We start from the raw sequence: 144,179 nt of genomic DNA on the forward strand, positions 1-144,179 counted from the left end.
GAGTTAAATGAGGAAAGAATGTATAATTTAACTCCCTAACGATCAAATTTTATGCAGCAGGCACCTAAAGAGGTGTGTTTAAGATCAGGTAGAGTGTTTGACCAGGTGTAGAAAAACGGCTCTGGTGTTCACATCTGCTGTGCGAGTTCTTTTTGGATAACATCCGAGGTTTGACCGCTTGTCTTGGACACTCTGGAGAGGCAGATGGTCGTTGTACCTGGGTATTTGCTTTTCTCTTTAGTCTGTCATCATTTATATATTGTCAAATAAGCTGTTTTGAGAAATCCTTTTAGAAAGTGGACTTCGTTTTCATGTTCGGAAGCTAATGTTCATTTCAGAAGTCGTTTGAAAATCATCTTTACCTTTCCATCAGTGGGAACTGACTCTTCCAAACTAAAGATGTATTGCTCTAACACGGTGGTTCTCAGCTGGGGGTCACTGAGGGGACACACGGTGCTATCGGGAGACAGTTTTGTTAGATGATCGTGTCTAGTGGGTGGAAGCCAGATCGGCTCCCCGTGGTAGAGGACGCTCCCCATGGCAAATTATCCCCAGATGTCAATAGCGCTGAGGTTGGAAGCCCTGGTATAAAATTTGTACTAAAGGAGTAGTTAAAAACAAAAACAAAACGTACGTTATAAATCCCTTCATTAATACTGTGAATGCTATATGTACCTTGCCTAGTTTGGGCACTTATTATTAACTGAAGTTCTGTACCTAATCTTTTCGAAGTATTACCTCAGAATAATCCTGGGAGGTAGTTTCTGTTACGATCTCTGTTTTCCAATGGGAAGATTCGGGAACGCAGGGAAGGGAAGGAATTTGCCTAGGTGGCACATCCCTCGTTGCTCCTGTTGAGATTTTAACACCAGGTTGATTCCGAACTGATATTTTTCACCCCTTCTAGTCTTCAAGCTACATCATTTCTCACAATCCCTTAGCATCTGAAGAGGCAAGTATGAAGTCATAACTTTATAATTTTTACAGTTACAGCTATAATTTCAGTTAATTATTTGGCAGGGAGGGAAAAATCTCTATCTAGGGTAAAAAGTCTTTGGTATTAAATTAACATTGATTAACATTGAACAGGTGCACCTAATTCTCTGAAAACAGGAAGGGGCTTAGATCACTTTCATTTCTTTCGTTGTTCGTAATGCCAGGAAGCAGTAATTCACTTAGTGAGATCTTGCTGATGTGACAGAGTCAGCCAGATCTCACTGATCCCAGACTCCTCTTAACTCCTCTTACTATGTCTCAGTGACCCAGGTACACGTCTGCCGGTACGGTTGCTCTCAACTGAACACTTTTCCTAGCTCAGTCCTCACATATGAAGAACAGTATGAATATCAACATGTCGAACGTAAATTTCTCCAGGATGACTGCGGTCTGTAATCATCCAAAAGGGTAGCTACTAATTATTTGCAGGAGAAGAAAAAGAAACGGATTGAAAGTTCTTCTTGAGCTCAGAAGTTGTTGCATTGTCACCAACGACTTTCTCTACATGATGCAACATCCAGAAGGACCGTAAGAAGAATGTTCCCACTAGGAATCCCACTTAAACACTAGGGGAACCCCATTTACCGTCTTTGATATCCAATTCTTGTCCATCTGTGTCCCAGAGAAGCACAGATTGCTAAGAAAACAGAGCACACAGAGCAAAGTAGGCTTGGCATTCCTTGTCTGGAACTCAAAGTCAACCTGTTGTGTGAGAGGGCGTGTGAGCCTGTGAAGAGGGGTGGGCAGGAGGGCGTCCAGAAGCAGCTGTATGGAGAGAGGAGGGAGGGGAATGACCTTTGATTTCTGATTCCTGGAAGCACCCAAAGGCAATCAGAGGGCAGAATGTCCCCCAGCTGGTTCCTGTTAGCCACTATAGAAAACCCTGGAAGTAAACCCAAACGTTTTTGTTTTTTGTTTTGTTTTGGTGCTGGGGGACACTTTTTTTTTTAGCCCCTGCAGATTCAGAAGAGAAAAAGATTAATTCCGACCTTAGTTACATTCATCAGTCTATTATTCCCTTGGTCCCAGGGTATCACAATGCTTCCCTCAAATTCTTAAATGTGTTTCTCTTAATCTCTTGACTGTTGGTTCATCTTGTGTAAAGTGGCCAGTGAGCGATGAAAGGCAGTTTCTGGGTCTTCTTTCTGTTTGCTAACACTGAAGATAAAGGCTGTCAACTTTATTTGCTTTAGTTTCCCCTGGTGTTGAATTTTATTCACCTAAGTCTCATATTTTAGGAAATCTTAACAAGCAAGCAATGCGTGAGCTGCAAAGGTGTTTGGAACAGGAGCTACTTCAAATATAATTCACGCGCAGGCTGCCTTTGTCGTTTAGTTTTGTAGTGAATAGTTTGAGAAGTGCTTGAAAGCTGGGAAAAAATTCATTTGAAGACAGCTGTGCTCATTTCCCTAGTTTAGTTCAGTGTGACTGTAGTTAAGGAGGAAAGCTTTCCTGTGTTGAAGTCCACAGTGGAATTAGTCTAGTTGCTATTAATTGAGAACGTTGCATGATTATCCCAGTCAGATTTATGCCTTAAAGTTGATGTCCTCAAATTAGGTTATCAAACAGAGGATTCTGTCGACTGCCGTCACGTTTTATTTAGATGGCCAGCGTGTGGCGCTGTTTCCTGCTAAAAGTTGCCTTTTTCATTTTCAGAAACTCCTCCGAACCTATGGTATTTACATGGCTCAGTGGAAATTTCCATGGGCTGAACAACATCAAAGAAGAACAACCCCACTTCAGTCTTTCAACAGAATAGAGCTTCAGTTTTCTGAGGAGCACCTGTGTAGGTTTCTTTTCATGTTTAGGAATGAAAATCAGAATAAAAGCATGATTATTTGAGCTTCCTTTTAAAGAGCCAAAAAAGTCTCATTTTACAAAATTTTAAATATGAATTTTACTGCACAATTTATTATTCATTTCCCGTGAATAGCAGGCCCTTCAGAAGTGAGAAATGAGGTTTTCAGTTAAAGTTATCTCATTTAAGATTTGGGATAAAATTATATAATTTACATTTCTTTCAACTCGCTTATGCTTCTCAAAATGTATGTTTGGGGGCAAACTGGTAATATTTTGGTCATGTCAAGAAGCTGAAATACACAAGTTACTTTTTATATTTTAGTGTCACGCATTTGGCTGTTACATAGTATTTCTTTTACGGCTATTTATATGTTTTTCAGTATCTACAGCTTATATATAAAATCAAATGTGAGAACCCTAACTCTTTCTGGTTGCTCATGGTAGTGTTGCTAACATTAAAATTTGTGTAAAATCAGTTAATTGCCTGGTCTTTGGGACAAGTGTTCAATTCTACTGACATTGAGCATTCTTTGAAATCATCGGGTTTTAAAGGCCCAGTGTTCCTTGCATGGGCAGCAGCTGTTATGCTCAATAAGACGCTAAAATCAACAAAAGCCCTCAAATAAGCTACAGTTAAAATTTCCTGGGGCTGCGAGGGTAAAAGTATTTACAGCTGGATATCACCATCACCATACAATTGATCCCTGAAACATAAAAATGCGCACACTCCTATACATTTTTTTAATAAGTATTTAAATTTTAGTAATTATTGCAGGGACAGAATAAAACTTTAGTGATGACTTAATCTAGAACAGGCTCTTAGGATGACTGCAGAACAGGTACCAAACAAATTTAACACTAATTGATGGATTGATGGTGACTTTGGGGGAGGGAAGGGAAAAAGGGCAAGGAGACAAATTCTTGAAGCGTAGTAGTAGCTTGAAATTGTGATATTTGACAATTCTTTGTATATTTTGCAGAAAAAAAGTTTAAAATTTTCATTAAAATATTCTTCAGCACACAAAAGTAATAGCAAACACATTTCTGATACTTCTTAGTAATATCTTAGTAAGCATCGAGGTAATTAAAAATAATACCTTTAAACCTGTGTATACTGCAACCAAATTTTTATAATCTTGCTGAAGAGGAACATGTCTTGTAAACTAAAATTATCTCCAAATAGGATATTTACATTGCAAGACGAAAAAAGCAAGCAGATAATTGCAAATGGATATGCACGTCCTTTTCCAAAAAGCTGAGTGTATATTCAGTGACCCAGTGCAAAATGCTACAATTTTCATTTGTAAATGATTAAATTTGCCATCAGGGAACAGATTGGTCCGGCGCCATAGAGGTTCACTCCATTCTTACCTGAAATCATATTACAAAGGATGCAAATCTGATATTTAGACATGAAGTTCTTAACTGCATCCGAGCTCCCCATTTCACTTTTTTTTTTTTTTCTTTTTTTTAAGAGCTCTCTCTATGTTCCCTGGATCATGCAGTTCAAAGCTGAGCAGACGAGAGTTAAGTCTGGAGGAGGGGGAAAGCCCAGTTGAAGAAGAGATCTGGAAGAGTCTGGCTACCAAATTCTGACAACTCCACATGCAGATGAAGAGGTGAGTATGGGCCAAGGCTCTAGCATGGCTCACTTCTTGGTTTTTCTCAAGATGTTAATTTTTAATTTTTTAAATTTAATTTTAATTTCTCTGATGTTAACTGCAGTTTCTGAGAGAAGATGCATGTTATTGCATCATCCAGTGAAAGCAATTAAAAGGAAACTGGGCACCATGTGTGAGTTCCCTGCCCTCACTTCACTGTCCCCTATAAACCAGTGACCATGGACGACACTAGGTTTAAAACTCATAAATGCCATCGAATTAAAGTACTGGTCTTCTCCAGCTTTAGAGCAAGCTCTCAATTTGCTTTTCCAAGAGGGGAATGCCAGAGAAAGATTGTGCTTGCTTCCTTCACAGTTTATCCTTATCGAATGCAGCTGAAAAGCCTTTAAAAAGACAAGCCGCTGGCCCCCAAAAATGACTCTAAGAGTGTCTTGGCTAAATGTTTTGGAAAAAATATATCAATATGATTATTAAGAAGTAGATAGGTATGTCCAATCTATATCAACACACATACCTAAAAAAGGTACTTTAAACAAAATGAAGTCATAGATGCTACTGAAATCAAAGCTTCCACTCCATTTTAAATGGGGCACATGTTTTCTAAATCAGTTCTCTCTCAAACCTGTCCGTGGCTCACTTGCTATAGGATCAGGAGGCTTTGTTTCGAAGCTGAGATTCCAGGGCTGCCTTACCTCAGATATGCTTACTTAGAATCTCTGAACGTGGAGTCTTGGAGTACATCTTTAACAAACCTCTCAGGGGCCTCTTATTCTCTGCTTAAGGAAAAAAAAAAAGTATAAAAAGGAGAAGAAACTGATAACCTAAATCAATTGCAAGGAAGAGCATAGCTAACTTTTTGGAAACTGGGAATGGGGGCCTTGTTTTGTGTTTCTTCTGTAACCTGACTGAGATGGACCACACAGTCTGGTCCATCTGTGTTCATATACATAGAGATAAGAGTCAATTAAGGCCCTTTTCTACTCTCTTTAATAGATGGGTGTTTTGTCTATTTAAGTCCCACTGAAGTCAATATGAGGTTCATTTCCTCTCCAAATTCAGACCATGAGGTCCAACTTGGCTTTGAGGAAAGACATACTAAGCGTGTTCTTACTAAGGCACCTGGACGAGTCCCACCCATCCATTTACCTGTCATTCCTCCCATACCTACTTCTGGTTCCCCTCTCATGTGGTTGGTCTCCAGGAACGTAGGGTATGGCTTACCCAGTCATGTCAAAAGTTAGGGAGTTTCTGTGCCAATTCAAAGGGTCAGCTGTGTAATTGATTGCGCATATGTGAGCAGAATAAAATAGTAGATTTTGACTGTTATTCCGACTTTATCAAAATGCTTTCCTTTTCAAAGTTGCTTTAAACTGCAATTAAAATAAATAACATGAAAAAAGCCAGCATAATCACAGAAGATGTCTGTGATAATTCTAAAAGAAGAAAGCAATATAACCGCAAGTATTATTTTAACATGTGCATAATAAAGCAGCCCTATATGTTTAATCCTAAGCTTTCTGTGCAACTCACTAGATGTTCTTTTGTGGTTCATCATAAAATGCATTTATTCATGGAAATGAATATGTTATGTAACCCATATAAGCAGAACACACGTTGCTTTTTAAAAAAATAGTGATCCCTTTGAACATTTAAAAGCTGTTTTGAAAGCTCAGCATGCTTGTCCTTGTGATTTCACTTTCTAGAATATAAATTTCATGATATAACATGCAGAGTTATAAATCAAAGATACCATAAGAAAATATAGGCATGCATAATACCCTTGCCTTCATCAAGACCAGGTATTTGCTTAACTTTAAAACTCAAACACTGTGGGAAGGATCCACTGCAGCTTTTGGAAATGTTTTTAGTAATTCCTGAATGAAAGTGATAACATTCAGAAGACAATCCCTGTATTTAGATGTCTCTCCTCCGTTAGTTGACCTAAGGCTCAATGCACCTTCCTGCTTGGGGTCACCACGGTTAGCTTCTTTGCTCTTAGTCAATACTGAGTATGTTTAACATTCTTTAAAAAGATTTCCATCCACAGTTCTGAGCATCTTTTAAACAAACATGAGTTCATGTGAGCTCATGTCTAAATTTTTTGTTTCCAGCTCACGTGTAGCATTGTCATGCTAAAAGCTACAGGTGCCGCCGGCTATGTAATTCGTGGGACCTAGGGCGAAATGAAAATTCGGAGGACGGTGTTGAAAATTACCATCAAGGTTGTGACAGAAGAACATTAAACAAGGTATGGATCCTTCTAAGGTCACACACCCATCAGGCCAGCTCTGCCTACAGAACCTTTTGAACAAAACAACTCTGGTTTTTAAAACTCACTGGGAAACACGCTAAGCAATTAATTGTATTGGCCTTGCTGATTTAAACTATATGAAGAAATATACATGTAAGATGATGTAAAAGAAACGTGGGTATAATAGGATAACTGCAGATGGTTGTCGCTACCATTGAACAGGATGATCTCAAAATCTTAGAGTGGAAAATCTGCAGAATTTTAGGGGGACAGGATTGGAGGTTGGAAAAAGCCATGGGCTCTATGGGAAGAAGACTCCAGCTTTGCGCGGTATCTTTGAGCAGGTTGCGTGCATCTAGACGCTCCAGCTACGCTTAGTGGTGTATTTAGGGAGATACTGCGTTTTGGAACGTGCGAGTGCAATTCTGTATGAGAATGTGGCAGTGTCAGTTTATGGGAGTATCGGTCAGTTGTCCCGCATCCGAATGAGTGTGCATGAGTCTTTCGGACTCTGTTGCGTTCCATAAATATCCCCAAGTTTGGAGCACAGCCTTCCTCACGTCCCAGCCCTCTGTAGGCTCTCCTACCGGCAGGGGGCTGGAGCGCAGTCACTTCCCAGTGGAGCTCAGGGCAGGACAGAGCTTTGTTAGGGGTGGTGTAGCATAGATGCTGCAGCGTCTCTTCCTCTGGTGGGGCCCTAGCTGGGGATGGAGAACGCGTGTGGTGAAAGAGCATTGGAAGAGAGTACAAGAGGGGACAGGGCAGTAATTTTGCTGCTAAAAAGGCCAAATCAAAAGACTTGGGGCAAAGACAAGGAGAAGAGTGTAGGAAAGGTTTGTCTTGAATAAGTCACTCAGGCTGGGCGGGTAGTGCTTACTAGAACAACACACACCTGAGGAAACTAGGGGTGTGGGTCTATGTAACAAATGTTCCTGGCTGCCCGCTCACATCGGTTTCCACGGGATAATGGGAAGGAGGGAAGGAAAGGATTGGAGGAAGGTCTGAATGGAGGGAGGAAGAAGAGGGGGAAGAAGGAAGGAAGGAAGAGAGGAAGGGAATGAAGGAAAGAAAGAAGGAACGAGGGAGGGAGGAGGAGGGACGTGTCAGTCAAACGTCCCTGCCTGGCCGCTGTCTCGCCTTGTTACACCCATCACAGTTCTGTCACTTAGCTCTTTTCCACTCCTCGGGAAAAGGGAAATTCAGATAAGCGAAAGCGTGAGCGGAGCTGAGCCCGGGGTAGGAACCGGGGAGAAAGCCCACAACGTAGGGGCGCTCCATCCTTCCTTAGCCTCTTCCCATGCCTTGTGGGTCCCGAGGCCCTGCTGCCAGAGGCAGCGCCTCACATCCAGGCCCGGGCTTGCTCGCACCTGACGTTCACCTGGATGGCGAAGGGGGAGGTGGGGCAGGAAGGAGCGCAAGCGGACCGTGGGGGAACCTGCGCGGGAGCGGACCACCTGGAGAGGGGCGCACGGCGGCGCTCGGCCGGCATCCCCCTGCGGTGGAGCTCCCGGCTCGCTGCCCCTCAGACCTGCCCACGGCCCTCCGCCCGCCCCCCGTCACTCACTTCCCTTCCAGCCAATGGCGCGGCCGCCTGTCACCCTCACCCCACCCCTGGAGGCAGAGCGGGGAGGGCCTTGGCAGGGAGGGCGCGGGGCCGGAGTTGAATGATTGAACTTTCCAGCGGAGTTGCGGCGGCCGCGAGGTTCCCGGCAGTGCGGCCCCGGCGCGGAGCTGGGAGCCTCGGCCAGCGCCCGGCGCCCGCGCCCCCGACCCGCAGCCATGGTGCCCGGGGCGCCCCTGACCCTCTGCCTCTGGCTGGCGGCCTCCGGGGGATGCCTGGCGGCCGGCTCCGGCGCGACGGCCGCCCGGCGGCTGGACGAGTCGCTGTCGGCCGGGAGCGTCCAGCGCGCCCGCTGCGCCTCCAGGTGCGCCTCAGCCTGCAGATCACGCGCATCTCCGCCTTCTTCCAGCACTTCCAGGTACGAACCGCCGCCCGCCCGGGTCCTCCCCGGCGCTGCGGGCCGCGGCGGGTGCGCACGGGGCGCGCGCCTCCCAGCCTCGCCGCCCAAACTTCTCGCCCAGCTCAGCCGGCAGGTCCGGCTTTCCCTCCGCGCGGATTTTACAATCTGGGTGCGCGAACCCTCTTTTCCAGCCCCCTCCCTGCTCCCGAAAGGGAAAAGAAGCCTGCGGCATCTTTACCTGACTCCCTTCTTCCGAGGGGGAAACGAAAGGCGGTTTCTTTGGGAAGGGAGAGCAGTTTTGTGGCTTCCAAGGGTGGAAGTGTGGGTTTGTTAGTTGCCCGGGACTTCGGCGCGGGACTGCGGGCTGGTAGCGAGTCCCGCAAACTCCGGGGCGCTCCGGGCCCTCGGCGCGGCGGGCGCCGCGGGCACAGCGAGCGAGACCGGGAGGCGCGCACCGCTGCGCCCGGGGACCCGCGCGACGAGCCCCGGCCCCGCAGGTGCCCGCGGGCGGACACTTTTGTCTCTTTCGAGCTTTGCTTTCGCACTCGGCGGGCCGAGAGCTCGCGGCCCACCCTTCGAGCCCTGGGGGGGCCAAGTCGTGCGTTCCAGCGCGTTTGTGTTGGGGCCCGGGGAGGCGGTGGTGATGGTAGCTGTGCGCGCCCCGATTCGGAGCCCCAGAGCTTCTAGGTCTCGCCAACGAATGGCGTGGATGCAGGGGATCCGGGACTTGGAGGCGCCGTGTTTGGATGCTCTGAGCGGACTCCCGGGGGCCAGTATCGCCCCCAGCCCTCGTAGGTTCTGTCGGCTTGAGGGTAGGAGAGCTTGTGGGAGTGTGGGTGTTGGGTGTGTAGAAGGTTCAGAGAACGGCACGCTTGGTGCTGTGGATGGCCGGGATCCTGGGGCGGGGGGGGGGGGGAAGGGAGGGCGCCACAGAGGGGAGGACCCCCGCGGGACTTGCTCAGGGACACTGGCTGAGGGTGGGCGCACGGGAACCGCTCCCGGCCCCGACCGAGGCGCGTCTCACAGCTGCCTTCCCCAGCTGACCCGAGTGCGCGCACTCTGAAACCATTCACGCAGATAACCGAATTCCTCTCGTCTGCCGTGGTTCTCGCCCTCGGCTCTTCGTCTCTCTCCTTAGTTGCTCACCTGTTCCAAAGTTCCGACTTCTCGCCGCAGGGAAAACTGCGGAGGCCAGAAGGAGACCGGGGCTCCTGGGTGGGGTTCTAAGCCGAGCCCTCTGCCCTTGAGAAATAAACTGGGCGTCTCTTCCACTCGGGCGGGATAAATGGGCCTTCCCAGAGGCCCTGGGGACTAACCTGCGACGGGAGGCCATCGTAATGACCGTGGAGTTGGGGACGAATCTCCGAAGTCTGAAGCCATGTTCATTCTGGCTTGAGAACTCATGAAACCTCGCGCCGAATGGCACAAGGAGAAGTAAAAGTTGGGATCTTCAGAGAGTGAACCAGCTGGCGAAGTTTGCGTGCGCCTGAGTGCGTGCTTCTCTATGTTCTCAAAGAAGCGACATCCGGTGGGTGTCAGAGAACTCGGCGCGCTCTGCTGTCCTCGTGGGTCCTCAGGGAAAGGGAAAAGGGAGTGTGGTCTCGTGCGCTGAAATTACGCCGACATCCTGGAGAGGGCCCCTCCCCAGCCACCTGGTTTCCAAACCGCCGGCCCTGCGTTCAGTCACTCTCCTGAGGAGATGCCGCGCTACTGTGTAAACGACAACAGAAAACAAAACAAAACGGCAGCCTGTTCCCAGGGAGAAAGAGTATCTTTTCTTTTTCTTCTTCCCTTCCTTTCTTTCTTCTTTCTTTATTTTAATTGAATTGTCAGTTGCTGTAATTTATTTGTTTTACAGTTTCAGCGGCTAAAGAAGCAGTTTAGATCAAGCCAATTCCTGTGAAAGGCTTTTCTTGTGGTCTCTTGGCATGATTCCTCTTCGGAAGAAAAACTGCTGACAGAATACACATTGCCAGACAATCCTGATTACATTTTAATTAGCTGGGTGAAATAAGCTGCAAATTACTCAGTTAGGACTTAATAACTGCTGTTTTTGCAATCAATTGCAAAGCCATTCTTGGAGGTTTAACCCTAACCTGGTAATGCCTATCTGATTTATCTAAATTGCAGGGATTAAGCGTTCTTAAGATTTGAGAAGACAGAAGCACACACTCCTTATAAAGCGTCAAGCTTCCCTGCCCCTCCCCCTTCTTAAATAATTGGAAGGATGTGGAGGGATCAGCCTGCGGGCAGCTCATTACGCTGCACGTGGAATGTATTAGTGGGCAGGAGAGGCTGGGCTGGTGGAAGGGGTCGGAAGAGCCCCTTCTCTCAGGGTCACCCCACCCACTTGGGCAAATAAACCGTAGCAGAAGGCTGTTTCTGGAGCAGATGCCGGTTCCCAGCTTCTCCTGCTCAGTTCCCGGCCTCCTTTGAAGGGGCTGTCAGGGCCAGTGACCTGGGCTAGCAGGCCTGCAGAGGAGGCTGGGGTCCAAACGTCTCCGCCCCAATTCTGCACGCTCTCCAGTGCCTCCCAGCCTTGCAGCTCGAGGCTGAAGGTGGATGGGGCGCACGTGTGCCTCCACATGTGTGGGGCTGGATCGGCTTCACCTGTCAGTCATGTGGCTGTCAACCTTGCCTGACGGCACAGGGGACTCAACACTGATGCCTGGAAGTGGGGGTGGTGATGGGGATACCGGAGCATCTGTATCCTGAATGGTCTGCCCACGGTCCCCGACCTGAAGGAGCTTAGGATTTCATACTGCAAGGGAGACGGATTCTGAACTGAGTCATTGATTTCACCACTGAGGGCTGCCTCTCATTTGTGGAAAGCAGTAACGGCTAGCATCTCACAGGTTATCAGTACCCGGCTCCACGATGCCGTGCGCAGGGCATTTGGCACGTTGCCATTTCAGGTTCACACGTATCATGCGTGCACGTGGCTAAAAGCCTGGCAACGGAGGCAGTTGGGAAGGGCGTCCTTTCCTCAGTGAATGCAGCTGTGGGGTAAGGAGCAGGGAGGTGGGCTCTGGAGCCGGGCAGATGGGCTCTGCGTCAGGCTTTGCCACTTGGCAGATATGTAGCTTGGGGAAGATCACCTTCCTGAACTTCCAGCCTCTCGTGTGCCCGGTAGGACACCTGCCCAGCAAGGTGGAGATCATAAAACTTGTTGGGGATAATGAAAGCGATGGTAATAAAGGGGTCACTGTTCTGGGGGTCTTACAAGTCTGTCTCATTTCATCCCCACAACCGTCATACAAAGAAGGTACCGTTGGTGTCCTCCTAGAACTGATAAGGACCCGAGATGCTGAGACGCTAATAGACGGGGGACCTGGGTTCCCAGCAAGGACAGCTACAGGTTTGGGATTTGTTCCTATCTCTAGGATTTTATTGGTTAGTGGTTTAACTTACTTCAGAACTGGTTGCCTTTTTCTCAGGCCCCAGCGCCAAATGGAAACATGCCGTCCATTATTCAGAGAGCAAGAAGTGTTGTCGAAGGAACTAAAATATAAAACTTGTTCTTTCTTCTGTGACCCTTCTCTCTTGGAATTTGCTATCCAATGCTGTTCTCGGTAAAGCATAATTTAAACGTGAAGTCATTCGCATGGATTTCACTGTTCATCTTTCTCTTGTGCAGTGCCAGCGTTACATGCAAACATCAGATCATTTCACTTATATGTGGAATCACCAGCTGTGCACAGTTTTGATTTCCTGGTCCATCCCTGGAGGGAAAAGTGGGGACCAGACTCAGGAAGGTGGGAAGGAGGAAGCGAGGACCCCCAAAGTGCCCTGTGTAGGGTGTGCCCAGTGGGTGCCCCACAAGGGGATCTTGCAGGACGTGTGTAGACCGTCATGGGCACCCAGGGTCTGGCGAGCGCACAAGCCTGCTCGGGCACGGCACTTGCCCAGTGCCCTGTTCTGCCAGCTGCTGGACCAACGCATTGCACTTTGTTCTAGCCGGGTCCTCAGGAACCTGAGCCAGGCGTCTCCCCCTCCTACTGCTCAACCCGTAGCAGATGGTCAGCCCCCAGGTGTACTTAGATCTGCTTGCCAGATGCAGTTAGCTACCTGCATTAGGGACGGGCAGTAGGCTTGTTCCCGTGGAGTCTCGGACTCTGGCTGGCCATCCACCAAACACAGTATGATGGTCCCAGCGTGGGACGGGGACAGCTACCACTGAACTCTGGGACACATCACCGCACGCATGCGCCGCCCTGACCCTCCTTGTGGTCACTCTCAGGTCCCTGCAGAGGGTAGGGTGTGACCGTGATTTGGGGGTGAGGAGGGGGAGGCTGGGAGGGTTGGGGTGCCGGTGGGCCAGGGAGTGGGCAGCCGAGAATCTTGCCTGGGGAGGAGGGGGCGGTGAGAGGCAGCAGCATGCCTGCCGGAGCCTCCAGAACATGCTCCTGTATCCCATCAGACTGCACACACGAAACGCACACTCCAAGATAAGATCATTGAGCATTTCAGTGTGGCGGTCTCGGCACATTACCCCTCAGGTGCACGGCCCCTTCTGAGCGTGGGCCACGTGCACCGGTCATTTGTCCCTGAAGCTGGCCCTGGTTTGGGTTTTTGTTTTTTTTTTTAATAAATAAATAAATAAATAAATTTATTTATTTATTTATGGCTGTGTTGGGTCTTCGTTTCTGTGCAAGGGCTTTCTCTAGTTGTGGCAAGTGGGGGCCACTCTTCATCGCGGTGCGCGGGCCTCTCACTATCGCGGCCTCTCTTGTTGCGGAGCACAGGCTCCAGACGCGCAGGCTCAGTAGTTGTGGCTCACGGGCCCAGTTGCTCCGCGGCATGTGGGATCTTCCCAGACCAGGGCTCGAACCCGTGTCCCCTGCATTGGCAGGCAGATTCTCAACCACTGCGCCACCAGGGGAGCCCTGGTTTGGGTTTTTTAACCCTTGGAAGAGGTAGGTTAAGCCCACTTGTCCTGGTGGTTCTTCATATTCTGTCCATCGTGTTCAAGGGTACAATGCTGACGTGCTCACTTGGGAATAACCTGCTGTGCCCTTGTTTTCTCAACCTCACTAGAAGATTAAAGAAGAGGGAAAACAGAGACAATGTGCCTGAAGCAAGCTCTGTCTCTTTTTGGGTGACTCTCATTTAACTTGAGAGTGGCCTCCTCTCCTGCGCTCGCTGGGACCTTCAGGGCGGAGACCCTGCCTGTCTCGCTAGGTCCTGCTCGTCACGGCAGTGATGGAGCTGAGTCTCAGCTTTACCGATAGAGTCCTTGCACTAAATATTAGCAGACCTGCAACCTGCTCTTTCTCTGCCCGAGTTTTCCCAGAGGAGGCTCAGTAGAATGGGGCTTGAGGAAAAAGAGTAGCCCACGTGTAATAAAATAGGAAGAGTGCGTCTATTTCTCTGCCAGATTTTGGGACCTGAAAATTTTGGGAAAAGTGGGTGGAATCTTCTTGGAAGATAAGTAGCAGGTTGCTGGCAGCCTTGGTCCTAGGGCTCTAGAATTTTATTAGTGTTAAGAGATTCCACCTTAATGGGACATTAGTCACTCTCCAAACTACTGCTGATAGACTCGTTTAGGTAGCTGATTAGAGATCAGAGGCTTTTTTCTAGCAGTAATTGGAAGCTGTTTGTTTTGGCAAAAGGGAGAACTAAGCTGGTGATTAGCTCATTCTGCTTAGAGGACTAGCCTCTCCTCTCAGAAAAAGTAAACAAACAATTACTTTGTTTGTTTCAAACAAACAAAGCATCAGAAACCTTTAGCAGCCACAAATCTGCCCCAGGCTCGCAGATTTTTGGAGGAGCGATTTTGTGGTGAATACACTCAGCTGTGGTGTGTCCGTTTGGCCTGCCGTGAGATTGAAGTTACATGCTAGAAAGTCTCTGGGAAGAGAGTCCATCCTCAAGTTTGACCTTTATATTTCCTGGTCTGGGTCACTGGATCTCTGGCTGTGTTTCTAAGAATTTCTGAATTTGACCCAAACTAAATATTAGGTTATTCATGGCAAATTTTCATGTTTTTAATACAGCATTTCTCCTTGAACCGTGATTTACAAGTGTATCTTATTGTGACTATTACAGAACATTAAGAAAACACATTAGAAAATACCGACTTATTTATTTCTTTGTGCACTGTACTATTAGAGGAGAAATATATTTATATTTATATATCTATATATGTTTATATATCGAGTATAGTATATATTTTTATATATTTCAATATATTATATTAATAAAATACATACATGTATGTATGTTTGGAGACCTACATTTAAAAGTTAATGTTGTTGGTTTAAGCATTCCCACCTTAATAGCCTCCTAACTTATCATTTTTTTACGTTTTTTTGAAATAGATTGATCAGGTTTCACTGTATAACCTACCTGGGTATGTTTCGGCAAATGGGCATAAAACTTTCAGGCTAGGTAAAGAAACTTATCAAAGTGTCAGTGGGCACTGCTTGTATTCACTCAGAAATGGAGAAGTTCCTACGTGTGACTTGCTATTGCCTTCCGGAAATCTGATTCTCACACGATTTTGAGGGTTGGGCTTGAGACAATGATCAGTGAAGCGTATCTGTATTATTGAGAGACATTTTTTATATGAACAATAGTACTGGGGAAAATAGCAAACGCCCTGTTGGAATGCTTTGTCAAATTACCCCATAACTCATACTGTTGGTGCAGTGTCTGAGCTCCAAGTCCTTTCGAGTGCTGAAGCCAGCCACCTTTCAACATTTCCACTCACCCTGCACTCCATATTTTGGAAGTATGTTGTCTATCAACATATGGCCTTTATTAAGTATGACCTAGTTTTTCCTCGTCACATTAATCAAAGATATCCATAACTCCTTCAAACTTCAGATCAGCGTGAGGTCGCCCGCATTACCACAGTAGACTGATAAAACTGACATTCTTGACATTTTAGTTATTTTTGTACCATCTATCTTAGGAGAATGTGTAATTTGTTTTGGATTCTCTGAATATTGGAAATGGGTCATAGACACCTATTCCTTCTCAGGAGACGCTGTTGGTGACTTTCTGTCCCTCACCCCACCAGCTCCCTGGCTCCTGGATCGGCAGCTAATAGCTTACAGCTGCTCCCCCAGAGAGACTAACCTTTAGCCGCTGGGCACCATCTTGCCAGCAGGGCAGTGTACCCTCCTTCCCTGATGAGGGCAGATCATAGCCATTGGCTCACCGCTGGGGGATACAGGAGGCCAGCCCTCTGCTGGGATCAACTCTGGTGCAATTTATGCTGCAAAGCATTGCACGGGGCCAGGCTTATCAGGGCTCTAGCCGAGATCACATCCCTACTCAGCTCCTCCTGCATCCTTCCCTCCCCTTCCACTGAGAGTTTCCCCCCTGATACATCACATTCACAGAAAGACCCCTTTCAGCCTCAGCTTCCACGAAACCCAACCTCAGACACCTACCTTCAGATACCTCATCTGATTCAACCCTTTTGTTTTGCAGATTGGACAGCTTGATGCTTATAGGAATGATTCATTCAAGCACATACAGATAATAGATAGTAGAAGTCAAGATATAACCCAGCGTTCACAACTCTCAGCTCAGACTTTCCCCACTATCCCCTTTATTGGTTTTTTTATTGTTTATTTTTTTAACTTAATTTTTATTTTACATTGGCGTATAGTTGATATACAGTGTTGTGTAGTTTCAGGTGTACAGCCAAGTGAATCAGTTATACATATACATATATCCATTCTTTTTCAGATTCTTTTCCCATATAGGTTATTACAGAACACTGAGTAGAGTTCCCTGTGCTCTACAACAGGTCCTTGGTGATGATCTATTTTATATACTGTATAGTAGTGTGTACATGTTAATCCCAAACTCCTAATTTATCCCTCCCCCTCCTTTCCCCTTTGGTAAGCATAAGTTTGTTTTCTACGTCTGTGAGTCTGTTTCTGTTTTGTAATCCACCATTCCCTTTAAAAAAAAAAAGTGAGAGTTTATACAAATTAAAAAAAGAATCCTTCTAGATGGGGAAGCACGTAAGAGTCGGTACGTCTTCTGTTATTTGAATTTAGTTTATCTCTCCTGATGATTTCAGTAAAAAGTTTCAAATCTTGATCCTAAGACATAAGCACATCGTGCTCCTTCATTGCCTCTGTGAAAAAATATGTGTACTCGGCGCTCCGTGTGTTCTGGTTCTGCCTATCCGCAGTTGGGTGAATCCGCCAATGAGGAACCCGCGGATACAGAGGACCGGCTATACTCTTATTATAACACGGACCGGCTGTCCGTATTTACATAACAGACTTGAGCATCTGCGGATTTGGTATCCACAGGGGTCCTGGAACCAATCCCCCACAGATCTCAAGGGACGACTGTACTGTTAAAGCCAGCTTGAAATAGTTGTCTGGTAGGTGGACAGTAGGTGGGGTGAGGGGACATCATTAACCTCAGTACCCCTGGCAGGTCTAAGAGGATGGCAAAGAGGACCAGTTAGTTCAGATATTAACCAACTTTGCATTTACTCAGCAAGTGACCAGGCTGCCACATCTCCCAGGACCAAGAGTCCCCTCCATCTCTTTAAAAGATTACGCACATGGTTTCAAAATAATGAGCGGAGGCATTTTCCCTGATGGTGATGGAGAAGGTTGGATAAAAGTGGTTACCCCTGATAGCCGATGAGTAAGGAAAGATTTATGGAAGCAGTGTTTATGGCTCATTTTAATGTAAATCTCAGACTGTAGATGCTGGGTCTGTTTCCCTTAAAAAACAAACAAACCCCACAAAAAACGCCGCTTTAATCACTTCCACTTATTTCAGCTAATATCGATGGATTGCTGCAATTTCAAAGATGAGGTGGTAAAGTCCCTACTCCTGAGGGATTTATAGTCTGGTAGGGGCTAAGACTTGTAAACAGACCACTGCAGTCCACAAGGGAGGGCTCAGGGAGAGTTACTTGTGTGAGATCTCAGGCTGGTTGCTATAGGGGACGCGTCCTAGGGGAGACGACGCTTGAGCTGAGCCTCAAAAGCTGGGCTCTTCCAACGCAGAACAGCCAACGTGAGCAAACGCAGAGTCTCGCAGGAGTTTGCTCTGTCTGCTGGGGGCTCTCGGTGGCTCCTCACGGACGGGATGCGGCGTCAGCCCGCCCAGCCTGCAGCCAGGCATTGGGAACTTGTTGGTAAGAGCTGGTACAAAGCTCAAGTGCTTTGTTCTGCAGGACGGGTTGAGAGCAGGTCATCACGCTTAGGGGTGTCTTCCTGCTTCGTGCTGATGTGGTTGGACATCAGGCGACACTACCAGCTGCCCTCATGCTACGGAGTTGACCTCTGTGGAGAGCCTCGCCAGCACCCCTAAGAAAGAGCCCCAGATGAGCATGAAAAGGAGAGAAGGGGGCTGCATCTCCCGTCTCCCTGCCATCACGCTTTGGCTTACGGACGGACCCCAGTTCCGATTGGTGGGGCTGGATCCTAAGTAAGAAACTCTCCTGAATCACTGAGCCACAGGGGGTAGAAGGTACTTAGCGTTCATCGCATTTTTTGCTTTCTTGGTGCTGAGAAAGTAGTTTCACATAAAATATCTATTTGACCTTCACAGCAACTCTTTGAGGTCAGGAGTGTTATTTTATGTTTACAGATAAGACAACTGAAGGTTGTGAGCTATTGGGAAGTGAGATAGCCAAGTCTTTATAGCAGAAACTCAAGCCCTAATTGTCATGTTCCTAAATATTTATACTAAATGATCTGCTTCTCAGCATGTTGACAGTGAGAGAAGACAGAGTGAAAATATCAGCTGTAATATCATCGACAGTCACGGAGTTTTGGGGGGAAACGGACCTCCATGTCTCACTCTCTCCTTGCCTCTTGGAGGTACCACTGCATCACGAAGTGCCACAATTGTGGACGATTGAAAGGTTGCTGGTGTGATAGAAAAAAACCATTAAAAATATCAGTCCATCAACGACATCCGCTGTGCATCTGTCTACCCCAATCTTTCTTCCAACCAATATGGATCTGTCACACACAGATGTTTTTTAGGTAGCTTAGATTCTGGGGACCCAGCATAAGTGACACATGCTTCCTGCCCACAAAAGAATTATTTTCTAGTGGAGAGAGAGAGGGCGGGGCGGGGGGGGGCAGACATTTACGCAAATAGTTGCAAAGAGTTGTTGAAGTGAAGAAAGTGTTATAATCATGAATCATCTTTTAAATCTTTATAGAGAATTGTGTAACACATTATCATAATTTCTTAGATGAAGATTTTTTTTCCCTTATAAGTTGATTTTGTTTAGGTCCACCCAGAATCCCACTTGTCTAGCAAAATAACAGAGTAGTATTGTGATCCTTGCAGGCATGTTTCACGAACAGCTGAACTCCTTGATGCCGTGGAGGATGAGTTTGTTGTCTGGGAGTAACAGAGGTCTCAGGGCTTCACCCTTGACCTTCATTCTTGGCTGCCGTTGCTGTTTTGTACAGTGGTGGGACACATTTGGAATATTTGCAAGTGGTGTTCATGGCTTGTAGGTATGTGACAGCTACTTCCAAGAACTCAGGGTGTCTTATAAGTTTGCTCGCTTTCCTTTTGTTTTGGTTTTGGGAGTGTGTGTGTGTGTGTTTGTGTGTGTGTGTGTTTACATTTTATCATTCTTTGCATCATCTCTAAGATATAAAAGTTGGACAGTAAGGAATTCTGAGAAAAGAATTTAGAAAATTCTCAAGGCAGTGCATGAAAAGAAAATGGTGATGAATTGGGGTTCTTTAATCCCCCAGAGTGCAAAAATCTATCCTCAGGGGAATCTGAGAAACAATGGCTCATCAAGAGGGAAGAAAAGCTCTTAATTCACATGCTATTTATCCTTTTGTTTTAAATTATAACTTTCGTCATTTAATAAGCTTTTTGGTCTCCAAGTGATTAATATCCTGCCAACTTGAGAAAATAACATTCTGTTAGAGTGACCTCAAAATATATGATTTTGTATTTCATATTACCTTCTTACTTCGAAAGATAAGGCAGATATGCCGTCACCACTGAAAACAGTCAAGTAATGTCTGGTGACCGCCATCTTCATTTTAGGGAAGTGCGTGTTCTTACTGGCGTGCATAGGATCTCAAATAACCTTCAGCGAACAAGAATGCATGTTTCCCCTCAATTCAGTATCTAATTATCACGGATGACTTTTTAAATTTCATAGCTAATTTCTGGTTATATCCAAAGAAGTGACAATTTTATAAGTCTGTAAGTGAAAACACAAAACAGAGGGTCCTTTTAATGAAACAAGAAACGTTAATTTTGCACAGTAATCCATCACCTTACGAAAATGTTGTTAATCATACTGGTGCTGGGGACAAGAAAAATGATGGGAATTCATTCACTTAAGCAACTTAGAGCTCTTTTCTCCATATTCTGTTTGCAGTTTACACCTTTTTCAACCCACTTTAATATTCTAATGCATTAATAATTCTTATGTGTGAAACACATCACAGTGTTTTTGTTCTTCCTCTCTCCCTCCAATGCAAATGATGGTCTGGTCTTGTCGGAGGACAAACCAGGTGGATCACATTCTTGGGAGATTACTGACAGCTTCTCTAAAAGAAAGACTGAAACAGTTGAGAAATTCTAAATGCAAACAAATATAAAGCTTTCAGGTTAAAGGTGATTTTACCTATTACTTATTGTGTCTCTATTGAGTTCATATAAACGGTTCATCTGATGAACGTTTATCAACTCTTGTTTAATTCTCTGATAACACATAATTGAGAGAGACAGCACTTTCTAGACTTAAATAAATGCCTCTATTCCTGTCTTTAAATGCCTACACTACTGGAATGAATAGCACTCTTTTGAAATTTATACTGTTGGTTATACTTTGTGGTCTGGAAACAAAATTGACAAAGGCTTGCAATAGCAAAAGAGATTTTGAAGAGGATGCACGTCTTGTAGTGATATGTCACCCCAGCCGCTGGACAGGTTTCCAAGTGCTGTTACAACAACCCAAATATGGCAAGGATCCTGGCATCTCAGGATCATTAGCTTGCTTTCCAACGGATGAGCAGACCCCTTCAGAATGCAAATACCAAGACCATTTCCAATCATGAGGGAATCATCACCACCACCACCATCATCATCACCATTATCATCATTATCACCATCACCACCATCACCATCATCACCATCATCATCATCATCACCATCATCACCACCACCATCACCACCATCACCATCATCACCACCACCATCACCACCATCACCATCATCACCACCATCACCATCACCATCATCATCACCACCACCATCACCGTTATCATCACCATCATCACCATTATCACCATCATCATCATCACCATCATCACCATTATCACCATCATCATCATCACCATCATCACCATCACCATCATCACCATCAGCATCACCACCATCATCATCATCATCACCATCACCATTATCATCATCATCACCATCACCACCATCACCATCATCATCACCACATTTGGAAATATGACACTGTTCCCTGAGAAATCTCTGTACAAACAATTCTGTTGAGATACTCAGATATCCATGCCTATCCATCATGACAGGCTACTTATTTTTGCCCCTGCTTACTGATGTCTATCCTTCCCTTGATGGCCATTCCCCCAAGAAGAGGGTTTTGCTCACCATAGAGGAGAAACCTCGTGTGAAACAAGGCTCAGAAGACCACCCAGGCATCTGGGGTGGCCCGTTCTTGCCCAGCAGTCCTGCCATATGGATGATTCAAATAGAGGTAAAGTTACGAGCTGCAACATAGCATAACTTGGAGCTTGCTTTCTGGAGTGGAAGTGTGTTAATGATAAGGATGCCAAGCTTATGCAGAAGTTACTGATTACTTTCAGGAACGATGAGCAGAAAATAGGAGACAGGCCGCTGTTAAAATGCTTTGGTAACTGCAGTTCTTTTACATTTCTTCTGTGGCAAGGAAGTGCAGAGAAATCACCCAAGATGCTGTCCACGGTTAAAGATAGTCATTGGTTGAAGGTGAGCACTTTCTTGGCTTCTCATTTTCTCGTCCACGTTTTGGGCTATTATAGCCGTTTAGAACTAGAACTTTGCCTTTAAAACCTAAAATATGTACCCCAGTTCCTTTCTTCCTCTTTTAGACATAGGTAGGCCCTCGGTAGAGGTTTGGCAAATATCCCTGGCGCATCTTTGACTAGAAATGCACTTTCTCTCCCTTTCTGTCACCCCCTCCTCTCTCCCTCTCCTTCCTTTATTTTGACACTTGGCTGTGTACCATTTTGAAAGCAGCACAGCCAAACCCATTTGCTGATCATTCCAGGAATGGCCTACATCTGGGAAGTTATTTTCCCATTGGGCCAGAATCTAAAAGAAAGTAGGGAACATCTTTTGTTGTTGTTGTTTCCACATTTTTGTTTCCGGAATTATGAGGTAATGTCCTCACAGCTGCAAAGAAATAAAAAAAATACTTCTGGACAGGATCTATTCACTTGTTAAGTATCACCAGAGAAAAACATATTTAGAGGTGAGACTCCATGAGAACAGACATCCATTTGTATTTTGATGTTTCTATTATACAGGGGCCATGGACTTGTATAGTATTTTAAACCTATTTTTTATTGGGCAAGATTGGCATACTCTAGTCCCATTTATTACTCCACAATTTTGAAAAAAAAAAAAGGAGGAAGTTTCTTCTTTTTTGAACAGCCGTATGAAATTAGGGCCAAAATGTTTTTTTCCATATGTGTATGATCCAAGAGTGTCTAGTTCATGGTTTCTCAACCTTGTCACTGCTGACCTTTGGGGCCAGATTATCCTTTGTTATGGGGTCTGTGCTGTGCATTGTTGGATGTTTAGCAATATCCCTGGTCTTTACCCACTAGATACCAGTAGTATTCCTCCCACCCCCGGTCATGACAAAGAAATATCTCCAGACATTACAATATGTGCCATAGGACAAAATCACCCTTGTTGAAAGCCACTGGTCTAGTTCTCTCTCTTTTTACTTTACATCTGTCTCGGTCGATGTGTCTCTAGTTCAATATCTGTATTCAGATATGTATATCCATATCTAAATGTATATGTGTATGTATGACTCTTTTATTACATATTCAGTTACCCTCTTTGAAAGAATAAACTCAGATACATGAGTCAATAAATTGATTGCAGTAACAATGTTCTTTTTCACGTATAACATGGGAGTTTGGAAAGGTGCTCATTTATGTCTCCATTTGAGAATCTGGGAAAGAATAAGGCACTTATTTCGAAAAAAATGCTTGTCTTCCATTCTATAGCAAACGTTCTCCTGAAAGAAAACAACAGTATCTCTGTCTTTAGCAGTGATGATTCTGAAGATATGTCATGGCATTTGTGGGTGTGATAGCCTGTAAGAAAATCGGGGTTTTTCAGCCATGACCAGTCTAATGTGTAAAGTTGGTTGTATTGCATCTTTTCCTTTAAATACCTGTTACGTTTTTAAAATTTGGTGAGCTGGTCCGAAAGTCTGATTCCCTTGGAACTTCTTTGCAAGTGAACTGTCTTTTCCTTTTGAAAAACTTTTGTCTCTGAGCATTCTTGCAGACCGCTTATGTGCTCTTTACCTCAAGTGCCTCGCCCATAAAGTGGTGGCGATGGTAGCACAGCTTCACTGGATCGTTCTATGATGCCACACAGTTCACTCGGAGCAGAACCTCACGTGTGCTTAGCTCTACAGAAGTATTGGCTGTTGTTGTTTAGATGCGCGAGGCACAGAGTGAGTGCTGGTGCTGAAGATCTTGGGACAGAAAAATGAGTAGCGTACACCCCTCGATCCTTCCCAGGCTGGTCTAAGAGCAGTTAAAGGGAATTTCAACAACCTGATTTTAAAGTGGGCCAAAGACCTCAACTGACACCACACCAAAGAAAATATACAGATGGCAAATAAGCGTATGAAAAGATGCTTCACATCACATGTCATCAGGGAAATGCAAATTAAAGCAACAAGATAGCACCACACACCCATTAGAATGGCCATAACCCGGAACACCGACAGCACCAAATGGTGCCGAGGGTGTGCAGCAACAGGGACTCTCCTTCCTTGCTGCTGGGGGTGCAAAATGGGACCCTCACTTTGGAAGGCAAGCAGTTTCTTACAGAACAAAACTACCCTTACTCCTTGGTGTTTCTTCAAATGAGATGAAAACTTACGTACACAATGAAACTTGCACTTAGATGTATACAGCAGCTTTATCCATAATTGCCAAAACCTGGAAGCAACCAAGATGTCGTTCAGTAAGTGAATGGATAAATAAACTGAGGTACATCCGGATTATGGAATATTACTCAGCACTAAACAGAAATGAGCTCTCAAGCCGTGAAAAGACATGGAGGAACCTAAAATGCATATCACTGTGTGAAAGAGGCCCATCTGCAAAGGCTGCACACTGTATGATTCCAACTGTATGTCATTCTGGAAAAAGCAAAACTATGGACACAGTAAAAAGATCAGTGGTTGCCAGGGGTTGGGGCTGGGGGCTGGGTAGGAATGAATAGGTGGAGCCCAGAGGAGTTTTTCAGGATTTTTTTTTTTTGCGGGGGGGAGCCAACATTGTTTTCTTGTCAACAGAACCTGCCTGGGGAAGTAGGGGGCCCACTCTGCCCCCAGAGGGGCTATGGACCTTGGTTGTCTGCGGCCCGTGGGGGAGATGGGTCCACCCAGTGAGAACAGCTCTGGCCACCACCGGCACCTGGGTGGTCAGAGGCAGGGTCTGGGGGGCCAGCAGGGGGCATGGGAGCCCCCCGGGGACCTGGGTCTTGGCTCCCCCTGGCTCATCTGCAGGAAGCCAGTGAGGGCGATCAGCTCAGGCCCACTGAGCCAGGTGGTGGAACAGCCAGAGGATGCAGTGGGGAGGACCCAGGGGGACATGCCTGGGGGTGGGGCCAGCAGCTTCAGAGAGCCCATCACCTGCTGAGGGGCCTGAGACAGGTACAGGGGAACGCACTGCCCACAGGGCAGCAGAGGGTCAGAAAGGAAGACATCTTCACAGCACATCACTGGGAACCCTGCATCCCTGGGCGGCTGCTCTCCACTCTAATGTCCAGCTAGACTGGCCCTGAGGCCTCTGCCTGAGGCTGCTTCGTACAGAGGCCAGAATGAGGGATGGCACAAGGTATGATACTATAGTTATGGACATGTCATTATACATTTGCCCAAGCCCATAGGATATACAGCCAAGGGTGAACTCTAATGTAAACTATAGATTCTGGATGATAATGATGTTTCAGTGTAGGTTCATCAGTTGTAACAGATGTGCCGCTGATTGGGATGTTGATAATGGGGGAGGCTTATGTGTATGGGGGCACAGGGGGTGTACGGGAATCTCTGTGCCTTTCTTTTAATTTTGCTGTGAACCTAAACTGCTCTAAAAAATAAAAACTTTTTTAAAATAAATGTTTTAAAATTTAATTTTTTAATTTAAAAAACCCTTTGAAGTTTCTCAGAAAGTGCTTAGTTCTAGGTAGTGAATGAAATTCAGATCTCTCATATGCTCTTGTCACTTAAAGATTTTCTGTTCCCGTATGATGCATGGGAACAGCTTAAGTAGACTTTTTAAATTGAAATTTGAAATCCAGGATAGGTATTGTGTAAGTAGAAAAGGCCATTGAATTCTAGGTCATCTATTCTATTAGGAAAACATAGCTGACTTCCCAGATGCTGGGTGCTTATAATTCTGCAGATAACACATTTTTCTTGAAATTGACTTTTTTTTTTTTTTTTGCAAAGCAAGGTCTTTTCTTGGGGTTATTGTGCTTTCTCTTGTATCCCATTTAATTCATCATGTTTTCTCAAGTGACCTCTCATTAAAACATGCTGTTTTTTTTAAGTCCGTATTAAAATAACCCAGAATCATGATGAATGGACTAGAATATCATATAAGTCAGGGTATAATGGACTTTGAGGTGCTCTGTATTAGTTTGATTAATTATTCTGTACTCTCTAATGAATAGCATAAATTAGCACAATGAAGAAGCATGTATCACAAGAAAACCATGTGACAAAAATCTGACTTAGTAAAGTCAATTAGAATGGGAAAACCATGTATCTCTAGTAATTCTTTTTTTCCTGCTTAGGTTTTCTCCACTACAAATGAAAGTCAACTAAACTACATTCTGAGCCTTCCAGCCTATATGTGTGTATCAAGGTGGTAGATTTTGCTTTAGTATTAAAATAAGTCCTTCTAGGATTTATTGAGTGTATTCCAAAACGGGTTACTAAACTCTTGTGTAGGAATGCAAGTAGTTTTCATTTATAGGGCACTGTATGTTTTTTCAAGTAACATTCGTTCAATGGTTGTAGTGATAATAGCAATAGAATCCAGTTCATGTATCCAGTTCATGTTATCTGGCAACACATTGTCTCTGGTTACTATTAATGCTTCTGAGTAATTAGCTCGATAATTTAAAATTAATCCTTAGCCTCTGCCGGTCAACATGCCAGAAACCAGGCCGTAATGAGTCTCTCGGGAACTGCTTATTACGAACCACGGATCACCCCTGTCAAGTTTCACAGCTGCCAAGCATCTATTTTGAAAAATAATAGGGGACTTGAGAGTGCCTTTAAAGACTGCTGCGATTTTTCTCCTCACCGTCGTCCCAATCAATACATAGCATCTTCCTTGAGTTGTTTATTTTATGAAGATACCCAGAGACTGAGGTGAGGCCGAGACACGGTGGAGGCCAGCGTGGCCTGGACCTGCTGGGGATCATTGCCCTGGGTGACTCATGCTTCCCGAGGTAGTGTCGGCCTTCAGGCTCAGAAGCAGAAACGGACTTGAGTTGGTGGAAAATTACGCGTGCGCGCGCGCGCGCACACACACACACACACACACACACACACACACACATATATATATATATATATCCAAAGATGAATTTATTACTTGATAAAGAGGATTGTATGTCTCAGTACCCAGGATGCTATGAGATAGCTGAAGAGCTGGATGAAGTACTCAGGACTCTACGTGGCAACATGGAGAGAGAGAAGGAAGCAACACTTGGAGTGGGATTCCATGAAGTCCTGTGTAGCGGAGTACGACCAACGGTCCTTCTCCCTCTGCAGCTGGTTCTCCAGCTTCAGCAAGCCTCGGAATCATTGGGTAGCCTTGTTTAACACAGCTCGCTGCACCCCAGCCTCAGAGCTTTTGATTCTGTGGGTCTCGGGTCAGACTCGAGATGTGCATATCTGACAAGCTTCCAGCTGAGGCTGACGTTACTGGTCCCGGGGCCCCACTTTGAGAACCACTGATGTAGGGTTATTTATGCTCTGGGGCTTCTCTCTAGGGTCCTTCTCTGCTTGGTAAGTTGTGCCACGTTCTAGCATGGAAACTTTACGTTCTCTGTCCCCTGACCTCAACACTCCTCTTCTGACCAACCTTCCTTCGTTCAAAGTTACATAACATTTATTAAGATTTAGCTTATTAAGTAGGAGTCAGTGGTGGCTTCCTCAGCAGGAATGCCACTGAGGGCACAGTTTCAAAACAGTCACTTATCTAGGGAGAGGGTTGGAGTCTCCGCTGGCCGTCATCTCTTTTGAAACATGGGTCACGGCTCCAATCTGTTGATGGGGGAAGAAGCCCATCACTGCTTCCTCTGACCATATGTGTTCAGGAAATCTAGGTGTAGGGGGAAGACGCCTTAACAGAGACCTCAGAGAGCAAAAGTCATTAGCGGTCAAGGTTTGTTATGAAATGAATTCAAGAACATGACGTTGGGGGTCTGGACACAGGGTAGAAAGAGCACCATAAGAATGGACTGGTTCCCCTTGGGGGAGGGCACATGCTGGGCATGGCCACATCATCTCCCTGTGACTGTGTGGTTGCTTATTTAAGAGGGCTGTTTTCACCACAGACTGGACTGCTTGATCCTAAAGAGTCTACTTTATGGTTAACAAGTGTCTCCTTATGATGCAAGCATATGCCTTAAGTACTTTATGTAAAACACGAGGGACCCGTCATCGTTGGCGAGATGGAGAGAAGATGGGACGTACAGAGACGCTGTGCTCTGACAGATGCCGGGAGGTGGCAGGGAGGTCAAAGTGAGGGAATAAACCCCGACGGTGATTTTTTGAAGGAAGTGGAAAAACTGCATGAAAATATTAAGGCAGATTCTCAGTTGGGGTGGAGGTTGGGGTTTGGTTGAAACAACATAGCATTTCTTCCATGGCTTTGATTTAGTTTAGTCACTGTTATGGGATGAACTGTGTCCCCCACCCCCAAATCCATATGCTGATGTCCTAACCCCCAGGACCTCAGAAAATGAGCTTACGTGGAAATAGAGTTGTTGGAGATAGAATTGGTTAAGATGAGGTCATACTTGAGTAGGATGAGCCCCTAATTCGATATGACTGGTGTCCTTATTAAAAGGGCAAATTTGGACACAGACACGCATAGATGTGAGGACACAGGTAGAAAACTATGTGATGATTGGATTTGCAAGGAGAACGGGCAGCTAATGCTTAAAAGGCCCGCACTCCCTGATGGCTTTCGGGTGGGGGTGTTTAAAGGCATCATTTGGGGTGAGGGTTGCAGGGTACATGCCTTTCTTCTGATTGGTTGGCGGTGAGGTAACAGGAATCTTAATCATCAACCTCTGGTTCCAACCAGACTGGGTCTTGTGCTCCGTATGTAGTCACCATTCTCCACCCGGGTGGGAGCCTTAGTTTCTGAAGAACAGCTCAAAGATACGTGTCAGATGGTTATGTATGTTCCTTGAGGAGCAACTAGGACTCTGTTTTATGCTGAACTATTGTTTAAGCTATCATTACTTTTTTTGCTTAACTGCTTTTCCTATGTTTCTGCATTCCCTCACTTCCCTAATTAGTAACTACTTCAGTCTGCTCTTTAGAACTTAGGGAAGGCCTGGAAGACTAAAGCCTTTTTCTGTAAACAAGAAACAGGGTACATGGAGGGGCTTTTGTACCAGGGAGGACCCTGCAGGGTCCTGCTCAGTTTCAGTCCCCCCTTTTCTTTGCTACTCCTCGGCCCTGATGGGAACAGGGACAGGACAAGCAAGGGAATAAAGTTTTGGATAGAGAGGTTAATTTTATGCTTGGCAGGAGAACTCGGTCTTAGGGGGACTCCGTTTGACCATAAAGCAAGGAACGTCTAAAAGTTAAGAGAAGGGCATGGACCAGATCCTCCCCTAGGACCTTCAGAGAGGGTTTGGCCCTGCTGACACTTTGATCTCAGACCTCTAGCCTCCAGAGCTGTGAGATAATATGTTTCTGTTGTTGAAACCATCTAGTTTGTGGTACTTTATTACAGCAGCACTAGGAAGCTTATTGTCACTGTGTTTCATTTTGCGTTTTAAATACTATTAGGAATAGTGTGATACTGTGATTTATAAGAATATATGTTTGGTTGTTCAGGTGACCAGAATATTTCTCATATTATGTATTTGGTCTTCACCCACTGGTTCCTGACTCCCAACTCTTAAAATCCTTGCAATTTCCTGTAATAAGAGTGATGAAGGTATCTTTTGTTATGTCAGTGAGAATGGGGTGACTTTTGGAGAGCTCCTGGGTAATCTAAAGAAGGGGGTTGGTTGCCGCCCGCTTCAGACATCCTGGGAGGGGAGGTGGGCTGGAGGTTGGATCAATCACCAATGGCCCATGATTTAATCATACCTATGTAATAAGCCCTCTGTAAGAACTCAGAAGGATGGGATTCAGAGAGGTTTTGGGTCGGTGACCACGTGGAGGTGCTGGGAGAGTGTTGAGCTTGGAGAGAGCACGGAAGCTCCGTGCCCCTTCCCCATGCCTTGCCCTGTGCGTCATTTCCATTTGGCTGTTCCTGAGTTATATCCTTTTATAATAAAGCAGTAATCTAGGAAGTAAAATGTTCCTCTGGATTCTGTGGGCCGCTCTAGCAAATTAATCAAACCCAAGGAGGGGTCATGGGAACCTCTGTTTATAGCCAGTTGGTCACAAGTATAGGTGACAACTTGGACTTGCAACTGGTGTTTAAAGCCAAGGAGGGATTGTTGGAACCTCCAATCTGTAGTTTGTTGGTCAGAAGCTCAGGTGATAGCCTGGGCTTGCTGTCGGCATCTGAAGGCGGAGGGCAGTCTAGTGGGACAGAGCCCTCATCCCGTGGGATCTGGCGCTGTCTCAGGATAGATAGTGTCCTAATTGAATCACCCTGTTGATGTGCAAGACTTGCTTAGGGAGGGAAACCACCCTCCCCCTCGCAACACACATGTTGGAATTGGGTCCAGGAACCCCAAAGAAATAGTATTTGTTGTTATTAGATTTTTAATGTTCCCCCAAATGGGGTTATGAGTTATGAATTTAATTTAGTGCAGCTCTGCATTAAAGTACTGGTCTGATCTATGCTTTGCATGGACCTTGTGCCTTTGCGGAGACTCCAGGCAACCAAATGATATAGAAGTTCATAAGACTGACCTTGTTCCTAAGCAGTTGAAAGTCATTTTCTTTATCATTAAATCAAAACTTATTGAGTGCTCTTAGAATTCTGACTTCTCCACAGTTAATCAATCACATGAGCCAGGCAGGACTCTAGAACTCTCTGTGAATTTCTAAGTTATTAAGAGTCGCTCCTTGTGTGAAAAGCACTCCTATCGATGGATTTGCATCTTGCCATAGACAGCAGCCTTGACTTTAGATGATCCCAGGGGTCTTCATAAACATCTCTGTGACAATCTTTATAAAAACACTCTTCTTCGCATTTTAGCAGAGAAGAAATGAATTTTTCCGAAAGCTCACAGTTTATGACGGGGAAGTGGCCTGGGGTTCTAAGTAGGGTCTTCTGACTCCACATGAGGTGTGCTTTCTATTAAAATATTTTGATTTGAATCAACAATGTGTTACATATTTTTAGACTTCCTGGGCTCCACTGTCTGCATCTCTAGAGAGAGGGCATTGGTCTTGAATCTCCCTTAACTGTCCCAATTCTCATGATCTAGAATTTTCCTCAGAACCTGGTGTTGCCAGTACTGCTGATGGCTTTCATGTGTTACTCAAATCCATGATAACGAGTGACCCAAGTGGCGAGACAGTCCTAGGCATGGTCATTCTGAGGTTTAGTGCCATCACTGGACACTTATATCCTCCCTCCCCACCCATTCTGCACTTTCCCTTCTCCTCAGACACTGGTGGGCATTTCTCAAAAAGTTCCCCATTTCATGTTCACTTCCAAGATGCAGGTTGTCTGCATCATTATCTTGGTCCCGCCCTTGAGTTTCGTGGGGTTGAGGAACATCTCTGTGGTCTTCCCTCTTAGGACTCAGACTGGATGGACCCTGTGTTGTGTCTTTCTCATGTGGTTTTGGCCTTTCTTTGTAGGCATTGTAGATGTTTTGGGGAGTTATTAGAGGCGTTAGTTAATTAGAGGATAAAATATTAGCAGGCAGAAGGTCTGAAAGTTAATAACTTCTCACCCCTTTGCTCTTTAATGGTTTTGAGAGGTTTAGGTAGGAATTCAGGGATGGAAAAGTCGATGAGACAGGGTAACATGTTACTGGGACACTCTAACCTCTTTCCTTTGGAAAGTTCCTTGTATTGTAAGACAATGGCATGTCATTAATGACTTACATGTGTCTTGTTTTCAGCAGGAAGATGGATTAAATGACCCTCAAAGGTCTTCTCTGATTTGTAATCATATGGTAGCATCTGAGTCAGAATTCTACAGTTTACAAACATTTTGAGTGGGTATTTGCAATCATGTTTTGGGTCCCTTTCCTTGTCCTGGTTGTACTTAGACAACAGGCTTGGTCCTAGTCGAATAGATCTTATACTTTCACAGAGAGGGACTGACAGAAATACCCACTGATGCAAATGCTTTGCACAGAAGGTGACTGTTAGTAATGTTGAAGGAGGTCTCAGAGAGCTCTGGGATCCCACATGGCTCATGTGATGAATGGTGGAGAGCCCTCAATAAGTTTTGATATAATAAATTGGTTTTCAATTGCTTATGAATAAGAGCAGCTTTTGTATACTCCCCTTCCCAGGTAGGATAAGATTGAATCCCTCTGTAGCTCAGAGATCTTGTGAGGTCATTGTTTTAGTGGCTGACTACATCCCTTTAGATTCTGCTAAAATTTCTCCTAATTTTCTGTTTTGTTCACGTATAAAACATCCCACAGTAAAAACACAACAGCAACAAGAGTGACAACAATTAAGGAAAGAAAAGACCTAAGAAGACTCCTAAACATTACTAGTCATTTAACATTGCCTAAGTATACTTTAGTGAGTTGTAAATATGTACCTCATCACTGTCTATCCAGAGAATGATAGTAAAAGATGTAATTAAGAGTTGTGTAAACTTATGTTTTTAAATTACTGTTCCACATTGCTCTTGCATTTTTTTCTCCTTTGACAATGGTTTGAACTCTTCACAGGAACTTTGATGTGTCTTTTAAACAATATTTCCACTGTTCCTTTCAATTGTTTGGTACACAGCCTCACACGAAAGTTGCTTTCAAAAGTGCAGATTAACATAGCTGCCAATAACAAGTGGAAACGTATCGGAAAAACAATGTTCTTTGGTGAATGTGCTCAAGAGACCACAATTCTCTTAGTTTCAGGAAAAATGTATTAACCTGCAGTGAAATTGTGATGGCTCCTAAACTAGCTTGGTTGATTGAGGAGGATCTTGTTGGGACTTGAAGAGATGTGTCCTTGGGCTAAAACGCTGACCCCCTCACCAGCCTTTTCGTAGGAACCCACTTTCCTCTTCTGCACTGGAGGGGCTACACTTCCGTGCTGCTCTTACACCTTCCCACCATGGGGTTCATTTCTTCAACACCCTCATCTTTTTTGAGAAATATGCCTCATATCTGCTTGCCTTTGTGGAGACCTAGCTTCTTCCAGAAGCCCTTCCATTGGAGAAAGCGCATTCCCTCCCGCATTCCCCATAGACGTGATGTCTATGGCAAGATGCATACTTTTCTCGGGTTGTGTTATTCATGCAGCATATTCTGAGATTTTGAGATCTGAGCTCAGAACGTTCCTGGGTGGTGTTCTTAGGATCAGCCCTGGAGGGGAAGTGGACGGAGCCTGGAGTGGGAGGAGGAGTCGGGCTGCGGGCAGGAGCAACTGCAGCCACCGTGGGTCTCATCACACGCTCTGGAGCTTAGGGTGCCTTGAAAGTTACCCTGAATGGGACAAGGTTGGTCCTTTGTTCCCCAGCATCAACCAGGCATTGGATATGGGCATCTCCCTGAAGAAACATGGCCTTGGGTCGGCTCTTTTCAACCAAGTACAACTTCTGGGCGGGGAGAGAGGGAGTTTAGCTGTGAGCTGTCAGCTCTCAACACTCTCAAGAGCCAGGAATGTGTTCATTTCAGTCACATGGTTGGGATGTGGGGACATCTTTGTGGTCCATGGCAGTATTACCCACAGACAATTACTCTTATTTTGTAGAACAGAATTCTACAGTTCCAACCATTGGCACCCCTTGGCCCTCTCACCCACCAGAACTCTTCTGTCTTACGCTTTTTAAACTCCACTTTTCCATGCTGAGCACAAACACCTACCATTTTAGTGCTTTTATTTCCTTTGCACAAGTGCTCTGTCTCGTTCACCGCAAGACCTTCATTCCGTAATCCCTCAAAGTTCAGATAGTCTATTGGCCTAGTGTTTACCACATGTGCCACATTGTAAGGAACGTTCAGGGCATCTGTTAATCTACAGGTTCCAGGGTCATGTCTAGGTCTACTGAGTCAGTCCCTGAGAACCTTTATGTTTAACACATTTCCCAGGTGATTCTTGAACCAGGGAAGTTTGAAAGTACTGTTACATTGACGCTTCTTGTAATTTCCTGCTGAGTCCTGTCTAGGACCCGTGATGCATCATTTTAATCTTTTTTTTTTTTTTTTTTTCCCCCAGTAGTTTCATTTTCTTGCCCTTTGGCTACTCTCTAGCTATAAAATTCTAACTCTAAATCTGTCAGGCTCTAATAGCTGCCTACTTGGATGTCAGTTCAGTGCTGGGTACTGCCAGAGAAGGTCACACACCTGTATGGAGTGGTGTGACTGTAAATGCATAGTCTCAGCCGCAGGTAAACATGTGAACTGTCCGTCCATCCTCCGAGTGTACCTCGGGTCAACTCCAACTCTCATCTTCCTTCAGCAACGAGTGCACTTTTCACTTCTCTCCTTAAATTCCCTCCCCCATTACACTCACGTCTTGTGGAAAATTTCCTCAGTTCTGGTCTCATTGGGAAAAATGAAGGGCACGGGAAGCTCCTGCCTCCCAACTTCCCGTCAGGACAGATTCTGTACTCACATTCCATGTAGACAGCATCGGAACTGACACTGGGTTTACCTTCGGTGTTTGTGGTATGGGCAGACCTGCCTGCATCCGCAGATCATACCCTGCTCCTTATCAGCACAGGCCCACTTTCTAGAAAATACTTACCAGTTTAGTAAATCCCTCACTAATTATTTCCCGACTGCAGATTAGGGAAAGCGGGAATAGTCCCCAAAAGAGTAACTATGAAGATACGTCAGTATGGAGGAGAAAGGGATTTGTGGAGAGCTGACATACATCTGTATACAGGATTTCATGGGATCTAAGAAGCCATGGGCAGAACATCCATTTTTACATAACCCTAAGATTTTTAAAAGTGATAGTAAAAAAAAAAAAAAAAAAAAGTGATCGTAAATAATGACAGACGGTTTAATGATGGTCATTTATGAAGCATCATTTGGCCTCACTAATATCTTGTTGCTTTGTTAACAGCTTTCATCTGGTCCAGGAGATTTGGTGATTTCTTCTGCCTTCATTTGCATTTTTGCATGAGATTGTGAATCCTTTTGTTCATGTATTAGTAAGAATGTGTAGCACAGATTCATCTACTTGTGACATACTCCTTCTTTAAATCCTATAAAGTATTAGTTATTAGTTACAAGAAAATATGAAAATGTGCAAGTTCAGTCTTTCCACCAATGAATATTTGCTGCACCTCTTTAGTCTTTGCATTTCTGAGCACAGAATAATTTTTCCTTTCAATGTCAAATCTTAGTCTAATTATTTCAATCACATTTTTTAAAATTAATTTTTATTGGAGCATAGTTGATTTACAATGTTGTGTTAGTTTCTGCAGTACAGCAAAGTGAATCAGTTATACATGTGCATATATCCACTCTTTTTTAGATTCTTTTCCCATATAGATCATTACAGAGTATTGAGTAGAGTTCCCTGTGCTATACGGTAGGTTCTTAGTAGTTATCTATTTTACATATAGCTGTGTGTATATGTCAATCCTAATCTCCCAATTTATCCCTCTCCCCTTCTTTCCACCTTGGTAACCGTAAGTTTGTTTTCTACATCTGTGACTCTATTTCTGTTTTGTAAATAAGCTCACTTGTACCATTATTTTAGATTCCATGTATAAGCGATATCATATGGTAATTTGTCTTTCTCTGTCTGACTTCACTCAGTATGACAATCCCTAGGTCCATCCATGTCACTGCAAATGGCATTATTTAGTTCTTTGTTATGGCTGAGTAATATTCCACTGTATGCATGTACCACATCTTCTTTATCCATTCATCTGTCAATGGACATTTAGCTTGCTTCCATGTCTTGGCTATTGTAAATAGCGCTGCAGTGAACATTGGGGTGCATGCATCTTTTCAAATTATGGTTTTCTCCGGATATATGCCCAGGAGTGGGATTGCTGGATCATATGGTAGCTCTAATTTTAGTTTTGTAAGGAACCTTCATACTCTTCTCCATAGTGGCTGCACCAATTTACATTCCCACCAACAGTGTAGAAGGGTTCCCTTTTCTCCACACCCTCTCCAGCATTTACTGTTTGTAGATTTTTTGATGACTGGTGTGACGTGATACCTCACTGTAGTTTTGATTTGCATTTCTCTAATAATTTGTGACGATGAGCACATTTTCACGTGCTTTTTAGCCATCTGTATTTCTTCTTTGGAGAAATGTCTATTTAGCTCTTCTGTCCATTTTTGGATTGGGTTGTTTGTTTTTTTGATATGAGCTGCATGAGCTGTTTGTGTATTTTGGAGATTAGTCCCTTGTCAGTTGCTTCATTTGCAGATATTTTCTCCCATTCTGAGGGTTGTTTATGGTTTCCTTTGCTGTGCAAAAGCTTTTAAGTTTAATGAGGTCCCATTTGTTTATTTTTGTTTTTATTTCCATTACTCTAGGAGGTGGATCAAAAAAGATCTTGACGCAATTTATGTCAGAGAGTGTTGTACCTATGTTTCCCTCTAAGAGTTTTATAGTATCTGGTCTTACACGTAGGTCTTTAATCCATTTTGAGTTTATTTTTGTGTATGGTGTTAGAGAATGTTCTAATTTCATTCTTTTTCATGTAGCTGTCCAGTTTTCCCAGCACCACTTATAGAAGAGGCTGTCTTTTCTCCATTGTATATTCTTTCCTCCTTTATCAAAAATAAAGTGACCATATGTGTGTGGGTTTATCTCTGGGCTTTCTATCCTGTTCCATTGATCTATATTTCTGTTCTTGTGCCAGTACCATACTGTCTTGATCACTATAGCTTTGTAATATAGTCTGAAGCGAGAGAGCCTAATTCCTCCAGCTCCGTTTTTCTTTCTCAAGATTGCTGTGGCTATTCAGGGCCTTTTGTGTTTCCATACAAATTGTAAAATTTTTTTGTTCTAATTCTGTGAAAAATGCCTTTGGTAATTTGATAGGTATTGCATTGAATCTGTAGATTGCTTTGGGTAGTAGAGTCCTTTTGACAGTTTTGATTCTTCCAGTCCAAGAACATGGTATATCTCTTCATCTGTTTGTGTCAGCTTTGATTTGTTTAATCAGTATCTTATAGTTTTCTGAGTACAGGTCTTTTGGCTCCTTAGGTAGGTTTATTCCTAGGTATTTTATTCTTTTTGATGCGATGGTAAATGGGATTGTTTCCTTAATTTCTCTTTCTGATCTTTTGAATCACACTTTAAGTAGTAATTAAACCCAACATGTGTAGAACCAACAAGGTACACAGCTCAGTGTAAATGGTGATAGCGTGCACAACTGTGACCACCAAGTTCACATGTGTGGAGTGTTGACCTCTATGTCATGACTGCCACCTGGCCAACAGTGATGGTGCACGTTCATCACAGTTGGGGTAAGAAGCACCCCGACTTCAGAAACAATCAGATTTTACGTCTTCATGGTGTGTTATCTCAGGACTTTTCCTAAGGTTGTTGAAAGGGTACGTTCTAGGTCCAAACAAGTGGATCCTGGTTATTAATCATGTTCCCAGAACTCATTGCCTCCTCGTGTCCACCAAACTTTCTTTCTGTGCTTTGTCTCTAATTACTGTGGACTGCCCGTGTAGCTGGGATACTTAGATTTTAGTGGGAACCCCATATCCAAAGTTGGATGGGCTGGCCCGGCTGCCATGGAGACCGAGCTGAAGCTACATAACTGAGCATAGCCTCCTAGTGTCAGAAAGTGCCACCTCTTCATTCAGACACCCACCAAAGGGACTGCTGAGAGGCAGCCCATTGGCAGCTGATGGCAGTCCTCATGCCAGTGGCTTTAGTGTGTCTGGGTTATGATAATCTTAAAGAGTGCAGAAGATTTGCCTTCGCCTCTTGATGACAAAAGCAAAATGTGCTTTTATATTAAATTTTAGAGAGGTTTTAACATCTCATGTTTATGCCCAAGGACTTAATATGCCACTTACCTCAGACTTTTGGGACCTCTTCTATCTTTCTTGCCTGTTTCATCCACTTCCTCCCCTACGGCTCCTTCTCTTCTTCCCAGTCTTGTCTTTCTCACCATCACTGAGACCCACACAAATGATCAAAACTAAAGTCAGGGACCCTTCAAAGTAAGGGTTGGAAACAGAAGTGGGTGTGGCCGACTCAAGCCACCTACCTTGGAGATAACCCTTCCAGCACTTCGAAGCAGATGGTCATTCCTACATGATGAACCCTTGTACCTCTGCCCTGCCAGCCTGGGCACTTTATTCCATAGGTGTTTACTTTCTAGACAAGCAGCTATGGCGACTGGGGAGAGGTTCCTGGAATTGGGAGAATCCACACAATTTACAAGCGAAGTAAAAACTTGAGAGTGATGTCTGAGCATGCCTGCCTTTATAAGCTGCATTCATCGACCCTGTTTCTTGTCCCTGCTATGAAGCAGAGGCTGGGAAGAGAATGAAGTTTATACCAAAATTTCTTTATTTTTTAGGTTTCCCAGGAACAATGCTGTAGTTGTTTAGTTTATATAGCTACTCTATTGCTCATGCTTCCCTTACTTTGTAATACGAGTCATTTACTAAATTTTAGTTATTACATTTAATGCTCCCTCTAAGGCTACCTAAGATTGGATTTCTTTCGGCACAAGTCATTTATTCAGTCTTGAAATCTTCCAGGGCTTTATGTGATTTTTGTGGAGAATGCACAATGTACCAGAATTTCCTCCTGAAAATATAAATTTTATTACCAAACATGGTTCAGTGAATACATATCCAAAATCATATCTGTGGCAAGAATGAATTCAGAGCTAGCACATCCTCTTGGAGGAGATTACAGTTGGAAGACTACTGCCTGAGGTGTGCTAACAGAAGCTAGTATCTCCGATTCTATGGTGGGTCCCAGCATTCTGCCAGAGACAGTAAGTAGTAAAAGTTGCGTCCTCATTTAGTGCTCTCCCACAGACAGAATTTGTAAGCATATTCCTTATTAAAATTCACAGTAAAGTGTTAAAGAAAGTAATGTTTTCCCATATGGCATCGTCGAGCCCTTGCTGTTCTATACATTTTTCTTTAGATGACTTTATTTACATCTATAAAAAGATAATTAGCATGATTATTTCTTAAATAATTTGTACTTGATTCTGAATACAAGTTTTTGTTCAGATTTTCATATTCTCAGGCCGAATCTCTTGGACATTTACTCTACAGGAAACAAAATAATGAAGCCATTTCTTAAAAGCTCCACCCAGAGAAGATGAAAAATTTGTTCAGCTCCATCTATTTATTTCCTTCTTTTCAGTTCCTCATGATCTAATGATTAAGTTTAAATTTATTTGTATGACTCCCTATTCCATTCATTTATTTACTCAGTCAATATTCATTAAGATCATGAGGGAGCCAGTGGTGAGGGGGAGATACAGACACATTCTGTCTTTAAGGAGGTCATAGGCAGGGGTGGGGTGGGGAGTGGTGGTGATGATCACTAAGGACAAACAACACGAATATGTTTATACTTGGCAACTGTGTAGAGTGCCTCGGAAGAGAAGCACAGGGAGGCACAGAGCATATGCAACAGGGGAGCTGTTGTAGTCAGGGAGTGGGGGTCAGGGAAGGCTTCCTGAAAGAAGTGGCACTTGCAGTGACCTGAAGGGTGCATGGGAGTCGACTTGGGGAGGGGACAAGTTCTGGGTGGGAGGACAGCACTTACAGAGGTTCTCATTCCTGGATAAGCTTGCCAGGTGTGAAGAAGTGAAGTAAAGAATGTGGCCGGGCCCTGCATTCCAGTGGTGGGGGCCAGAGGGCAGGGCTGGGTGTCTGGAGAGGTATATTTGTATGGTTAAATACTGTTTTCCTATAGAATTCATTTCACTGTGAGAGATTTGTAGAATCCAGAGGGAAATTTTTCAGGGGGAGTGGTTAATGAAAAGGCTGTTTATTTACTGAGGACGATCTGTAACATTTGAAGGAACTCCTACTCTAAACAACAAATGTAAACACAGAGCTTTTTTTCCCTTTTCAGTAGACTTTGTTTTAGAGCTGTTTTATGTTCACAGCAAAATTGAGCAGAAAATACAAAGAGTTCCTATGTACCCTCTGACCCTGTACATGCACAGCCTCTCCTGCTATCACCCTCCCTCCCTAGTGGTGCATTTGCTACATGGATGAACCTTCATCGACATGTCGTCATCACCCCAAGTCCATAGTTTACATCAGGGTTCGCTCTCGTACATTGTATGGGTTTGGACAAATGTATAATGTATCCACCATTACAGTATCATACGGAGTGGGTTCAGTGCCCTAAAAGTCCTCTCGTGCTCTGCCTATTCATCCCTCCCTCCCCTCAACCTCTGACAACCACTGATCCATTTACTGTCTCCATAGTTTTGCCTTTTCTAGAATGTCATAGAGTTGGAATCGTACAATATTGTAGCCTTTTCAGATTGGCTTCTTTCACTTAGCAATATGCATTTAAGTTTCCTGAGAAATATTTTGAATGAATGTATAGTTGTGATGATCACTGGCAAAGATTCATTTTAAAAAATATTTTGAGCCATGGAAATGCTTACTCTCAGTTTGTCTCCTGAACCCCTCTTTTAGCTGCTGTTGAATATATGAGAAACTTTGTGAGTATATCGACAATACAAAGGAATAGCCTTATAACAATAAATGAAATCAACTATTTTATTTCTTAATTCCAAAGTAATAGGAAAATATTCTGGATTAAAATGAACTGCTAAATTTTAATCTATGCCTTCATTTTAAAAACCTTACATTTAACATGAAAAGAAAATCATCGATTGAGTCACAGCTAATTGCTTGTGGTTTCATAGGGTTGGTTTGTAAAGTGTAGGTCTATTGCGGGTTTTGTGGAATGGTTTCAACTCAAATGTTCTGTCCTGCTGTTGGGCAGTCACTCAGTGTTGAGTTTCCGCAACTGCACACTGCTTAGTCCTTGTGGCTGTTCCACACCATCACCTGCTTGTGCTAAAAAACAAGTGGGATCTGTTCTGATTCTCTTTTTTCTTTGCAAATGGTTGTATCTAGATAACTAGTTTTCATCTCTCTCTATCCTTCCCTCGAGGGCTGTCTTTGAGTGAAGTGTTTACTTGAAGCTTTTGAAGAATTATTTTTCTTTAAGGAAAAAATCAAAAGGCTAGAAATGGAGGGACTTTGAAAATATCATTGAAATAGTGTCTGGGTGCCGTTGATTGAACTTATATAGACTCTTTGAAAGTTGGATTGACTGGCATTCATGTTTGATCTAGTTAAACCAATAAAATACAGGATATAATCTTTATATAATTACAAAAGTCCCGCTGTCTGATCCTACCTGGAGGTTACAATGATGATTCTAGAGGCAAATGTCTTTCATGCCTAATGTACTTTGTCTCTTTATTTTGCTGGCTTTTAGCCAGAGTGAGACTTTTTTATTTTTGTTGTCAATTGGCTTTACTGGTGAAGGCTATTGTAATCCAACTAAAAACTTCCCCCAGGCGGGATGTTGAAATGTACCGGGATTCTTGTCTTTTTGCATTGCTTTCCTGCTCAAAGAGCATTCCAGGTAAGCAACGTAGGTGGATGGTGCAATGTACGTGCACACCTGGCCCAAACACAGTGGCTGGAGTTACTCAGGGGTTTATAGACATCCTTGATGCCATTAGGCAGGGTTCTTAGAAGTTCTTTGTAGAGGTAAATTGTATTGTATGGCCGATGCTGACTGATAAAGGCAAACGCATAGGGCAGCTGCAAAACCTTGACGTTGGGGGGGGGGATTGTTTTAAGAAAAATAGGAAACCCAAAACCCAAAAAAGAAATAGGGTGGAAATGTATGTGTGTGTGTGTGTGTGTGTGTGTGTAGAAAATTTCTGCATAGAGAAAACTCCATGAATAAATTCAAAAGGCAAATGATGCACTGGAAACATTTTACAACACCTATTACAGACAAATTATTATTAAGTCTAATTGGTACTAATAGCTGCTACAATTGCTAAGAAAAGGGTAAACCATCCAAAATAGAAATGGTAAAATGCATAGACAGTTCACCGTAAAGGAAATACAAATGGCCAATCAAAGGCAATTAAAGCAATTGCCCTCTCATCACATTGGCAAACATTGGAAAATTGCTGCCACCCAGGGAAAAAAACCATGATAATTCCCCCCGTCCCACCTCCTACCCCCCAAGCCTCACTAATAAGATGGAACCGGTTAGCATAGGATGAGTGTTATACACAGGAGCTGGGAGACTGTAAGTCCAGGCTTCCTCCTCCACTCCTCAGAACACAAATAATGGCAAACAAAGTAACATCAATAATCACAGTAGCCTTTCTTTTTTTTTTTTTTTTTTTTTTACATCTAACTCTGTGCCAAATATTTTGCTAAATACTTTGCATGGATTACCTTTTTAATCTTCCCAAGCAAACTGTGACATACTATCTTCAGTAATGAAAAAAGAAATGATTATAATCACAATAATCTTCCATGCCTGCTCGCGCTGTTGCCCCGAATATTTCTTTCTAATGACAGCTTTTCATTTTATGATTAATGGGAAAGTTTGCTTAAAATGAAAATGCTTTGGTTGAGGAAATGCATTGATATTAATTCCCAATAAAATGTAGACAACAGATGGGCTTTGTGGCTTATTGGGGTATACGAGCCAATAGGACAGGGAACGCTGTGTTTCAGCATGGGGGGAGCTGCAGCAGAGTTTGCATTTGCTGGGCGGCTGAAGACAGTCTTTGCTGGATTCTTTTATTGTTGAGGTTGGACCATTTTATCTACAAAGGGAACAAAAGAATTCTAACCAAGGTGTGCCATGACCAGAGCGTTTCACAGATCTAATCCTCTATTTTCTTTTAAACCCAATGACATTTACTAAATAAAATACTTTATTTCCAATAAGTCAAAATCCACTGTAATCTGCTTTCTACCTATTCAGCCAGCTTCCTCTCCTATTGTCTGCTCCAGCCCATTCATCCGATCTGCTATTCCCTGAGCTTACAGCGTTCAGGACTGTCTGGACCAATTCTACTCTCCTTCCAAGATTATAAACCCGGAGATTCCTTCACAGCCCACTGTAAATCTCACCCTGTGTCTCACTCAGCTTTCCTCACTGGGGCACTCACAGTTGAGTTTAACCACTGGCTTCAGGATGTCCATATTTTAGTTGCCGTCTTTGACTCCCAGTTTCTTAAGTAGAAAATGGGTAAATGAAACTTGTGTCGTATATGGGATGATTATGTGGGGCTGAATATGTCCAACACCAGAGCAAGTGCCTGCTATACAGATGTGGCTAGTCATGTAATCATGATAATATTTATCGATAATAATCAGGTCAGTGGCATATTACCCCACTGGTAATATTTTTGTCAGCCACTAATTGGGGGCAGGCAGCAGTTGCCACGCCTACTTTTGCAGGCCCAGTCACCTTTGCGTGGCCTTTGATGGAGGCCACCTCTGTGAGAACCAGGAGCTGGTCCAGTTGCTAGTGTGAAACTTTGAAGCACACAGCAAACAGGAAGGCCGGTCTGCTGGACCACGCTCTAGTTGAGGAGCTAAGGCTTAGATCAAAGAAAACAGATCCTACAGCAGGAGAGGATGTGTGTGATACATCTCTCAAGAGCAGTGCAGCAAATGCAGCAGAGGCAGACCTCCAGAGGTCCTGCCCATCTGTCCAGGAAAAGGAAGACCTGGAGGGGAAGGAGGTGGAAGCTGGTCCGAGGTCAAGGTTCCCAGAGCAAGGAGCAGGACCCTCTGACCTGACACGAGGAGGCAGAAGGTCGTCAGGATCTGGCCCTGACCTAGTCTCTTAGATTGGCGTCCATTCACTTCAGCCCTGAGTCTCTTTAGAAGGAATCTCACTGGTTCCCATCTCTGGGATGTGAGCACAGAGCACTCAAGTTGGGGCCGGGATGTTCTCTGACAGACGTGGTCCTCGGAAGTCCCAGCAGGACCCAACCCCGCATGGACCAAAGACCCTTCCGGGAAAAGACAATGAGGGCGGATGTTCTCCAAAGTGCCTGAACCCTGCTGTCAGCTTTCCTGTGATAATATACTCCTCAACGTCTGGCCCCTGCTTTTTGTTGCAGTTGTCACCCTGTTTATGACCGACAGCTCAGTCTGCCTAACCCCGCTGTGAACTTTGAGTTTGTCACCAGGCCAAGGGCTCCTTTTCTGAAACACCAATTTGCCCATAATGCCCTCTTTCTTGCACCCTTTTTACTAACACATCATTTCCAGTAATTAAACCATGTCCACTGTTTGTCCAGCTTTGGCCTCTGCCCAATCTAATTATTTCTCTGATGTCAACCCTGCCAAAGATCATACTTAACCTCAGCCCAGGCTGTTCATGTACTGCTCCAGCTTCAGCCCTTGTTTGTCGGACTGATGAACATTGATACGTAGAGAGAGATGAGGGCCCCCTGAGGATGTGCGGACCTTAAGAAGGGGATGAGTAGGTTGATACCAGATTATCTAAATTGCAGGTATGTTCAGCAATTTTGGGGAGTTAAGACTGTAAAGGAGAAAGGGCCGTATGGTGCAGAGATTTAATAGCTAAAGCCTTACTGTGGGACTGAGATCTATAGCCGAGTGATGTTTAGATAGGAGAGGAAAATTTCTAATCCTAAACAGTTGAGATCTACCCAGTGGTTTTGGGAATCCTGCATTATTAAGAGACATGATTGTGAATGGAAGAGCAAATATCCGTACAATGGAAGGTGACAACGAACAAGAATGACGTATTGACATACGTGACAATATGGGTGAAGCAAAAATACCATATCACCTAACATAATGTAAAACATTATGAAATGAAAGAAGCCAGACACAGAAGACTACGTATTGTATGATTCCGTTTATGAGAAGTGTCCAGAGTAGGTAAATGTATAGAGAAAGAAAGTACGTTCGTGGTGGCCAGGACCTGGGTGGAAGGACTGCTGTTGGGTACTGCTTTCTGTCAGGGCTGATGAGAAAGTTCAGAAATTAGTGGTGATGGTCACACAGCCTTTCTTCTGAAAACCACTGAGTTATATGATTAACTTTTGTGTTTGTGAATTATGTATCAATAAACGTGTAATAAGAGTATTTTTCAAAAGATACATTATTGGTTCAATGTTCTTTTAACTGCAAGCAAAGGTGATGCTGTTCTATTCATACCGATGTTCTTAAAATTATAAGTGTAGGCATTCATACATAGGAAATGGACTACTTCATCTCATACCCAACCTTGAACTTCAAAGAACAAGAGGCCACAGCATCTTAATTTTTGGGTGACTGTTTCTGTTATCTGTTACAACCACCCCAGCGTAGAACAATCTGATGTAAATATCACGGTCCAACCATCACCAAAATTTTAGTCATGTGGAAAGACAAGTTTCAAGCAGAAATTCAAATACTAGGGATAATAAATCATAGTCCTACAAAACTATATTCAAAAAGATACACACACCCCTATCTTCATTGCAGCACTATTTACAATAGCCAAGACATGGGAGCAACCTAAGTGTTCATCGACAGATGAATGGATAAGGAAGATGTGGTACATATATACAATGGAATACTACTCAGCCATAAAAAAGAAGGAAACAATGCCATTTGCAGCAACATGGATGGACCTAAAGATTATGATACTAAGTGAAGTTAGTCAAAGGCAAATATCACAGGATATCACTTATATGTAGAGTCTAAAATGTGACACAAATGAACTTACCTACAACACAGAAATAGACTCACAGGCATAGAGAACACACTTGTCGTTGCCAAGCGGGAGGGGGGTTGGGGACGGGAAGGATTGGCAGTTTGGGGTTAAGAGATGCAAACTATTGTATATAGAGAATGGATGAACAACAAGGTCCTACTGTAGAGCACAGGGAACTCTATTCAATATCTTGTGATAAACCATAATGGAAAAGAATATGAAAAAGAATGTATATATTTATATAACTGAATCACTTTGCTGGACAGCAGAAATTAACACAACATTGTAAATCAACTATACTTCAATAAAATAAATTTTAATGAACAAATAAATCCTAGTCCTAGTATTTGGTACGTGTTGAGTAACTGTCAAGCTGTGTGAAGTGGATTGTGTCTCACTTAGTTATCCCACTGACCTCATGCAGGAGATATTGTCCTTATGCTTTACAGACAGATACACTGAGGGACAGACATAGTAAGTCCCTTGTCCAGAGTCACACATCCCAGTGAAAGGGAAAGAGGAGGTTTTTCCCATGGGATTTGACTTCCAGGCTCAAACAATTATTACTGAATTGGTTAAAATTGAAAGCCTCCAGGATGCCAACTTGTAAATTTACCACAGCTGCTTACTATGGAAGAACCGTCTAGCATTCATTTTCCTGTTGGTCTGTATTCCGTTGCTCAGCACACCCGAGAGGTGGCTCAGACACTTTTCCTTTTGAAACACGTTGAAATCTTCGTTATTTTATATGTATTTGTTTCATAAAGTCAAGGGCAAAAAATGATTTCCCATTTTAGGAAGAGAGACATATATCAGGGTGGCAAAATTAGTCTTTCATTAATGCAAGTATTTTAAAATTATATTAATACACACAGGTGTATGTAGATTCCAAATAGAAAATTATTTAATGAGTCAATATTTCTTTTTCTTTTTGCAGAACAACGGTTCCCTGGTTTGGTGCCAGAATCACAAGCAATGTTCTAAGGTATGTTCCCTACAACTGTATCAGTATTTTAAAAAACATTTCATTTTGTAACAACTGTAGAGTCACAGGACGTTGCCAAGCTAGTACAGAGAAATCACATGTACTCTTCATTCATTTCCCACCAGTGGTTACCCTTTACGTATATGTAGAACAATATCACAAGCAGAAAATTGCCTTGGTACAAGGTATGTATATAGTTCTATGAGATTTTATCACATGTATGGATTTAGTTAGTGTAGCCACCACTGCAATCAAGATACATGTGTCAACATTTCTGTATACTACCTTATTTCTCTCTTTATTCTCTAATTATTTCAATCAAAAGTATTTTTAAGGAGAAAACATCTTCTGATTGCACGAGAAGATTTAATGCATTCTACTTACACCTAAGTTGTTTTGTATGCGTTTATTGTGTTTATGTGTGGGAATTGCTCGTTCACTAATCTGATTCTTTAACTAAGCAGTCTCTTTTCTATCTTTGAGTATTTCTTGTTGCACACACATGCTCCAAAGCTATCATTATACTCATTCATATGTTTCATAGCATAGATTTCTTACCTCAGTCTCCAAACATCACCATCTTTAAATATATTTATATGTGTATATAGAGAGTATATATGTATATATATGCTTTAGCTCCAGTCTCAAAGTTGGTTTTATATTCAGATTATATAAGTGAATAAAGTTTAAACTTGCTATAAATACTGCAGTACTTTGGGATTGTAATAGTGTTTGATGAGATTTCTTTCATGGTTACGAGTATTAGACCGAAAATTGAAGCATTCCTTTATTTTACAACCAAAATTTCGCCTGAGCAATACACAATAATATGAAACAGCATATTTATGAAGAACATTATTAGTTTCAAAGGTCTTTCAAACAAATTATCTCAAAGTAAATGATTGTAGAATAATGTTCCTAAACCTAAAACTTCACTATAATGATACATTCTGACATTCATGCATGCGTTGTGTCATTTAATCCGCATGAACGTTATTAAAAACAGAACAGAATTATTCTGTGAATGTGAAATAATTTGGTGAAAATAAACTTTGCTTAGTTCTGACTCTCTAGATCCTGGGCAGAAATGAAATGTCTGGTTTATGATCCTTTTACTCTTTTTATATAATATCATACATATTTGCTCTGATAAGGTATTTTCTGGTTATCTATTATATTAATTGTTCTTCAGTTGGTGTTCTGGGTAATTTTTTTATGTCATCACTGCAGGAGAGGATATATATATATGTGTGTGTGTGTGTGTGTGTATATATATATATATATATATATATATATATATATATATATATATGAATGTATGGCTATGAGACTGACTAGATTTCATAAGTAGTGTTTTTGTCCAGTTTTGTTAGTTGGGTATTACATGAATGATAACTTGTTGTATCAGTATTATTTCTCATAAGCACCTCTTTGCTCCTTATGCCATCAAGAAATTAATTTTTTTTTACACACTTGAAATTTGAATGGGACACGTTCATTTAAACTGCTTTTAAAATATCCTAATTAAAGAACATTGAAGCCCTAGGGAATACAGATTGTTAAACCATATTTTGTAATTGAATGATCAAGGCTGACACGAGAGACTGAACTTGACAAGAAAAGAACTCAATTCCTTTTGCCTGAAAGCAAAAATGAATCAATAAGTCATAGATAACTTCAACAGAAACTTTGGAATATAGTACAAAGCCAACATAAATTTAAGGGTTGTCTTTAGTCTGAATCCTTGGGGATGAATCTTACATGTTAATCAAAGTTCATCTCTTTTGGATATTATCACCATGGGATACATTTGCAGATAATTACAGTTTGCACTTCTTCTGAGATTCATGAAGCATTGTGTAGGCTTTTCCTTTGCTTTTTAGGTTAATGAGGTGAAGGGTGAGCGGTGGTAACTCCATTTTACACATGGGGAAATTCAGGCACATACATATTGGATAATGTCCTGGAATCACTCAGCAAATCAGTAGAGGTGAACTAAAGTTTGGAATGCCGTCTCCTGGGCTGTGTTGTATAGAGACCAACAACTTGAAAAACCGTTTTGAGCAAATATTGGGACAGAAGAGTAAAAACACCTCACCAAATCAAGAAGTAATGCTGATGATATAATTTTTCTGAATATCTGTTAAAAGATAAAGTTTACGTAATATTTTATAGAAAGTACACACTTTCTGATTAGTTCTGGTTGTGTTTGCAAAGCCCATCACCTTCAGGATCCCTCCAGAAGGTGAGTTCTTCTTCCCATCTAACTGCCTGCCTTGTCCAATCTGCCATCATCTCTTGCCTGGACCAATCCAGGAGCATCCTCTTGGGTCTCCCAGCTTCTACTCTACCCACGTGGCTGCTGGAAAGACCCTTTAAACATACAAGCTGAATCTTGCTGCTGTCTGCCTCACACCTTTTCATATCTTCCTACCTCACTCAGTCTAAAACATCGGCCCTGTCTTGTCTGCCTGTGCTCTCTCTCCAACTTTCTCCTCTGCTTTACCCCCATCAAGCCTGCTTTTCCCTCCACCAGAAGGCTCCTTCCGCAGTCACCCAGCTCACCGTACCCCATTCATGTCTCAGCACAAATGCCACCTTCTCAGCCTTGCCCTCCCAGGTCACCTCCCACCCATTTACACACTTCCTCGGCCGTATTGTACCCACACGACATTATATAGTTGTTCCTTTATCTCTGAGAGTCTGTCTCCTTCACCAGAAAGTAAGCTCCGAGGGGCATCGACTGAGTTCTCTTTGTTCATTGTGGTATTTTCAAGCCTAGAATGGTGTTTGGCACAGCGTAGTTGCTCACCAAATATTTGTGAATGAATCCATGAATGAAGTCCATAGGGAACATTTCCTTCCTCCCCCAAAGTACATCATTACTGTATTACCTTCAGGAGAAAGGTTATAATCCATTTTGTGTCCATGTAACTTATCATGATTATTTATTATTAATTAGGAAAATCTTCCTCCTATAATGAAGCCAGTACTGTGAAGTCAGGGGTCTTTAGCATCATTTAGCTCCTAGATGATGCAGAGCAGTGACTTACTGTCCTGCACGGTTTGAGGCCAGTGGTTCTCAAGCTGGAGCGATTCTGCTCCCAAGGGGACATTTGGCAATGGCGGGAGACATTTTTGGTTGTCACTACTGGCATCTAGTGGGTGGAGGTCAGGAATGCTGACAAACTACAATGCACAAGACGCCCTCACAGTGAAGAAGCTCCAAGCTCAGTAGCGCCGAGGGAGGTTGAAAAACCCTGGTCTGTGCATTTTGTGGGTTATAAAGGAATTGAAGAACCACTCCTATTCTCAGCAGTTTTACTTTCTTATATGAAGGAGAATAAACATATAATTTACTGAGCATGTGGTATGCGCCAAGCACCTTTTCAGGGGCTCATTATATGTTAGGAATTCTAATGCTCATCATATACCATTTCTTTTTTTAAATAAATTTATTTATTTATTTATTTATTTTTTGGCTGCGTTGGGTCTTCGTTGCTGCGCGAGGGCTTTCTCTAGTTGCGGTGAGCGGGGGCTACTCTTCGTTGCGGTCCGCGGGCTTCTCATTGAGGTGGCTTCTCTTGTTGCGGAGCACAGGCTCTAGGCACGCAGGCTTCAGTAGTTGTGGCACGCGGGCTCAGTAGCTGTGGCTCGTGGGCTCTAGAACGCAGGCTCAGTAGTTGTGGCACACGGGCTTAGTTGTTCCATGGCATGTGGGATCTTCTGGGACCAGGGCTCAAACCCATGTCCCCTGCATGGGCAGGCGAATTCTTAACCACTGCACCACCAGGGAAGTCCACATCATATACAATTTCTGTAAAAGGCCAGATAGTAAATATTTCCATCTTTGTAGCCCATAAAGTCTCTGTGGCAACTACTCATGTGGCCACTGCAGCATGAAATCAGTGATAGATAGTACCTAAACAAAGGACAGTGGCTGTGTTCCAATAAAGCTTTATGTTTGGACACTGGAATTTGAATTTCATGTAATGTTCATGTCATGAAATTTTATTATCTTTCCCAACCATTAAAAAATGTAAGAACCATTCTTTGCCCGCTGGCTGTACACAAACAAGTGCCAGGTTGGATTTGCCCATTTGCCAGAGTTTGCCATTGCATTCACATATGTAAAAGCAGTCAAAAACAAAACAGTAAAGTTGCATTTGTCTCTCAATACAAAGACATATCTTGATGTATTCAAACTAAAAAATGGGCAGTTTCTAGCCTCCTGTGTGGAACGTTGTTGGTCAGCTTGCGGGGCTTTGTTGAATGAACGAAGGAATGGTAAACAACAGTAAGAAGACATCAAATCACAATTAACTTTTGAAAATTCAGTGTTAAAACGCGATTATTAGAGCCAGTAAAAATTGTGGAGCACTTCAAGATGGGCAGAAAGATGGCTGGATGTCCCCTCTCTTGCACCCTTGCAGGTTATCTGCATTGTTCATCGTCTTTGAGCTATTTTCTTACTCTGTAAATGTAGAAAGCTGATAATAATGCAGATGAATCTTGTCCATGGAAATGCAAATGGTTGTGTGCAGTGTATTGCAATTGATGCTTCCCCCATCAATAGACCATTTTGCATCTAGCTGTAAATCCATTCTAGCGTTTGTTTTTGTGTGTGAATATATTTATATTTGTATTTCTTGGATTTCTCCTTTGAACCACATGTAACATATTACTGGTTCTTGCAGCATTTCACGAGTTAAATCTTTGACACTTGTTCATTTGATATTTGCATGCGAGTCATGCATTTACTTTATAAAATAAGCATCCTTTGCCCTTACGCTGCTCAGTTACCTTTCTAAACATTGTATCTAAGAATGGCATTCTTGTTGACACCCACCCCTGTCTGGGGAGCAGGCGTGCTCGTCCTTCTCCTTTTGGGTGTTATAACTCACTCACTTGACTTTTGTTTCCCATTTGGTTGTGAGGATTTGAGTTGAAAAGCAGTAATTTAGGGCTCAATCTTGGTGCGGTGGCATGTTGCTTTGATCTCGGTGGGAGTTTGGTTCTTATAAGGGCTATAACTCCAGATTCTTAGTGATTTTCCAGGTTTATTCAGAGCCAAATTTAGAGGTGAGGAAGATTGGTTTTGCTTGTACGAACATCTGGACAGTTTCATTTGACATCTGTGAAATTTATTGGATAAAGGTCAAACCCCAGAAACATGACTGAATGTGACTGTTGAAGGTTTTTGCGTTGTGTTAGATGCTTTCTATGATTTATGTGGTAATGACTGTAAATCCATAGAGCCCCAGGAAAATACATCTTAAGGAGGAAAACGAAAACTCAGGCACCCATGGAAATGCACTATGTCCAAACACCCAAAGAACCAAAGTTGAACAGTTTATTTTTTGTAATATTCTAGTATACAACAGTTTGAAATTTCAGTTGTTTTATATCCTTTAAAACATTTAAAGCCTATTGTACTACTTACTGATATTCATACAGTTTTCCCTGATTTTGTGTAATCAACTTCAAGGACAAAGTTGATGTATACTGAGCACCTCTTGTCCAACATATTGATATCTTTTGGGAGGTACCAATTATTTCACAGGCAAAGCCACCATTGACATTGATTGTCAAGAGAAGTTGTAGGTTTGTGCCACTGGAGGAGTAGAAAACTTCTCCAATGTTATAATTAATTCCCTTTATTTTGGATACCAATGTTATTATTTCCATAAGTAATGATCATGATATTATTTCTAAGTAAATGGGATGTGATAATCTAGGAAGAGAAGAGAAATATTCTATTTCCTTAAACCAGTGGAATTAAAATGTGTATGGAATGCCTATGAAAAATTGTGAGGTGTGTGAAAGTTTGGCTAGTGTTCTTTTGAAATACCAGTCTGTACATGCAATATTGTACTAGCATGATGAGTAAAAATTGTCAAATGCACATTTGTTAGACTATCCTATAACATCATGCCAGTAAATGGCATAATTTTAAGTACCCCAAAGACCATTATGTGCTTTTGTGCTTACCAAGAGATGAAGTCTCTCCTCCGGGAGACCTGAGCTCTTGGATTTCCTGGTCTCCATGCAGCTGAAAAATCACATCGTCAGCAACCTTGAGTTAGGGGTCCATGTGTAGCTACATTCTCAAGTACTCCATCCAGTGTCACTGTAGGGGAACATTCAAGTCGGTATCGTCTCTGAGGTGAAGGCAGAAATGGAGAAAAAAGAAAGAACAAAGTGAGAGAATGTGGAACAACAGATAAAAACAAAAAGAACTTACAAATGGGGGAGCTAAATGAACACCTAGTTTCAAAACTTCATTTCTGAAGTGGTAAGTGCTGAGGTTTGTGAGAATCAGCGAAGGCTCCCAGCAGGGTCCCTGCTAGGGCTCAGGCAGGTGGATCGGTGAGTTGATGATTTTAACAATGAGAGATTTGCCATCTGTCACCGCCTCCTGGAATGCAAGCTCACAGCTCTAATTGGAGCCTTCAGCACGGAAGGCAGCCTGAACTGGTGTCACTGATTTGCTTTCCCTCACACTGTCATTCTTATGGTAAGTGTTTTCTGCCCTCACGCTGGGAACTTTTATCAAACATATTAGTGTGCTTTGGGGCGATCATTAGCCATCAGTAGCTGGAACATTCCAGGGTTTTTTTAGCCTGGAAACTAGCCTGTGTGCTGCAATAACTTGCAAAACTTGGCCAGGCTCATAGCACAATCAATATTTAAGGAAAAGAACAGGTTCTTATTTGGATTTAAATCCAACATGTGACATGTTAATAGCCCAACGTGTTTCTGATTTTCCATATCGGTTTTTACGGATGTGAAAGACTTCCACCTGCTGTAAACTTCAAAGACATGTGGAGGGGAAAAAGCACCTCTGTGTAAGTCTTTATCCTCACCCCTTCCTCAGCTCTTCCTATTAATTTCTCCTTCCATCTGATGAAAGAAGATGCAAACGAAATCTCTTATTTGGTTCATGACTGAGGAAGGGTTCCTGAAAGCTGGCTTTAGAAAGGGAATGCATTTTGAACATATGAAACACGTCTACGTCAGGATGCGTCACATGGTGATTATGGTCTGACAGACGTTTTGAAGTTGTAATGTATTCATCAGAAGGCACACAGAGGAGCCTGGATGAGCTCCGATTGCTTGAAGATGTTGGGTTTGAGCTGGCAACTGGCAAAGAGCACCAGTGTCGATTGAGGGATGGGAATGGTTATGTTTTACAAAGAAGACAGACCTGGACTTCAATAAGCCGGGGAGGGCAGAATTTGTGGGCACTGAATACGTCATTGTGCTGAGTTGCCCTGCCTTCTCCAAGGAGAAGTAGTCTCCACTGAGGTGAAAACTCTCTCTTGAATTTAGTGGGGGGTCAGCATTTGCTTTTCTATGTTCATGATTGTGACCCCATCCTGTAGGTAATCCTTGACATGAGGGTCAAGTTGTTCTACCTAATATACACAGGAATTCCTCTTAGAAGCCTAATATGTGTTGGTACACGGTCTGTCTTGGAAAGATTATTGCTCTATGTTTGTAAAAGAGCAGTTGTTATAGGGAAATAAACCTAGGTATTAATTTCAACTCTGTTTTTACTAGCTGACACTCTCTTTACTAGGAGATGCTCTTGTGTCTAATTTGCCTAAAGAAGGAATATAGGCTAATTATTTGAAAAATTAATTTTTCTTAAGATTTCTCACTTATTATCTATTTGATGTGGAAGAACTTCCTTCATCCTATAAATAATCACATTCAATTACCTTAGTATATTTGTTTTCTAATATTTGGGGTCATAGGACTTTCTGTAAGATTCATTGCTCAAAGCATGATGTTCTTTGGGTGATGTTGTTACTGAACCAAACTTGGGTCTGATCGCCCGTGCAGTAAACCCACTCTACTGACCCTGGGTTGTGGTGAAGGAAAGTGTAGTGTTGATGGCAAGGCCAAGAAAGGAGTATGGGCAGCTCGTGCTCAAAAGACCCAAACTCCCTAATGGCTTTCAGGGAAAGGTTTTTAATGACTTGGTGAGGAGAAGGGTTGCAGGTGCATGATCAGCTTGTGGACATAATTTTGATTGATTGGTGGTGAGGTAACCTGGTGGTATTTTGGGAGTCAACGTCATCAACCTTCTGGTTCCAGCTGGTCTGGGGTCAACGTGCTTGTGGTCAACATGCTTCTGGTCAACATGAAGTTAACTTCTTCCACCTGGTGGGGGTTTCAGTATCTCCAAAACAGCCCAAGGACATGGCTCAGAATATTATCTATAGCCCTTGAGAAGGAAACAAACGTCCTTGATTTTGTTTAATGGCTAAACTATTATTATTTTGTCTTGCTTGACTGTTTTCCTTTGTTTCTGCATTTTTCACTTCTCAGATGAAATTTGTTCTTTGGAACTCAGGGAAAGCCTAGGAGGCTAAAGTTTTTCTACAAACAAGAGGAATGCAGAGGACATGGGGGGATGGTCTGTCCTGGGAAGGTCCCATAAGGTGCTGCTTGGTTATAATATGAAGTGTGTGTGTGTGTGTGTGTGTGTGTGTGTGTGTGTGTGTGTGTGTATGTTTAATGGCTAAGCTGGGCATTTGTTCTAAACTCTTTTTCAGCCTAAAATTACTGTAGCTGTGCATGGGATCTACCAGTGAGTTTGTACCTTTTGTTTTCTTCTGGCTTGGAAGAGAAAATTTTTCCTAAGGAGGATCTTTATCAAGTACTCCCTTCATCTTCTTTGATGCGTGTCTAGGCAGAGTTAGGATGACGTTTTTATTCAAACAGTCATCCTCATTAGGATCTGTAATTTTTGCTGTGGATGTCAGAGCTAACAGCAGTTCTGCTGGCTGTGAAATGACAGTGACGTATCAACAAGCCGCTGCTCTCCTGGTACTTGCCAAGAGCTAGAATATCAAACCTTTTGTATCCTTGCAGTACCAAAAGGCACCAGAGAGAAACAGTATTTATACATGCCTGATAGATATATAGTTTCCAGATGCTGTACAATCCATGCCTCCATTACAGGACTAACTATGTTCTTTCACAATCTCAAAATTGTCCTTTAACAAATGACATTTACTGAATCCCATGTTGCTGCAATGCAGCACGTGTAATATTCTCAGAAACTATCTCACAAGCCCAGTCACCGAGGCCACTCTGAGGAACTTGCCAAGGACATCGGTCTGTTATTCCATGCCATCTTTAGGAGAAAACTTGGGAAAGCGTTCATTGTGTTCACTTTATCAGTACTAATTATGCGTCCCTTAGAAACTGTGGACACTGTGTTTTCCCCTTAGAACTGACTGTTAGAAAGCTGAATGATAAACAAAATCACCTACTTTAACAAGGTTACTGAAATTTATCCCGTGTATATGGGAAGTAGCTTTATCCCTGACTCCAGTTTTTATTTTCCTTTATCTTGTTTTTATCACACACACGTAAGATTTGTTTTCTAGCTGTATCCTATGGATCTTTGTAAATTGTCTTGAATCCTTTCAGGAGTGAGAAAGGCAATAGATAAATCCATAAATCCCTAAAATTACAAATAACTAGAGAAATGCCCCATTGTGGCTGCACTTGCCTCGTGCGTTGTTTAGTTTCCTGAACCATTTTATCCACAGTTTCATGGTTCACTGAGGTGAGATGACAAGACATCTATATTCCTAGCAGAGCTCTTTCAGCTGGTGCTGACGACTAGGGCTTCACTCCTTGGAAAGGAGCGAAGGTGGCCACTTGTCAGTTAGGTAATGGCTGTGACTGGGCAAAAGAAAGAAGAAAATGCAGTTTAAGTTGTGAAACCAGGGGGTGCGTATGGACGTGTTCTGAGGGGGAATGAGGTAAGTGGAACAAAGGTGAAAAGCTTTTGTTTGTGAGCGCCTTTTCGAGCCAAAGGGGTTTGGCCCTGTCTTCACAGATCTTAAGGCATAAATAGCAGAGGTCAAAGAATAGTCTTTAAAACCACACAATAAAGAAAGAACTTCTCTCAACTGGGTCTTTTCAGAGCAGAGCTACCAATGTGGGTGAGTTCATTTTCCATTCGCATGGGGGAGGCAATGACTTAAAATGTGCACTTTGTAAAGATGGCTCTCCTCCCTCCCTCCCTCCCTCCCTTTCCCTTTTCTTTCTCTTTACTTACTTTTTCTCTCTCTCTCCCTCCCTCCCTCCCTCCCTCCCTTCCTTTTTTCTTTCCTTCTTTTCTTCTTTCTCTCTATTATAGTATCTATTAGAGTAGCAAATGTTGATGTCTATGAAGAACCTTCCCAGTCTGCCTTAGGTTATGGGAATTTCTCTTGAAAATTTTAGGCACAGAATAATAGATGTGGATGAACTGGGCATTTCACCTTCTTTAGCTACAGCAGAAATCCCACTCAAGCTACAGCGTGTGCATCTCCATGTGCTTTTCCTTACGTCAGTAGCTCAGTTCACATAGATGTTGATGTATTTTCGTGTTGGAAGACAGGTCGCGGTAAGGCGGAGCTGAAGGGGAGACGTGTGCTGGTGGTTAGAAAACTGGGATCACATGGCATTGCCTTATTAAACACCGGGTGTTTTAAGTAATTACGAGGGACTGATTCTGCGTCGAATTCCACATAGGGAATGAGAACCGTGGAAGCTGCCTGGGCCAGGACGGGCCTTGCGCTCTGCAAGCAGTGGTCACTGGGTGTTCGGCCGCCTGCAGATGTGGCCGGTTCAGCCTTTCGTGGACGTTTCCCACGTGCCTTGATGGCAGCTGTGTGGAGAGGCGCCGGGGAGCTGCCCGCTCTTCCTCCGGACGGGATGCGGCTCTTGTGGAGTCCGCCTGCTGATGAAGGTGGGGCTCTGGAGGGCTGCGCGCCTCCCGGTTCTCACAGCTGCAAGGATGAACTTGGGCGGCTGCAGATGAATGAGCCGCCTTTCCCAAGAGAAGCTGCATAATGGCTTCGGGACTATTAAGCTGTGAAGATTCATGCTCTGGCGTTTGCGAGTGTGTGTTCAGCATCTTTTCCTTGGGGAGCGAGGGGGGCATGTGCGTTTTTGGCTTTTTACATCCAACTGTATGCACATTTTCCCTTTTTGTATGAGGAAATAATGCCTGCACTAAGGGTAAACCCTCCCCTCCTCCTAAATCCTTCCACAAAAAGATACTTATTAAGGCTGGCATTCTGAAGAACTAAATGCTTCTTTAACTTTGCTTTATCTGCTTCAATGAGCACAGCGTACCGAGTCCGGGGAATTCACATTATGGCCGCGAGCCGCCCTCCCTATTCTCTGGGGCTCTTTGGGCACAGAAATAATCCCTTCCTAGAAGCTTTTGAGAAAGAAGCTGAACTATGCGGGCTAATCAACTGTAAATCTTGGCCATCCCCAAAGTATTGCGTGAAGTTGCATCGAAAAGTGTTCCGATCACCAGGAAGCGTAATTTCAAGACCTGGGGCAAATTTGCAGCAAACATGTTGATCTGCTGTGTTTTAAAACGCTGGAATGCTGCTCCTTCTCTGCTCCATCCTCTGCTTTTGTTGTTTGCATCCTGTGTGTGTTTATTTCGTTTCTTTGTCATTTGGAGACAAAAAGACAATGAGACTCCTTAGAACTTTTGTTTTCCAACTGGTAATGGAGAATATTATAAGGAGAAGTGAACTCTGATGGAACGTTGAATTACAAACACTCGGAGGCTTTTCTATGTGACTTCTAAATCATTTTCTGCTCAGTCAGGGGACAGTATTGGGGAGGAAAAAATAACCTAGGTTGGGAGAGTCATGTCTCCAGGCCGCTGTGAGCCACCATGCTGGAATCCCCCATGTTATCACAGTAGCTGTCGTTCTGCTGAGAGGTTGTGTCTTGCTCAGGACGAAGGCAAAGCTAGGTTGCTTGCAGTCTCCTTGGACCTCTAAGATAGTATCAACAATGCATTTATAGTAGCATAAATCAAGCCTTAAGACACTTAATGTATAGAGGTGAAGGCTGTCTTTCTGAATCACCAAAATCTAGTGGAAATGGGACAGTCGCATTTGCTCTCTGATATTTGGAAGGCAGAATGAGAACTTCATTTTTGGCCAATGAAATGTCACTTCTTTACTTGCCTCATTCTTCCTGATATTCCTCCATCTATACGTGCACAAACCACTGCCATTATTTCTATCCTGAGATGTGGATTCAGCTCCATACTGATCATTTCTGATTTATGGTCCTTTAAAAACCCTTTAAGTTGCTGAGTCCTCACTGAGACACATTTCTTCTGCCCTTTGCATGAGAGGTGGTGAGCGTCATGTGGAGAGTCTGGTCTTTGGGTTCCAGGGCTGAGGGTGTGACTTACAAGCTCTGTGACCTGGACCAAGTTGCCTATTTGCCTTCTCCAAACCTGTCCCTCACCCTGGATTCTCTATAGTAATTAAAAACGTGGATATTCACTCAATCACTCAACCTAAAAACTCACAATGCTCCTTAGTGCCATCCTCTCCTTTACCTTTATATACCCATCCTTTTGCAAAGTTCTTCAGTTTCATGCCTCAAGCTAATTGGCCATCCTTTCTGCTATAACTCACATGTGTATCGTCCTTGAAATATACTAGTCTCATGGCCTCTATTTTCTCCCTCTTTCTACTATTTTATGGCTCCCAACTTCTTAGAGCAATGCTTCTCAAACATTAGCATGCTTAAGCGTCTCCTGGTGAGCTTGCTCAAGTACAGATTCCTGGGTCCCAGCTCCAAAGATTCTGCTTCAGTAGGTCTGGGCTGGGGTTTGAGATCCCGTGTTTCTAAGAGACTTCCAGTGGATTCTGGTGTTGCTGGTCCAGGGTAGGTTCAGGTTTCTCACCATTAAGTCTGATGATTGCTGTAGGTACTTTTGTAGATGGTCTTTATCAAGTTGAGAAAGTTTCCCTCTATTCCTGATTTACTGAAAGTCTTTATCATGAATGAGTGTCAGATTTTGTTAAATGATTTTCCTGCATCTATTAATATAATCATGTGATTTTTCTTTTTTAGCCTCTTATCATTATGGATTACATTAATTGAGTTTTGAATGTTGAACCAGCATTGCATTCAATGCTGGGATAAAATCCCTGTTGGTCAAATGTTGTGAATTCTTTTTATACATTTTTGGATTTGGTTTGCTAATATTTTCTTGAGGATTTCTGCATCTCTGTTCATGAGAGAGAATTTTCTACAGCTTTCTTGTAATGTCTTTGTCTGGTTTGGGTATTAGGGTAATATTGGCCTCATAGAATGAGTGAGGAATTACTCCCTCTGCTGCTATCCTCTGAAAGAGACTGTAGAGAATTAGTATAATTCCTTCCTTAAATGTTTGGTAGAATTCACCAGTGATCCCGTGTGGGCCTGGTGCTTTCTATTTTTGAAGGTTATTACTTATTGATTCAATGTCTTAACATAGATATAAGCATATTCAGGTCATTGCTTCTTGTGTGAGTTTTGGCAGGTTGTATCTTTTAAGGAATTAGTCGATTTCATCTAGGTTATTGAATTTCGGAGCATAGAGTTGTTCATAGTATTCCTTTATTATACTCCAAATTTCCATGTGATCTGTAGTGATGTCCCCTCTTTCATTTCTGATATTAGTAATTTGTGTCCTCTCTCTTTTTCTTTGTTAACCTGACTGGAGGCTTAATGATTTTATTGATCTTTTTAAAGAAACAGCTTTTGTTTTTTGTTGATTTTCTTTATTGATTTCCTGTTTTAAATTTCATTTATTTCTGTTCTAATTCTTTTTTCTTCTCCTCACTTTGGATTTAATTTGTTCTTTTTTTTTCTAGTTTTGTAAATCGGACACTTAGATTATTGATTTTAGATCTTTCTTTTCTAATATAACAGTCAATGCTATATGTTTTTCTTTAAGTACTGATTCCCCTACATGCCACAGGTTTTGAAAAGTTGTGTTTTTATTTTCATTTAGTTCAAAATAATTTTGAATTACTTTTGAGATTTCTTCTTTGACCCATGTGTTATTTAGAAGTGTGTTGTTTAATCTCCATATGTTTGGGGGTTTTCCAGTGATCTTTCTGTTATTAACTTCTAGTTTTCATTCCATTGTGATCTGGGAGCAGACATTGTATGATATCTCTTCTTTTAAATTTGTTATAGTGTATTTTATGGCCCAGAATGTGGCCTGTCTTCATGAGTATTCCATGTGAGCTTGAGAAAAATGTGTATTCTGCTGTTGTTGGACGAAGTAGTCTATAGATGTCAATTATATACAGTTGACTGTTGGTACTGTTGAGTTCAACCATATCTTCACTGATTTTCTGCCTGCTGGATCTGTACATTGCTGAGAGAGGGGTGTTGAAGTCTCCAGCTATGATAGTGATTGCATCTATTTCTCCTTGTGGTTCTATTTGGTTTTGTCTCATGGAGTTTGTTAAGAACTGTTATGTCTTCTTGGAGAATTGACCCCTTTATCATTATGTAATGTTCTTTTTTTTATCCCTGATAATTTTCTTTACTTTGAAGTCTGCTCTGTCTGAAATTAATATAGCTACTCATGCTTTCTTATGATTAGTATTAGCATACTTTTAGTCTATATGTGTCTGTATATTTAAGGCACACTTCTTATAGACAACATATAGTTGGGTCTGGTTTTTTGATTCATTCTGACAATCAATGTCTTTTAATTGTACATTTAGACTATTGACATTCAAAGTGATTATTGATTTAGTTGGGTTAATATCTATCATATTTGATACTATTTTGTTTGTTGCTGTTGTTCTTTGTTCCTACTTTTTGTGTTTTTTTAAAATTGAAGTCTAGATGATTTACAGTGATTCAGGTGTATAGCAAAGTCATTCAGTTTTATAGATAGAGATAGAGATATTCTTTTTCAGATTCTTTTCTGTTGTAGGTTATTACAAGATATTGAATATAGCTCCCTGTGCTATACAGTAGGTCCTTGTTGTTTACCTGTTTTACATATACTAGCGTGTATCTGTTAATCCCAAACTCCTAATTTATCCCTCCCATCCCTTCCCCTTTGGTAACCATAAGTTTGTTTTCTATGTCTGTGAGTTTATTTCTGTTTTGTAAGTTTGTATTATTTTTTTAGATTCTACAAATAAGTGGTATCTTGATATTTGTATACTCTGACTTCACTTAGTATGATAATCTCTAGGTCCATCCACGTTGCTGCAAAGCATTATTTCATTATTCTTTTATGACTAATATTCCACTGTGTATATATACCACATCTTCTTTATCCATTTATCTGTCAGTGGACACTTAGGTTGCTTCCATGTCCTGGCTATTGTGAATACTGCTAAAATGAACATTGAGGTGCACGTATCTTTTCGAATTATGGTTTTCTCCAGGTATATGCCCAGGAGTGGGATTGCTGGGTCATATGGTAATTCTATTTTTAGTTTTTTGAGGAACTTCCATACTGTTCTCCATAGTGGCTGTATCAATTTACATTCCCACCAACAGTGTAGGAGGGTTCCTTTTTCCCCACACCCTCTCCAGTATTTGTTCTTTCTAGATTTTTTGATGATAGCCATTCTGACCAGTGTGAGGTGGTACCTAATTGTAATTTTGATTTGCATTTCTCTAATAATTAGGGATGTTGAGCACCTTTTCATGTGCCTGTTGGCCATGTGTATGTCTTCTTTGGAGAAATGTCTATTTAGGTCTTCTGCCCATTTTTTGATTGGGTTTTTTTTTTTTATTGAGCTGTATAAGCTGTTTGTATATTTTGGAAATTAAGCCCTTGTCTGTCACATTGTTTGCAAATATTTTCTTCCATTCTGTGGGTTGTCTTTTCATTTTGTTTATAGTTTCCTTTGCTGGGCAAAAGCTTTTAAGTTTCATTAGGTCTCATTTGTTTATTTTTGCTTTTGCTTCCATTACTCTAGGAGAAGGATCCAAAAAAATATTGCTGCGATTTATGTCAAAGAGTGTTCTGCCTATGTTTTCCTCTAGGAGTTTTATAATATCCAATCTTAGATTTAGGCCTTTAATCCATTTTGAGTTTATTTTTGTATATGGTGTTAGAGAACATTCTAATTTCATTCTTTTACATGTAGCTGTCCAGTTTTCCCAGCACCACTTACCGAAGAGACTGTCTTTTCTCTGTTGTATGCTCTTGCCTCCTTTGCCATAGATTAATTGACCATAGATGCGTGGGTTTATTTCTGGGCTCTCTATCCTGTTCCGTTGATCTATGTGTCTGTTTTTGTGCCAGTACCATACTGTTTTGATGACTGTAGCTTTGTAGTATATTCTGAAGTCAGGGAGTGTGATTCCTCCAGCTTGATTCTTCTTTCTCAAGATTATTTTGGCTCTTCAGGGTCTTTTGTGTTTCCACACAAATTTTCAAATATTTTGTTCTCGTTCTGTGAAAAATGCCATTGGTAATTTGATAGGAATTGCACTGAATCTGTAGATTGCCTTGGGTAGTGTGGTCATTTAAATAATATTGGTTCTTCCAATCCAAGAACATGGTGTATCTTTCCATCTGTTTGTGTCAACTTCACTTTCTTTCATCAGTGTCTTATAGTTTTTGGAGTATAGGTCTTTTGCCTCCTTAGGTAGGGTTATTCCTAGGTATTTTATTCTTTTTGATGCAATGGTAAGTGGGATTATTTCCTTAATTTCTCTTTCTGATAGTTCATTGTTAATGTTCAGAAATGCAACAGATTTCTGTATATTAATTTTGTATCCTGCAGCTTTACCAAATTCATTGATGAGCTCTAGTAGTTTTCTGGTGACATCTTTAGGATTTTCCATGTAAAGTATCATGTCATCTGCAAACTGTGACAGCTTTCTTTCTTTCTTTCCAATTTGGATTCCTTTTATTTCTTTTTCTTCTCTGATTGCTGTGACTAAGACTTTCAAATCTATGTTGAATAAAAGCGGTGAGAGTGGGCATCCTTGTCTTGTTCCTAATGTTAGAGCAATTCTTTCAGTTTTTCACTATTGAGTATGATGTTAACTGTGGGTTTGTCATACATGGCCTTTATTATGTTGAGGTGTGTTCCCTCTATGCCCACTTTCTGGAGAGTTTTTATCATAAATGAATGCGGAATTTTATCAAATGCCTTTTCTGCATCTATTGAGATGATCATATGGTTTTTATTCTTCAGCTGGTTAATGTAGTGTATCAAATTGCTTAATTTGTGGATATTGAAAAATCCTTGCATCCCTGGGATAAATCCCACTTGATCAAGGTGTAAGATCCTTTTAATGTATTGTTGGATTCAATTTGCAAGTATTTTGATGAGGATTTTTGCATCTATATTCATCAGTGATATTGGCCTGTAGTTTTCTTTTTGTGGTATCTTTTTCTGGTTGTGGTATCAGAGTGATAGTGGCCTCGTAAAATGAGTTCAGAAGTGTTCCTTCCTCTGCAATCTTTTGGAATACTTTGAGAAGTATTGTTGTTACCTCTTTTCTAAATGTTTGGTAGAATTCTCCTGTGAAGCCATGTGGTCCTGGACTTTTTTTTTTGTTGGGAGTTTTTAAATTGCTGATTCAATTTCAGTACTGGTAATTGGTCTGTTCATATTTTCTATTTCTTCCTGGTTTAGTCTTGGGAGATTGTAGCTTTCTAAGAATTTGTCCATTTCTTCTGGGTTGTCCATTTTATTGGCATATAGTTGCTCATACTAGTCTTATGATCCCTTGTATTTTTATGGTGTCAGTTGTAACTTCTTTTTCATTTCTGATTTTATTGATTTGGGCCCTCTGCCTTGTTTTCTTGATGAGTCTGGCTAAATCATTTTATGATTCTAGTTTCTCTCCTTTTTTAGCATGTTAGTTATACTTTTTTTCTACTTTATTTACTAGTTGTGTTAGAGTTTACAGTATACATTTACAACTAATCCAAGTCCATTTTCAAATAGTCCTATACCACTTCACTGGTTGTGTGAGTACTTTACAATAACAAACTAATCCTAATTCCTTTCTCTTGGCCCCTCTATCATTGCTGTCATTCATTTTACTTATATATAAGTATACAGAAATATATATATCTACAATTATATAAATATATATTTATGTATAAATATATACATTATGTATACATATATATTTTGTATATGTTATATAATAGATAAATGTATATATTATAAAATAAAATATGCACATATAAATATATATTTATAATGCATAATGTATATGTAAGCACACACAACTGAATAACTTGATGCTATTATTATTTTGAATAAACAGTTATGAATTAAGAATAAGATAAATAAAATTTAAAATTTTATCTTCACTTATTCCTTCTTTAATATGCTTTCTTGCTTGCTTTATGTAGATCTGAGTGTCTGATGTTATTTTTTTCTCTAAAGAACTTAACATTTCATGCAAGGCAGGTGTACTGGCAAAAAATTTTCTCAGTTTTGGTTTGTCTGAGAGTCTTTATATCTCTTTCATTTTTAAAGGATAATTTTACAGGTTAAAGAATTCTAGTTGGTGGGGTTTTTTTCATCTCAACATTTTAAATATTTCTGTCCACTCTCCTTGCTTGCATGGTTTCTGAGGAAAAGTTGGATGTAATCCTTTGTTCCTCTGTAGGTAAAGTATATTTTTCTCCTCTTTGGCTTTTTTCAGGCTTTCTTTTTTTACCTTGGATTTTCTGTAATTTGAAAGTGATATGCTGAGGTGTAGATTTTTGGCATTTATTCCACTTGTTTATTGAGCTTGTGGATCTGAAATTTTGTGTCTGATGGTTTTTTTCTGAGCCGTGCACTTAGCTACTCATAATTCCATCAAAGGCATTCTTCATTTTTGTTACAGTTTTTTTTTTTTTTTAAGAATGAACCAGTTTTTTTTTTTTTAATGTGATGATCCATTTATTTATTTATTTATTTATTTTTGGCTGTGTTGGGTCTCCGTTTCTGTGCGAGGGCTTTCTCTAGTTATGGCAAGTGGGGGCCACTCTTCATCGCGGTGCGCCGGCCTCTCACTATCGCGGCCTCTCTTGTTGCGGAGCACAAGCTCCAGACGCGCAGGCTCAGTAATTGTGGCTCACGGGCCTAGTTGCTCCGTGGCATGTGGGATCTTCCCAGACCAGGGCTCGAACCCGTGTCCCTTGCATTGGCAGGCAGACTCTCAACCACTGCGCCACCAGGGAAGCCCCTTTGTTACAGTTTTTGATAGGTAGCAGTTCTTTTTGGTTCTTTCTTAGGATTTCCACCTCTCTGCTTATATTGCCCATGTGTCCTGGCATACTGTCTGCTTTATCCATTAGCGTCCTTAGCATATTAGTCATAGTTGTTTTAAATTCCTGGTCTGATATTTCTAACATCCCTGCCATGTCTGCTTCTGATGCTCGCTTTTTCTCTTCAAATTGTGTTTTTTGCCTTTTGATATGGCTTGTAATTATCTCTTGAAGGCTGGATGTGATCTACCAGGTAAAAGGAGCGGCTGTTAAATAGGCCTTTAGTTGCGTGGTGGTGAGGTGTGTGGGGAGTGGAGGCGTCCTTAGTCTTATCCTTAGATGTCAGTCTTTTAGTGAGCCTCTGCCTCTGGACTGTGAACTTCACACGTGTTTCTGAAATTTTTTCTCCTCCCTCAGGTGGGACAGAATGGCTAAAGCCAGCTGGCATTGGGTATTCCTTGTCCCCAGGTCAGGTAGGCTCTGATAATACCCTGGCCAGTTAAGGTCTGCTGAACTAGTTTCCCTGAAGCTGGCCCTCTTGGGAAGAACAGAGTGTTCCAGCATATTTCAGAAGGGTTCCTTTTGGAGTCCCTCTGGAGTTTTAACCCTCAGACTTGTCACCTGGAGCCTCCAGCAGTTGGTCAGTTAGATTTGAGGTTCCCTACCCCAGCACTGGTTCCCACGGTGGTTTCCAGCTGTGGATCTCTGCTCTGGGAAGCCGTGACTGCCTGTATTTGCCTGTCTGGCTCTCCAGTCTTGGGCGCACTGGTTTGTTCTGTGTCCTCCCTTGCCTTACGGGTCCAAGAGCAGTTGCTGATTTTTCAGTCTGTTCAGCTTTTAATTTGTTGTTAAGATGGAGTGGCAACTTCCATGTTCCTTACACGTGGACCTGAAAACCAGATGTGCCCGTTCCATATGTTTTTGCTGTGAAATTCTCCTTTTCCTCCAATGGCCAGATTTAATTCCTTTCTTTTGTGCAGGCTTTCCTGACCTTTATATTTCCTCAGCCCCAGGACCGATGACTCAGCCCCTCCTGTGGCCGACACGATGTCGTGTTCGTTTTCATTGTCTTGGAGTTTTTTGCTGCTGTGTGTTTGCATGTGGAACCCAAGATTCTCGAGGCTTGGAGCCTCGTGACCCTCACTTTATTATAGTTAGTTTATCCTTCTTCACTCCCTTTATATTGGTCCAGCTTTAATTACCTTATGTCTGTGTGCCTGGTCCCGCTTGCGGAGGGATAAGTAGGACGAGGGGATGGGGTGTGGGTTGGATATACATTTCGTCATCTGATCAGAATTCTTCAGTTTTCTGTTCTCAGAATCACTTTCTGATCAGTATACTTCTTTCACGTCCTACATGTACATTAGTGGTAATTTGACGTTTTTATTACTTCTAGATTCCTTCCGAAATGTGTTGACAGCAACTTTGGCTTGGTCTTCAGTCCTGATGTTAATATCTTTTTGCTTGGTTAAGATTTACAGTCTGCAAAAGTCTTCACATAAATTAATACCATTTGCTTGTCAAAGCATCTTTCTGAAAAGAGAAGGGAAAATATTAACTTTCTTTGTTGTGCAAGATACGGTGTAGTGAATAGCCCTCTCAGTGTCTCGTGGCTAATAGGGTATGAGGACAGTGGAATGTACCCCAGTGGCCTTGGTGACTTTGAAGGAGGGGTAGGAGAGCCTGCATGGCAGGAGCCTGACTGCATGTGAGTTGAGGAAAATGTGGAAATGGAGAGATTTATTTCATGTTATAGTGCCTCCTCCTTTTGGTAGTGTGGCCATAAGGAAAAGAGAATAAAAACGGAAATCAGGGTTTTGAGCGGCAGGACAGTCTCTCAAACAATAGATTTAGCTATATTTTCTTGAATATGCATAAGTTAATATTCCTCCTCACATTTTACTGGTTTGTATGGATACTGATTTTCATTGCCTGCTTTATAATTGCTGGTTTCCTAGACTAGTGCAGAGGGAAAACACTTTCCCCTACCCTCTTAGGTTCCTCAGCTTGGTCTGTTGGCTAGACTTGACAGGTATGCTAGTTTTGAGGCAGGGGGTAAAGAAAACTGGCAGAATCTTGGGATGGCTCCTAAAACTTCTGCTCCGATGTGGTACTTGGCATTTCTCACAGCCCATTGGCCAAGCAAGACACAGCACCCATGGACAGAGAAGTGTATGTAGTCATGGGCATCCACTTCTAGGCGGGGCAGAAGACATTTGGGATCAGCGTACAGTCTGCCTTACTAGGAAAATGACAGAATGATGAAGTATTGGTTTTAATCATTAAACATTTTTGCAGGTCTGCAAATAATGGCAGTAACTGGAGATAATTTGCCTCACTCATACTAAAATATCACACCTAAGCCATTGTTTATTTAGCTGTGTTGGAAGCGGTGTTCTCTTGCCCTAACATGGGCATGAAACTCCTCTGAGACAGGACTGGTTCATGCAACTCACCTGGATGAAATAGTATGATTTCTTTAATGTGTGAAATTTCAGGCAGTGTTTATTTAATATGCACTATATGCATAATACTCTGCTACAAATAATTTTTCTATCAGCTAAAATTTTGAATTATTTTACATGTGATTCTGTGTAACATCTTGATGTCTTAATAGTGCTTTATTATCCCAGGGGTGCAGACCTTTGGGTCTGGCTTTGGCTGTATCTTTTCTCTTCTCCCCACTTTGTTTCCCAGTCAAGGAACCTTATAGAGATGCAAACAGCTAAGATTCTCATTTTAGATGAAAAAGCATGGATTTGCCCACATGTATTTATTTGACGTTTTTAACTGTTTTTGCTATTACAGACCACAGATTACTAGTGCCATGTCACACAACATAGTGCAGTGCACCAGTGTGTCAAGACCCCGTTTGGGGGCCTACTTACGTAGACCAGATTCCTCAAACTTGAGTGTGCATCACTTGGAGATCTTGTTCACATGTAGATTCAGATTCAGCGGGTCCGATGGGGCACAAGGGTCTGCATTTCCAGCAAGCTCTCAGGTGATGCTGGTGCTGCTGGTCTGTGGACCACATTTTGAAGAGCAAGGGTCTAACCAATGAACTGGAAATACGGCAGCCCTTCGGGGGTGGCGCCATGTCTACAGTAACATTGCTCATTCGTGGCAAAGGTTATGACATGTAGTTGAGTGAATTTTCCATTTTACTATGTGGAACTGGGTTTCCCTTCCCTTCCCCTCCCCTCCCCTCCCCTCCCCTCCCTCCCCTCCCCTCCCCTCCCCTCCCCTCCCTCCCCTCCCCTCCCCTCCCCTCCCTCCCCTCCCTCCCCTCCCTCCCCTCCCCTCCCTTCCCTTCTCTTCTCTTCCCTTCCCTTCCCTTTTCCTTCCTTCCTTCCTTCTTCCTTCCTTCCTTCTTCCCTCCCTCCCTCCCTCCCTTCCTTCCTTTCTTCTCCTAATGGAAATGATTCTGTCTCCCAAGGCATTAATTTATTTTATTTCACCACAAACTAAAATTAATCCAGACAAGCTGAGTTCCAGGAACTTTTATTGTCATTATTTTAAAAAGGAGATATTTGCCTAAAAGACGAATTGTTAAAGTGTTTTTCTTCTTGTTAGCAGTCTGCTTGGTCACCAACCAGAAAAGCTTCTTTGATGTGGCTGCAAGACAAAGGGGTGATGTTACACCACAGGACGTGGGCACCCGGCAGGAGACAGGGATACTTTAAGCATCGTGTCCGCGGCAAGGAGTGTCCGCTAACATTCTCTCCTTAGCACTGATTCCGCAGTTCAGTCACAGCAGAGGTGCGTGCCACAGGGCACACCTTCAGGACTGTTGGTTTCCTGTGAGTGGAGTGTGCTGTGAGGGGCGGCCAAGAGGTTTCTCCACCGTTCTCTCCCATCTCAATGCCAAGGGGCCCGTTGGTGCAAAGTGTGTGTGTGGGTGTGTGTGTGCCTGTGTGTGTGTGTATGTGAGCCTGTGTGTGTGTGCCTGTGTGTGTGTGAGCCTGTGTGTGTGTGTGTGCGTGTGCCTGCCTCATAGCTAGGAGTGCTGCATAACCAGGCCGTTCATCTTTTTTTTATTGTGATAAGATACACATAAGATTAAAAAGTTACCATTGTAATCACTTTTTTTTTAATTTTTATTTTTATTTATTTATTTATTTTGGCTCTGTTGGGTCTTCGTTTCTGTGCGAGGGCTTTCTCTAGTTGTGGCGAGCGGGGGCCACTGTTCATCGTGGTGCACGGGCCTCTCACCGTCGCAGCCTCTCTTGTTGCGGAGCACAGGCTCCAGACGCGCAGGCTCAGTAGTTGTGGCTCACGGGCCTAGCCGCTCCGTGGCATGTGGGATCTTCCCAGACCAGGGCTTGAACCCGTGTCCCCTGCATTGGCAGGCAGATTCTCAACCACTGCGCCACCAGGGAAGCCCCTGTAATCACTTTTAAGTGGCATTAAGCACATTGACATTGTTGTGCAACCATCAGTACTATCCATCTCTAGAACTTTTGCATCATCCCAAACCCGAAATTTGTACTCACTAAACACTTGACTCCCCATTTCTCCCTCCCCAGCTCCTGGCACCCACCCTTCTACTTTCTGTCTCTGTGAACTTGGCCCTTCTAAGAGCCTCATGTAAGTGGAATCGTGCAGTGTTTGTCATTTCCTGTCTGGCTCCTTTCACTTACCATTATGCACTTCTTTTAAAGCCAAGTTGTTACTTACTTGACCATTATTGTTATTTTTTATGCTAAATTGTCAAAACAAAGGTTGGTCGGTCATCATTTTGTCTCTAGGACTCTTGAGTTGAATAAGTACTCATGAATCAATGGTTTTGAACTATTTGTCCTTTGGAAGAGCTCTTGAAACTAACAGATGCTTGACCCTTTTTGTTTTACAATTAAAGAGAGTTGTTTATTTTGCTCTCTTTTGGTAGCTGTTCACTTAGGGGGCATTTCCTCTCCAGATTATATGAGCCGTGGCGTCCGGGTTGCTCCCACAGTAAGTGGTGTGTTCCCACTGTGGACCTCTTTCATCTACTGCGGTGTTTATGTGCCTGTCTCCTTAGATGGGCGTCCCTGGAGCGGAGAGACAGTGCTGACAGCCTCTGGGGCTCCGTGAGCTCCTTGCTGGGCAGGGCAGTCTTTATTCTTTTCTGTATCTTTTAGCACCACGAGCACCAAAATACCCTCGGTAAAGGGAAGTTGAAAGTTAGAGCACGTGAAATGGGCGAAATGTACGGGTTGGCACATTCTGAAAGATGCTCTTTTCAGTTTTTGCAAGAACCCCAGAAAGTGGCTATTATTTTTCTCATTTTACAGTTCAGAAAGCTGGGCTCTGCTTGGAATAACGAGTTGTCCAAGGTTCCCGAAATTGGCCAGTTGTGGGCTAAATGGCAGGACTGTTTGTCTCTACAGCCCATGTTCTTTCTTTGTACTTTAACTGACTGTTCCTGACATCACAAACGTTGAGTAGATTCCCCCTCCAAGTATTTGGGAGGAAATATAACATGTTAATGTGTTTCACCACACTGAATATTGTTTCTTTCCAGAAGTACCCGTATATTTCTTGGGATGTAGAACTGGGAAGTGAGACGTTTCAGCCTCCAGCTCTTGCCTTTGACATTCCAGAGAGGCGGACTGCTTTATGTGCCACTCCCTTTGAACTTGGACTCATTCTGGGGCCCTTGGTTGTTTGTGGATTCTCTGACCTGACACAGTTATCTCATGTCCATGGGGGAGTGTCTTCCCTCCTCCTTCGTCACTAAACTCTCCACGCATCCTGTGAACCTGTGTAACCCCCCTTGAAAGGCCCCGGCATCGGCTCGGGGTCCAGTGACGGAAATGAGGTGACCGCAGCGGGCTGAGGGACAGCTTGCCGGGTCGGGTCACTCCTGCTGCCCCAGAGCAGTCGCACCTGGTCCCATGTGGTGGAGGTGTTCGCAGAGAGGGCACAGAGAGAGCCAGCAGGCACAGCTTGGGGTGGTCACGGCTCTTAACCCCCTCTTTGCTTCCGGCCCCTGCTACTGATGGATCTCTGTTCATCTCATTATTCCCTCCCTGGGTGGCAGGTATGGATTAAAAACAAAAACAAAAAACCTGTGGTGGTTTTTGTAAAATCTCCTTTTCCTATCAATTTTGTACCTTCTTACACATTGCTGGGTTCGGATTGCTGTCACTGCTCTGAGCTGAAGACAGCAAATAAATAATTATTATGCAAATAAAGTGAAAGCTTACATTGTTTTAATCCTTAGCCCTTTCAGGAAAAATAATTCTGATTGTCCCATCATATTTGTTGACTGTCAGTCTAGCTTTTTTTAAAAAATAAATTTTATTTATTTATTTATTTTTGGCTGCATTGGGTCTTTGTTGCTGCGCGCGGGCTTTCTCTAGTTGCGGCGAGCGGGGGCTACTCTTCGTTGTGGTGCGCGGTCTTCTTATTGCGGCGGCTTCTCTTGTTGCAGAGCATGGGCTCTGGGCGTGCGGGCTTCAGTAGTTGTGGCACATGGGCTCAGTAATTGTGGCTCGCAGGCTCAGTAATTGTGGCTTGCAGGCTCCGTAATTGCGGCGCACGGGTTTAGTTGCTCCGCAGCGGCACGTGGGATCTTCCCGGATCAGGGCTCGAACCCGTGTCCCCTGCATTGGCAGGCGGATTCTTAACGACTGCGCCACCAGGGAAGCCCAGTCTAGCTTTTTATACTAATCTCAGGAGTTTTAAGACAGTGCTGTCCAAAATAGTAGCTGCTTCATACATTTGCTATTTAAATTAATTTAAATTGAATGCAATTAAAAATTCAGTTCCAGTAGCCCCATGGTTCTCAACCAGAGATAAATTTGCTGCCCCCAGGGGACATTTGGCAATGTCTGGGGACATCTTTGGTTGTCACAGCTAGCAGGAGGAGGTGCTGCTGGCGTCTAGTGGGTAGAGCCCAGGGATGCGGCTCGAAACATCCTACAGTGCCCAGGACCGATCCCACCACAAAGAAGTATTTGACCCAAAATGTCAGTAGTGCTCAGGTAGGGAAACTCCACGTGAGCCACACTGCAAGGGCCCGGTGTGCACTTACGGCTGCAGGCTGCAGTGTGGGGCAGCCCAGGTAGAGAACGTTTCCAGCCCTCGCTGCGCACAGTCCTCCTGGACAGCGGCATCTGAGGTGAGCGGGAAGGCGTGACTAAGACTGAGGTGAGGAAGGGAGAGAGCAGGGAAGTAATATGCTTATACAACAGATTTCTCTGGACAAGGTAGTGCAGCTTCTGTGTTCCTTTTCCAATCTCTGTCTTAGGTTGTGGAGATCACGACCCTCACTGAAGTCACAACTGTCAGTAATGTTAATGCTCGTCCTCGTCGTGTAGAAATCCGTGACTGACCATTACTTTACCATCAACTGTCTCATTTAATTTTTGCAGAACTCTAAAGCAGATAAGCTTTCCATTTTACAGATTTACAAAAATGAGAGAGCGATTTGACTGTCTTCATACGTGAGTGAACTAATATATTTTAAACAGAAAACTGGTTTGGTCATGCCCACGTCACAGGGGTGGAGCCCAGGTCTTCTGGTTTGGGAGGCGGTGCCCTTTCCACTTTGTCACCGATGTGTCCTTTGAGAAAGTTTTTAAAGACTGCACTAGTCAATGTATAATGTTTGGAAATAGGCCAGCTCTCAAAACCCCCAGTCATTTTTGCATCTCAATTTTCCTTGGTCAGTCTTGGAAGGGAAAGAAAGGTAGAAAGAAAATGTCGTTCTCTTCCCCTCAGTGAACATTTATGAGACAGTTAGGGATCTTCCTAAATGTAGAGACCATGTTTTCATAAATACATTTTTACCGGAACATCTCAATTTAAGAGGAGAAGGCATACGCCCCCCACCTCCTAAGTTCAGTGGAACTTATGGACGAATGATGCAACATTTTACAAAAAGTATCCAGTCATTTTTCATATTTGGAAAGATAATTTTCCCCAGAATAGCTGATGCAAATAAAGATAACATATGCATGCGCCTTAGTTTTCTTAGTTTCTTTCCAAAGGAAAAACAGTTAGTTATGCTATTTCAACAAAATGAGCGATTTTGGAGAGGAAATCAAAGTATATGATATTAAACCATATATAAGGGAACCCAATTCTCAACTTTGGCTGGTTTGCCATTTGAGTTAAATGAAAAACAAATCAGTCAAAACAGCAAGAAATATAAACTGGGACACCCAAGGAGAAACTCCTCTTAACCATTTCTAAACAAAATTGTTGATGTAGATATGCTTAATTTTAGAGACCAAAGACATGGGTTTCTTATATTTAGATATCTTGATGATTGCGTTCTCCCAAAGGTTAAGACCCATGGCTGTTTTCAGCTCCACGTTCGGATAGAGACCGCCGTGGTCATTAATTTCTCGAGAGTTTACCTGACATCTGGGTGGACTCTCCCTGAACACCACCAGAGAGGACAGGACTTCTGGTGGCATGGTTACCATGCCTTTCTTTGAGGAGGTGCTTTGAGATCCTGCTTCTCTGCTTTGAAGGTTGAAGCCAGCATATGATCAGTTTATGTATCTGTGTGTTACCACGATGCCTAGGAAAATATGGAACACATTATGTTACAAAATACTTGGGAGGTTCTCTCTGTTAACTTTTGTGCCAGTTCAGGGGTGCCAACTTTTGAAAGGAAAGTTGTGCTAGTTGAGGGTGCTGAATTCACAGCTTTTGGGTCTTGGGAAGCTCCTTTCTTGTGTAGGGTGCATGGTAGTCCATGCGTGCAAGACTCAGTTTCTAGACTTCCTTCCATGGCCCACATACGCCTTTCAGATTGTATTTGGTAAGGGTAACTCTACAATCAAAAAGGGGCTGAGGAAGTGGGAACTTGCTATTATGATACCCGGAGCTGATTGCATGGAGACAGGGCAGAGACGGCCAAGTCGGGAGGTCAAATGCACAGATACCACAGTTTGCCTGAGAAAATCTGTTTGGGATTCCTCTATTGCTCCTGGGATCGCCCACGTTTTAGAGGCAATTCAGGGATTTCTGTGTGTGAATTATAAATTTCACATGGATGAGGCACATGCATTTTATTAGGAACTCCCCAGGCCTAGAGTTTTATGCTTGTCATTTGAGTCATCTGTGTCTTTAAGACCTTAGAAAGCAGATACAGCAATCCCATCACTCAATTAGTAACATGTGTTACTTTCTTTGTGAGGCTTGTTGATTTTATAAGTCTGACTTAACAGGATCACAGAAATGTTAACACAAACAACAAAACAGACAAAGTAGGCATTTTTTTCATTTCTGAAAAGAATAAACAAGAGTAGTATTTTTGAAACCTAAATTAGCCGAGACCTTGAGGAAATGCTTTGTGTGCTTTTGCAACAGATACGCACGTGGATTCTGCGCCTCCCTTTTCTATCACATAAAAGTGAAGGGGCTTTGTAGAGTCTTCGCGTGTTAAAAAAAATAAATAAATCCAGACCATGAGTGTCTTGGTGGAAAGTCAAGAAATAAGCCAAAAGGTCCTTACATTTGGTTTATGCGGCCCTTCTCGGGAGCTTGTGAAGTGTCCTTTACTGTTGGCATTTGGCGCGCGGTGACAGGCTGGTTGACACCTTGGGCAGAGAGAGACAATAGGCACCCTTGCAGTGCAGAGCTTTGGGTGGTGGAGGTGGCCCCTTGCCGAGGCCGGCCGGCCTGCAACGTCAAGGTCATCACAGTTTACTCCACTTTCCCTTCGCCCCTGCTGGTTGCGTTCTCCAAGCATGTGCACCTTTGGCCCCTCAATCTCGCTTAAATGTTGACTGCAGTCAACCTGGACAATGAATTAAGCATCGTCTCTGTGGTGATTTGGGGAGAGGACCCAACACGATCATTTCAGAAACATGAGTTAACTTTACCTGACATTTCAAGGCAGAACAGAGTTCATTGTCCATTTCTTGACGCTCGCAGAATACGGACATGGACATGGAGGAGGACCGTCTGGAAGTAGGAGTTGGTGTGTGTACTGTAGGGGAGACCCTCAGACCCGCCTTTAAGGTGACATCACTGCCCATGCCGTCCTGGATCCAGAGGGCTGATGTGTCTGCAGGCTGCTCTGACTCTCTGTACAAACCAGGGTTCTGTTTTTGACAGCATTTGGAAAAACTCCCCAGGTCTGTCAGACAGAGAGTTTCCTTTTCCGTGAAGATTGTAGTAATGGTGAACAGAAACACGTACGACTGCCAAGTTCCATGGTTCCGCACGTTTCTGAAGCACCGTCATGTCCTATGGAATCTCTTGTCAGTTTCCGAAAAAGAACAAAAAAAAGTCATTCCTGGGGGCATCAATGAGCAGAGAAAAGAGCCAAATTCAGTGTTACATGCCAGTTTTAAAAATACATTAGATCAGTGGTAGGTAGTCATGCATGAAGCATTAAGTAGCATTTACCGAATTAATGCCAAAAGGTGAACAGATGTTGGTGGCACAGTAACAATTTTTAAATATGGGTTTTACCTTAAAATCATGTTACATCACCTTCATATTTTTATGTTAAAGGACATCTAAAGTAACAAATGATTTCAGTGTAAAAAAAAATAGCTGTCTTGTTCCGTAATGTGCATAATAAAGTTGAATACTGCATCGATACTCCATTTTAGGTAATATTTATTTAGTTATGTGCTGCCGAGATACAGTTCTAACTTCTTTGTTGGTTCTATGATTTTAGTAGATTTTATTTATTTTTATGTCCCCGGGAACAATTAAGAAAATGTCCTTTCACTCTTGTTTTTTGCTTCCTGGAAGAAAACTCACCCTGTTGAGGTCCGTCGTGCTCTCCTGCTCTGTGAGATCAGCCACCCTCTGGGCGATGAGTTTTCCTGTTACAATCAGGATATGACTGCTGCTCAAGCTGAAGACCCCAAGATGATGAATTAACAGATTGGTTGGCCCTGTCATGGGCCGGTTAAGGGCGAGGGTGTCTGGCTCCGAATTCTCATCGAGGGGACAAGAGATCAGCCCCTGTGCCCAGCGCTCCCGGCTGCTGAGCTGCAGCAAAGCTTGTTAGCCATGAATGACTCGCATGCTGGGAGCAAGGGCACCCCTGGCCCTGGCGGAGATTATAAACTGACCCCCCGTCACTTGACGGGGAACGCTCCGGCGTGGGTCGTTCCCACTGCTTCAGGCCAAGCCTAAACAGACCGTTCCTGGGAACTGGGCTGATAGATTTGGGGTTTATACACACAGGTTAGGGCCTGAGCGGCAGGTGGATTCCGTGTACACTGATGCCCTCGGGCAGTGCACACGCAGCTACCACCGAGAACCGGACGCTCTCCTGCTGTAAAAGTAGGTTTCTAAACTCTCCTTGGCATGGCGGGGTGGGTCCAAGTTTTAATTCTCTTTAATGTCAGGGGAGCCATGTGGTACAAACAGGACTCTGTGTGTGTGTGTGTGTGTGGGGTCCGTGATTTCTCTGGGGAAGTGATTTTTTTGATCCAGTCAAGAAAATTGATTTCTATCATTGGAGTTTTTGAACGGTCTTCTGTACACACATAGTATATGTACATATAATATGTGCCATCATAATAGAAAGCATGTGTAAATGTAGCTTTATGTGAGAGAAGGCTGGTTTTTATAAGCATGCCGAGGCATTTCCTAAGTCAGAGGATCACTCCTGGCTACTGATGGGTCTTGGCATTCGGTCAGGTTACATCCTGGCTCAGCACAGAGGCTTCACATCCATGTTCCTTTTTTCTCTTTTGAAACCAGCAGGAAATTACTATTCAGAAGAGTAATTTAGCGCTGTATCCTCCAGTCACAACCGGAAAGGAAATGTAATTTGCACCTTTCTACAAATATCCTCTTATCTGATTTGTACATGCCTTGACCCACTTTTCTGAAAAAAAAAAAATATTTGAATGTTAAATATTTAAATTAAGGCATTTCCCCTCATAGAGATGAAAACATCTTTCCCTAAAGTAAATTATTTGACCCTTTATAAATGCCTCAGATGAAAAATGGAAATATTAGTAAGAAGCTAGTATTTAACCTCTTTCTTCTGGAAGTGAGGTTCTCTCCTACACAACAGGTACCTTGATATCATGTAATGAATGACAAATATTTAATATTATGAAAAGGGCTTTTCCCCTTCCTACGGCAAAATGAGGGGGAGGATGGTAAATATTTACTAAATGAATGAATGAATTCTGATATCTAACATATTTCTCATGTTTACTTTAAAATAATTCATTCATGTATTCATTCATCCATTCACTTAAAAAACACTCATTTTAGCACATCATAGTGTGCTAATTCATTCATCCATTCATTTAAAAAACACTCATTTTAGCACATCATAGTGTGCTGATTCATTCATCCATTCACGTAAAAAACACTCATTTTAGCACATCATAGTGTGCTAATTCATTCATCCATTCACTTAAAAAACACTCATTTTAGCACATCATAGTGTGCTGATTCATTCATCCATTCACTTAAAAAACACTCATTTTAGCACATCATAGTGTGCTGATTCATTCATCCATTCACTTAAAAAACACTCATTTTAGCACATCATAGTGTGCTAAGCCTTTTCTCTGCAGGGTGCTCTGCATATAGGTACAGACTCTGCCTTTATGGAGTAAAATCGGTACTATTAGCAAAGAAGGAAGTGAGGAAGGCAGCCATTTCAGAAATGGATAGACATTTTATCAAGTGTTTTGGAAAAAATAGGGTACTAAGATGAGAAAGATAGGAGATGTGACATATTGAAAAAGTTCTCTGACGATGAAATTTCTTGGAAATTTTGAAGAGCAGGCAGAGTCAATGGCATGTACCAAGGCACTGGGGCAGGAAAGAACTCACTATCTTTGGGGGAGTTTAAGAAACTGTTACATGGCCACAGGAGTCCTGGTGAAGAAGGCTGGGGCCTGCGCTCTACAGGGCTTTGGAGGATCAAGTGTTTTATATCCTGTCTGAAAGTTCAAAGATAGAAGCCAATGAGGAGTCATAACTTGGTGTGTGTGTGTGATGTGATACAAGTTATATTTGGGGGAGGTTCATAAGGCAGAGACTGGGAACTGGGAACCTGTTCTGAAGCACATGAACTGATTCAGGCAGAAGAGAGAGACTGTGGTGAAGGCAGGGTGAAGAGGATGGATGTGGGGAACATCCACTCAGAATTGGCCAGGCCTGGATATGAGGTCTGAGGGAGAGGGATGCCTGGGTTTCTTGGGGAACTGGGGAGAAGCATGGGCCAGTTACTGAGATGGAAGAGACTGGAGGAGGGGCTGGGCTCTTCCTCTTGGGGAGGGGAGGGCCGTGTTGAAACTTCCTTTCGAACATGATACATTGAAGCCTGTGAGATAAGGAAAGGCAGCTCTTAGACAGAGGTCTCTGAGGTCTCTGGCTCAGGAGCAGTTGGGACGAGAGACGTAAAGTTGAGTTGTCAGTGGTTGTGTGACGTTTACAGCGTCCTAGGAGAACCCCTTGGGTAATTCCACTCTCTGTGCCCGTGGAGAGTGTCTGTCACTGCCTGCCTCCGTGGTAATTTAATAAGCACAGTATGTTGGTGAGGATGGGCGGGGACTCAACCTTGGCGGCAGTTAGGGTGGTTCATCGGATGGGCGGGACCAGAGGCCGGGTCAGCGTGAAGTCCACTTCCCGCTCTTCACACCTGCTGTGTGGCCACACCCATTACCTTCCTCTCCTTGCCTTTTTCTTCCCCAAAATGAGAATAATGAAAGTTAAGTTTTACCTTGCAGATTCATGTAGTTTCAACCACATAGGGAAATCTGGGTTTATGTAAGTTTTCTGGCACATCACGGGTGCTGTGCTGATAGATGCTTTATAAACGCACGTGGAGAAGGGAGTGATAAGCCCGAATGCGGGTGGCCAGTGGACCACTGCTGAAGCGGTTTCATTTCACAGGCAGTGTCATTCCACAATGTACAGACAGGATGAATATCCTACTTTTAATGGAAGTAATGACATAGTTGCAATACCTATTTTAGAGGGCATTTCTGAATCCACAAAAAAAGGCAGGTGTTTACTCTCTTCTTTCATTGATATCCTATTTGACATGCTACCTTCATGTCACATGCATGTTGATGAAAGATACTTAATAATATATGCAAGCTAGCATTTTTACCATTTATAGATGCTGGTAAAATAATTCAAGCAATAGTTTCTTGTGTTTTTTCTTAAATTTCTGTGTAGAGTTCTAAATTGTGTTTTCTTTGTCATCTACCATGTCAACTCAGTCCATCCACCTACTTGGAGTGGCATTAATTTCAACATAGTTTTGGTACTTGTGTTGATAGATTTCTTACTAGAGGTATCGTCTTTGATGGAATGTTTGCATGTTTGCCATATGTCTGAGAACATTAAGAGATCGTGGATTTTTTAATGAATAGACTTATGTTGGGTTTTTTTTTTTTTTTTAGCACTTCCACCCAAAAATTGAGTGGAAAATACATTGAGTTCCCATATATTCCTTTCCCTCTGCATGGTTTTCCCTACCATTAGCATCTTGCTTTAGTTTGGTACCTTTGTTACAATCGATGAGCCAATATTGATATATTATTATTAACTAAAGTCCATAGGTTACATTAGGGTTCACTTTTTTAAAAAATATTTGTCTATTTATTTATGTATTTTGGCTGCGCCGGGTCTTAGTTGTGGCACGTGGGATCTTTAGTTGTGGCTCACAGCCTCTTAGTTGCGGCATGTGGACTCTTAGTTGTGGCGTGCGGGATCTAGTTCCCTACGCAGGGACCGAACCCAGGCCCCCTGCATCGGGAGCCCAGGGTCTCACCCACTGGACCACCATGGAAGTTCCAGGGTTCACACTTAATGTAACCAAGAGTGGGGTCCGGCTGCTCACCCCTCAAAAGCCAATAAAGAGGCCAGGTTGGTGGAAAGGAAAGCTTGCTTTATTTTGGAGGCCGGCAACCGGGGTGGGAGGGTGGACGCCTGACCAAAGGCTGACTCCCCACCCACCCCGCCCCCGACAATCAGTGGGCAAGAGCTTTTATAGGCGGAGGGGAGGGGACAGCACGGTCAGCTCTGACCGTCATCTTGAAATTGGTCATTGATGGTCTGACCAGCGTCCTCTTGACTGTTTTAGGTACAGTTAGTCTTCAGTTCCAGGGTCTGTTTGTTCCCATTTCCTTAGGCCAGTTCTCGGAATTGTGGCAGCTTATATGTCATGGCTACAGTCTGGTCATTATGGAGTCCACTTCTTCCCCTGCTCGGGGTTTCAGTATTTACAAGACAGCTCACAAGATGTGGCTCAGAAGATGATCTATAGCCCTTGAGGAGGAACTCAAGGTCCTTGACTTTGCTTAATGACTAAACTATTGTTATTTGGTCTCCGTTGACTGTTTTCCTTTGCTTCTGCATTTTCTTACTTCTCTCATTAAACTTATTCTTTGGCTAAAGCTTTTTCACAGACAAAAGGCAGGCTGAGGACATGGTGGGGAAGGGACCATGGGGTCCTGCTCTGTTTCATTAATGGTGTGCATTCTGTGGGTTCTGACAAACATATAATGCCATGTATGCACAAGTACAGTGTCATACAGAATAGTTTCACTGCCCTAAAAGTCCCCTGTGCCTCACCTGTTCATCACTCCCTCCCTCCCTCCTCTCCTGGGACCACCGATCTTTAACTGTCTTCTTAAGAGGCTTTGGAGTTTTACCCTCACTTCGCTTTTTTGTTAGTTTTCGTTGTGGCCACAAGGAAAGGATTTGCTGTTACACCTTTGATGCTGAGGCCCTCCTACCTCAACCCAAAGCTTTCGGACCATAGTTGTTGATTCCAGCCATTGGGTTATGGGTAGGACAGGGGAAGGTTATGGCTCCCACAAAGTTGACGTAGCTTTCCTGGGTCAGCGCTGTTTTGGAAACTGGCTCCATGCACTTTGGTTTATACTGTAATACTGATCCTGCTGCTGTGGACATAGAGGTTTTCATAGCTGCTGTTGTAATTGAATGGACCTTATGTGCTCCAGGCAGTTGGAAGCACTTTGCAGGTATTAACTCCCGCGGAACCCATTGCAAGCCTATGAAGTAGCTTCTCTTCCTTCCCTGATTCTACACGTGGAGCATCTGGAGGAGACAGGATTTGAACCCGGGACACCTGGCTCCACAGTCCACGCTCTGAGCCTCCACCCCCTCCTGCTCCTGCACAGCTGCAGTCTTGCCCTCCTGACCCAAGCGGGATTTGGGGGAGAGCCTACTTGAAAGAGAGTGGTCGTTTCTGGTCTTTGGCAGCTAAATTCCTTAAATTGCTCCCCCCTCCCCCAAAAGAAACCCTCCACATCCCTGATGATGTGTGATATCCAATAAACTTCACAGTGGAGTTAAGTGGGCAAGGACAGTGACCCCTGATCCCCTGGGTCCCCTGCCTGCTGTGTAAGCCGGGTCCCACGGTCATGTTCATTCTCGGGAACTCTGATCTTCTACTTGAGAACTGAAGGGTTTTCATGAGATACTCTCCTGGGTTTGACCTCTAAGATTAAGTTCTGAAACTTGCATGAAATTAGGGAAGAATTTCATTTGTGCAATATCAGGAAGGCTTGAATCTCTTATAAAGCAAATGTAAACTCATTTTTCTCTTCATTGTAGACTTGAATTTTCTTAGATATGTCCTAGAATTTTGAGGAAAAGTGTCAGCAACTCTGAGCGTCTGACGGGGTAGGGCTGGGTGAAAGAATATGGACAGAGTTTATAATTCCCATACAGTTCTACACTATTCAGCCCAAGGCTGTGGGTGATGGCTGGGGCTTCTGTTCTTTTCACGAGTCTGATTGGCCTGGAGCAGGATGTATTTTCTCCCAGGTGGTTCCGCCTGTGGGCACTTGTTGTGCTTGTTCGAGGTGGCTAGCAGGAGGGCGGATTGCTGGCGTGGGTGATGCCGTCAGCTCTTGGGTATCCCTGGCCCTCATCCCAGGGCTCATAAGGAGAGTCGAATTTTCCAGTTATCAAGAAGTCTGGAGGCTGGGAGGAAATATGGAATTAAAGGGCACTTATCACAAGTGATGTAAATCTCCACGTTTTGGAGAGATGCCACTGTTTCATTTAGTACAAAACCAGTTTGTCTGTTTTTACTTCTCAGCCACTGCAGAATGTAGAGCATTTCCTCTCAAGGTTCTCACCATGTCATAGACACCAGCCCATGCACTCCTGAATTCCTAAATTCTTAAATTCCTCTGTAACCAACTATAATGATGCGTCAACACGTTAAAAGTTAAAACTTGAAAACATCACAATTTTGCAAATTTTCTGACTCCATTTTGTGTGTGTGTGTGTGTAAATTTTCCTTTAGCTCACAGTAGCAGCATTATTTAATTTCTTGTTACAACACCTATGATATAGGAAAAGATAACCTAATACTGGTTTGGGAATCCCTGAATTGTTAATAGTGAACACTGAACACTATTTCCTGTTTCCTTCGACTCCCTGTATAAACATGTTAATCTTTAAAATTTGTGAAGTGTGAACAAGGAGATTCTTCATACTGGTACATATGTGACAGAGATTACACAATAAGCTGGAAATATGAGACCCCTTCCCTTCTCTCTTCTTTTTCTTTTCTCTTTTCTTTTCTTTTCTTTTCTTTCCTTTGTGAAGTGTTTATGAGTTAGACTGAAGAAATGTCAGTATTATTAATTTCAAAGAATATCATCAAAAGTTGTTCACTTTGCCAGAGTGAGCATGGTAAATACTGCCACAGTTACCTGCTATAATATTTTGAAGGTTAAATTAAGTGACTGCTTTATTTCCCAATAGTCACTTATTTCTCAATAGTCACTTAACCAAGAGGAGAATTTTTAAAAATGTTTACATCATCTGGATCCCCAACATTTCAGCACCTGAAACATCTACATCCTTATCGAGTAGTTTTAAGAAGGAAAAAAATTGATATTTTAGACTTCAACAATTGTCTTACTGAGAGCATAGTATAAAAATGCTGCTTCCATGTTGAAGGCAATATACACCCCTTCAAAAACATGTAGAGAATGCGAATGGGGAGAAAAAAATGTCGCCCATAGTTCCACTACTCAAATATTAGCATTTGCTGGCATTTGCTTCCTGTATTTTTTTCTAGGACTAGGAAGCCCTTTGGTACCAGTGGAACCTTTTCGCTGGTGGTTCTGGCGCGTGGGGCTGGGACTAGCTCACGTCTCAAGCACAGCTCTGTCTGGGACAGCTCTGGGGACCACTGGGTTCCTCTTTCCTTCTGCGTTTATTAATTTGCATCCTGTCTTAAGGAAGAGTTTACTTTCATATTTGTGTTTGTGTTATCAGTGTGGACTCATGAATTTTTATTTACCTCGTGAAAGAAAACCAGAGCCTGAGCCCTGCAGGAGGGCCGGCGGAAGCGTGGACGTGCTCTTTCTCATGCCCTGGGAGGAGCGCTTTTAACAGTGAGGAATGCCAGTTGTGTGTGCGATGGGCCGGTCCCACACCATCAGGACCGCTTGCCGCACCGGGAGCCCAGGAACGGTGTGGTCTTTATTATTCTTACTATGGCAGCAGGCACTCTTGTTTAGCATCAGCTTTTTGAATTGTGGTCAGAGCCAATCCTTCGTAAAAATCAAACAAGCAATAGAATTCCAAAAAGTCTACCATTCTGGGCTGAATCGTGTCCCCTCTCCCGCTTTATATGTTGAAGCCCTAAGCCCCAGAACCTCAGAATGTGAGTATTTGGAGATGGAATCTTTAAAGAGGGCACTGAGGTAAAGTGAGGTCATTAGGGTGAGTCCTAGTGCAGTGGGACTGGTGTCCTTACAGGAAGAGGTGATTAGGGCACAGACACGGAGAGGGACGACCACGTGAGGACACAGGGAGAAGACAGCTGGCTACATGCCGAGGAGAGAGGCCTCGGGAGAGTCCCACCCTGGTGACACCTTGATGTCAAACTTCCAGCCTCTAGAACTGCGAGACAGTGAGTTTCTGTGGTTAAGCCCGCCGTCTGTGGTACTGTATCCTGATAGCCCTAGCAACCTATACATCTGCCTAGATCCTTACACTTTCTTACCTGGTTGATCGGTCTATTGCTGTAACCGTTAGCATATTATTTAGAACTGCCTTTAGTAGGTACTGCTGTGTTTCTCTTGTCTCCTCTGCCCGCTGTTCAGCTTCCTGGTCTGCCCTGGCATGCATCACTGTCTGGGCCATTGAAGTTCTTTCTGTTTTGATAAATGTACAGTGAGGCCCTACTGTTTACAAGGCATTCCCCATCTCCTCTAGAGTGTACATGCATCTGAAGTGTGAAGCACAGTGTGTGTATGCAACAAGATTGTGACATGCTGTGGGTTAAGGAAGACATATCTCCTTGTTTTCCACGGTGTTCTGGTGCGTGCCTTTTACCTGCAAATCAAGAGCAGAAGAGGTGGACATCCAGGGCGTGTAAGCTGAGGGCCTGTGAAGATATTTTCCAAACTGCCCTCCTTCAAGGAGATGGTGTCCTGTCTGCAGTTCTTCCCCTAGAGTTTCTTGGGATCCCTTCTAAAATGACAATGCTCCTGAGACCAAGTTTTAAATCAGTTCATACCATTATTCCCAGAATAAATTCCTTCATTCATAATATCAACAGATATCCATTGAACAATTACTAAATATCTTAGTCTCTGGGGATAAATCGGACAAGTCAGATCTTATGGGGGGAAAACAGAGGATAAAGAGGAAATGGTAACAGAACTTGAGAAGTGCTGTGAGTGGACGGCTAGGGCAAATAAGACAAGGCCCCCAGGCCCCGGGATGACACTGGAGCTGAGCTGACTCCGGAGGATGAGTCGGCCAACTGGGAGGGTGGGGGGTCGAGGGCGTGTCTGTGTTCCCGGCAGGTGAACGGCCGCTATAGGAAAGCCGGATGGGCCAGGCTCACTGGAGGAAGTAGAGCTGACCAGGCCAGATGCAGGTGGGGCCTCCTGTGTCCCCCCTGTGGCGCTGGCTGATGCCCTCACACCCACGCTGCTTCTGCACGTGTATGTCACTCTGCCTGGGAGCCTGGACACGGGGGGGACCCTGCCCTCAGCCACCTGAGGGACGGCCGGGAGGGCTGGGAGTTGCCGCCCTGAGAGCAGCCCCCAAGCCCTGACGCCGGGAGGTGGTGGGCGATAAGTACCCGGGTCTCCCTGTCACTGGGGTGGGAGAGCGGTCCGCAGTGGTCCCCAGGGCCGCGGAGCCCCAGGTGCTCAGAGCAGAAGCTCTACGTGACTGCATTCTGGCTCCTGCCCTCGCCTGCCTCACTCCCCTGCCCCCCCCGCTCTGTCCTAGGAGCGCGCTGGCCAGGACCTCTCCAGGCCGGGAGGTGACAGGCACAGTCCTCCTGACTGTCACGTGTGTTCTCCTCGTCTGACACCGGCTATAAGTTCAAAGGTTCCGTTTTTACTTCTCGGCCACTGCAGAATGGTGTTGGAAAGTTCACTTATGGTGTTGGAAAGTTTCCCTTAGGTTGGAAAGTTCACTGAAAAGATGCAGAATTCGATGGTTCATGTTTATCACAGGGAGAGGAGGCAAATGTGAACCAGTCAAAGGAAGAGACGCACAGGGCAGAGTCTGGGAGGGTTCCAAACAGAGCTTTTCCCTCCCGGCATCCCCGTGTGACACCACCCACTGAACATCGCCAAGCCTGAAGCTCACCCGTGCTTTGGTGCCCAGAGTGTTTTCTCGGGGCTTCATCATGTGGGCATGGTTGCTTGAGTCACTGCCCACGTACCTCCATCTCCAGGTGCCCCCGCCGACCTCCCCAGAGTTTGGCCGTGTACCATGCGGCCCGCCATCAGTCAGTCATCTCATCAGTTAAACTCTCCATGAATAAGAAGGGCACTCCCACCACTCAGGAAATGCCAGGGGTTTAGAGGGAGGTCACCTCCCAGGAGCGAGAGGACCAAGGCCGGACCCCTCTGAGGGAGGCCACCTTCCTTAGCACGCAGCTCCCTCAGCATGAATCTGGGGGAACCTGAGGCCGGAGCCTTGGGTCTCAGATTCTGGGGAGCGAGGGGCCTGCTTCCCACTTCTGCTGACTCCGCTGCTGTTGCTGGACTGAGCTGAGTGACACCGCCTCGGATAAAACCACCTTCTCTCCTTCATCCTGGCTGGGGAGCTTCCTACAAGCGATAAACTTGCTTTGTACCCGCCAGAGCCCCGTTTTGCTGATGCTATTTAAGGTACTTTACGAGATAAAGGAAAACAATTTTGAGGTCTCAGATTCTTTCCAAAGGTCAGAATTCTGCTGATTTGAATTTGATATAGGTTTGAGGAGGACCCTCTGTGTTCCAGGGCCCTGCTGTATGGTGGGGAGGAGTGATAAACTATTGATAGAACAGGGCTTGGCACGTTTTCTTTAAAGGGCCAGATAACAAGGATTTGGGGCTTTGTGGGGCCGAGTGCCCTCTTCCAGCTACTCAACCCTGCCTGCCTGGAAGCAGCTGTGGACAGTATATCAGTGAATGGGAGTGTGTGCCAATCAAACCTGGGTTTTGGACATTGACGTTTGATTTTCATGTAATTGTCACATACTATGAAACTCTTATTCTTCTTTTGTTTTTTTTCAACTATTTAAAAATTTAAAAATCATGGTTAGATTGTGGGCTGTACAGAAACAGGAGTCAGGCTGGTTTGGCCTTAGCTGGCCAAACCCTGGATGACACACACAGCCCCTGATTTAAGGAGCTTATCGACGATTCTAGGGAGGTAAACGGAGAGGTAAATCATGTCAGCACCGTGTAGGGAGCACTGCAGTCATGGGACAGAGATCCCAGAGCAGGCCCTGGGCTAAGTTTTGCTGTTGGACATAAGTTAAAGGCTTTTTATGTTCAGTTCTTAAAAATCTGCTACAGTTCCTATATTGGGTGAATTAAATGGATATAAAAAGCAAGAATCAAGGAATGTAAAATCTTGTTTGCCGAACAAGGACTTTTTAAAAAATAATTAATTAATTAATTAATTTTTCACTGCGTTGTGTCTTCACTGCTGAGCATGGGCTTTCTCGGGCTGCGGTGAGCAGGGGCCACTCTTTGTTGTGGTGCGCGGGCTTCTTATTGCGGTGGCTTCTCCTGTTGCGGAGCACGGGCTCTAGGTGTGCCAGGTTCAGTATTCATGGCATGTGGGCTCAGTAGTTGTGGCTCGTGGGCTCTAGAGCGCAGGCTCAGTAGTTGTGGCGCACGGGCTCAGTAGTTGTGGCTCGCGGGCTCAGTAGTTGTGGCTCGCGGGCTCTAGAGCGCAGGCTCAGTAGTTGTGGTGCACGGGCTTAGTTGCTCCGTGGCATGTGGGATCTCTCCGGACCAGGGCTCAAACCTGTGTCCCCTGCATTGGCAGGCGGATTCTTAAGCACTGCGCTACCAGGGAAGCCCCAGACTTTTTTTTTTTAGGCCACAGCACGGTGAATTTTTAGCAGAAGATCAGAAATATATTTTGTTGCTCTTGGGCAGATGGAGTAGAGACAGACCTTCACCAAGACCACAGTTTATTGTTTCTTTTGTGGTGTTACATTTCCTACTAGCAGAGCACAGGTTTCTTTTTTTTTGGGGGGAGGGGTTTTGTATTCAATTTTATTGAATGCTCTTTGTAAATATCCAAATGCTAATACTGACGTCCTGTACCGGTAGACTCTGCCCTCCTGATGCAGACCGATGGGGAGAAAACACCAGGTCCAGTTTCAAGGGGGCATGGCTGGCAAAAGAGGTGTCAGCTCTGGGGCTGGACGGCTTGGCCTTGAAAGTTAGAGCAGGGACAGTGTCTGAGGCTGAAGCTGAAATGCAGAGCCATTAATTTCATCCCACTCAGGGCCAGTGCCAAGGGATTTAGCTGAGAAGTTCCCTGGAAGCTACAGCCATGTGTATTTTCGTCACCACTGAATCCTCAGCACCTGGCACCATGCTTGGTACTCACTACAGTTCAGCTGGAAACCAAAGATGTTGCTTCATATCTGGAGCTGCGTGTTAATCTGGTTTATTCTTCACTCATACATTGAACGTTTATTGAGTGCCAAAGACTGTGAGGGACTCTAGTGATTCTAGAATGAAAGGGTGGACACGTTCCACGTCCTCATGGGGGACCTTCTGGGGCAGAAGAGAAACAAGAAACACAAGAAGCAAATCTAAATACTGTGGTTGGCAAGGAGAGCAAGGGAGAAAACTGAAGGTAGATAAGGGGAAGGGGGAGTTTGGGGAAGGTATGTTTATTGTGCAAAAGGTTCCTGCTAAAGACCTTTCGTATCTGCACATCTGGAGGAAGTGAGAGAGGACGTAGGTGTTTGGGAAGGATTTTGAAGGTGGAGCCACCAAGACCTGATATGGTGGACGGATTGCAGCTGGGAGAAGAGAGAGCAAGATGTCCAGGACGACTCCAGGGATGGAGGGGCGACGTCACCTGCTGGGGCGGACACCACGCATTCACCATCTGGGCGCTTCCTTTCCACCCGGGAGAGCAACCCAGCAAAGGGATGGTGGGTTCACGTAGACTTGTTCACGCACAGCTCTACGATGAGCTTTGTTTCTCCTCTGTGCCTCAAAATCAGCAAACCCAAAACACGTCCAGTGACGAGGTGAGCACGTGACAAAAGTGCGAAGGAAAGCAGCAAATCTGAGGGTGAGGGATGTGAATTAAGTGCAACGAAGACGGGCTTCATTCACTCGGACGGAGGGCTGGCTCTGCTCACACGGTCGGCCGGACCCTGTGGAACGGAGGGTCCTGACTTGGCTCTGGGGAGACGCTACCCTGCGGTGACACAGGCTGTGAGAAGGGGCTCTTGGGGGGCACCCCCAGCGTCACTCCTAGGAGGATACTGGAGCATGTGTTCTGTTACCAGAATGCGCTGTTGCTGAACTTCAGCAGGACCTTCTGTTTAGTATTTGCATCGGCAGTCATTGTTCCCGCAGCCTGCTTCCTTACTTTTGACTTCTACATGTGTGAACCATGTGGATGGCCACGGTCTCCTTTCCCTGCCAGGTCATCGAAAGCTGAGACCAGTATTTGTGACCTCTGCTCAGTGAGTGTTAAGGCCTTTGGAGGCTGTAATTTGGTATCAGATTATTGATTCCACGTCATGACCTCGTTTCCTCTCATTTCTTCTCATTAACTTCCAATTTAGGTCATTTTTCTATTTTTGTGAATATGTGTATCACTTAAAATTATTCCTAAGAACAGAACCCAAGGCCTCAATGTACCCCCGACCTCCGCATTCTCTGTGTCTGCCGTCTGAAGTGCGTGTCCCCTGGGGAAGTTTCCACCTGACCCAGGACCTCTGAGCCCTTTACTCACTAATTACGATGGGAGCTTTAGGACAGTAATGCAGTTGCAGCTAAACTACTGGTTTGACAGGAGTTTATTTCACATAGGTAAAAATGGCAGCAATCTGTCGAGTTTTGTACGTGCCGTTTTCCCCTCTGAAGTGTTTTATTGTGTGACCTTGTGGAAGCCAGTGCAGAAATCTCAACTGGGGAAACTTTCTTGATTTAATATCATTTTAAATGGTTTTAGGTGCACCCGCTTTTAGTATCCCGCAAATCAGAGGCCCATCCCTCAGACACACTCCTGTTCTAAATCAGATAAAAATGATGACACTTGGTCACCTATTAGATGAGAACATCGTTCTGAAAAAGGTTTTCTCCTTAATCCCTCCCAAGTAATCTTCTTTTCCCCCTCCAGTTCCGTGACTTTGCTAATCTCTGGCTAATTTTATTTAACATTTTCTCCCCGGTTCTTCAAGGCCTTAACGTATTCTGTGCTCCTTTTCATGCAAAGGGTAGTATTGGAGGGGTCTGGGAGGCGATTTGCATTGGCTTGAAGACAGAGGGCATGAGAAGGCCGCCTGCTTTTGAGCAGGCTACGTGTTTTGCGGTTTGAGAGGTGGCGGGCCACCTTGGAGCATCTCTGAGTCCCTCGGGTAGGCTGGGAGGGACCTGCGTGCTTGGCCGCCCCGTGCCAGCAGCCCCGGCGTTCCCAGGGTACGCGGCACAGGGCTCTGTGTCCCGGCCAGGCCATTTCTTCCCAATCATCTGTCCAGTCTGGAGACACTGTGTGCTTTCTTTCAGGTGTCAGTGTGGATCAAAGCCACCCAAAGGACATTTGCATGAGAATCTGTGGAATGATTAATTAGCAATGGTCATTAGTAATTTTCCTTTTAAGGCTTTGAAATGTCTTTCATTGATAAACTAGTTCTGTTAAGCCTTGACTCCTTTTCACATAGTTTTCACTCTGTCCTCCCTCTGTGACTACAAATTGGATTTCCCCCCTGTCTACACCTCTCCTGTTACTTGGATTCGGCAGTGTGGTTAAAAGGACAGCCTCCTGAGGGTGACAGCCTTCATCATCAGCCTGCACCTCTTTTTCAGACTGTATTTTATAGGAGGGTATCTTCCATCCTCTCCTGTTGGCTGTCTCTTTTGTGGTAATTCCTACAGTTGCTCTATTTACCCCATCTTCTGGTTCTCTCTGAATTGTAACAGTGCTGTTCTCTTTTTACAAATAGAGCTGATTTGACACTCTGATTCTCACATGCCTTTTCCTGATGGTCCAGGAACCCTTGGGGATGTTCTCGTAAAGGGCAGATAGAAAGTGCATCATCAGACAGGGTCATAGGCATATTCTGAGGCAACAGTTTCACACCCAGGAGAGACCCTGGAGAACTCTGGAAAACATTGCAGTCCCCACAAGGGGATGGTGGCAGGTCCCCCAGGCAGCTCTCATGGGCAGCAGATCAAACTAATACCAGCCAACCCTTTGCCAAAAATGAAGCCTGTCACCATCACACAATGGAGGTGTGTGGAATGGAAGCTTACATAGTTAAGAAAAACGAATGAAGATGTGTTAATTTTGCAGATTTTATATGTGGACACATAGCAAAGACTTCTTCCAGGGCCTTGGAGGGGGCTCATGTGGAGTGAGGAACCATGAGCTCTCAACTTGGGGAGCATGCTGTGAAATTCACTTCGGCACCTGGGGAGGGAGGGCTCAGCACCTGCTGCCCCCGGAAGGTGTACCTCAGAAGTAGCTGGTGCTCGTGGGAGCTCCACTTGGTGCTGGTGAAACGTGAGATGACAATTCCTGTTGGTGAGAAATTTTAAATTATAGGACTTGGTCCTGTGAAGACTGGGGGCGCTGGAATTTGATTGCTGTCTTCATTCGTGGAGTACCTCCGGCTCATGCAAAGTATCCCTGAGGACAGAGACAAAAATCTCGCCCTCGTGAGCGTAAGAAAAGACGGTGATGGGGCTATGGCAGAAAATATAGTGAAGGATGTGGTGGTAACCATTCTCCGTGGCTCAGGGAGATGCTGTGACCACCGGGTGAGTGAGTGCCAGGGGCATGATGGGGGGCTGGCGGGGAGGTGAGGAGATGGGTCTTCACGTCCTGGTTTTGTCATGAGACGATGTTAGTCACATATGTCAACTCCCTGGGCCATAACGTTCTCAGCAGAAAAATGGCATCCTTTCGACTCTTCTGGATCATTCTTAGGATTTATGAAGTCTTATATTTTGTTTTCTCGATCTCATGTCTGGTCTCAACAATTCCATCCCTACATACCTCTTACCATCAGAGATGTTGGGATCGTTTTGATTTTGCATTTTATGAGGTGTCTTGGAGTTAAGGACGAGCCCCTTTGTAAATACCTGGGGTACTAAGGGAACTCAGGTGTCATTCCTGGGAGAGACGTAGGCTAGAGCAGTGTAGCGTTTTTCTAGGGGATTTTCATATCTTTAAACCTTTCTCTATTGGAACCACTTTAATGGACGGTCTGGTGAGAAAGGAATTGCTGGCTTGGGACACTGCCATTCCTTGCTTGGTTCTTTATTTTAAAGAAAGGAGCTCTAAGGCAATGTTCAGTCATGGGTTCAATTTTTATTTATTAAACATCTAGAGTGCACCTGGTTCTGTGCAGAGTTCTTTAGAATACCATATGTCCATATGTCTATAAGTATATATTGAAACGGGCTATTAATTTTTTAAAATTTAATTAAATGAGCATATGTGTTAACATTGGCTATTTACTAACTTATCTGGAAATTAAATTAACAAGTAAATAAGCATATATGTTAAAACTGACAGTGTAGTAACTGGTTCTCTTAGAGATTCATAAGAGTATTTTAAATACAGTATTGGTGCTTAATATGAGTAACAAATTTCTATGGTTCTTTTATTTTATGAAGTGACAATATATACTGAAAATATAGAGGATATAAAGTTAACATGTGTTAAAGAATTGTTGTTCTTCAGCTTGGATTAGGTATAACAAAATGAGAAAAAATTGGCCCACCTTTGAATTACTTTGCTTCTTTTAGACTCCAGAATTATGGCCAATAGTAACTTAGTTTGAATGCTGATTGGATGCTTTCTTTTAGCATTTACTTGACCTGATTAAATTTGTTTCCTTTGTAATAAAATTATCTTTATATAATGATTCGGTTTTAATATATCGTATTGGTCTACTTTATAAGAAACATATAAATTATTTTACACTCTGAAGATTAACCCGAGAAGCATTATTTTAATTGGCTCATCTAACAGTTTATAACATCATTACAATTTAATGAACTTCACCAGGTTTTGAATGCTTAGTGGAAATGGGAAGTTTTGATGATGTTTGTTGCCCTCAAGTAGACGGCTGAGTGGACCAGAGCAGAGCGACTAAATGAGGTACAATCAAAATGTATGCGTTTAAGGTGTTCCTTTGGCTAAAGAGAGTATGATGAGGGAATTTCAGTAATGTAACGATTCATTTTTTCTCTCTGTCCCTCATCTTCCTGGAAACCTTAGGTCTTTTCTCAAGGTTGAACATAGTAACTCTATTTGCTTACTGCTTACAGCTAAGAGGGAAGGTATCTCTAAAAGAGCCTCTAGCTAGAAACATTCTGTTCACTGAAAAGCTAACAGATTTGACTTCTTTACATAAATATTCCAAAGTACCACAGAAATATTATTCAAAACAATGTTGATCTGCAGAAATACTTTTAAACTCTAAAGTTATTTTCAAGTGTTAGTTATAATTGTTGTTTATTTTCCTTGTTCTTTTCTTTCACCCTTTGAATTGCTACAGTGAATTACTTCTCTTCCAACCTACTGGTTTTAGCAATCTGGATTATATTGTTGAGAAAGCCACGTTGTGGAGATGAGCATTCCTATTCAGAATCAGTAGGGCGTGCTCTGAATGCTTTTCCCCTTGGTGCTGATGGTTTTAAACTTATTTATTCATATGCTCTTACCGCATCCCCATTGGTTCTCTCCTGGGGGCTCGGCAATATTTTGAGATATTTTGGGTTCTCGTACTTGGGGCTGGAGGTGCTGCCGGCCTTTAGTGGGTAGAGGTCAACGATGTTGCTAACATCCTACAGTGCACACGGCTCAGCCTCCCCCAGCAAGGATATAAGGTCCCAAATGTCCAGAGTGCTAAGGCTGAGAAGCCCTGCCTGTTTCCACAAGGTGAACAGTACATTACTTAGCAGACGCCTGCTCAGAAGGTAGAAGAGAGTTTGCTTTGCATATGACAGATTGTGCCATTTGGGGGTCAAGCCCTCAACCTCGATTTCATTAGTAGCCTCCAAATGCCGCATGACGTATTCTCTTAAAATATGATTCTATCTTCAAGACTTTCCCTTTTTGTGGGGGGATGAGGAGGGATAGCCTTTACTAATAATTGCAATCTACAAAAGGTATAAAGCTTTTATCATAGCCAAGTAAGGATGCAAGATGGGTGTTATATTTTACATTTATGTTCATGCTGAGACATATGATGTCATTTCATTGTAGCCATTCTTAAAGCACTTCAGTATCCTGGCAGCGCTTTCCAAAATCATTAGGCCCACAGAATTCAAATTTCACATGCCTGAACACGTCTTCCTTGATGGTCCCGCATTTATTACTCTTGTTCTTGAACTCTGCAGCTTTTCCTTTGCTCTTTGTTACTATTTTGAAAAGTAGAGTCTATGATACACATATTTCATGCTACTGCTCTTCTTCCCCAGCTAAAGACTCCCATGAGGCTAAATGCCTAGATACAGCTAAGGATATTCTTGCCTCTTTTGAAAAAGTAAATTACGGAGAATTTTAAAACAGTCTTTTTCCAGAATCAGAGAGAATCTGTATATCTGCATATAGCCACCCTCCCTCCCCAGATCTTTTTGTGTAAGAAGAAAAGACATACGAAACTCCATCAGGTAGACCCAACTTTCAGGCAATGTTTGAGTTCATGTTTCTTTGCTGAGAAGAGAAAGATAGGATGAATTCCAAAATAAATTGAAAAAACAAAAGAGCGTAACGATAACACATTAAAGGTGAGTGGAGAAATGTAATAAGAGGAAGCAATAGTAGAAACACAAAGTACACTGATCTCCGTCTACCGCTGCATTAGGTCGGCAGGGTTATTGAATGTAGAATCTGAGGGTCCACACAAGAAGTCTTCCTTCACGGAGGCCAGCACTTGGAAATCTCAGTCAGTTCGTGCTTTGCCAGCCTCTGCAGAGAGCCCTTTGGGTCACCCTTCTGGGTCCGGCGGGCGTGGACGTTTCTTCTCCTGCTGGACAGCTGGACACGTTGACCTCCCTCTGTCGATGGGAGGTTGCACACAGCGCCAGGGTACCTCTGCCTCATTGCACTTCTCCCCCAAGGAGCCTTGAATTGCATGTTGAGGAACATGCATTTGAAATTGAGTGCTTTAATGGTAAAAGCATTTCACTTCAAAATACATATGGGAAGCCCATCCAATACAGTGTTGAGGCCAAAAGGTACACCACAGAAGCCATTCCTTTCAACCTAAATCTTCAAAAGAAGCAGAACAGAACAGTAATATAACTTAGAATGGGAGGACCCGATTCATGAGTGCAATGGAGGATTTTAGCTTAAAATTGTAGTCACCAGTATCTCGGGATGATACGTCATTTTGCTACATTGATTAGAAAAGAGTCCAGTGCTTACAAGTTGCAAACACACCTCCTATTTTTTTTATTATAAGGACCTTTCCTGGGTAACATATGCAATGTCAGGAATCCATAAAGGACTGCCAGTTCTTGCACTGCTATGTCTAGAATTTATTTTTCAAGAGGTCATTTCATTTTCAAGAGGTCTTTTTTTTCCCCAGGTGACAGACAAATAAAAAAAAGTGTTTTGACTGCCCTATAAAACTTAAGATAATGTCATTGTTTTCTAGCGTCTTCTAGATTCATTGCTTGTGGGTGGTTAAATACGTTGTGTGGAAAATAATTATTCCAAAATTAACATGGAAGTAGAAACATTTAAAGTTCTTCAGAAAGAGTCCTGTTTTTATGTGGCCAGGCCTTCTTCCGGTCTCAGAGTGACCTGAAGTAATTGCTGTCATTTGGACCGTGGTCCTCAAGTTCAGCCTGCATAAGCGTCACCTGGAGTCCCTGTGGACACATCTTCCTGGGTGCTCCTTCAGACTGAATCCCAATCTTGGTGAGGTGCTGGGGAGGGGACCGAGCTCACACTCTGAGAAAGACTCATCTATGTGCTCAGCCCACTGAATGGGAGGGATGCGTCTGACAGCACCAATCTATTCAAAATGGGACAAAGATCACTAAATTTTTAACCTACGTGACTTTCATTTTCGATTATTGTTCAGTAAAATTATATAGTGGTGGATTTATAAACATAATTTAAAAAAATAGTAGCATTATTGCGATATAATTCACATGCCATACAATTTACCTATTTAAATAATTCATTGGTTTTCCGTGTACTCACAGAGTTGTGCAACCATCAGCACCATTACAGGATATTTTCAACACCACCCTCAGAAAACACCGTAGGCATTAGCAGTCACTCCCATTTCCCTCTCATTTCCCCAGTCCTAGAGAACCACTCATCTGTTTTCTGTCCCTCTGTAGATTGGGTCCTTCTGGACATTTCATATAAATGGAATCATATGCTACATAGTTTTCTCTATCTGGCTTCTCTCACCAAGTATAATGTTTTTAAGGTTCATTTATGCTGTAGCATGTATCACAACAGTGTTTCGTTACTTTTCATTGCCAAATAATATTCCATTGTACATTTTCATTTTGTTTAGTCATTCATCAGTTAATGTACATTAGGGTTGTTTCCACTTTTGACTATCATGAAGAGTGCTGTTATGAACATTTGTGTACAAATTTTGGGTGGCACGGATGGAATTATTAAACCTATTGGACATATTTTATCCTGAAATTTTTGCATTAACTTTATTCTACAGTTGTCTGTTATAATATTAAGATAAACTCTTTTTCATTGTTTGTCCCCATTGTAAGTTCCTGACATAATAAAACTCACGCCTCACATTAAAACAATAACAAACCAAAACAAAACCAGAGTGAATGCCTTTCTGGAACACTAAACACTAACCTTAGATCAGCCTGTGGGGAAATTTGCTTAGTACTGTTGAGAAAAGATGAGGAGATTGCGTGCACACCCCCACATTCCCTCAGGGTGACGTTCCCTTGAGCACACTGGCATAACTGGGGTCTACATTTGGTATTTGATGTGATATCTTGTGGGCTTTAAGATATCCATGATGATTTACAGTAAAATAGCGTGTGTATTTGTGTGTGTATGCCTGTGTGTGTTATTTGCTTTTCAGTCTTCTGATTTTCAGGTCTTGTACTTTCTCTTTATAATATTCTAATGGGTCAAAGAAGGATGACAGTTGTTAACAAGATTGACTTTCCAGTGATATTGTCTTTCCTTTAAGAAGATTGATGGGATAATTGTGTCTACCTTAGTGACAGTGGGGAAAAAGGATCACAAGACATAATACTTTAATGAGAAGGTGAATATAAGGATCACTATTTTATTTCACTGACCGCTGTCCTGAAGCCTCTTTTTTTCTCTTTCCACACATCTGATTATTGATTATTCTCTCGTTTTAGCAACGATGAATTAGATAGTTGGCAGTGTGTTGCTTTTATTTCTTTGCTGTGTGTGTGTGTGTGTGTATGTGTGTGTGTATGTGTGTGTATGTGTGTGTGTGTGTGTGTGTGTGTGTGTACCTGGTTATGTTTATGACTCTTCAGAGTCATAAAATATATTATTTTTTTATTGCTTCCTCCCCTGTAAAATTCCTTACTCTTTGGGCATTCCATATGTCTGACTAACCCACTTATTTCCAATAGTTTTCTCATACTTTAAAAATGTTTATTTTTCTTCGTATAAGCTAAGCTATTGAAGTATAGTCTTAAAGAACATTGGAGAAGGAAGTACAGTCCTCTTACAATGAGAAAGCATTGCTCTGTTGATTATAACGACATTAGAAAACTCTGTTTTTTAACTACTGACTTGGGTCATAGTCAGTGATGGGGCCATCTCTACCCATTGGTTTCTTTCCGGAGTAGAAATTGTAGCTATAACTTATAGAAATAATCGATATGAATCATGTCCTGTAAAGCTTTTCTCACAGAGACTGTCTTTAGATAGAATGAGCTCTTTATTAGCCTCGAATAGCAAATATCTCTTAACAGTCCAACAGGGTTCCTGAATTGAGAAGAATTAATTTCAAAGTCCTATGTACGATTTTATTGCAAGCAGAAGAAAAAATAGCCCAAGAAACAGATCTTCAATATTCCCAGTACTATTTTTTGCAGGTTCTTTTTGCTAATTAAAAAAGTGTGGGCAAAAGGCTCTGCTTTGCTTTTTTTTCTCTTTAGAGCAACACGGGAGAGCCGAGTCTGCAAGACAGAGAAAGCTCCGTGTCTCACGGCTTAATCGCATTGATTTGGTAGGGCTCTCAGTGCGGTGGGCAGCCCATTTACATGTGCCTGATTTCTGTCGAGCGGCAGGCGGGGATTTGCCCCTGCGAAGACGAAACCCCCTTTCTGCAGCGGCTTCCCTTCCTCCCCTCCCTCCCCCCTCCTCCCATTAGGAGACCTCGCTGAAGACAAACAGATGCCTGCTGCCAAAACGCAGGACTTAACCTGACCCTCCACGGCTCACAAAGGAGGGCTTTCAGGTCCCCCGGGAAACAGCCCCTGCATTTTATCAGGCCGTGAAATTCGGAGTGAAAAGCCCTTGCCTCTGGCTGCCTAGCCATGCGGGGCAGTGGTGAGGGTGTCCGGGAGGGAGTGGGGGGGGGGAGGATGGACAAAATACCCCCGCACAAAGGCGGCCTGCCCCCCCTTCTTTGATTGCTAGGTGGTCTGTAAGACTCCTGAGGAGCCGTCCACCCGGCCCGAGAGCATTTTGTTGTCACTGGGTCACTCTCGGGGGGGCGGGGGAGGGCTGGAGAGGAAGACTGGAGTCTTCTCTGCACGGGAAGGCCCCTGGCTTCTCCTCATTAACAAACAGCAAGGGCCGCTTCGTGTCCAAAAAATAAAAGCTAGAAGAAGGAGAAACTCCTCACTTCGTGGGAAGGACTTACCTTATCGGACAAGCCTGGAGTCTCTCGAAGCGTTTAGCAGACTCTGTTTCCTGCAGGCGCTGGAATGCTCTTTGCAATGAAGTCTGTGTACGAGTCAGTCACATTTCCTACCTAAAGTTAATAATGGGGTACACGTTTCTAATGTTCTGTATCAACACGGAGAGACGTCGCGAGTGTGTTAAAGAAACAGGAGAAAAGCAGTCCTCAGAGTGTAAAAGTGCGTTCATTAGGTGCCATCAGGAATAGAGCAGAGTGGCTGGCCATCAGCCTTGTGGCTACACTACCATCAGTTAGCAGTGTCTTGGCTGATTGCACTTCTACTTTATTCTGCAGATTCCAGGTGTTTTAGGTCCCTCTCAGGAAATAGCAAGTGGACAACACACTGAATGAACTGGGCAGAAAATAATAGAACCTGTGGAAGAAATACCCTTTACTTTTCCTCTTGCGTGTCCTTGGCCAGTTATCCTGCCACATTTAGTGGTCCTCAGTTATATTGAGCTGCCAACTCAGATTTATGAGGTTTGTACACCTTATCTAAAATTTCCAAAATAATCTCATGTGTGGGTGAGACTATTTTTAAGCTCCCCTAAGCTGGAAGAAAGCCATCTTAATATACCAGCTATGTCATAAATACCACATGTGTCTGTTATAATATAGGAGTGTCCTAATATAGACTGTTTTCAAGTGCATGGACTCTTACTTAGGAATTTTACCATTTCATAAAGCAGCTCTCTCCATGCTGTATTTATTAGGTAATTGAAGAATTGGTTCTATAAACGGCACTGCATATTTGGAGAAACGGAAGCTAGATCATTTGTCTCTGATAAAGGGAACATAAATTTCTTTAATAACAGAGTCATTTTCTTTCCTCTGTTCTACACTTTGACATCATGTCTGCTATGCTTTTGGAAACACATTCAGCAATTACTCTAAGGACTGCTAAGATCCCAGCTTCCATTTGCCCAACAGCTAAAGTTTACTCTGAGTAGCCTGTGTGTTATAAATCATGCATGTTTCCCATCTCACAACCCAGCAGAAACTATTGGGATGGATCTATATTGCTGAAATTTACAGCTTTATCTTCATGCTTCTGAAGGTCACATTTGACAAGAACATCCCACTTGCTTTTGCTACGCATTCTTCTCCTACTCATTATTCTTTTTACGGCCTAGACACCCCTTCATGCAGAGAGCTTTGTCCAGCTCTATGCTAGGGTTACGTTGTCCCCATCTGTGCTTCTCTCCATCCTTCTTCCATGGTATTGATCCCACGTGTTACACTGGCTTGATTAATTTTGCCCTCCATCACACTTAAGATTGAAGCAGGCAGACTGTCTGTCTTATGTGCCCACGAACTTCCCGTGTCTCTCAGGGTGTCGGACACACAGATGTGGCTCAACACATACTTATGCAGGGGTAGGGAGGTAACAAAGTGAAGGCAGAGTTTATAAATTAACATGGGTGACACAGTAGACAGTGGGAGAAGCCGTGGGTACACCCTTTGCATTTTTGATGGCGTAGGGGTTAAATCTGAATGCACATCTGTCGTCCTAGTTGCTTGTGTCAGCCAGTGTCAATGAAGAAAACAAACCACTCTAGGTGCATAAACTAGAAGGAATTTAATACAGGGAATTAAATGCTTCTAAAATGATTGGAAGTGTTGAAGGAACGGGCTCTGCACTAAACCTCCAGAGGTGACTCCAGAGCGATTCAGAGCCGACCCCCTTGCTTGTTCTGAGGTCTCTCTAGAACAATGACCTCAGAGCTGGGAATCTCCCCCAGGGAAGTCTCTTCAGACATCCAGGAAGCTGAGGAGTGAAGACAGAAGAGAACCTGCACGCATCCACAGTGGTTCTGAAAGAGTGAAGAGGGGACGAGCAAGAAAATACCTTCTGCTTCACTTTTGCCTTCAAAGGTTGCCCTGGAGCATTCATTACCATGGCCAAATTGCATTCCGAATCTTAGTGATACGGTCATCTGGGAAATGTAGTTTTTATTTGCTTTCCCACTAGAAGGAGTATGTATAGTGGATATTGAATGTGCACCCTTGTACTTTCTTTTAACACTCCCCAAGGTGGTTGCCACTAGCCACATATGGCTCTGCAAATTTAAATGAATTAAAATTAAGTGTTTACTTTTTCATTTACACTGGCCACATTTCAGGCCCTCAGTTGCCTCCTATGGCAGATGGCTCCCATATTGGACCATGCATACGTAGAGCATTCCCACTGGGTCTTATGTTGGGTAGCCCTGGTCAGGATGATGCAAATGCCTTCTCTTTCTGCCCTTTTTGGTCCAGCAGAGCCACTGATGAAGGAGCGGGTAAGGTGGTCGAGAGGGTCAGCATAGAGTTCATCAAGCAGGGTTGAATCAGCTGAGTTGGGACATGCGGAACAGCAAGAGGACACTTCCTTGGTTGGGTCCTCCATTGTGTGTTTCAGGTCAAAAGAGGTACAAGGGGAAATTAGCAAAGAAACCCACATCTGCGTTGCCCACGGTGTAAAGAAGTCTATTCTAGACCTTGTGCAAAATCTGAATCATTAAACAAATCTTCATTCTGATCCAAACTTACTAAGTTTGCTCTTGCTGCTAGTTTTGATTGGGCTCACAGTAGGTTTAATTGCTATTTTATTATAATGGAATTCCACTGGACACAAGAACCTCAAGATCACTCTTCAAAGGGAGAACAAAATTAAATACCCAGGTGAGATTGTGCAAGTTCCAAGTTTGGTTTAAAGGGCAAACAGGGTCTATAGAAATAGGGTCTCCCACCCATAACTAACGTATATCCTCCTCCCCAGTGTTTTCAGCTTCTGGAAGGTTACGAATATTACGACTCACTTGTTAATTTTGAGCAGACCTACCGCATAAGGCCCACTTGAATGGGTTTGTTCAGGGATGCCCTAATGTGCTAGAGGCCCTTTACTGTCAACAAAGCCAGGCTGATCTGATCTGGCTCGGGAGACAGGAAACATGAAAGTCCTTACGAGCTGCAGCCCCCCCCACTCCCCGTCCTTTCAGGAGCACGCCATGCCTTCCTGGAGCTTGACGTGTCAGACAGCCGAGCCACACAGATACATATTAAGCTGTCAGTGTAACAAGCTGCTTCTGTCTGAAAAGGATTAGCGTTGACACTCCTGATGATTTGTCTAACTGTAAGGACTTGCGTCGTTCCTGGGTCCTTGCGGAGTAGCTGCTACAATCACTCACCTCTCAGACAAATGGATCCGACTTCTTGGAAATAATTAGCCACAGTGTACATCTGCCTAAGCCATTCTTATATACTGCTGATATAAATAATCTTATTAACCCAGAGCACGTATTATAAATAAGTTCAAAGGTACCTCCGTGAGGTTTAATATAGGGCCAAATTGAGAACTCAATTACTCCTGTGACGTAGGCAAGATATTATAAGGCCGGTAGCTCAGGGCAAAAGGACAGCAGGCCACCCAGCTTGGGGATACGATTGACACGGTTCTCTGACACCACCAATTACATGATTCCTTAGGAATTGTGTATTGTTAAGAAAATGTGTAGAAGAAAATATATACGGAGATAAGGATCAACGCTAGACTTGCCTAAGCTTTTCAATGTAGCATGAAGGCAGGGAAGTCCTAATCTCCATTCAGTGTGTGGCATGTCGGGAGCAGTTCCTTAACTCGGGCCTCAGTGCTGTCAGACGCATGCTGTGCAGATTACATTCTGGCTTTCACGAGGGAGCGGGGCCTGGCTGGTTAAACCCGCAGGACACTCTGACCAGGGATTCCTCTGGAGCTGTGCAGCATCTGATCGAATGAAAGCACAAGACAGTTCTTAATTCAGTCTCTAAAATCTGACTCATGGTGGAGACAGGCTTCCCAAGTTATTTTGATTACCTGGGGGTCAATATTGGAGAAGGATGAGTCGTTGATTTGATAGCCTGTGAAGGACACACAGGCCTGTGATCAAACTATAATAAAAAATGGTGTGTGTGTGCGCGTGTGTGCGTGCATGCATGCGTGAGAGAGAGAGAGAGGGAGATATCTGGCTTTGAAATGACATAGAGATAATATTCTCCAGCCATTGTTGATTTGCTGAGCGCCCTGATGAAATATACATTTTTAATTTTCCCAGAGGAAAGGCTGTCTTGTCGTGTACATCATTTGGTTGGGCTGTCTGCTTCTGCAGTCCATATCCCACTGAGGGCCCATTCTCAAGTGTCTTTAGGGAAATGTTCAAGTTAGGATGAGGAAATGGAACACACCCTTCTGTTACATCCCTGCCTTGGCCAAACACCAGGATCAGTTTTTCCTCATTGGACTTGTAATAGGGATGGGCTGATTCCGCTGATTTTAGAATTTAGGTATGAATTTAGGCAGCATGTGCAAGTACTACTGGAAGCTGATAATTATGCAGGACGTCTCATTGAATGGTTTGCAATGGCAAAATAAGTAGGTTATACTCATTTCCTACTTTCATTGTGAGAAACGTTTTGCTTTGATGTTGTAAGAATGGTTCCTTTAGTACAAAGGAGGGAGGGACATTTTCAGAGGCAAATTGGACCACAGGGCTGAGTGAACTCATTTCCTGTGTTTATAATCAGAAACCGAGACAAGGGGTCGAGATGATTGGGGTCGTCACACACCCCCGCATGGAATTACCCTGAGACTCCAGGATGACGGGGCTGTTCCAGCCTCAGCACCATCAGGGTTCCTGAGGCTGTCCTTAAACCACCTGTTTACAGAACCTGTTAGATACAACTTTGCAGAGCCTAGACGGTTTTTGTTAACCATTCTGTGGGAAGACGTGCCCCTCGGTCACTATGAGGTTTCAGGTCTCAAGCCTTTGTCCCTAAGTCTCCATTTCTTCCCACAACTTGTTTATAACCGCTTTACTAATTTTAAAATCACCTTTTGCCCATAGGTCTATGTCCATAGTAGATTTCAGTGATGCCTGCTGAAGAAAATTTGTGATTTTGAGTAATTTTAAGATTACTTGATGTGTTCATTTTTTAAAATTTGAAGTATAGTTGATTTACAATGTTGTGTTAATTTCTGCTATACCGCAAAGTGACTCAGTTATACACATATATACATTCTGTTTTACATTCTTTTTTACATTCTTTTCCATTATGGTTTATCTCAGGATATTGAATCTAGTTCCCTGTGCTATACAGTAGGATTGTTGTTTTGATCTATTCGTTTTTAACTTCATTTAGAACACTTCAGAAAAGTTACAAGAATAGGACAGAGAGCTTCCACATATCTTTCATCTAGATCAGGGTACAGCAAACATTCTGACAAAGACAAGTAAATATTTTTGCCTTTCTTGGCCATACAAACTGTTTCAACTATTCAACTCGGCTATTGTAGCACAAAAGCAACCAGTGACAATACATAAATGAATGGGTGTGTCTGTGTTCCAGTAAATTTTATTTACAAAAACAGATAGATGGTGGGTCAGATTTGGTCCCTGGTTTCTAGTTTCTGACCCCAATCTAGATTTACCAGTTAAGTTTTATTTGCTTTATCACATTCTCTCTCTCTAGATAGACAGATATAGGTGTATGTGTGCACTTGTTACAATTGTTATTTTTTCCCAACCATTTAAAAGTAAGTTGCAGACATCATGACTCTTTACGCCTAAACGTTTCAGCATGCATCTCTTGCATAACTGCCGTGGAATAATCGAACTCAGAGAATTTCACGTTGATGTAATCTTAAGATCTCACATTTGGTCTGAATTTTAAATTTCACTAATTGTGTGAATAGCGTCCTGTCTGGCATTGTTTTCTCTGATTCAGGATCCGACCCATCAGCATGGCTTTGCATTTAATTGTCACATGTCTTTACTGTCCTTTCATCTGGAAGCAATCCTCAGCCCTTCTTTGCCTCTCATGATATTGGGTTTTGTTTTGAAACTAATAGTATGAAGTTTAATGTGGGTAAATTCAAAGTCCTGCAAATACTGACCACACAGATACAAAGATGAGAGACCAGTTCTTATAAAGGAATCGTCTCCTTGTGGCTTCTTCTTTGTCTTTGGATGTAGGGTCTTTTTTGGTAGGTTCCAGTGTTTTTGTTTGTTTGTTTTTGTTTTTGTTTTTCTGATTCTGGTGTTTTCCTAAGAAGGGGGGAGCTCACGTCCTTCTATGCCGTCGTCTTGCCAGCAAGTTCCCGATGTTGGTATTTTTTAAGACTAGAGGCTTGTTGCTTTGTACAAGGCGCCTCATTCTGGATTTGTCTGATACTTCCTCATGGTTCAATTCAGGTTCTGCCCTTTGGGCAGGACACTGTCTCAGTGATGGTGATGCTTTGTTTTTACCAGTGCATCGCATCAGGGGCGCACCAGGTGGGTTTCCCCGTTCCTGGAGATGTATCCTTTATCACTTAGTTAAGGTATTATCTCCAGGTTTCTCCCCTGTAAAGTTGTCACTTTCTCTTCATTACTAATATTTTTTACCTTTATTTTTGAAAACTTTCTATTACAAAAATTTTTAATTGAACTATATTTGATGCACAATATCATATAAGTTACAGGTATGTATACAGGTATACATAGTATCTTTTTAATTTGAGAAGTAACCATGGGCTATTATCTGGAACTTCAGTACTCTGCCAAAATGCCATAGCAGATGATCAAGTGGAAAATCTGGATGCTAGGAAAGTCTCTTTGGTCTTTAATGAAACAGAATCCCCTGACGGATCTATTTCAAGAGGCTTCATGATAGGCATAACGGTATGAGAAGGAATGACAGTGACAGGACGGTTTTCTGATAATAACTACCTCGATTCGTTTCTTTTTTCCATTTTAATTGTTTTTTTTTTGTTTGTTTGTTTCTAAATACTTTCGCTGAAACTAAAAGAGCTCTTGATGTTAGAATTCCCTTTATTGTGAACAGTAGTTGTGATCAAATGAGGCCCAGATTTCTTGATAAGCATCGCGGCAGGAGAGTAACTATCCTTAGAGTGTTTCAGAGAAAGTTGTCTTGTGATGTGAGATGTCTGAGGTGTGACATCGCCGTGCTGGGCTGGCAATGCTGAAGCTCTCGGGTTTAGGTTCTGCTGATTGTTCAGCTGTACTTCCGTGGGCTGGCTGCCAAAAGGTTTCATTATTTTGGCAAGACGCGGTACACTTTTTGACACAACAGGATTGTAACAATTTCTATACCAGTTTAGAGCTGGAGAGAGTCCGTGAATACTTCTAAAGCCACTATGGCGCACATATTTCCGGAAATATACTGGGGAAAAAAACGCTTCCATCTAAAAAACAGATCTACAGTTTCCTAGAGAAACTTGCTGCCATTAATTCAGAAAACAGAAAAGGTCTTTGGAAACGTCTGTTGCTGGCATTATTATATGCTATGAGTATATACCTGTATGAAATGAAAAGTGGATTTTTTTTTTGTGGAACCCCAAATTTATTCTTTACATCCAGGCAACCATTCAGACAAAAATTAAATATAAATCACTATTTAACTTTTTTTTATTCAACAGAAAATTTTTTTGTGTGAGAGCATACCATATGTCCTATAAAACGTACAGTGCTCTAGTCTCAGATTTTTCCTTCTGATTCCACCTTCCGGCCACATACGCAAGAACATGCCACCTCACCCGTCCATAGCTGTTGGAATTTGGGCAAAAAATTGGCACTTTTAAAACAATTATTGGAACATGCTTGAGAGACTAGAATTGAAAGAAGGTTTATTTTCTTCTTTAATTAAAAGAAACAAAGGTAGATATGCGGGAAATATGAAAGAACTAAAATTAATTCTCCTTATTGGTCTTCTAGAAATGGAAGGGCATCTCATTCACTGAGTACCTACTACATAGGGGCATTTAAAAATGTGGTCATTAAAGTTTTTATTCTGAAAGAATCCTCTTGGGCAAATGTTACTCTTTCATGTGTCAGAAACCTCAGACCTGGCTGGAATCGTCAGTTTCTGTGTCCCTCACCTGTGTTGTCTATCAGCTCAGGACCTCGCAAGCTCAGTCACCAGAATTGCCCCTAGAAGGGCACACACATCTCATCATCAGCACTTTCTCACCACACTGGAGAACTATGGACAGAATGTGCTTCTCATGACCATTGTTGTGTGTCTCTGCCTCCAGATTCTTACATCCTCTAAGCTCAACAGTGAATTGATTGGTCTGTGTCCAATCACAAATGGAGCCCTGGACCTGAATCCTGCTACCCAGCCATTGTTCCTGTAAAGATGTTTTAGTTCCCAAATCTGGAAGATGTAGGGTTGGGTTAGATGCCATCAAAGATGCTTGCCTTTCTAAAATTCTGTGTTTCCATGTTGTAACCCCTGCAACATTCTCTGGAACCTGGATCTGTTGATTATTTCCCATTTCTCCTACATCTTCAGTCAGACCCCCTCCACCTGATCCTTTTTTTCTGCCTACCAATATGTTCCAGTCCCTTCTTTTTCAGTCTCCCCGGGCACAAATACAGAAGAGGGGGCAAGATAGATCACACAAAACCATTTTGCTGAACTGTGAGGTCGCCTCAGTGTTGCCATTCTAGCTGTCATATATCCCAGCTCCCCAAATTCTTGACATGCCAACTTCATATTTTCTCTACTTCCTTTTGACATGTATCTTGGACTTTTGCTTAAAAGTGAACATGCCTTGTTTACCTTTCTAGACTGTGAAGAACTTGAAGACAGGTGTGTGTGTGTGTGTGTGTGTGTGTGTGTGTAATTCATGAATTTAACAGATCCATCACTTAGCATGATGCCGTGGTGATGGAATTCAGCACATGTTTATGAAAGAAATGAATGCATGATGTAGAAAGAAAGAGAAAAGAAACCTGTAAATGCTCATCATTAGCTCTACCCTTTCTCCAGAACTGTGTATCCATAATTCCAGTAGCTTGGTGGACATCCTTCCCTGTATATCCACTTGACAGCTCAAACTCATCACGTTAAACGCTTAATTCCACCTCTCGCCCCATGTTTGTTTCGCCTGCACCCTCCGTCATATTGACACAGTCAGCTCCTCCGATTGAGGTTAGAAAGTTGGGTGCCTTTCCCGTTCTCACTTCTCCCACATTGCCTTTCATAGGTTGATTTTTTCTTTTCCTTTCACCCAATGTCCTCTTCCATCCAAATGGCGTATTGGCACTAGAAGTGCTGGAGAGAAGGTTTGGAAGAAATTGTAAAACCTTTTGCTCTGGTTTCATTTCCTGCATATTTTGCCTCCGTAATCCATCTCCTATTCTAACACTCAAGTCATTTTAAGCACAGATAGGGGCAAGCAACTCCTTTCTAAGACTGTCAGTGGCTCTCATTGAATTCCAAGGGCCATCTTCCTAGCCTTGTGTTTTATTGCATCTTCTTTTTTAGCTCTCACACTCCACATATTTACGACATTGTCCAGGCCCCAGATCTATTTACAATTGATCAGGTCCTCCTCATCCTTCTAAGCTAATTCATGAGCCCTCAGTTCTGTGAAATCCTCTCCAATTATCCCATATGGAACAACATACCACTTTGGTTTCTTATGGGACTTTACTCTTCTATCACTTATTGTATACTTTGTTGCTGTAGACTGATTTATTTGCATGCTTTTCTCCCATGGAGATGATAGACTACCTCAGGGTGGAACAAATTTCGACCAGATTTCCCCCACCTTGGTGAGTCGATGACCACTTAGCACATAGGAAATACGAATCCACATTCATTGATTTAGCAGAAGTTAATGTGAACAGGTTGAAAAGTATGGAATGCTGGCTGCTTTGTTTTAACGTGGGTTCTGTCTATTTAGCATAATGTAATTATGGGTTCTGTTTTCCTTGAGGATTGGGCATGTGTGAAAATTTGAATTTTATAGGAAACTTTTTTGCCTCAGAATTTTTTGTGATTGCCATTTAGGTAGTATAATTTCCTTTTCTGTACTTTTGCGTGAAAGTTTTGGGTTAAATGTAAGGTATGGAACTTTGTGCTAAACTGTCCAGATGGTAGTTCACCAAAGCAATATCAATAATTTTCCTCCTTGTCAGTACTTTGGCTCAGAAGAGTGGGATCTCTCTGTCTGTGGTATACATAAATCCCTTGGAATTTGTAGCACCCAGGGCATTCTGGAGCTGAATCCTCCTTGGGATCATAATAATTTAGTAATCTCATAGATTTGCAGACTGCTCTTCAGTTTCCAAATCCCTGGCACATATCTCATCTCTTTAAGCTCTTGCAGCATGTGGCGTAAATGGGGCAGTGCTTTATAATGGAAATAACATTCCTTGGAGTGTGCCAAAGCGTGGCTCAAAATTCCAGTTCCCATAGCCTCACCCACAGTCACTTGCTTTGTTTCCTCAACCTCTCTAAACTGCAGTTTCCTCTCTCTAAAATGTGAGAATAATAATACCTAATTTTACACACTTCCGTAGTTTTGTTGTTAAGAGGCTCCACTGAACAAATCATTTTAAACGTGCTCCGTAAATCTGTAAAGATTCTCTCACATTCGGTGATAGTTTAACAAGTGAACATGGATGGTGGTGTTCTCATATTTGAATTATCAAGCTGAGGCTAAATAGTTCATGTGATTTTCTCAGTTGTAGATGAGACACATGGCCAAGTTAGGGCTCAAACCACGGCTTTCCATTCCATGGTGCACATGGCTTGTTTTTTATAATCTGTTCTCTTGTTTGCATGTTCAGTCCCATATGCCTTGTGAGGGATTATAAAAGGGTTTGCAGACGTATTCCCTCCTCAGGAGGATCTGGAGGTAGTGTAACTTTAATACAAGTCATAGGCTCCACAAATCAGTCAAAAATGTGAGAATTCTTGGGGGGAACTCTAAATGCTACATGGTTGCAGAGAGGGCAAATCAGTGTGTGCTGTGTGGATAGCAATGGCCAAAAATAGATGGTTTGAAGCAGCTACTGATCTGAGTGGAGAAGGACAGAATAGCTTGTCTGTAAGGAAGACATATCACAACAGAGTGGAATTAGAAAGGATCTTGTTTGGGGGGAACAGAAAAGCAACCAGCTTCACTGGAAGCAATTCATAGGAGGTTGAAGGAGTTGGTTGGACAGGATTTGCTGGTTGACCAGATGTTTTGAATGTAAAACCATGTACTTTAGGTTAAATTCGATAATGATTGACTAATTGTATCAGTGACCTCACATCTTCAAAACCGTGTTTTAGAAGGATGAATGTGGCCAAAATGTACAGAATTGTTCCATGATTGTAGGTCATGGTCCTGAGTAGCATTTACTCCTCCATCCTGGGGAAGTTGTTTCTCAGGACCAGCTCTGTTACTCCGGTTCCTTTGCATGTTGTTCAAAAATTCTCAACCTTGGCACGGTTAACATCTGGAGTCAGGTAATTTTTTATCATGTGAGTGCTATCTGGGCCCTGGTGGATGTTTAAGCAGCATCCCTAGCGTCACCCCCAAGAAGCCAGTACCTCTCCCCTTAATCATAACAAAATGATTCCAGACATTGCCAAATGTCCCCTGGGAATACAAAATCACTCCCATTTCAGAACCACTTACTTAGAGCAATTTAAAAAATTTACCTACTATCTTTTTTTTTTTTAGCCACGCCACGCGGCTTACAGGATCAAGCCTGGGCTCCCTGCAGTGGAGGCGTGGAGTCCTAACCACTGGACCACCAGGGGATTCCCTCTAGTATATTATGATATAAGTTAATTACAATAAAAAAGACCTGTACAGTGTTGTACAATATATTTAAAAGTTGGAAGGATTTAGATAAATTCTGCATCATTGGCTTCTCTGTAAAGTTTGAGTGTCAGGCAATTCTGGAAAACAACCAGAAGGCAGCAAAGAGCAGTTGTTTCCTGGATACTGGCTGACCTCTCCAGTTTACCATTCTTTCTGTCACCCCAGTTATCCAAAATTTACCCCCTTCACTCTTCCTCATTATTTGCTTGGTCTCTGGAAGTACTTGGGTATCCCAGTCCTAAGTACTGGTTATAAAAACATTTCAATTTATCAATAAATTTATTCAGCAGGTGTTTATTGAGCTGCAGCTAAATGATAAAGAGTATTGTAGTAAATGTAGTAAATGTCACAAAGTCTCATTGCTCACTATTCCATGAGTGGAATATTGTATGAACATGTTTTATATTACGGTACATTTTATTTTTTATTTATTTATTTTAAACACAACATATCTCTCACTTTATTTATTTCTTTTTTAAGTTCACTTAGAAGTAGTCTGGGTTTTCGGCATATAGGTCTTGACATTTTAAAATCAGATTTATCCCTAATTATTTTTTTTGAATTTATTTTATTTATTTTTTGTATACAGCAGGTTCTTATTAGTTATCTATTTTATATGTATTAGTGTATACATGTCAATCCCAATCTCCCAATTCATCCCACCACCACCACCCACACCCCCTGCCGCTTTTCCCCCTTGGGGTCCATACGTTTGTTCTCTACATCTGTGTCTCTATTTCTGCCTTGCAAACCGGTTCATCTGTACCATTTTTCTAGATTCCACATATATACATTAATATATGATATTTGTTTTTCTCTTTCTGACTTACTTCACTCTGTATGACAGTCTCTAGGTCCATGCATGTCTCTACAAATGACCCAATTTCGTTTCTTTTTATGGCTGAGTAATATTCCATTGTATATATGTGCCACATCTTCTTTATCCATTCATCTGTCGATGGGCATTTAGGTTGCTTCCATGACCTGGCTATTGTAAATAGTGCTGCAATGAACATTGGGGCGCATGTGTCTTTTTGAATTATGGTTTTCTCTGGGTATATGCCCAGTAGTGGGATTGCTGGATCATATGGTAATTCTATTTTTAGTTTTTTAAGGAACCTCCGTACTGTTCTCCATAGTGGCTGTATCAATTTACATTCCCACCAACAGTGCAAGAGGGTTCCCTTTTCTCCACACCCCCTCCAGCATTTGTTGTTTGTAGATTTTCTGATGATGCCCATTCTAACCGGTGTGAGGTGATACCTCATTGTAGTTTTTATTTGCATTTCTCTAATAATTAGTGATGTTGAGCAGCTTTTCATGTGCCTCTTGGCCATCTGTATGTCTTCTTTGAAGAAATGTCTATTTAGGTCTTCTTCCCATTTTTGGATTGGGGTGTTTGTTTTTTTAATATTGAGCTGCATGAGCTGTTTATGTATATTTTGGAGATTAATCCTTTTTCCATTGATTTGTTTGCAAATATTTTCTCCCATCCTGAGGGTTGTCTTTTCGTCTTGTTTATAGTTTCCTTTGCTGTGCAAAAGCTTTGAAGTTTCATTAGGTCCCACTGCTTATTTTGTTTTTATTTCCATTACTTTAGGGGGTGGGTCAAAAAAGATCTTGCTGTGATTTATGTCAAAGAGTGTTCTTTCTATGTTTTCCTCTAAGAGTTTTATAGTGTCCGGTCTTACATTTAGGTCTTTAATCCATTGTGAGTTTATTTTTGTGTATGGTGTTAGGAAGTGTTCTAATTTCATTCTTTTACATGTAGCTGTCCAGTTTTCCCAGCACTTCTTATTGAAGAGGCTGTCTTTTCTCCATTGCATATCCTTGCCTCCTTTATCATAGATTAGTTGACCATAGGTGCATGGGTTTATCTCTGGGCTTTCTATCTTGTTCCATTGATCTATATTTCTGTTTTTGTGCCAGTACCATACTGTCTTGATTACTGTAGCTTTGTAGTATATTCTGAAGTCAGGGAGTCTGATTCCTCCAGCTCCATTATTTTCCCTCAAGATTGTTTTGGCTATTCAGGGTCTTTTAGGTCTCCATACAAATTTTAAGATTTTTTGTTCTAGTTCTGTAAAAAATGCCATTGGTAATTTTATAGGGATTGACCTGAATCTCTAGATTGCTTTGGGTAGTATAGTCATTTTCACAGTATTGATTCTTCCAATCCAAAAACATGGTATATCTCCCCATCTGTTTGTGTCATCTTTGATTTCTTTCATCAGTGTCTTAAAGTTTTCTGAGTACAGCTCTTTTACCTCCTTAGGTAGGTTTATTCCTAGGTATTTTATTCTTTTTGTTGCAATGGTGAATGGGATTGTTTCCTTAATTTCTCTTTCTGATCTTCTGTTGTTAGTGTACAGGAATGCAAGAGATTACTGTGCATTAATTTTCTATCCTGCAACTTTACCAAATTCATTGATTAGCTCTAGTAGTTTTCTGGTGACATTTTTAGGATTCTCTATGTATAGTATCATGTCATCTGCAAACAGTGGCAGTTTTACTTCTTATTTTCTAATTTGTATTCCTTTTATTTCTTTTTCTTCTCTGATTGCCGTGACTAAGCCTTCCAAAACTATGTTGAATAAGAGTGGTGAGAGTGGACATCCTTGTCTTGTTCTTGATCTTAGAGGAAATGCTTTCAGTTTTTCACCATTGAGAATGATGTTTGCTGTGGGTTTGTCATATATGGCCTTTATTATGTTGAGGTAGGTTCCCTCTATGCCCACTTTTTGGAGAGGTTTTATCATAAATGGGTGTTGAATTTTGTCAAAAGCTTTTTCTTCATCTATTGAGAGGATCATATGGTTTTTATTCTTCAATTTGTTAATATGCTGTATCACATTGGTTGATTTGCATATATTGAAGAATCCTTGCATCCCTGGGATAAATCCCACTTGATCATGGTGTATGATCCTTTTAATGTGTTGTTGGATTCTGTTTGCTAGTATTTTGTTGAGGATTTTTGCATCTATATTCATCAGTGATATTGGTCTGTAATTTTCTTTTTTTGTAGTTTCTTTATCTGGTTTTGGTATCAGGGTGATGGTGGCCTCATAGAATGAGTTTGGGAGTGTTCCTTCCTCTGCAAATTTTTGGAAGAGTTTGAGAAGGATGGGTGTTAGCTCTTCTCTAACTGTTTGATAGAATTCACCTGTGAAACCATCTGGTCCTGGACTTTTGTTTGTTGGAAGATTTTTAAGCACAGTTTCAATTTCATTACTTGTGATTTGTCTGTTCATGTTTTCTATTTCTTCCTGGTACAGTCTTGGAAGTTTATACCTTTCTAAGAATTTGTCCATTTCTTCCAGGTTGTCCATTTTATTGGCAGAGTTGCTTTTGTTAGTCTCTTGTGATGCTTTGTATTTCTGCAGTGTCCATTGTAACTTCTCCTTTTTCATTTCTAATTTTATTTGAGTCCTCTCCCTCTTTTTTTGATGAGTCTGGCTAAAGGTTTATCAATTTTGTTTATCTTCTCAAGGAACCAGCTTTTAGTTTTATTGATCTTTGCTGTTGTTTTCTTCGTTTCTATTTCATTTACTTCTGCTCTGATCTTTATGATTCCTTTCCTTTTATTAACTCTGGGTTTTGTTTGTTCTTCTTCCTCTAGCTCCCTTAGGGGTAAAGTTAGGTTGTTTATTTGAGATGTTTGTTGTTTCTTGAGGTAGGATTGTATTGCTATAAACTTCCCTTTTAGAATTGCTTTTGCTGCATCCCATAGGTTTTGGATCATTGTGTTTTCATTGTCATTTGTATCTAGGTATTTTTTGATTTCCTCTTTGATTTCTGCATTGATCTCTTGGTTATTTAGTAATATATTGTTTAGCCTCCATGTGTTTGTGTTTTTTACATTTTTTCCCATGTAATTTATTTCTAATCTCACAGCATTGTGGTCAGAAAAGATGCTTGATACAATTTCAGTTTTCTTAAATTTACCAAGGCTTGATTCATGACTCAAGATGTGATCTATCCTGGAGAGTGTTCCGTGTTCACTTGACAAGAAAGTGTAATCTGCTGTTTTTGGATGGAATGTCCTATAAATATCAATTAAATCTGTCTTGTCTATTGTGTCATTTAGAGCTTGTGTTTCCTTATTAGTTTTCTGTCTGGATGATCTGTCCATTTAACAAGTGAGGTGTTAAAGTACCCCACTATTATTGTGTTACTGTCAGTTTCCTCTTTTATAGCTGTTAGCATTTGCCTTATGTATTGAGGTGCTGCTATGTTGGGTGCATATATATTTATAATTGTTATATCTTCTTCTTCGATTGATCCCTTGATCATTATGTAGTGTCCTTCCTTGTCTCTTGTAACATTCTTTATTTTAAAGTCTATTTTTTCTGGTATGAGTATTGCTACTCCAGCTTTCTTTTGATTTCCATTTGCATGGAATAGCTTTTTCCATCCCCTCACTTTCAGTCTGTATGTGTCCCTATGTCTGAAGTGGGTCTCTTGTAGACAGCATATATATAGGTCTTGTTTTTGTATCCATTCAGTGAGCCTGTGTCTTTTGGTTGGAGCATTTAAACCATTCACATTTAAGGGAATTATCAGTGTGTATCTTCCTATTACCATTTTGTTAATTGTTTTGGGTTTGTTTTTGTAGGTCCCTTTCTTCTGTTGTTTTTCCTACTTAGAGGATTTTCTTTAGCATTTGTTGTAGAGCTTGTTTGGTGGTGCTGAATTCTCTTAGCTTTTGCTTTTCTGTAGAGTTCTTGATGTCTCCATGGAACCTGAATGAGATCCTTGCCAGGTAGAGTAATCTTGGTTGTAGGTTCTTCCCTTTCATCACTTTAAATATATCGTGTCACTCTCTTCTGGCTTGTAGAGTTTCTGCTGAGAAATCAGCTGTTAACCTTATGGGAGTTCCCTTGTATGTTATTTGTTGTTTTTCCCTTGTTGCTTTTAATCATATTTCTTTGTCTTTAATTTTTGCCAATTTGATTACTGTGTGTCTCGGCGTGTTTCTCCTTGGGTTTATCCTGCCTGGGACTCTCTGCACTTCCTGGACTTGGGTGGCTATTTCATTTCCCATGTTAGGGAAGTTTTTGACTATAATCTCTTCACATATTTTCTCGGGTCCTTTCTCTCTCTCTTCTCCTTCTGGGACCTCTACAATGTTAATGTAGTCCCAAAGGTCTCTTAGGCTCTCTTCATTTCCTTCCATTCTTTTTTCTTTATTCTGTTCTGTGGCAGTGAATTCCACCATTCTGTCTTCCAGGTCACTTATCCGTTCTTCTGCCTCAGTTATTCTGCTATTCTTTCCTTCTAGTGTGTTTTTCATTTCAGTTATTGTATTGTTCATCTCTGTTTGTTTGTTCTTTAATTCTTCTAGGTGTTTGTTCTTTAATTCTTCTAAGTCTTTGTTAAACATTTCTTGCATCTTCTTGATTTTTGCCTCCATTCTTATTCCGAGGTCCTGGATCATCTTCACGATCATTATTCTGAATTCTTTTTCTGGAAGGTTGCCTATCTCCACTTCATTAAGTTGTTTTTCTGGGGTTTTATCTTGTTCCTTCATCTGGTACATAGCCCTCTGCCTTTTCATCTTGTCTATCTTTCTGTGAACGTAGTTTTTGTTCCACAGCCTGCAGGATTGTAGTTCTTCTTGCTTCTGCTGTCTGCTCTCTGGTGGATGAGGCTATCTAAGAGGCTTGTGCAAGTTTCCTGATGGGAGGGACTGGTGGTGGGTAGAGCTGGCTGTTGCTCTGGTGGGCAGAGCTCAGTAAAACTTTAATCCGCTTGTCTGCTGATGGGGGGGGCTGGGTTCCCTCCCTGTTGGTTATTTGGCCTGAGGCAACCCAACACTGGAGCCTACCTGGGCTCTTTGGTGGGGCTAATGGCGGACTCTGGGAGGGCTCATGCCAAGGAGTACTTCCCAGAACTTCTGCTGCCAGTGTCCTTGTCCTCACGGTGAGACACAGCCGCCCCCTGCCTCTGCAGCAGACCCTCCAACACTAGCAGGTAGGTCTGGTTCAGTCTCCTATGGGGTCACTGCTCTTTCCCCTGGGTCCCGATGTGCACACTACTTTGTGTGTGCCCTCCAAGAGTGTCTTTGTTTCCCCCAGACCTTTCGAAGTCCTGCAATCAAATCCCAGTAGCCTTCAAAGTCTGATTCTCTGGGAATTCCTCCTCCCATTTCCTGACCCCCAGGTTGGGAAGCCTGACATGTAGCTTAGAACTTCACTCCAGTGGTGGACTTCTGTGGTATAATTATTCTCCATTTTGGGGGTCACCCACCCAGCGGTTACGGGATTGGATTTTATTGTGATTGCGCCCCTCCTCCTGTTTCACTGTGGCTTCTCCTTTGTCTTTGGATGTGGGGTATCTTTTTTGGTGAGTTCCAGTGTCTTCCTGTCGATGATTATTCAGCAGTTAGTTGTGATTCTGTTGCTCTCACAAGAGGGAGGGAGCACTCGTCCTTTTACTCCACCATCTTGAACCAATCTCTATTACTGTACATTTAAAAAATATAAATTTAATATACAATTATCATCTGAGCAAGTGATATTGTGAATGTATCTTTCTAGATTAAGTAAAAAAAAAATTGATAGCTACATTCCAAATGATGATCAATGTGATTAGCTTGCTCAACCTTTTTTTTTTTTTTTAAGTTTCTCTGAAATGTAAAGTTTCTCTTCATTGGGCTTGAAGCAGTAGCCTAGGAGGAAATGATTTCAAACAGTTGATCAGCCTAAAACTTGAAAGCCTAAACCACTTGCTAAAATACTAACTTTGATTACTGTTTTTGTTTGTTTGTTTTTGTAGTTTGACACAGTATGTGATCATGGCCCTTAGAGTTGCAGTTGTTTGCTTGTAGTATTATTTCTCTTCTACTCCCTTCACACATGGAAGAGAGTTTTGCGACTACCTTTCTTTGGCAGTACTTTTTTATTATTATTACTTGGAGAAATAGAAAGTGTTTCCTTCTTGTTCAAAGTGTGAGAGAAAAGGCTGTCATTTTTTTCCTCTTCAGCTTTTGTTGAAATCATTTTACCTGGCCAGTAGCACCATAAAGAAACAGACCTTTGGAAAATTTATCCTGCAAAGATTTACTCAAATGTTTACATCTAGGCTGTTCTTGTCAGGTAGTTTTCACAGAGGATTACTAAAAGAAAATGTTGGCTGTCATTAGTAGCATTTTGAGATGTATCTTTAGGTGCTACTGATTAGTGGTGACTGGAAATGAGGCAAGCATGCAATTAAAATAGAACTTTAAATGAATTGCATATACCAATGCTAGACTTGACAGATGGAGATTCTGGGTTAACAAGAAGACAAGTGCATTACGTATTGCTGTTGTTAGCATTTCAGAAATATGCCCACTTTTGTAAATGATATCTAGTTTTTATAAGGCATTTATTCCACAAGTTGTCAGGAATATGGTTATTTGGAATCATGGACATCACAAAGGACTGACTTTTTTAATGCACTCATGCATGTCCCTAGTTGTGAAAATGCAACTGTACACATGTAATATCTTGTTTTCATAATTCACATTTTCAGCAATGACAGAAAGCAAGAATTACATAATTATTCTGAGACATTTTTAGCCACATTGCACTGAACACTTTTTATATGGAATAAATGCTTGTTGGATGTTTCCCGAGTGAAATGACAGAGACTTAACTTGTCAGTAGCTGAGCCTCTGTCCGTGAAAAATCCCCAGGTCTTGTGGTGCGGTCCTGCTCCGTTGTAGGCCACTTCTTCAAATGAAAAAAATTGCAAGGTATTTGAAAGAATGTCAGTTATTCATTTCAAGTAGTCTTGAGAAGGAGTTAAGTCTAAGCATATTTATTAAATGACCAGTAAAGTTTTTTGACTAGGAGCCAATGTCTTGCAACAAATTAGGATAGCTCTGTGGGTAAGGCATTGGATGTACCTTTAGGAAACAAAACTCACTCTTTAGGGAGCTCATGAAATATGTAAGGTAGACAAGTTTTAAACTATTTCATTGCTATTAGAAAAATGGTATTCTTTTAGAATTGTTATATTGGTGAAAAATTGTACATCTGTTTTAGAACATGCTTGGAAGAGGTGAACACTAATAGACTTGGGACACGCTTATATAGGTCTTGGAAAAGCATCATTGACGAGCTCAAGTTTTTTAATTTAAAATAACTAAAAATGAATTGTTCATATGCAACATTTAAAGGATATCAAATCTAGAATATTCTCACAAGAAGTAGACTGATTCTTAAATGATACTTACATGAACCAAGAAAGAGCCATTACAGACTCTGTTTTCATCAAATTCTACAGCAGTTCTTTTTTTCCCCCAGCTTTATTGAGATATAAGTGACATATATAACATTGTGTAAGTTTAAAGTGTACAGTGTGATGATTTGATACACATATATATTGGGAAATGTTTACCACAATAAGGCAGTTCTTTTTAAAGTTTAGTGTAAGCACCAAGATTTTCAGGGGAACTTGCTAAAAGAGATTCTTGGCTCCCAATCCCAGAGATCTGACTCTGTACATCTAGTGCATTTCCCATGAACTCCAAGGTGATGCTCATATTATTGGTCCTTTATCACACTTTGAGAGCAGTGCTGTGACAGACTGACAGTTGATACAGTCAGTAGTTTGTTTTCATATATGCATTTTTGATTGAAAAATAAAGCAATGGATTTTTGCAAAGTAAATTTCACATAGAGTCTTCCAGTTCATCTTTAAACTGTATTTTAAAACAGGGAGGGTACTAGAGAGTAAAGTGAAAATATAGTACGGGTGTATGTTCTGAATTCTACATTATATATGTCTGAAATTTAACTGAGAATTTTGATATCAACTGGAAAATTTATCAATAATGAAAGATAGATAGAATAATCATGAGCTTATGGGAGCCAGGGTATGCCAATATTTAGAAAACTGTCATTTAACTATATGAGATGATTAATTTGTACTAATTAAAATTTGCATTAAAATATAATTTTGAGAATCAAATATCCATTCATATGAATGTAAGATTTTAATTTCAATCACGAGGCTTGGCTGTTATCTCTTATTACAATATATTATATAGATAGTATATATAGTACTATATTTTAAGTGTTATAATTATATATTATATATAGTAGTATGTATATAAAACCTACATTTACATGTATATATACTTTGTTCATTCAATAATATATTTATTATTACAATTGTTACTGAACAGTGGATCCTGGCTCTTATCTTTGATTTATTAAATCATATGTGTAAATTATATATATGTATTCAAACTTTATTCTGAAGCTCTTATGGCAGAGTCTCATATTCAGGTTTATTCAATCCATTTTAATAGAGTAATTAAACTGGACAAATGTGAATGCTGCTGGATTCACTGAGATAAACACATAAGTTAACAGTAATGGGTGTGATATATATAAACATATATATATATACACACATATACATATATTTAATGCAATACTTCAGTCACTTACAGAAGAATATTCAAAAAATAGCCCTATGTTGTCCATTTAAAAGCAAGTTATTGTTAAAGCAGATGAGAAAAGAATCCATCTGTAACCACAACCTTTAGAAAATATTTTTTACTGAATAAAAGTAAATATCCACACTGCTGTGCCTGACAGGGGATATAACTGCTTCTCCTCCGTGTCGCCTCCAGACCGTGCGGCTCTCTTTTCTCGATTGTGTGGAAACATATGTCTTTCTGTCCCTGCTCGGTCGTGACGCTCTTCCTCATATTCCTGTGATACACAGAGTTCAGATGAGCTGCTGATTCATTGTGTTTCCCGAAGTCACTAGGGAAAGTAGGCCCTGAAAAGCCAGGGGTGCACACAGGTGGGCTCTTTCCTTTTGGGCTTTGTTTCTTTCCCGTGTTCACTGATTGGTTTTCCCTGTTCATCTCTCCCAGTGCCTGGAGCCCTGCAAGGTGTCCTGGGACCTGCGGAAGCAGCAGTGCCAGAGCTTCTGTGAGGTAAGAGGCCCCGTACACAGCCACGGACACTCGGGACACAGTTGCAGGCTGACCACGTGCCAGTGGGTCCTTGGAATGGGAGGGCATCATGTTCTTCTGTGGCTGGGGAAGTTCACTCTCCTTCAGGTGTGTGTGTGTGTGTGTGTGTGTGTGTGTGTGCATGTGTGTGTAAATTCACATTAAAAACATTCTCGAGACTTCTTAAAACCTAGCCACCCACTGCTTCCGTTATTCATCAGACAGTAAAAGTTTTTTTTATCATATTGAAGAAAGGTACAAGCTGTTGCCATCCTCCCACCTCACATTATGGCTCTCCTGTGGGTGATTCTCGGCATGCTGATTCTCATGCCTTTTGGAGGAAGCCACGATTTTATTAGTGGTGGGGTTTCTCCGAGATTTTCACCTGACTCTTCACCCCCTGGGCTGCCCATACTCTGGGCTGAGGCTTGCCCACGTTTTCCCGTATGGAGGGCGCCTTACTTTCCCCGCGCTCTCAGGTAGAAGAGAGGGCGTTGCTGTCCCAGACAACCACGGTCTAGAGTCATCAGCTGGGCTGAAGCGGGGGAGGGCTGCTTTGCTGCCCGGTCTCTTCCAGGGCAAACCAGGGACCCAGGGACCTGCTGTGAAGGTTGACGGCTGATGGCACAGGGGCCGCTCAGAGGAAGAGCAGGCGGAAAGCCCACAGGGGCCGTGAGCACAAGAGTTGGAAAAGTCCACTGTGGGAACCAAAGAAACACCGTGCAGGGTGGTGGCAAGGGGACGCCGGAAGACATGCCCGTGCGGCATCAGAGGGAAACGGCGCCGCAGGGCTTCTTTGAGTGGAACTGGGGGCCGATAGGGCACTTCCGAGCTTCTCCAGACAGACACGGTGGTCTGGCCCTGCCCCCGTGCGGGAGCTGCCAAGGTGGTCCTGTTGCCTGCGTTTCACCTTGGAGGGCACACAGATTCCGTTCTGCAAACATGCCTGTGGACCTGGGGTCATAACAGCTCCATCCGTTTTTTGTTTGTTTGTTTGTTTTTAATTAATTAATTTATTTTTGGCCGCGCTGGGTCTTCACTGCTGTGCGAGGGCTTTCTCTAGTTGCAACGAGTGGGGGCTACTCTTCGTTGTGGTGCGCGGGCTTCTCACTACGGTGGCTTCTCTTGTTGCAGAGTACGAGCTCTAGGCGCGTGGGCTTCAGTAGTTGTGGCTCGTGGGCTCAGTAGTTGTGGCACACGGGCTTAGTTGCTCTGCAGCATGTGGGATCCTCCCGGACCAGGGCTCGAACCTGTGTCCCCTGCATTGGCAGGCGGATTCTTAACCACTGAACTGAGCCACCAAGGAAGCCCCAGCTCCATCAGTTTTAAGGTGCGTGAAATACATCCTCAGTCCTGATACCGTCTGACCTTCCCGATAAGCATGGAGATAAGCAGGGCACACTGTAAGTCCACAGAGCTGTGTGTGGAAGCGTGGAGGCCTGGGAAGCTGGAAATTATCAAGTCATAGGGCTCACCCACTGCAGGTGGCAAGACTGGCTCCCAACTCCATCTCTGACCCCTCTCCCCATGTCCATGTGCTGCTGTGGCTGGATTCCCCTTGGACAGTTACAGGGGCTCACTGTGTTATAGGGTTATTTTAGAAAAGTGTTTACTGTTGTTTTGGAAAACTAGAATGGAAGTGTTTCTCAACTGTTAATGTAATCAATACGTGATCTTCCTAATCTCAGTTTTATTTTGCTCCAGAAGTTTCTACTCAGCATTTTGTGACTGGCTGGAATATGGGTGATTTGCAAACTCTTACATAATGACATCTGTTGCCAGAAGTACCTGGGGGCTGAGGGTTTTACCATCAGTGAAGTCTTTGGAAGCATTCTGTAGTAGTGAACTTTAAAATGCTTCAAATAATACATAGGACTGGCAGATATTTGAAGTTACATAGCCAATTGCTCTGCTATGGACACACACAGCTAAGCGAATGATTTAGTGTCAAATCAAGTAGAAGAACTCTCGTATGTCTTTTTGTATCTTTTTCTGGATGTTGGAGATGATGCAGAGGAGTATAAATCATGGCTTCTGCCCTCCCTCAAGGGCGCTGACATATTATACTTCAGGTTTTCCAGAATATCTTCAGGCTTCTTTAGGGATCCAATCCAACCTTTTCCAGGAAACATGTTTACCTGGCATTCACATTAATGTTTCTTTATATTCCTTACCTCTTCCTGCATAAAAAATTACCCCCAAACTTAGTGGCTGAACACAACACACAGTTTCTTTGGGTCAGGAGTTTGGGCACAGCTTTAACTGCATTCTCTGCCCAGGGTCTGTCAAGTCTGTAATCAAGGTGTTGGCTGGGCTGCATTCTCATCTGGGGGCTCGACTGTAGGAGAATCTGCTTCTAAGCTCATTGCAGTTGTCGGCAGAATTCATTTCCTTGCAGTTGTAGGACTGCGGTCCTGTTTCCTTGATGACTCTTGGCTGGAGTGCACTCTTAGCTCCTAGAAGTTGCCTGTGGTCCCGCCCCATGTGGCCCCCTTCATTGGCAGGTCACAAAACAGCTATGTACTTCTTTAAGGCCAGAATCCTGATTTCCAGTCTGCTGAGACGGAATTTTATATAACACAACATAATCTCAGGCGTGACAGTGCTTCACCTTGGCCATATTCTATTGGTTAGAAGCACACACACACACACACACACACACACACACACACACATGTGATTACACCAGCACAGGTCATGACTCGGTTGGGCTCATTCTAGGCTGTGGAGGGATTCAGGTCCCTTGAGACATAGAGAAGATTGATCAGAAATGGAAACAAACAAGCAATAAACAAAACTGATGAATCTATGCAAAGACAAAGGGAGTAAGGCCATCCCTGTGTCTCCTACATTCTATAAAGTGCACTCCTACTTTATTTTGTATTCTATTCTGTACACAAACTGTACATATATAGGAACAAAAATATGCTGCTGTAGAATCTAGAGGAACAAGATGTGCCCTGCTGCTCGCTTGGTAAACACATTATCCGTTAATATCACTGACTCTGTATTGATAGTTTTACATCTGATTCCTGAGAAGGGAGATATAATTGAAACCTTTCTCCCTGAAATTCCGGATGTGATAGTGGGCTTCTGTAATTGCCGTTCTCTCTGAAATAACTGTGAGGATTTCTGAACCACATCGGTTTATTAAAATGGGACTCGTGTGTACAAATTGTGATCTGCTGTGGCAGAAAGGTTAATTGAAACTTGAAAGGTGGGGAAAACAGAGGCCAGTTAATGTGAGGAACTTTGTGGAGAGACCTCAGCCCACTGGTCCAATAACTCAAAGCCTTACTGTTCAATTTTAGTTGCTTTGATTGTTCTTATCTCTCTCTCTCTGCGTTTTTTTGCTTCTGTTTCATTTTGCAGTAAATGTCTGACTATTATGCTTAAACAGACTGAATCCTGAAAGGACTCGTCCCTGTTTCAGTATTTTTAAGGCTAGTCATTCATTGAGACAGACCCGTCCATCCCCCTGGTTATCACATTATGTATTAAGAATGCATACAAGTTCCATATTGTTAGGAACCTAAGCTTTCCCTTTGTAAGAGTTCGGACCCACAAGGACTCCATGTTTTATTCTTCTCCAACAGAAACAACTAGACTATTAGATATATTTGGCCCAGTGTGTATATTTGCAAGATGGTCTGAGCTTTATCTTCTAAGGCATGAGCTTGCAAACCACACCCCACAGAGCAAAACTGGTCTGCCTCTTGTTTTTGTAAGTAAAGTTTTATTGGAAATTGGCCAAACCAGTTTTTTTTTTAATGTATATCATGTATGGCTGCTTTTGTGTTACAACAGCAGAGTTGGGTAGTTGTGATATATCATATGGTCCACAAAGTGGAAACTTCACGGCAAGTCTGGCCCTTTACAGAAAGCGTGTTCCAACTCCTGCTCTAAGAAGGAGAACCACAGTCATAATGATATCACACAACCTACCTAACCATTCAGACTGTCATGATTTCTTAGTCTGTATTACCAGCACCAATTTCTAAACATAAAGTGTTTTCTTGGTAATTTTAGTCATAAAGTTGTGCTATGTGGAAAAGATTTTCGGGGGCATGTTAATAATAACATACCTAGAATTCATTCATGGCCTCCTCATGTATTGATCTCTTTAACTTCTCATATGATTATCTATACAGTTCTACTTTTGCTACTTTTTCAGGCTGATGGCAGAGTTAACAATGTTATTTTTTTTAATGACATAGTTAAGTATATTAGAACAGGACTCTTTCAAGACTCCTTCTCTGAATCATAAGGGATGATTTCTCATGTGTCCTTTTATGAAACGTGTTATTTTCCACGATAGAGACATAGATAGAGTGTGCTTCATTGCTTTAGTTTATTAACTAACCATTAGCCCCTTCCTCTTACTTTTGTAAAATCTTAAGAAACATGATAAATTATTATAATTTTTTGTACTAGTCATAAAATGCATGTTTTCCCATGTTTAAATGTACTTTTCTTACAACTGATGGAATCTTGAATTATAAATGAACATGTCCTTTTTCCTTGTTAACGGTATATAAAATAGTCATGTGTGTCATAGCTGTTGTTGTCTTAGTTTCTTTCTTTTTTTAAAAGATAAATTTATTTATTTATTTTTGGCTGTGTTGGGTCTTCGTTGCTGTGCACGGGCTTTCTCTAGTTGCGGCGAGCGGGGGCTACTCTTCGTTGCAGTGCGCGGACTTCTCATTGCGGTGGCTTCTCTTGTTGTGGAACACAGGCTCTAGGCACGCGGGCTTCAGTAATTGTGGCTCACAGGCTCTAGAGCGCAGGCTCAGTAGTTGTGGCGCACGGGCTTGGTTGCTCCGCGGCATGTGGAATCTTCCTGGACCAGGGCTCGAACCTGTGTCCCCTGCATTGGCAGGTGGAGTCTTAACCACTGTGCCATCAGGGAAGGCCCCTGTTGTCTTAGTTTTGATGACACGTGATACATCGTCATTTATGAATGGCCTTCTTGCTGATGAAACACCTCCCATCTTTAATTCTGATGTTTTTGACTTCATAATATCCCCACCCTAGTAGGATGTCAGCTGAGATGTCAACCTTGGCCATATGAAATGTGCACTGGGGGTCATGGAAAGCTGAGACCTCACCTGCGTCAGGGGTCAGTCAGTGAGGGAAGCATCCATTGTTGATATTGAACTTGTCATTCGATCAGCCTGGATTCTCATCGATCCAGTCCTGGTCAGGATGAAATTAGGAATAAAAAAGAGGTTTTCACTCTGCCACAGATAGCATTATTGATTCATTTCTTTGTGCTTTTTTTTTTTTTAAAGAACTTGATTTGATGAAACCAAGTTTCTTTGTCAATTGCATTGTAATTAGATCTTTAACCATACCTTTTTTTTAAAAATTTATTTATTTATTTATTTATTTATTTATTTATGGCTGTGTTGGGTCTTCGTTTCTGTGCGAGGGCTCTCTCTAGTTGCGGCAAGTGGGGGCCACTCTTCATCGCAGTGCGCGGGCCTCTCACTATCGCGGCCTGTTATTGCGGAGCACAGGCTCCAGACGCGCAGGCTCAGTAGTTGTGGCTCACGGGCCCAGTTGCTCCGCGGCATGTGGGATCTTCCCAGACCAGGGCTCGAACCCGTGTCCCCTGCATTGGCAGGCAGATTCTCAACCACTGCGCCACCAGGGAAGCCCTCTTTGTGATTTTCAAGATATTTTCCCTTGTTATTCCATTTGATTTCATAGCAATTCTTAGAAGTGAGGTCTGAATTTTACTAGGCGAACTTTATGGACAGTGAAACCAGCACACAAGGAGAAAATGGTTGTATTGGCCCGAGATGACATGTCCAGAGGCAGAGGAATAAGATCTAAAATCGAGGGGTCGTGCCTTCTAGTTAGGTTTCTTTCTCACTATCCTCCATCGCAGACACCTCTGTCTACCCCTGCCCCATGAATGAGCCTATCTCTTATGTAAAATTCTTGGTCCAGCCATTTGTGTGTGAACCGGCTTACTCTCAAATGAGAAGGAAGTTTCGATTATGCAGACTCATAGTTAATTAAAGGTACGTCAAGGAGTCGAAGGAAGAACAAGGCTCCTTACTGCTTGAGGGTGTCTTTGGCCGTGGGATGTTCCAGCGTGACTGGAAAGACACCTCGAAAGTAAGGTGTTCAGATGGCTCACACTCCTCGTCTTGCTGTCAGAACCTGTCCTCCGTCCCCTCCTCCACAACCCCGTGTTATGTCTTCCAATCCAGGGTATTAAGTAAGTGCATCGCTTCAGGAGCTCAGGCAGAGCCGTCACCTGTCTGGGAATGTCTCTGCAAGAGCTAAAGGTACTGCAAGAAGCTGATGAGAGCTAAACAGGAAAAGGATGTAATCTGCCCCAGATGTTTGCCTGCCGGGGGAAGGACCAGCACGTAGAGTTTAACACAAGTGAGCAGTCTTTTGCTTTAGTGTACCAGAACAACAGCTGACCTGATTAGAATATCCTTGTGAAGGGACGAGTGGAGATGGACCTTGGTGCTGCTCTTTGAACGTAGTCATGTCTTTTCTTTCTTGGGGGTTGGGGATATACCAGAGCGTAATAAAATAAAGCTGGCTTTGGGTGCCACACCATGGGAGTCATGATGCAATCACTTCTAGTCTTTTGAAAAGTCAATTAGTGAATCGTTCTGAGTCCATTAAATTAAGGTCTAATATACAAGGTGGACTCAATTTTTATTAAAAAGATTTGCTACGTTGGAATATTTTCCCTAAGAAAGTTATATTATAGTATGGCTCCTGAGTCCTCCCTTTAGGGGAGTTGTTCATATTTGGGGGGGGCACCAGGATGGCTCTTGAGGTGTATGACTGGTGGGTAAGAAGCACGGGTTCTTCTTACTGGTACAGTATGAGTGCTTGAGCAGAAGAGAGATGTTGGTGGGTTAGTCCAGGGTGGCAGTGGCGGAGGTGGGCAGCACATATTCTGAAGGTAGAGCTGACACAATCTGACGACACGTTGCATGGGACGAAGCGGGGAAATGAAGCGATGATAATGGTGGGGTCTTTGTCCTGAACAGCGGGAGGAGGGAGCTGGCATGACCTTGAGCAGATACCGACATGGGGGGTATGTGAGAGGCACAGGGTTTGGGGGGGTGGGGGGGAGAAAGGATGGCCAGAGGCTTGGTGTTGAGCATGCTATGTCTGAGATGTAAATTAGACCTCCACTCGAGATGTGTCATGGGCGCATAGATACATGAGTCTGGAGTTGAGAGATCAGGCTGGACATACAAATGTCATGGTTGATAGATGGTATTTAAAGTCATGAAGCTGGATGAAGTGGTAGAAGGACAAGAGCTTCATGGGTTATGCCCTGAATCACACCAGTATAAGAAGGATGGGAACCAAGGAAGAGCCAGCAAGTGGACTAAGGGGGGGCTGTTAAGATGGGAGAAGGTCCACGCGAGGGTGGAGTTCTAAAGGACACATGGCAACAGCTTTTCAAAAAGGAAGAGGTGATCAGCTGCATCTGCAAGACTGTGGAGGTCTGATGATTGGTCGCTGGATACCGTGATGCACAGGTCACGGTCGACCTTAACAAGAGCAGAGTTAGCGGGTGGCTGCAGAGAAAGCCTGATTGATGTGTTCCGGAGGAGTGGTAGGGAGAGATGGAGAGAGGAGGGGGTATAAGAACATTTCAGAGAGCACGGATTGCTGTGGAAGGTTGTGGGTGAAGGGGTGAGCAGGGTAACCCCACATTGCATTACGTTTGGGGTGAAGAAATCATCCCATAGTCTAAGCGGATGGGAACTATCCTGAAGAGAGAGGGTGTTTGATGCTGGAGGAGAGGGGAGAACTGCAGAAGCACGTGACCTGAAGCGGCAGTGGCGTCCACTGCACCACGTGAGGAAGGTTTGACGTGGGAGCAAAGGACCGTGCCTCCTTGTCACAGGACGAGGTAGCGAATGAGAGCACACGGGCCACCTTCCAGTGTATAGGCGGGTGTGAAAGGGGGTTCGTGAAGTGTCCTTCTCAACGCTTCACTTTTCTCCGTGAAGTGGGGTGATTAGCTGAGAGTGATGGAGCCTGGGGTGACCAGCACATAGCACATTTCCCAGAAGCGTTAGCTTTTATCACTGTAATGAATAAACTTTTACTTTTTACAAATGATAAACACTTACCTTTTATATTTTTATAGTAAAGAAAAGTGTTAGTGATATAGTCTGGATTGTGATCCTTGGTCAAGGGGCAGGTTTGGTCCAAGTTTTCTTTTCCGCTTAGTGAGGGTGGGAGTAATGGAATCGAAACGTTTCAAGGAATGTTGAAGATTTTTATAATCGTTATGAGATCTCCTTTACCATCATCTTATAAAGGAAGCCGTCCTTAGTAGATCAAGTTTCACAGTCCTGGAAAATGAAGATATCAAGAATATTGAATGACGTTTTATGGTCGTTCAGTAAATTATTCACTGGGTGGAACGTGTTCTCCATGGAATGCAGCCTTATTTTTCTTTTCATTTTTTTAAACAGGCTCAATTTTCATTGAATTTTTATGTGTTGCTGGGGAGTATACCATGAGACTCTATTGAGGAGAACTGATGAGTTTTGAAAATTTATAAGAGGCTGAGACTGGAGGCTATTTGGAATGATTTAAAGACCTATCCTGTCTGAAAAGAGGGACTAGCCAGGTAGCTACACAAGGAGTTAGGGGAATATCATAGAAATGACAAAAGCATCTAATTTAAGTAAAGAATCAAAGATGCATGTAAAGCACTTAAACAGTGTCTGAACATAACAGACATTGGATAAATAGTAGCTCTTTTTATTATGAAGGCAGAGGGCCAGGTCTCAACTTTGGAATTCTATGACGGGCCAGTAGAAGACAGCCTTAAAAGGTCCCACTTGAATAGTAAATGTACAGGAGGAAATGTACACCAGATGGCACACAACTCTGTCCACAAGTTTAAGTTCCTTCCTAAGACCACCTGGGTGGGAAAGAGGAGAGACAAGTGGCTGGGTCAGGGGCTTTGATTTTGGGGAAATGGGTTTTGTGTTTTTACCTTGGGAAGACTTGTATACAGTTATAAGCCAAGGGCAACTGACTCTCATCGCAAGTGTGAAGTGGGAGATTCGTTGCGGGAAAAGCCCAGATTTCTGGCGTCAGAAACTAGGCTTGAATCAAGTTTCACTGCAGAGATGGGGAGACTCAGCTTCTGCAGATGCCAGCTGCAGCTTCCCGGGTCCAGAGCAGCTCTTTCCAGACTTGGTCCTTCACACACTTCACCTGGAGTCTTGCTAAAGTGCAGATTCTGTCTCAGCAGGTACGGGCTCTCGGCACGAGAGTCTCCGTTTCCCCAGCAGTGCTGATGCTGCTGGGTGAAGGGCTGGCAAGTGTGTGGACGCCCCTTCTTTGATGGTGGGGTTCCCTAGAAGCTCTCACTTTGAGGTGCCTGCTGATGAAGTCTTGTGATTTCTTCTGTGGTATTCTGTAGAGAGAAAGTGTGCAATGGCTGATAATGATTGAAAATAAACAGATGAAAATGGTTTTTAGAAGTGGAAGGGCTTCCCTGGTGGTGCAGTGCTTAGGAAGATCCCACATGCCGTGGAGCAACTAAGCCCATGAGCCACAACTACTGAGCCCACGTGCCACAACTACTGAGTCCACGTGCCTAGAGCCCGTGCTCTGCAACAAGAGAAGCCACTGCAATGAGAAGCCCGCGCACCGCAATGGAGAGTAGCCCCTGCTCACTGCAACTAGAGAAAGCCCGCGCGCAGCAACAAAGACCCAACGCAGCCATACATACATAAATAAATCAATCCCTCACACTTTTATCATTCAAAACGCAGAATTATAATTGTTGGTTTGTCTCTGTCCCCAAACGAAAGGTATTTCACTGGGTACAGAATTTCCAGTTAGCAATTTTTTAAAAATTAGTTGTTTAAAAATCTTTTCATTTTCTTTTGTCTTGTATATTTTCTGAAAAATCTCCAACATTCTTTTTTTTTCAACTGTTTATAAAGAATCTTTTTATTTCTCTGTCTGCTTTTAAGTGTCTCTTTCTATGTCTAGTTTTAATATGATTATGGTATACCTTGATGGGGTGGCCTTTGTGTGTCTTCTGTTTGGGGTCACTAAGTTTCTTCTAATTGTGGGCTTATAATTTTAATCACGTTTTAAACATATGGGCCAATTTTTTTTCTGCCCCATCCTCTGTGTCCTGTCTTCTGGGGCCCTAATTATACATGACAGACTTTATATGGTCTCCTGGGTCAGTCAGTCTCTGATCATGTTTTTTACTCATTTTTCCCCCCACTGTCTGCTTCATTTTGATAGTTTTTATCATTGTGTCTTCAAGTTCCCATCAAGTGATCTTTTCTTCTACCGTGTCTGACACATTTTAAATCCTCTCTGGCATGTTTTTGTTTCTTCATTTTTACTTCTGGAAGTTCCATGCAGGTCTTTCCAGCGTCTTCTGTTCCTCTCCTCTCTGTGTCCATGTTTTCTTCTACATTCCTGGGCATATAGAGCATATTTATAATATCCTTTTATTGATAAATGTCCTTTTCTGCTAATTACATCACCTGTGTCGTTTCTGGCTCTGTTTCTTTAGATTCTCTATTTCCCTTTTGGTTGTGTGTCATAGTTTCCTGCTTCTTTGCATGCCTGATGATTTTTTTTTTTTTAAAGCAAGTACTTTTTAAAAAATTAATTAATTAATTAATTAATTTTTGGCTGCATTGGGTCTTCGTTGCTGCGCACCGGCTTTCTCTAGTTGTGGCGAGCGGGGGCTACTCTTCGTTGCTGTGCGCGGGCTTCTCATTGCAGTGGCTTCTCTTGTTGCGGACCACGGGCTCTAGGCACGTGGGCTTTAGTAATTGTGGCACGCGGTTTCAGTAGTTGTGGCGCACGGGCTTAGCTGCTCCGTGGCATGTGGGATCTTCCCGGACCAGGGATCGAACCCGTGTCCCCTGCATTGGCAGGCAGATTCGTAACCACTGTGCCACCTGGGAAGTCCAGCATGTCTGATGCTTTTTGATTGGATGTCAGATTTTCGTGTTCTGAATTTTGCTGTATTTTGTAAAAAGCATTCGATTGTTCTGGCATGTAGTTACTTGAGATCAGTTTGCTTTTGTAGAGACTTGCTTTTAAACTTTCTTAGGGCAGATTCAGAGCAGCCTTTAGGGCTAATCTGTCCCCATTACTATAGTGATATTTTTCTGAGGACTCTCTCCGATGCCCTGTGTATTACGTATCCTTTCTGCTCTGACGGTTAGAATGTGAGGTATTAACCTTCTTAGAAGTCCAGGAATTGCTTGCTCTAGTGCTTTCTGTTTGTTCCTTCCCTGGTCTCGTGTGCTTTCACCTCATGCATGTTCAAGAAACAGACTTAATGGACGTAGAGAACAGACTTGTGGTTGCCAAGGGGGAGGGGGTTGGGAGAGGGGTGGAATGGGAGTTTGGGGTTAGCAGATGAAAGCTTTTCCATGTAGAATGGATAAACAACAAGGTCCTACTGTAGAGCACAGGGGACTATTATATTCAGTGTCCTGGGATAAACCATAATGGAAAAGAAGATTAAAAAAAAAAAATGTTAAAAGAAAGCAGTATTCAGCCCAAAACTTGAGGGGTCCCTCACAGCTCTCTGGGTTTCTCTTTGCCTAGTTCCATCCTTCCTGATTTTTTGCCCACAAGACCTACTCGTTTCAGGCTCCTCAAACTTTGCTCTCTTTCTCCTCGACTCAGAAAAGCTGCAGGACTACCTTTGGGTCACCCCTCCTTGCACTGTGGACTTGAACCTACCCCCAGCCATGCATTATCGGCCGTCTCCGGGCTCACCTCCTCTGTGTGCTCTCAGGGCATATAGCCCTGTGCTAGCTGTTGACCATTGTCTGCTGTTACCTATATTCTGTCCAGTTTTATGGTTGTTTCCAGAAGGTCAGTTCCCACATTCCTCAACAGGCATATGTAGAGGGGTTTTGCCAAATGAACCAAACGAATTGAAGCTCTCCAGACTGTGCTCTGACTACTCTGGTTTTGCACAGTTGATTCTTTATGGCTGAAGAAACGCTGACATTCAAACGGTCCTCTTCACTCCTGCCTTTCTTAATTTAAGACAGCTGTCACATCTTCTGAGCGCCTTCTTTGACCTTCGTGTGAGCTAGTGTCTCTCCTGTGTTTATTAACTGATATGGTTATTTACATGTTCTCGCTCCTGAAAGGCAGGCCGAGTGGGAGCAGAAGCTGTGACTTCATTCTCTTTGTCCCTGTCGTATGACGCACTGCTGGACACTGTCGAGATGGTTTTTGAATATGTGCTACCAGCCGTTCTCACTGGATTTGTACATGTCTGTCACAGTGCTTATGACATCGTGGTTTTGTTGTTTCAATGTCTGTCTCCTACAGAGGATTCTGGACTTCTCCAGAGAGTGATGGAAACTTATTTCCCTTTCACATTTGTGCTTTTCTGGCTAATTAATCAATATATTGCTCTAATCCAGAGTCTTTGAACTCCGACACTATTGACATTTTTGGTTAAATACTTCTTTGCCGTGAGGCTGTCCTGTGCATCTTTAGCAGCATTCCTGGGCTCTACCCACTCACTAGATGCCAGGAGCGCTCCCCTCCCGGTTGTAAGGACCAAAAAATGTCTCCAGGCCTTGCCTTATAATACTTTCTGTGGGGCAAAAGTCACTTCTGTTGAGAACCCTTTTGCTAACCTATGGTATTTGTAATTTCCCTTGCACATTATAATGAGGAAATAACATTCTATTCACATTAATTTCTAGTTCACTTTGCGATGGTACAATCAGTCTAAGAGTATGCTATCCATATAGTAGTGTATAAACAAAGGAAGAGAAATTTCAAGGAAGATTTCTGGGATCCTGCGATTTATAAGAAGAAATATATGCATTTGGTCTTCGACCCCCTTCTTGGCACAGAGGTCCTTGGGAATGTCCTAAGTGGTGAGAGCTCTCACAAGGTGTCTTTTGTTACTTTAATGAGGTGACCTTTGCAAAGCACCTGCTCACAGCGGCCTGGTTGCCAGTGGAACAACCCTGTAATTAGGGGTTGGAACTTTCCTCCCACTCTCTGGCTTAAGGGAAGGAGGGAAGAGCTGGAGATTGACTTCAGTCCTCAGCGGCTCATGAGCTAATCAGTCATGCCCAAGTAATGAGGCCTCCATCAAACCCCCAGGGGACTGGCTTCAGAGAACTTCCTGGCTGGTGAACACGTGGAGATTTGGGAAAAGTATCTTGTGTCCTTTCCCCATACCGTGCCCTATGCACGGCTTCCATTTGGCTGTTCCCGCCTTACATCCTTTTGTAAGAAACTGGTAATACAGTAGGTAAAATGTTTCTCTGATTTCTCTGAGGCGCTCTAGCAAACTAATTGAACCTGAGTGGGGCTTGTTGGAACCTCCAATCTGTAGCCCTTTGGTCAGAAGCACAGGCAACAACCTGAACTTGGAACTGGCCTGTGCAGAGGCAGTAGGGGATGTCGTCCTGTAGGACTGAGCCCGTGACTTGTGGGGTCTGATGCTGTTTCCAGGGAGATAGTGTCAGAATTGAGTTGCGTTGTGTAAACACCCAGCGGGGGTCTGAGAATTGCTTGGTGTTTGTGCGGGGAATGCCCCCCTCCCCGCGATGACATTGGAATTGGGGGTACAGACCTTTTATAATTTCTAAGACTGTGAAAGTGTATCTCTTTTCTGAAGTATGATTTTGCTTGTAACTTGGATGGGACAGTATATGCAAAATTCTCTGAGATGGAAACATGTTAGAAACTTAAAACTACAAATCAGAGTAAATATGTACATTTAACAACTTGACAGTTTATTCCTCCTCAAAAGAAACTTTTCATATGAGGATTTTTGGCAATCTATAATTAACCTCTTGTGTTTCTCATTGTTTTTTTGTTTTTGTTTTTGTAGACTTTCTAGAATGATGTTTTAAAACTCTAATACTTCTTTTCGGGGCTAGCAGTAATTTCAGCATGATTATGTGGCAGAACCTGTGCCAAGTGTTTAATATACTTCAGTGCTTAGGGTAATAGTACACAATAAGTATTATCGTTATTCCCCTTTTACATCTGAAGAAACCAAGACTTGCAGCACTAATGTTGTCACCGCAGCCTGCAGCTCCTGCCTTACTGATGTATTTGCCGTGCCGTGGACGGAGTACCCTGTATTTGCTTCTGCCCTCGTGTTTGTCATTCATTCCTTCTAGGATAGTCCTCTGGTAGCTCTCAGCTACCAAAAAGTCCCCAGGATGAGTGTGGCTGGACGCTCCCGTCAACGCTTTACTATAAGAAAAGTCACATAAACCAGGCAGAAATTATTAAAACTAAGAGAGCAGCATGACTGTCACGAAGACAGGACCCTTGAGGGAGGAAAAACAAAACAGAACAAAATCCAGACAAAATAAATCAATCTCCATACATCATTATGTTTAAATAATTAACGGAACCCTCAGACACCAAACAGCACAGATGCGCCAGTGGTTAACACTTAAACTCCTCGAGTCAGCGTCCCGACCTCTCCATGGCCCTCAGTGTCAGTGACCTGATCTCAGCTGCACAGATGCGCTCCCACCACCTCGAACGGGGGCACATCTTGAAGCTGCTCGTGGTCACAGAGAATCACGTCCCTTCCAAAGTCTTCAATGCTGCAAGTTCTACCGTGCCACCCACCTCTCCCACGAGCGGTGCCACAAGCCCCCATGTGCCTCTGCAAACTTTTTAAGTATAAATTGAATTTAAGTTCATAGCAGCACTATTCAGAGTAGTCAAAAGGGAGCGATAACCCAAGTGTCTATCAACAGATGAATGGATAGAAAAAATGTGACTTATACCCACAACGGAATATGACTCAGGCTTGCTCGCTCTCTCTCTCTCTGTCTCTCTCTTTCTTTGGCTGCGCTGGGTCTTCGTTGCTGCGCGTGGGCTTTCTCTAGTTGCGGCGAGCGGGGGCTACTCTTTCTTGCGGTGCGCGGGCTTCTCTTCGCAGTGGCTTCTCCTGTTGTGGAGCATTGCTCCGCGGCATGTGGGATCTTCCCGAACGAGGGCTCGAACCCGTGTCCCGAACCCGTGTCCCCTGCATTGGCAGGCGGATTCTTAACCATTGCTCCACCAGGGAAGTCCCTGACTCAGGCTTTAAAAGGGAAGTCTGACAAATGCTCCAACACGGAATGAGCCTCAAGGACATGATGCCAAGTGAAACAAGCCCATCACAAAAGGATGAATTCTGCATGATTCCACTCATGAGTCACCCAGAGTAGTCAAATCCATAGAGACAGACAGCAGAATAGAGGTTATCAGGGGCTGGGGGAGGGGAGGAAGGGGAATCATTGTTTAATGGGGAGAGAGTTTCCATTTGGGCAGATGGAAAAGTTCTGGAGATGGACGGCTGTACAACCATGTGAACGTAGTTAAAGCCACAGAAGTCTACATTTTAAAATGGTTAAAACGGTAAATTTTGTTGTATTTGTTTTATCACAATAAAAAAGGTAAACGAAATTTAAAGTTCAATTCTTCTGTCCCACGAGCCCCATCTCAGGTGCTCACCAGCCTCACCTGAACGGCTACCACGTGCCAGCACAGATCACTGAAGGTTTCCGCCCCTGCAGAAAGTGAGTGGCTAACATGGGTTAGTGGCTGCTGACCACGTTTCCCTGGACTAAGGAACTGGCCTGACCGGTACCTCGGAAAAAGCTACACTCCCATATTGAACCAGCCCACTGTGCTATCCAGCGTGCATTCATTCATTCATTCATTCAGCAAGCATTGCTGAACACCATTCATCTTGGTGCCAGGCACTTGGTCCGAGTGCTGATAAATAAAAATTATCAAGACATTCTTGGCAGCTAACACTTCCTAGGATGGCGGAGGAGCACACAGTTTAAAGAGAAATCACAATGTAACGCGACATGTGACCTTTCACCCACATAAGCCAAATGCTAACTGCCTCCGGACTTTGTTCGAAATTTCCAGCACACATTCCAGAATGCTCTACGTTGCTCAAGGGCCAGCTCCCTAACCCAGTGCAGGCAGGTCACGCTGCACCTAGACTTCTGCAGAGTCTCCACTTCTCTCCTCCCCACCCAAGAGCTCATCTTCCCTCCCACTGTCTCAAAGGAAGAATTAGCCTTTACCTTCCCAAAGTTAATCCCGCCAACACTTCTTGATTCCATCCTCTCCTGCCTGTTCTGGGCCCCTCTCCATCCTCATCTCTTACCTCTCCGTATCCATAATTCCAAAGGACCCCCTACCCTTAGTCTACAGACAAGCTCAACTTGCTCTTAGTATAGGGAAAGCCAGGTTGTCCTCTCCTTTCCAATCCAACAGGGCTAGGCAAACTACTTCGGAGAAAGGCCAGGTAATAAACTTCGCAGGCTTTGCAGATCACAGGCCGTCTGTGCTGTATATTGCTCTTTACCCTTCTTTCACTACTCTTTAAAATGCAAAAAGCGCTCTTAGCTTGGGGGCAGGGTGGAGGTGTACAGGGATCTGGCCCGTGGGACACAGGGCGCCAGCTCGATCTACATGGTACTCTCAGATCATTTTTTCTTAGGTACAGTTTTTGATGTGTCCCTTCTCTGTCCAAAAAGACAACACTTGGTGGTCTCCTCTCTTTCCATAGAGTAGGAAGGGTGGGCCTTCAATACCCCAACCCACCCTCTGAAAGTCCCAGCTCCCTCTCCCCTTCAAACACCTTTGAGCGCCACCCAAATGGCCCACTCCGTGCCACCCTCCTTGTCCTGCCACCGGGCTGCGACCACACTGTCTAGTGATCCTTGCCCAGATCCATCACACGTGCAGAGCCCCGTGCAAACGCCACCACGTTTACAAAGATCACTGTCTCTGGTTACAGTGACCTTCCTGGGCTGCCACTAACCCAAGCTTCCCTAACCTATCGTGCCATCTCCCCAAGACACCGAGAACAAGTTATTCCTGATATGCTACAGTTGCTCAACGAAGGTTTTCTTAAAGAATGACAACTCTCAACTTATACAATATTGTAACTCAACTATACCTCAATTAAAAAGATTAAAGTAAAATGCACCTGCCCACACAAAGAAAGAATGAGAACTCTCATCTCCACGGGGGCATCAGAAGCAGAATTTGAGCTGTTCTCACCTTGATCACTACTAAGCACCACCACAGCAGGGCTGCACAATTCCTTGTCTGACCTGTGAATCAGAGAACCGGTTCCATTCCTCTGTCTACTGGGAGTGCCTCTCAGGAGAGGGCATACCCCATAGGCCATCACCAAAGTCACCTATTTTTATATGATCACTGCTATGGACTGAACGTTTGTGTCCCCCAAAATTCAGACGTGGAAACCTACTCCCCAGTGTGACAATATCTGGAGGTGGGGCCTTTGGGAGGTGATTAGGTCGTGAGAGCGGAGTCCTCAAGAACAGCAGTAGTGCCCTTATACATGAGACCCCAGAGAGCTCCCTCAGCCCTTCCACCGGTGGGGACACAGCAAGGAAATGACCATCTGTGAACCAGGAAGCAGGTTCTCACCAGCCACCAAATCTGCCTGCACCATGATGCTGGACTTCCAGCCTCCAGAACTGTGAGAAATAAATTTCTGCGGTTTATAAGCCAGCCAGCTTACGAATAAACCACGGTAGGGACTTCCCTGGTGGTCCAGCAGTTAAGAATCCGCCTTCCAATGCAGGGGACACGGGTTCGAGCCCTGGTCGGGGAACTAAGATCCCACGTGCCGAGGGGCAACGAAGCCCGAGCGCTCTAGAGGCCACGTGCCACAACTAGAGAGCCCACGTGCTGCAACCAAGACCCGACGCAGCCCCGGTATCTGAGGAAGCACGGAGGACATCTTCAGAGGTGCTGGGGGGTGTGTTTCTCAGCTACAGTCATGCTTCAAAAGCCCAACCTTTAGAAGTCACATATGACCCAGCAGTTCCACTCCTGGGTAGATGTCCAAAAAACCAAAACCCCTAATTTGAAAAGGTACATGCGGCCCAGTGTTCACAGCAGCGTTATTTACAGTAGCCAAAATATGGAAGCAACCTAAGTGTCATCAACAGATAAAATGGAAAAAGATGTGGTATACATACAGCGGAATATTAGCCATAAAAAGAACGAAATCTTGCCACGTGCAGCCACATGGGTGGACCTGGAAGCTATTATACCAAGCGAAGTAAGTGCGACAGAGAAAGACAAACACTGTACACTATCACTTATATGTGGAATCTAAAAAACCAAATGAATGTACATAACAAAAAAGAAACAGACTCACAGATATAGAGAACCAACTCGTGGTTCCCAGTGGCAAGAGGGAAGGGGGGGAGAGACAATGGAGGGGTAGGGGAAGAAGAAGAACAAACCACTAGGTATGAAATAAATAAGCTACAGGGACATTGTCCAACACAGGGAACAGAGCCGATATTTTATAACTGTAAGTGTAGTATAACCTTAGAAATTGTGCATCACTGTGTTGCATACCTGAAACTACATTCAACTGTATGTACCTCAATGCAGCCAACCAACCAACCAACCAACCACGACCTCCTGCAGACCTCCCACCCAGCTTGCCAACAGGGAAAGCAGCAGGGGAGAGGGAAGAAGAGGGCCAGTGGGCGAGCGTGCAGGGGTCACTGACAAGCAGGACTTGCCCCCTCCTGGCCCATCTGAACTCCCACCCAACCTCCAGGTCTCAGCTTTCTCCTGGCTCTGCCCAGGGGGAGAGCCCGTCTAGACCTCTAGAGCACGGCAGCTCCGAGATCACCGGGTGCTGCCCTCTGGTACCCTGGTGTGGTCTGTAAGTGTTTTTCCATACCTGTCTCCCCCACCTACCTGTCACCTCCAGGAGGGCAAGAACCGACGCCCTCGTTTCCCTTGACCTCACCAACAGCAGGCCCCCGGCTTGCACAGATTCAGCTACCAAAAGTATTTACCGAGGAAACTCACCACCTGACCTATGGATGAACAGAGCAAACACAGAATCACGCTGAAAGGAAACCGCTTCTTCCCAGAACACACGTATGAACAAATCCATCATCCGCAGACACGGACACTTAGTCCAACGCATGTCAAGAAAATGAGGAGAGACTGCTCTGAGATAGAAACAGCCTAAACACGTGCACTGAGAAGCACACAGACCTACACAACGCGTGTGTGGGCCAGAGCACCGCCAGCCACAGCCCGCGGGCCCAACGCAGCCCACTGCCTGTTTTAGACAGCCCACGAGCTAAGGATAGTTTTTACATTTTTTAAGTGGTTGGTGGGAGGAAAAAAATCCAAAGAGGAATAATCTTTCATGAAACATGAAGACTACATGAGATTCCAATTCCAGTGGCCATAAATGGAATCTCACTGGGGCAAGGCCACGCTCAGTTATCGGATGGGTCAAGGGCTGAGCTCCCACTCCCGGCAGCGGGGAACGGAGCTGCCTGAAATGTGCGGACTTCCAGGGCCAAAACAGGTACGACTCGGCCCTACACAGACAAACGTCAACAGCCATGAAGACAGAGATCCCGGGGCCAAGCCCAGGCCCCAGCACTGCCTGTGAGGGAGCCGGGTAGGCCCAGGGGGCAGGCTCTCCCTCCCCAGGCTCCACAGCCACGCCAGGAAGGGACCAGGCCGGACAGCCATCCACAGAAGGGGGAAGGAAAACAGGGGCATCATGTGTAAAAGCACAGTCTCTTCTGCTAGTTTTCTGTGCTTAGTTTGAACTCATCTGCACCTCTCACCCCAAAATGAGCGGGGAGAAGTTCAGTAAAGCTCCCAGAGCCAGACTTCTGGTGAGAGCTGGCTGGACTTTACAAAGAGACGGTGTTCTCTCTCTCTCTCTCTCTCTCTCTCTGTCACACACACACACACACACACCCTTCATTCTGAACCATGGTGCACTCGTTACTCTGATTTCTTCCACAGGAAACAGGATTAGAAGGAAAAATAAGGTAGGAATGTGCCCGTGTGCACTCACATCACTAAATCCTTCAGCATTCAACCCTCTCAGGCAGAAAGAGGAAAAATAAAGCCAAAACAGCCTGCACTTCAAACAGGATTGGGCCTTGTTTTAACCCAAAAGCTCTCTGGGAAAAATTATTTACCCCATGCGAACAAGGAAAAATACAGAGAGTGCGTGCACGCCAGAATATCTGATTTACATAATGACTGACACGGCAGCCTGGCTGGTATTGTTTTATGGGTCACATACGCTTTAAAGACCAATACACATTTATATTACAGACGAAATGGGTTATTTCCTCCGGCTCATAATCAGCTCTTAGAACACAACCGAAGGCAAAACAACACTCAGAGGAGACTATATAGTTTTTCCACTAGAATCCAGATAGTTTCTTTTTAAAAAGCAAAATCTATAATGTAAATCTCAGTGAAAATGTCTCCTTATTAAGCAATCACACCCCACTTGGATACTCTTGGGAAGGCCTCAGGAGCTCAGGCTCACAGCATTCCCCACAGTATCTGATGCTACAAGTTAAAGTTACGTTTTCACTTTTCTCACTGGGAAATGTGTCCAAACGCCTAGGAATGCAGAGTCAAAAAAAAAAAAAACAAGCATACATTCAATTCAATAATTATGGATAATATCTTAAATACTCAAACCAAGTAAAGCTAAGTCTCTGCCCTCAAGTCTAATAGGAATTTAAAAGAAATACACTTTAAGACAGGAATATAAGCACATAAGCGGAATAGAGCGTTACCGGTTTCACTGGAAGGGGAGTGAGGGGAGAGGAAAACTGACAGAAATCAAGAAACCTAATAAATCCCAGAGTCTGGTCTCTAACTGACACCCTCCTCCCCGTGTCCTGGACCACCCCCTGGGCCAAGTAACCACTCCTCTAGAATATTCTAGTAGGTGTCATCGGTCAACCCACTTCGCTGTTGACTTCCTCCAAATCGTCCTCCACTGAGACGCCAAAGCCCACCTCAACCTGGCATTCCCCTCCACCGACGCTGCCCAATACTCCAGGGTAAGAGCTAACTGCCTAACTCAGCTCACAGAGGCATGGCCAAGGGGCCCTGGCCAGGCTCTCTCCCCCTCTGCTCGTCCACTCCTGGCCAACCTCAGGACCTTTGCATAAGCTGTTCCTTGGCCAGGCATCCCTTCCCACTCCACTCACTCCTCAGGTCCCATCTTAAACGCCCCCGCCCCTGTGACTAATGAAGACAGACTCTCACAGCTGCCTGGATTTCCTCGTGATGCTTATCACTGCTGAGATCCCGTAACCTGTGTGTGCACACACTGGCTTCCCTTGCCCCTCTCCGGTGGGGCTGCCCACACCACGGCAACAAGAACCTCATGTGTTTTCCTCACCGCTGTGAATCCCGAGCACCTAGGGAAGCACTCATCACACAGAGCTGACCAAATATCCGTTGAATGAATGACTAAATGAGTGGGTGAGAGGAAGAAGCCACAGCTAAGCAAGCATTTTCAGTAGGTGGGATATTAGTTGGAGGTAACAGAGCAGAGCGATGCGGTCTCCGCAGCGACAGAGGTGGAAAGTTTCACGTGGGTTCCGGGAAAGTCAGTCTCCCGACTTGGCTGGAACTTGGCTGGAATTTACGTGCGGGCCAAAGTTCAACGGGGTCAGTGAATCTGGATGGGCTTTGCGGAGGCAGGGGAAGCAACAACTTTATTTTCACTAACCTTTCACCTAACTCCATTAGAAACGTAGGCAACAAACCCTTGTGGAAACAGAAGACTCCCAAGATTTTCACCAATAGGAACTGCAGACATTTTCATATCAGGTTACAGATGCCTCACAGACTTTAAAATACTGCTGACACTCACCACTGCTTGGAAATGATGGTAGCGGTTAAAGCCATTGCTAGATAGTGCTATTTAAAATGTTCAAAAAGCACGTATCAAAGAATCGAGGACTTCCCTGGTGATGCAGTGGTTAAGATCTGCCTGGCAATGCAAGGGACACGGATTCGAGCCCTGGTCCGGGAAGATCCCACATGTCGCAGAGCAACTAAGCCCGTGAGCCACAACTACTGAGCCTGTGCTCTAGGGCCCGTGAGCCACAACTACTGAAGCCCGCGTGCCTAGAGCCCGTGCTCCGCAACATGAGAAGCCACCACAATGAGAAGCCCGCGCACTGAAACAAAGAGTAGTCCCCGCTCGCCGCAACTAGAGAAAGCCCGCACGCAGCAACGAAGACCCAACGCAGCCAAAAAAAAAAAAAAAAAAGAATCGAAAGCAGGTCTCAAAGAGATGTTTGTACACTCAGATTCATAGCAGCATCATTCCCAATAGCCGAAAGGTATAAGGGACCCAAATGTCCATCAACAGATGAGTGGATAAACGAAATGTGGTCTATCCATACAGTGGAATATGATTCAGCCTTAAAAAGGAAGGAAATTCTGACACAGGCTACAACAGAGCTGAACCTTGAGAACATCATGCCAAGCGAAATGAGCAGACCTAAAAGGACAAATGCTGTATGATGCCACTGATAGGAAGCACCTAGAACAGTCAGATTCATAGAGGCCGAAAGTGGAGTAGTGGGGGCCAGGGGCTGAGGGTGCGGGCATGTGAAGTTAGTCTTTGATGGGGACAGACTTTCAGTCTGAGAAGACGAACAAGTTCTGGAGACGGATGGTGGTGATGGCTGCACAGTAATGGGAATGTACTAACGCCACTGAACTGTGCACCAGAAAATGGGTGAGATGATACATTTCACATCAGGTATGTTTCACCACCGTAAAACAAGGAAGAGGGCAGGAGGGTGACAGCACACAGGAATTTTGTCTATGACAGCACTGGTAATTGCTTCCCTTGCCAACCTATCTATCTTTTAATGCACTTGAAAATCCCACTCTGAGATGCCTCCAAGGCTTCGATGGACAGCTGAGGGGGTCCACACACAAAAAGAAAGCTGAGGACCCTGGTCTCTGAGAAGGGGACAAACAAGGAGGCTGTTCAGAGCCTTGGGCGCAGAGGTCTGAAGTCAGTATCGCCGAGCGGGGACTCACCGCAGTGCCTCCCTGACACTGCTGCTTGAACACTGGGGTTCTGGGGAGCCCCTCGGGCAGCTGGGGGACGCAGGGAGGGGGAACGGAGAGGGCGGGGTGGAGCCGCGGCCAAGGGTCAGGGGCCCCGGGGAGGGCGCTGGCAGAGCCTGGGGGGCGGGGGGAGCGGTCCCCACAATCTCAGGATCACGGCGACTCGGAGGAGTGCTTCTTCAAAGGGGGGGTGGACGCCAGACTGCACGTGGTCCAGGAGAGTGTGGGGTCAGAGGGGAAAGGCAGGAGAGTGTGGAACTGTGCTCTGAAGAAGTGTGATGAGGGGGAGAAAGACAGAAATAGAGCGAGAAGCTAGCGGATCAAGCAAAGGGTTTTGCTGATGTTTCATAATGCTCTGCTTGTGTCTGCAGCGCTAGACTAAAGGCATTAGGGAGTCTGCAGAAGATAGAGGTGCGAGAGGTTTTGTTTCCTTACAAAGCCTACAGTTTTTAACAGATCCCAAACCACATGAATTCTTACTGAGTTCACAAAATTAAGCCCACGTTTTCAACATGTTCAGAAACCCCTGCTCACAGATGGAAACTTTGAGATGGCCTTTTCCTTTCTGAAGGCTAAATATCAACAGAGAGGAGGAGGGCTTGACAAGAGTTGACATTTAAAGATGCGAGGCGAGCAAGTGAGGTAAATGGAGGAGGTGTTTCTGGCGTGGAGAAGTTCTCCTGCCCTCCCTGAACCCAAGGAGATCAAGCCATCTCCCCAGTGCTTGTCATTAGAGACGGCCTTCAGTGATCCATTAGCGAAGAATTAGCAAAAGGCTGCTGGGGCCGATCACTTTCCCAGGCTTAGCAGAAAAACCGCAGAGTCCCAAACTTCCTGTAGTTTACAGCATAATTAATAAGTAAGAAGAAATATCAATAGAAGCAAGTAAAATATAGTTAGTCCAGCTTTGGTTCATGGGGGCCGTGAGCACCTAGACTTTTCCCCCTACTAGTCCTCTGCCCTCACCCTGCCCGGGCCACTTCCCCGCCAGCCACTTTCAGCCTTACCCAAGCCACGGCCCCTGGAGGCTCTGCTGACAGACCATCCCACTCAGACATTTACATAAGCCCTCGTGGGCTTCCCTGGTGGCACAGTGGTTCAAAATCTGCCTGCCAGGCTTCCCTGGTGGCACAGTGGTTGAGAATCTGCCTGCCAATGCAGGGGACACGGGTTCGATCCCTAGTCTGGGAAGATCCCACATGCCGCGGAGCAACTGGGCCCGTGAGCCACAATTGCTGAGCCTGCGCCTCTGGAGCCTGTGCTCCGCAACAAGAGAGGCCGCGATAGTGAGAGGCCCACGCACCGCGATGAAGAGTGGCACCCGCTTGCCGCAACTAGAGAAGCCCTCGCACAGAAACGAAGACCCAACACAGCCATAAATAA

At 43.3% G+C, this 144,179-nt stretch overlaps 1 protein-coding gene across 1 annotated transcript; it reads left to right on the forward strand.

Annotated features, from left to right (window-relative positions):
- Positions 1 to 8,327: 8,327 nt before the first annotated feature.
- On the forward strand, positions 8,328 to 120,367 carry LOC309662919 (uncharacterized protein; the record flags this gene model as incomplete). Its single annotated transcript, XM_082466130.1, has 4 exons — positions 8,328 to 8,648; positions 45,890 to 45,937; positions 119,766 to 119,828; positions 120,326 to 120,367. Exons 1-4 carry the CDS (start codon positions 8,334 to 8,336, stop codon positions 120,365 to 120,367), a joined length of 468 nt encoding a protein of 155 aa, XP_082322256.1. The 5' UTR covers positions 8,328 to 8,333.
- Between the last annotated feature and the right edge of the window lie 23,812 nt (positions 120,368 to 144,179).

This window comes from Balaenoptera physalus, assembly GCF_965194825.1.
Source record: "Balaenoptera physalus genome assembly, chromosome: 6".
NCBI classification, from domain to species: domain Eukaryota; kingdom Metazoa; phylum Chordata; class Mammalia; order Artiodactyla; family Balaenopteridae; genus Balaenoptera; species Balaenoptera physalus.